Source organism: Dasypus novemcinctus, chromosome 8 (assembly GCF_030445035.2).
Source record: "Dasypus novemcinctus isolate mDasNov1 chromosome 8, mDasNov1.1.hap2, whole genome shotgun sequence".
Lineage (NCBI taxonomy): Eukaryota > Metazoa > Chordata > Mammalia > Cingulata > Dasypodidae > Dasypus > Dasypus novemcinctus.
In genome coordinates, this window is record NC_080680.1 from 19,599,755 (window position 1) to 19,743,933 (window position 144,179).

Here is a 144,179-nt window from a genome sequence, read left to right on the forward strand (position 1 = left end):
CGAGGAAACGAAAACACCATCTCAGGAAATGACCACTTCCTTCTCCCAGCTCCTCACGCCATTCACCTGTGAGTCATTCTTCACACCTGTTCCTCCTTCATACCTCACATCTGATTCATCACCAAATTTCTCCGTTCCAGCTCCAAACTGTTTCTTGTGTTCATCCACATCTTTCCAACTCTACTGGCAGGTGAGCATCACCTCTTGTCTGGACAATCATGATAGCCTCTGGACTGGTCTTGCCGGGTCCTCGCTTGGCCTCTTTCGGGCCATTCTCCTCACAGCAGCCAGCATGAGGCCTTGACACTGCACATTCCACCACACCGGCGTCTCCCTGGAGTCACCTCAGCCCACCAGACCCCGTGACCGGGTCCGACCCACCTCGTCAACCTTGTCTCTTGCTACCCTTTCCACTGTGCCCCATCCCCATCCTCCTTCCAGTTCATCAGTCCTCCAAGCTCTTTCTCCCTCAGAACCTGCACAAGAGATCGTCCTCCATCTTGGATCCCCCACTCTTCACAGGATTCACTCAGGTCTGGGCTTGACTGTCACTTTTCAAGCACTTTCTTAAGTAGATGGCACCATCCCTGCCTACAGCACCCTGCTCTTTTCCTTGATGAAACTTCTCATAATTTGTAATCATGTCTCTGCCCCACCAGACTTGAAGCTCCATAAGGCTGAGCTTTCCTGGTTTTGTTCACCATTGTGTTCCTGCCATATAGCAGCTTCTCATGAATCTTGGTTTCAAGATCTACGCCAACCAAGAAGTCCCTCAGGATATTAATTCAGGTACATCTAGCAGTGGCCAACAAAGGGAAAATCAAGTATATCAATAAAATGCCATTTAAAAACAAATCTAGCCAGTGCCTCCATAAATTCTGGGGGGAAAACAACAACTAAATCTCACCCTTTGATTGTTTCCATCTACCAATGTGCGAAAATACAGATATAAAGCTCTTACAATTAGATTTGCAATAACCAGTTTGTAAAAGAGTTTGCTGTTTTATCTACTATAGTCTCCTATTTATTTACTACAATCTACTTTATTGACTAGAGTGAAGAAATGTGTGCAAGCATGCTCATGGCAGCTTTATCCATAACAGTCCCAGCCTAGAAACAACCCAAATGCCCACCAACAGTAGAATGGATAAATTGTGGTTTCATTGTGCCATGTGTTACCCTATAGCAATGAAAATGGAAGTAATACAAGCAGCAACATGGAAGAGATTTATGCCCAGGATGGTGAGGGGACAACAACAACAAAAAGCCAGGTACAAAAGCTACATATGGGATGTTTTCATTTATATAGAATGAAAAAAAAAAAGCAAGCAAGCAAAAGTAAACTATGGTGTTTAGGGATGAATGCTTAAACGGATCCCTAAATTTAGGATACATGTTAAGGAAGGGATTGCCATAAAATCAAGATAATGGTTTCCTTTGGGGAGAGGAGGGAAGGTGAGGTGCCCTTTGTGAGGAGCCAGTGTTGATAACGTTCTCTTTTTTGACCAAGGTGATAGCTATGTGGATGTTCACTTTCTGATAAATATTAAACTGTTTAAAAAACAAAAAAGTGAATATGCAAAGGAACCGTGTGTTGAAAATACCAATTCGGAGGCCCACATCCCCGACAGTGTGATCCACTGAGTATGGTTTCAGACACAGGAAACTACTTTTAACAACAAACCCATGTAGGTGGTCCTGGGGCAGACTTGGGAAAATAATGATTGCAGTTCATGGCTGGACAACCAGAAAGTTTATCTTGAGTCCCAAAGTATGGCCCTTGCATGATCAGCTCTGCTTCTTCAGATTCATTCCCTGAAACTCTCCTTTGACCCAGTCATGGACACCCCTCCACTCCCCATCCCCACAGTTGGTAGGGCACAGAGATGCAAACAGCCAGATCCACAAACATCTTGTACCCTGGCAAGGATTTAAGTACACTTTGGCACAAAGTGAGGTTAGCTCTCCGAATTGCATTAGAGTGTCTCTAAGGTCACAGCTGTGTCTCCTAAGAAGATTGACCATTGTAAATTTTCTTCACCGTATTTGATCACATTTCTTCGTTTCTTAAAAAGCAGCTGTGTGGCCATCACTGTGATGATCACTGGCTATTTTTCACGTGTCAAGGGCCATCATTTTGCAATGTGCAATAGAGAAAAATATGCCCAGTCCTGACGCAGGCATTTTAGCTGTGAGTCTCCATGTTCAGCACGCCTGTGTCCCTGTGAAGAGGCTCTGGTTTTCCAGAGAGCCTCATCAGTAAAATGCAAAAGAGTGGGACGAGCAGACCCGATATTTCCTTGCCTTCTTCCATGGCAAACTTCGCACGCCTTTTTCTGGGCAGCAGCTCCCTGGGCCCCAAAGTTCCCTCCGCCCCCTTCCCCCTGCAGGGCTCTGTGCTTGACTAACTGGTAAAAAAGCAGCCAGGACAACAGGAGGCTACAGCTCAGCTTTCCAGCGCTCCAGGCTGAAGTCACCATTGAAAACCGCTCAGCCGGAACTAGCCAAATATACCCATTCATCAGAACCACTCTCCTCTTAAAGTTAAGTCCTAATCCCTAATGCTATCCCCCAAAGGAGCCTGTGTCTTGTTTTGTTTAAACCACCAGCCACCCCCCACCCCACTGGAGACTTTTGATAACTTGCATAAAGCAGGGTCTTCACTTTCTCTCTGTTTAGCCTTCTCTCACTCGCAGATCGTCCACATTTTTGAGAACTACGCTGAGGATTCTTCCAACGTTGAATGAATCCAGACATGTTGGGGGAACATCTGGAATTCCTATCTTTCTCTTCCTGGACCCAGCAGGCAGCTTTCCCTGTAAACCCCTGATGATACCAGCTGCCACCTGGTCCTCGGCCAGCCACGGTGCAATCCCCAACCCTGCACTTCCCAAGCCCTATTGTTTCCACCAAGCGCCTCCTGTGTTTTTAAAATTCACCCTCCCATCCACAACCTTTTTGGGGAAAATGATCAGGGACACTTTCTCCCATCAAGTTTATTGAATTTGGAAAGTCTGTGGAGGAAAAAGAACTACACAGATGCAGGCATCACCTCTTAACATGCTTTCCAAGGATCTCAGATGAAAATTTTTTAATACACAAAATGGGAAGAACGGCAGCTTTGTGGGTGGTATCATGGAAAAAGCTTTGGACTGGGAGGAAGAGACAAGGATTCTAGAACCATCTCTGCCAGTAAATAGTTCTGAGCCTTAGACAAATTGCTTGGTTTTCAGTTTCCTCATTTCTACAAGGAAGTATTTGGATTTGTCAACAATTTCTTCCAGCTCAAAAATTCCATCAATCTATGGATATATTTTAGGACCCATGTTATCTTACATATAAGGACCATAGAAGGCAAAACTCGATCTCAGGACTTGACTACACAACCTGTCCTCACCTTCTTTCCCTCTCTGTCCCAGGCAATAGTAAATTTTCAACATTGCCTACTGGACCAGAGGTCCATCAAGTCTGTCCTAGTAACACAGTCAATCTAGAATCCCATCCTCGTCAGCCACGTACATTCATCCGTGCCCTCAGTAATGAGTGTGCACATGCTACAGCATGGATGAACCTTGAAAGCCTTATGCTGAGACAGACACAAGAGGTCACATCTGGTATGATCCCATTTATAGGACATGTCTAGAATAAGCAAATTCATGGAGATCGAAAGTAGATTAGAGGTTACCAGGGCCCGGGGGTGGGGGGTGAGTGGCAATGGGGAGTTTCTGTTTGGGATGATGAAAAAGTTTGGGTAATGAATAGAGATGATGGTAGAACAGCACTGTAAATGTAAATAATGCCACTGAATTGTATGCTTAAAATAGCTAAAATGGCAAATTTTATGTTATATATGGGTTACCACAATAAAAAATAATAATAATTTCAAAAATTTTAAAAAGAACTGAATAATGGAATGAAAAAGATAATAGTTTATATCTCTCCAACCTCATCCCTGAATTACAACAGGAGCAAATTATATAACACAACATAGTAGGAACAAGCAATCAGGATTGGGATTTCTAATGTCTGGAAAATCACAGCCAGAGAGAAAGACATTAAAGTCCCATAAAGCTGTTATAGTTCAGCCTCAGATTTGACCCCAAACTTCTTGAAAGTCAAATAAGAAAAGGAAACCTGGCAGATAGACGATTAGGATCTTCAAGGGAAGTTTCACAAAGACACACACCAGCCCTTTCAGGAAGGTAGGGCTTCCCAAAACCCAGTTCTAAAAGAACTGTCTACCAGAGCTCTTCCTATGAAACAGTGAGTGACGAATGGCCCGTGCACCCAGCAATATTCCCACAGTGAAGTCAGGGGCAATTTTTGTATCATCCCTAACAAAAATGTCTGGTACACTCTGACTGTCAGTGGTTAGAAATCCACAGCTCCCCTCCCACCTCCCCATAGTGTATTGATATCTCCAGTGAGAATGGCATATTCATTTAACAAATAATTATTGATAATCTACTATATGCCACATGGAGTTTCAGATACTGGGATACAGCAGTGGGGAAAGAAAACACAAAGCTCCTGCCTCATGCAGTTTACATTTTCATGGAGGAAGACAGAAATAAAAGATCAGTTCATTCATGTTCAGTGATGATCTATGCTTTGGAGGGAAAAGATGCAGTGTAAAGAGAATGAGTGGTGAGGATAGGGAGATGTGCTGTTTTCGCATGGTAGTTAAATCCTCTCTGACCAGGTGACATTTGACAAAGAACTGGAGGGGGTAAGGGAGTGAGCCTCATGGACATCTGGGGAAAGCACTTTCCAGGCATACAACAGCAAGTGCAAAGGCCCTGAGGTAGATAGTCCTTGGTGTGCGTAAGGAAAAGGAAGGAGGCTAATGTGTCTGGAATAGGTAAGTAAAGGGAAGAGGGATGGGGAGATGAGCTCAGAGAGGATGTCTGATAAGAAGGATGGAGGGACAGATTGCATGCGATCATTGTAGGCAAGATAAAAAAGCATCAGAGAGTTTCTGAGCAGAGCCATTGCTTGATGTGACTTACTGATACAAGTAGCAGAAATAACCTCACCTCTGCAGCTTCTTCCTCCATCTGATACACCCAGAAGTCACAAATACTGTGAACTATGATCCTTCCCCTTCTCCACCACTGCTGGGTCCTTCGCCATTGACGCTGAAGGTCTCCTACAGTGTGCACAGCCCTCAGAGTGAGCGCCTCCTTAAAGTTTGCACCTTAGGTGCCTCTCTGACCTTGCCCTAGCCCCGACCTTGGTCCCTGTGATGGCTAGGCTACTGGGTCAACCTGGCCAGGTAATGATGCCCAGTTGTCTGGTCAAGCAAGCATGGGGCTAACTGTAATACAAGAGCATTACATGGACTGTAGTCATCAGTGAGTTGATTGCATAGATGGCGGATTATGACTACAATCAACCAAGGGGATTGCTGTCAGCAACTGAGTGACCATCCAATCAGCTGAAGGCCTTAAAAGGGGACGTGAGTTCAGCACTGAGAGAGAATTCCCAGCTCGACGTCAGACAACCTCTCCTGGGAACCCACTGAGCCCCTGGCTTGCAGCCTACCCTGAGGAATTTGGACTTGTGCATCCTCACAGTCATGTGAGACAATTCTATAAAATCTCATACTATTTACAGATATCCCCTGTTGGTTCTGTTTCCCTAGAGAACCCTGACAGACACAGTCCACAAGGTCAGGTACTCAAGAGGGTTTTATCTTAGTTTCTCGTGGCAGGCAGGTTCCTCAGTGGTATCTTGGTAGAACTAGCCAGTGGGCTCTAAGCCCCCCACCCCGGCCTACTCGAGTAAGTGCAGTTCAGGTGTAGTTTACCTATGGCATGGCTTTTATCTCCTGTCTGCTCCACAGTTTTCACCTGACAAGTATCCTGGAAAAAAACAGATTGGAAGACATTCACCAAACAATTCATGTTTAGAAGTGGGCTAAAGTAGAATGAGGAAGGCAGGGGGCAGAGGTAGAACTTCGTCTAAATTGTTTCAATTCTGCTTGTTCCGAAAGGACTATGGTATGAAAAATTAAACCTGTAAACTTACTGGTAGGGATGTTGGATGTAACCCTTCTGAGGTGTTTTTGGTGGGTGCAGCCTGGATAGAGAGAAGACTTGGAAGGGAAAGAAAAAGAGGGGTGGCTTTGCCATCTTGGACACCCCAAAACTTCCTAAATGCACTAATATGAAAAGGCACAGTGCAGATGTGGCTCGAGTGGTTGAGCACCCACCTCCCACATGGAAGGTCCCAAGTTCAATCCCCAGTGGCCTCCTAAAAACAAAAAACAAACAACAAGCAAATAAATGAAAAAACCAACTCGGGGGAGCCAGTATGGCTCAGTGGTTGAGTGCTGGCTTCCTGCATACAAGGTGTGGGATTCAATCCCTGACCCCGATACCTAAAAAAAAAAATTAAGCAGAATGAACTGGACGGTTTTCTGCCATAGATAGAAAGACGTGGAAAGCAGGTATTGAAAGGGTATCTGTATCGGATTCCTGGGGCTGCCGTAACAAATCACAACAAACCAGGTGGCTTAAGACACCGGACATTTATTCTCTCACAGTTCTCAAGGTCAAAATCAAGGTGTCGGCAGGGCCACTCCCCCTCCAGAGGTTCTAGGGAAGGTCCTTCCTGGCCACCCCAGCCTCTGGTGGCCCCAGGTGTCCCTTGGTTTGGGCGACATCACTCCCATCTGTGCCTCCACCTTCACACGGTCTCTCCTCTCCCTGTGTCTCTCCCTTTTAAGGACACTTGTCACTGCACTTGGCTAACCCGGGATATGTCATTCGCAGATCCTTAACTGAAGACCCCTTTTCAGATAAGACCATGCTCACAAGTTCCAGGATATGCGAGTATCTTTTTGGCAACCACTGTTGAGCCCACTAGCGCATGCCAGAGGGCACCCCGGGAGATGCCAGCAGGAATGACGGTGGCTCTTAGAGCCTCAGCCACAGGGCAGAAACGGCCACCGAGAATCAGGCAGAGGCAACAAGCCAGAAAGCGAGCAGCCAGGTTGGAGCTCCTGGAGCGGCAGGAGCAGGTGTGACGGGACCAGCGGGTCAAGACGCGGCTGGCAGAGGGGAGGTGGCAGCCCGGCGTAGCGCAGTAGTTCACAGCCCTGGCTGCACGTTAGAATTGTCTGGGGAGCTTTTTAAAAAATACTCACGCCCAGGCCCCACCTCCGGAGATTCTGATTTAATGGGGTTGAGTGGATGCCAGAGCTTTTCGTATTTTTTAGAGGCCCCCAGGGGATTCCAATAATGTGCAGCTAGGGTGGAACCACTGGTAGCCAAAGAGCACTGAGCCGAGAGTCAGACAGCCGAGTTCTCCCCCAGGCTCTGATGGGCAAGGAAATTCATGTGAGGTCGGAGGCCAGCGAGGTTTCAGGCTAACTAATTGCCCCCAGCACATGATCCTCTTAGTTTTGCTGCTGCCACCAGGCTGGCTTCCCTGAATACTCATTGGTCTTTTGGTTTTGCTTTCCTTCTGCTTCTACACAACTTGAGCGACTGTGCTCTGTGCACTTGAGAGATGTTGGAGGCCCCCACACATCAAATGATTACAAGGTGGTAACAATCTAAGCAAACTGCCTCCAGTCTCCAGTGGACCTGTTTGGTGCTCATCTAAGGAAGCTTGTGTTCTTTCAGAGCATCTTCCAGACCTCTGCTGCAGTGTGTTTTTCTCACAAATCAATCTTATTAGTACATATTAATAATCGTAAATTCATCCCAAGTGTACAGTCAATGGTATTTGGTAATCACATAGCTGTGCACTCATCACTTCAATCATTATTAGAACATTTTCATTATTCCTATAATAAACAAAAACAAACAAAAAATCTCAAAACCTCTCTCAATCTTTCTATGCACCGTACATACCTGCTATTCTGTTTCTCTCTCTAGTTTATTTGTACTTATATTTTGTAAGTACTGCCATCCCCGTATAATAGCTCTGCTAGTTACAAACATCACAATGTGCTTTCACCATTTCTATTCATTTTCAAAGATTTACAAACAACCTATTTACCAGTTCTGCACAAATTAACCCTCACCTTTCCATTCTCTACCCCCATTCTGTTTTCTGGTGACGTATATTCTAGTTATTCACTCCATGAGCTTACACAATATGCTTAGTTCATAACAGCGCAATTACACCTATTTGTCCTTTTGTGTCTGCTGCAGTTCTTTTAAGGAAACAGCACTGCCATGACAACCAGGTGCTGTGATTCTCTACCTGATCCTTCTCCTCTTGAGCACTCTCTCCTCTCGGGCCTGGGTCTGCTGCCCTGAGAGAAATTCTTTCACTCTCTTCTGGTCATTTTGAAAGGAAGAAGACACAAATCAACAACATTTCCCGTATGGCAATAATTACCCGTCCCCAGGCCTTAGCGTTTTAGTACCTACCTAAGAGTATTATAGGTGACTGTGTAATATCTGGAAATATGAAGTCAAGTGCTCTTTTTTAAAAATCCTTTATTTTGCCCTTCTCCTTCAAGCAGAGAGCCAGTTCTGTGTCCATAGGCATGGGCATGCCCTGCCAAACTAGTGGGCCATGAATGGGGAGCCCCATGGCACCAGTCGAGCCAGAGCTCCTCAGAGGGTAGTTCTAACAGAGAAAAGGTCCCAGCATGGCCTCTGTTCTCCGCAGAAAACAAGCACCGTGAGCAATATCCAGCATTCCCTGCCTTGAGGTGACTGTGGAGGGCGGCCAGGGAAGTCATCTATCGGGAAGTGGCCCTGCCATCTTGTTCAGACATTCTAAACTCCAAACTCCCAACGAAAAACACATGTACTTTGCAAATGGGATGAAAATCTGTCAGGGATGGGAATTGACTGAAGACAAAAACAAACAAAAATAAAACAAAGAATAAATGAACACTTCTTGGCATAAAGAACTGGTAGGGGTAGGTGTTTCCAGGGATTGATATCGGGGTAAGATTTGGAGTGATCTTTTTTTTAATGTTCTGAGAGGGGACACAACTGTGGCTCAAGCAATTGGGCTCCCATCTACCATATAGGAGGCCCAGGGTTCAATGTGCAGGACCTCTGGGCAAAGGCAAGCTGGCCTCTATGGGGACATGGCCTGTGTGGGGTGCTGGCCCACGTGGAGAACTGGCACAGCAAGATGACGCAACAAAAAAAGGCACAGAGGAAAGATAATAAGAGAAGCAGCAGACCAGGGAGCTGAGGTGGCGCAAGAGAATGATTGCCTCTCTCCCACTCTGGAAGGTCCCAGGATCGGTTCCCGGAGCCACCTAATGAGAATACAAGCAGACACAGAAGAACGCACACTAAATGGACACAGCAGACAATGGAGGGAGTGGGGAGAAATAAATAAATCTTTTTTTTTAAATGTCCTGAGAACCCACAGTGAATGCTTCATGTTCTAAGATAATGCTAAACCCTTCTGGGAAGTAATGAAGTAATGAAGACCAAAAGCAAACAAATCTTATAGTTGCTATGAAGCAGTAGAAATGTGTTGACCTGGTAACTGGGATAGTTTACTTTCAGTGCTAACTTGGCCATGGGCTAGTTATGTGACCTTGAGTAAGACTCTTAATATTTCGAGGGCCCAAAGTTTCTCACTTACAAAATAAGGAGTTTGTATTACAGGGTTACTAAAATTGCTTACTACATATACTATAATCTAAAGCCATGGAACTGAGCTGAAAATTAGAATGAAATTAATATTTACTTTTATATATTAAGGACTAGACATGGGTATTCACATGTTATCGCAATAAAATTTTACAATAGATAATGACATGGGTAGTTTACAGTTGATAAAACTGAGATTCCTTAGGTTAAAAATTTTGCCCAAAGTCACATGACTGGTAGGGGGAGAAATCGGTTTATTTGACTCCACAGTTCATTAAAACATGACACCTCAACATGTGTGATTTTCTTTGAGTTTTCATTAATTGGAACCTAGCACAATCCATGAAAAGCATTGGGTCCTCAATACATGTGTTTTGGATTAATGAATACCAAATCTGAACTCCATTACAAACTGGTTTGCCACAAATGCACAGCACCTGTAGTAGAATCTGATGCATAATATGTGCTCAATTAATATTTGTTATAGTAAACTATTCCCTGAACATATTAGACCAATATGCTAATACAGCTAAGAGGACGAATGAAGTGAAGGCTTTATTTAGAAGGATACTGGAAACCAAAAGAAAAATAGCATCTTACTAACATACCAAGAGGTTGTGTGCTACTCACCATTCTGTGTGACCATCCCTCCAAGGCTATATCCACCTCTGCTCTCTCTACCTACATAGAGAGGTGAAGGAGCTGGAGAAAATTCCAAGTTGAAAGTGCTTCTGTGTATGAACAATCTTAAATTGAGGTCTCTTCAAATCTCCAATGGACACTTCTCAGTCCTCATCTTCACAACTTCTCAACAGAGCTGACTACTCTCAACCTATGGTTTCTTGGTCAAGAAGCTACCAGATTATCTCCAAGGCAAGGTTTCTGTTAAAAAGAAAATTCCAAAACAATAAGATAGAAAAGGCAATTGTACTGGATATGACACTTAGACCAATTAAATTTTGCAGCATTATTTAGATATATTTCACATACCATAAATTCACCTGACTTAAACCACCACAATATAATTTTAGAGCATTTTCAACATTCCCAAAAGAAGCCCAGTACACATTATCAGTCTTCCTGATTCCTGCTTCCTTATCCCCTACTTCAGACCCAGGTATCCCCACAAATCTACTTTCTGTTTTTATGGATTTGTCTGTTATGGTCATTTCACATAAGTGGAATTGTACAATATATGGCCATTTGTTTCAGGCTTCTTTTACTTAGCAGAATGTCACGGTCCACCCATGTTGTTGCGGGTATCAGTCCTTCATTCTTTTTGATGGCTAAATAATATTCCATTGTGTGGCTATACCACAGTTTATCTCTTCATCAGTTGATGGGCATTTGGGCTATTTCTGCTTTTTGGCTATTAAGAAAAATGCTGCTGTTTGGTTATTGAATCTCATCCCCCACACACACACACACAAAAGACACGTTCAAGTCCTAACCTCCGGTCCTGTGGGCATGAACCCATTTGTAAATCAGATCATTGAATATGCTGTTAGTTACGGTGAGACCAGGTGTGGCTGTGAACCCGTTTGTAAATAGAACATCTGTTACTAAAGTTCATGCCAAACTGAATGAGAGTGTGCCTTGATCCATTACAATTGGAGCCTTTCTAAGGAGACAACTGAGCAGGGGCTGTAGAACAGGAGAGGGTTACAGAGACTGACAACCACATGACCAGAATGCCACATGCTTCAGAGGAAACATGCCCTCTAATACCTTGATGTCAGTCTTCTAGCCCCCAGATCTGGGAGATGAAAAATTAGTATTGCTGGGGAGCAGATGTGGCTCAAGTGGTTGAGCACCTGTTTCCCACACGAGAGGTCCCAGGTTCCGTCCCCGGTGCCTCCTAAAAAAGAAAAAAAAAACAAGCAAACAAATGAAAAAACCAACTCAGGGGAGCCAGTGTGGCCAGTGGTTGAGTACCGGCTTTCCACATAGGAGGTCCCAAGTTCAATCCCCAGCCCTGGTACCATAAAAAAGAAGTTTAATTTTAAAAAATTAATAAATTACTATTGTTTATAAGCCAGCCCATTTGTGATATTTGTCATTACAGCCCTAGCAAACTAAGACAGCTGTCATGAACATTCATGTACAAGTTTCGTGTGGTCATATGTTTTCAGTTCTTTGGGGTATATGCCTAGGAATGGAATGGCTAGGTCATATCGTAATTCTCTGTTTAGTTAGCGTTTTGAGGAATGCCAAACTGTTTTCCAAATTCGCTGGATCATTTTGTAATCCCACCAACAATGTATGAGGGTCCCAATTTCTCCACATCCTCACCAACGCTGGTTATTGTCTCTCATTTTTATCATAGTGCTCCTAGTGGGTGTTCAATGGTATCTCATTGTGGTTTTGATGTGAATTTCCCTAAAGACTAGTGATAATGAGCATCTTTTACATATTTATTAGCCATCTTGCTTGGAGAAATACCTATTCAAATCCTTTCCCACCTCTTTAATTGGGTTGTTTGTCCTTTTATTTTTGAGTTGTAAATCTTTATATATTGTGGCTATAAGTCCCTTTTATATGGGACTTACAATAAATAAATATGATTTGCAAATATGTTCTCCCATGGGTTACCTTTTCCTTCTCTTGATGGTGCCTTTGGTAAACAAACATGTTGTAGTTTTTTAATGAAGTCTTAATTTTTTTTTATTTCGGCACTTGTGTTTCTAGTGCTGTTTTTAAGAAACCACTGCTTAGTCCACAGTCACAAAGACTTCCTCTTGTTTTTTTCCAGTTTTATACTTTAACTCTTATGTTTAGATCTATGGCCCATTTTGAGTTAATTTTTTGTATGGTGCGAAGAAGCTGTCCAAATTCATTCATTTGTGTATGCCTATCCAGTCATCCCAATACCATTTGTTGGAAAGACTACTCATTCCCCTGGGTTGAGGCTCTGCTGCATTCCTTATGTCTTAGGTTGGATTTCCTGGGAAAGATTCTGAGACTGGTTTATGTGCCCAAGCGGCTCACAGGAGCAACACCCAAGGGGATGCGGCCAAGGAAGAGGCTGGGCTGTGAAGCAGTCACAACAATGGCCTCAGCCCATTCGGAGGACGACTCTGGGGCTTGCATGACCCTCCAAAGGTGTACGAATTTCATGCAAGGGAGCTAGGCTTTTGAACTCCCATCACTATCAATGGACCAAGGAAGAGGCATGTTCTTGTGCCAAGCAGCTCTCTCCAACTGGGCTCAATTCCCAAAAAGGAGCTCGGCTATGAGTCATCATCAGCCAACGTTCCTGGCCGCTTGGAGAACGAGTGTCCAGGTCTTTAACAAGGGACCCTGGGTGGGATGTGCTACAGCATCTCCTATACCTTGAAGGTTTAAAATGTCACGAAACCAACTTCAAACCAGACAGGGATTTTTTTTACTAAATCATTCGAGAAACAAAACCATCCATTTTAACTGTGGGGAGGTCTTCCTTACCTGTTTAAAAGCTTTAGCAAAGGGAAGTGAATGTGGTTCAAGTGACTGGGCTCCTGTCTACCATAAGGGAGGTCCTTGGTTTGGTTCCTGGTGCCTCCTAAAGAAGACAATGAGCTGGCGCAACAGGCAGGCGTGGCAAGCTAACACAACAAGCTGACACAACAAGAAACACAAGAAGAAAAACATAATGAGAGACACAACAAAGAAGGGAATGGAGGTGACTCAAGCAATTAGGCACTTCCCTCCCACATCAGAGGTCCCGCATTCAGTTCCTGGTGCTTCCTAAAGAAACAAGGAAGACGAACAGACACAGCAAGTACAAACATGGGGGGAGGGGGGATATAAATAAATAAATAAAATAAATCTTAAAAAAAAAGTTTTAGCAAAGCAACATGGAATATGAAGCAAGAAAGGAAAATCACCCTGATAAGTGATGAATGACTTCTACAGCAATTGGCCAGAACACTGAGAAGCTAGTATTTAAGTATGAAAACAAAATCTCTAAAGCACTCACACAAAACACTGGCATTCAAAACGGAGAATTGCATACACACACAGACAGGCAGGCTGACAGACTAACAGAAACATCTTAAATTATAGCAACTCTTGGCTTTTTTATTTTCCCCATTAGGTACTGCATTCAAAGGGCCGCCATGCAATCCATTGAAGATCAAAGTACATTTTTTCAAGGGAGAAAACAAAACCAGAAAGAACCAACTCTTCCAAATATACATATGTTCTGAGTTGTGAATATTTTCCATCCTTTGTTGTAGGAAAATAAGTTGAGGACAGGAAAGAACTAGGTGATAGAATCAATTTTGTACATATCATTGTCAAGAGAAAGCTGCCAAACTCAACAGTCTCAAGTGACCCTTTGCTTAAGACATCTTTTGCTGTTATTACATTTGAGATATTTGTAAAATTCAATTTTCCTTTCAAGGAAAGCCACAGCAGATTGAATTGACTTATAGCTACCAGAGCATTTTCACGGTGAGCTTCACACATCACATAATTTTTTTTTCTGTAGACAAGACCCTCTCACTGCAGAGATTCTTTTTTTTTTTTTTAAGATTTATTTATTTTACTTTTTAATGTATTTATCGAATCAAACCCAGGGCTTCCCAGATGGTAGACAGGAGCCCAATCACTTCAGCCATATCTACTTCCCATCACTACAGAGATTCTTACTGCCCTTTCTCCCCTGCTCACTTCTAGATAAAGGACTTCTGCTACATTATCATAAAGCTGATAGAAAAAGAAATACACCATACCATGTTCTTGAACTTTCTCTTAAATAGTTCACATTCAACCACACAGTCCAGCACACTTTATGGTTGGCCTCCTGTGGGCCAAATATTGTGGCAGGCACTGAGTATACACACATGACCAAACCACAGCTCCTGCTTTCAAAGTGCGAGGGAGATGGAAAAATCCAATGGGAAGCAGAAAGTTCCAAGACAGCATGTAAAAGGGATGATCACAGGATGCTTGAGAAACTACTCAGGGGGGAATTAGAAGATAAAAGAAGTTTTCCTGGGAGAAATAATTGCCCCTGAGCCTAGTCTTACAATATGAGCAGGAGATAGGTGGGCAAAGAGTCCTCAGAAGGACTTGCCAGGCTGCGAGAAGAGTAATAATAGGCCAGTCTGAATTGCCGTGTATGACAGAAAGGACACAGAGGGATGAGATGACAATCGTGGCAGGCTTTTAAAGGGCAACATGAACAGATTTGCACTTCAAACCAGTTATTCTGTCAGCTGCATGGAGGAAGGAATTAAAGGAGATGATACAGAATCAGGGAGACCAATAAAGCAATTCTTGTAGTAGTACAGGCAAAACATGGTGAGAGCCAACCTCCTTAAGCAGGGGCATTTGGGAGACAGATGAGGAGAAATATGTGAGAATCATTTTAGAAGCAATAGGAGGACTGGGCTACTGGTGGGATTTAGGAATGAGGGAGAGGGAGAAATTTATGTATGGTTCCCAGATGTCTGAATTGGGTAGTTGGATGGATGCATGCAAGCATAGATGGATGGACAGACAAAATTTAAGAGAGGAGGTCCAAAATGAAAGGATATGGAGTTTGCTTTCAGATATCCTGAGTTTAAGGGACCCAAAGAATAGTTAAGTATAGATGTGTGAGTCTAAATCTCAAAAGAGAGGTCTGAGCTAAATGTGGGCTTGGGAGTCCCCAGTTAGTCCAGTGTTATGAGCAAGAGATTTCCATTTGTTTTTGTCTGCCTTATTCACTACTGTATATTCATTACCTGGATGTAATTCCATCAGCTCATGGGAGTTACGAAATCGCACACAGACGGGCCCAAGGAGGAAGAGAAGTGGTGAGAGGGCACGCAATCACATAGAAGTAGGTGACGCATTGGGCATTGCCACTGCTGTCACTGCCGAGACCAAACACCAACTCTATATTTCAAATTTAATTCAGATTACAAAAGAATTCCCAGCTGGTTATGCATCATCATGTCAGTGCGTACCTTCATGCATGTATCTTCAGAATAACAAAACAAAAGATTATGTTCTTCATCTCCTAGGGCTGTGGAGAAAGTCCATTTTATGTATTTTCAACTGATGTTCAGGAAGTAAAGTGAATATTGTAAATGAACAAGAAACACACAGGCACATATAAACACACACCCTGTATACTTCATCAAATTAAAAATAAACCAAGGCGGGGGGTGGCTGTGGCTCAAGTGGTTGAGCTTCTATCTCCCACATGGGAGGTCCTGGGGTTCAGTTCCCAGTGCCTCCTAAAGAAACAAGGAAGACAAACAGACACAGCAAGTGCAAAGAATGAGGGGGTGGGGAGAAATGAAAAAAATAAATAAATCTTTTTTAAAAATTCGATCTGAGTTCCTTAGACTACATCTACTAAGAAGAATAAATCAACTAGAAACAGCATGTCAGGGGCTGTATCATTCTACTCTTTACCATAACACACAATAGAGATACTTTTTAAAATTAAAATAGTGGGAAACGGACTTGGCCCAGTGGTTAGGGCGTCCGTCTACCACATGGGAGGTCCGCGGTTCAAACCCCGGGCCTCCTTGACCCGTGTGGAGCTGGCCCATGCGCAGTGCTGATGCGCACAAGGAGTGCCGCGCCACGCAGGGGTGTCCCCCGTGTAGGGGAGCCCCACGCGCAAGGAGTGCGCCCATAAGGAGAGCTGCCCAGCGCAAAAGAAAGTGCAGCCTGCCCAGGAATGGCGCCGCCCACACTTCCTGTGCCGCTGACGACAACAGAAGCGGACAAAGAAACAAGACGCAGCAAATAGACACAGAGAACAGACAACCAGGGGAGGGGGGGATTAAATAAATAAATAAATCTTAAAAAAAAAAATTAAAATAGTACTTAAAAAATACTATTTTTAACAAACCCTATATTATGGAAAGTTAATCAGGACATTGCTGAAATTAAATATGATAGAATTTTAAAAGGGTTAGGCAAGTTTAATAAATATATTTTAAATGACTCACAACTGTACTTTGGTTACTGTTTTGCATTTAAGTTAGTATGTTATGTGTCTGTTGCCCTAACCATAGGGGGAGCAGGTCCAACTGATATTTTTATTGCCAGGTTTCAGACCCACATATTTGCCTTACAATAGCAGTAAGTGTTCCTCAGGTAAATAACTGCCCATTTAAACCTTTCGTTGAATGTTTCCTCTTTTTTCAAAACTAACTAGGAGGCAACAAGCAGAACACAGGGTCTAGAGAGTTCATCTCCAATGTTTATGGTTATTATTATTATTTTTGCTTCAAACATGATTATTTAGTCAAAGAGAGATTTTTGATGTTTTTGTGCTGGGGTTGGTGTATGCTCAGGAGACTTAAATGTCTGGACTGTCCATGTGCCAGCTGGACCCTGAGCCTCAGCAGAGTTGCAACATCTACTCTCCAGTTCATTGGATTTACCCAGATCAGCTAACAGGGAGGTGAGGATGATCAAGCACAAACTTTTAAGAGTTAATCTCCATGACACCAGAACCCTCTGTTGAAAGGTGGAAAGTAAGTACATTGACCACCAGGAATTATGACTACAAAAGAAAAGATATTTAGTCTTTTTATTGTAGCATCTCCCGAGAGTTGTCTGTTGGATCAGATGTGCTTGATGAAGAAGAAAAACACTTCTGATTCAATTGGCTTAAAGGTCTCAAATCTTGCTGGCAAAAAGATTTCTCATAGGAATTTCAGGACCTAGATCCATAGGAATGGGCATGACTGAGGCCAACGCTGATAATGACAATTCTTTCCTCTCTGCAAGGTGATTATCTTACTGTTGGTTTCCCCAGAAAAGACCCTGAGAGAGAATTTGAGTACAAGTGGTTTAGTTGGGAATGGCAAGAAGGAAAGTGCAATAGGAAGAGTGGAGATGGGAGAAAGATGGGAAGACAGACAATAAAAGGTCTGTTATCAGGACTGGATGCCACTCAAGCAGTTGAGTGCCCACCTCCCACATAGGAGGTCCCGGGTTCCGTTCCCAATGCCTCCGAAAGAATACAAACAAACAACAAGCAGACAACAAGCAAACAACGAGCAGACAATGAGCAAAAACAAAACAAAAAGCAAGCAGGGAGTGGATGTGGCTTAGGCAGTTGCACTCCTGCCTCCCATATGGGAAGTCCTGGGTTCAGTGCCTCCTAAAGAAAACAAAACAAAAACAAACAAACAAACAAAAAACAGGCAATGAGCAAAAAACCACAAGCAAACAGATGAGGGAGCCATCTCAGAAGGGGAAGGAAAAAGTCTATTATCACAAAAGTTACCCCTGTGGGTAACTGGAGCTCAGTCCCACTGGGGAACTCTGGGAACCGGTGGAAAGTACATGATCAAGAATTATTAATGGCGGCGGACTTGGCCCAGTGGTTAGGACGCCTGTCTACCACATGGGAGGTCCACGGTTCAACCCCTGGGCCGCCTCGACCCGTGTGGAGCTGGCCCACGCGCAGTGCTGATGTGCGCAAGGAGTGCCCTGCCACACAGGGGTGTCCTCCGCATAGGGGAGCCCCACATGCAGGGAGTGCACTCCGTAAGGAGAGCCGCCCAGCGCAAAAGAAAGCGTAGCCTGCCCAGGAATGGCGCCACACACACGGAGAGCTGACACAACAAGATGACGCAACAAAAAGAGACACAGATTCCCGTTCCGCTGACAACAACAGAAGCGGACAAAGAAGACGCAGCAAATAGACACAGAGAACAGACAACCGGGATGGGGGGGGAAGGGAGAGAAATAAATAAATAAATAAATAAATAAATAAATAAATAAATAAATGAATCTTAAAAAAAAAAAAAGAATTATTCCACTCAAGAAGCAGGGGAGCTGGGGTATTTAAACACCAGCTTCCATCAGTCCTTGCTTAGACTCTGCTTCCAGAGTTGTTAACTCCCCAGCTCTTTCAGCCTGCTCTGTAAGAGCAATAAAGCAGGTTTGGTGGCCAGAAAACCTCAGGCAAAGAAAAGCAGGTGCTGCCAGCTGATAGTTGTGCTGACATATTCTGAAGTGGTAAAGGAAGTGGGATATGGTAGGTACACCGAGACCACCTACCACAGTGATGAACTACACGAAAGTTACAAAAATAAGTCTCATTTATAGATGGCTTACTTTGTGCCTAGCCCTTTCCATTTATTATTTCATTGCCAAACTCACAACAACCCTGTGAGGTAGGTCTGAGTCTATTACCTTCCAGCAACTGAAAAGAGAGGGTAACTTCTCCAAGGTCATACTCTAGAACATAGTAAAATATGCCTGGCTCCAAAGTTCTCAACCACTACCCCATACTGGAAGGGATATCACGGCCCCTCGATAAATACATACATACCGTCCACTCCATAAGCAGTGAAATTCACTCAAGAGCAACATATCCTTCCCAACTATTGGGCTGGTCTTTTCACGTTGGCATTGAGAGCTGGGCCAATTTTTCAACAGTCAGTTGGCCAAATACAGGACAACTTTGTGCAACGTAAAGGAGCTCTAGAGGCTGTTGACAGAAACTTCTAAATGAACATTCCATGTGGCCAAGTGCTCAGTGAGAAAGAAGGTCTAATGAATCTCCACGGTGTATGACTAAAGGCAGAGCCTGGACTACCCGAGCTCGAATACAATTATAAGAGTGTCCTCCCAGCACAAAGTGGCTGTTATCTCAAGTTGGAAAGGAATTTCCTGAAATAGCTGGTAATTGTACAATGAGGCACATCATAAAAGCTTGCTGCCCGCAGTCCCTGAACACAAGGACAAAATTGGACCAGTTAAGGCATTGATCTAGACCATGAAATTATTTTCAGAGATTTTTCTTTTAAGATGGAAAAATCCACCTGCCTAAAATAGCCTCTATTTAATAGACTGTTACAGTAATGAAAGGTTTATGTTATAGAATTGCAATGAATACTCAGCATGATTTTGGACTAGCCAAATTCCCATTCATCTGAGAAAGGATCACACAGATCTCTTATATATCCATACATTACAGTCACACCATTTCAATTTTGTCTTGAAAAAAAATCTCAATTTTTTCAAGGTCACATTTCTAACTTCATGAGGTATTCGCTTTATCTTACATAATTGTTCAAAGAGTCTCCCTACGTTCTTTGATTCTATGGAAAGCCCACGGCTAAGGGGGAAATGTCATTTGTTCCAAAATCTTTTTTAAAAACCCACAAAATGGGAAACGGACTTTGGCCCAGTGGTTAGGGCGTCCATCTACCATATGGGAGGTCCGCGGTTCAAACCCCGGGCCTCCTTGACCCGTGTGGAGCTGGCCATGCGCAGTGCTGATGCGCGCAAGGAGTGCCGTGCCACGCAAGGGTGTCCCCCGCGTAGGGGACCCCCACGCGCAAGGAGTGTGCCCGTGAGGAGAGCCGCCCAGCGTGAAAAGAAAGAGCAGCCTGCCCAGGAATGGCGCCGCCCACACTTCCCGTGCCGCTGACGACGACAGAAGCGGACAAAGAAACAAGACGCAGCAAATAGACACCAAGAACAGACAACCAGGGGAGGGGGGGAATTAAATAAATAAATAAATCTTTAAAAAAAAAAAACCCACAAAACTCTACAAGTATTAAAAGATTCAGGGAAATGGACTTTGGCCCAGTGGTTAGGGCGTCCGTCTACCATATGGGAGGTCCGCGGTTCAAACCCCGGGCCTCCTTGACCCGTGTGGAGCTGGCCATGCGCAGTGCTGATGCGCGCAAGGAGTGCCGTGCCACGCAGGGGTGTCCCCCGCGTAGGGGAGCCCCACGCACAAGGAGCGCGCCCGTGAGGAGAGCCGCCCAGCGTGAAAAGAAAGAGCAGCCTGCCCAGGAATGGCGCCGCACACACTTCCCGTGCCGCTGACAACAACAGAAGCGGACAAAGAAACAAGACGCAGAAAATAGACACAGAGAACAAACAACCAGGGGAGGGGGGGAAATTAAATAAATAAATAAATCTTTAAAAAAAAAAAAAAAAAAAAGATTCAAAGAAGGCAATTGTACCAAATGCAGGATCAAATATTTGGAGCTCAACTGACGGATATCGTTCAGGGCCTGCCTGCTGCCCATTAACTATCTCTATAATGGAGGTTATCTGCCATGTTTTGCATTCTCTGGAGGCAAAATATATATATATGTGAGCAGCCTCCACTGTGTGCAACAATCAATTAAAAGAAGTGCTGCTGTAAACAGGCGTCTGGGACAACTTGGAAATCAAATTAAAGAATGAAACGTTAGGTCTTCTATATTCCAGGAGATAAAAGGTCCCCTGACATCACCTCTTCTAGAGGGAATTTGGTTTCTTGTGCCTCTAACATAAAAATTGTAAAAAAAAAAACAATTTATAGCGGGATGAAAGAACATTTAAGATACCCCTGAGAGGAACCCACCAAAAAGTGGCCTCCGCAATGCTGGTTTTATAAACCTAACAACTGGGACTTCTGAGGTTTCCACAGTGTCCTTCCTGTTTCAAATGACCAGCCACCTTCTTTCTCCAGACATCAGCCTCCTTCCGAGACATCCTCTTTTTTTTTTTTTTCCTCTTTTCCTTAACTTTTTATTTTGAAATAATTTCAATCTTGCAGGAATGATTGCAAAAATACTATAAAACCCATACCCCAACAAACCCCCACTTGAATGCATCAAGATTGGTGCATCCTTTTTTGAAGATTGACTCAAATGTGCTGTTTTTGTTTGTTGGTTGGTTGGTCTTTGTTTGTTTGTTTGTTTGTTTGAAGAGGTACCAGAGATTGAACCTGGGACCTCATCCATGGGAAGCAGGAGCTCAATCACTGAGCTACACCTACTCTGCTTATGTTCCTTTCTGTACTAAAGCATTCTCAGCAGTAAAGCAATGGGTATAGGTGTACTTGTGAGATGAACTAGATGAAGTTTATGTTAAGCAATAACTCCAGACTCATAAAGAGTGAGGGCAAATGAATAGGTGTGAAGAGTTTTCTGTGCTGGGAGGAAAAAAAAATGGAAGTGTTGCTGCATTCACCATCCCTAATACTATCTTTTTTTATAAATAATTTTTTTTTTATTTTTAAAGAAGCTTTAGATCCTAATATTATCTTGATGAATAATTACATGCCAAATTGTATCAACTGTTCAAGTCAACACAGATTTGGAATAAAATCACTGGGCTGTACTAAAAGATGCTAAGAAATAAAACTTGCTAAGAGAAACTTGATTTTTTAAAAGTTAATCTGTAGGTTTATCTCAGGCCAAAAGAAAGAGGAATTCTCCATTTTCAATCTCAGCAGATGAAATGTAGTGCAAAAAATTAGAAACTACACACATTGATATGGAAAGATATATTTAAAATTTTTTTAACATATAAAGAAAGGGAAAGATATACATATGGGCTTCATTATGTATAAAATAATCTTAAGAAATAAACAAAATCCCAAAATGATGGTTTTGGATTTTTGGATAACGGAGGATTTGAAGTCTGAATAGGACAAGGACGCTTGCTTTTCATTATGTACCCTTTTGCACTGTTTTTACCATGGACATGTATTTCTTCTTTGGAATTACTGAATATTTGGAAATGTAGAGTCTGTTTAGAAAGCAGAAGCAGAGAAATAGAAAATCGGGCAGACGTAGTATATGAGCAGTGAAGAGTGACACGGATGGGTCATCTAAAGTTGAACTCTGCAGGGAAAATCTGGGCAACGGCTCAAAACCCAAGAGTAAGATTTATCCCACCCAAGGCCAAGAGTTCTGGGGTTTTCATGCACCAACTTCTGAGAACCCACTATCTGCAACTATTAGATTCCACTGAGGGCTGCTGGGGGAAGGAGGAAAGGGTTATTGATTCCCTGACACTTCAGTGCAGTGTGAAAGAGGCAAAGAGATGCAAATTCTGGTGGCTGGAAATCTGCAGAGCATATAGAAGAAGAGTCTGAGGGGCCAGGTGGGGCACTGACAACATCCACCATAGGTCAATAATAGAGTGACCCACCAACGGCTACTGAGTGTCTCTGGCAGATAACTTAGGAACAGTCCCCAACATTCCAGGGGGCTCCGTGGAAAGCAACGAAAGGAACCAAAGGATTGGAAGAGAGGGTCTATGGCAGGAGTTCTTAACAAGGAGTCTGTGGGCTTGAATTGAAATTTTAAAAAAGAAACATTATTCTTGTAGGGATGTGTAGATGCAGCTGTGATATATGTATCAAATAATATACAGTATAGTGTGGACTCAGTAAGGGGTCCATGGTTTTCACCTGACTGGCAAAAGGGTCCGTGGAACAAAAATGGTTAAGAAGCCCTGATCGGCAGTGAGGCCGGGGCTGAAGTGGCGGGCTCAGACTCTAAGTGCTGTCACTCCACCCATGGCAGACACTAAGCCTTCGTGTCACTGCCCAGGCTCAGGATCCACTTCAACCTCCAGTGACAGGCAACCATCCTCAATCAACCAAAATTGGCTGTAAGATGCAAACTGTTTGTCATGTCTTTACTAGAGAATGCAAAATGGGTCTGCCAGACTGGGGACTATTAATAACATTTTAAAAAAAAACAAAACACTGTTTTGCTTACTTAAGGTGTTTACATAACTGAATATCCTTGTTCTTAGGAAATGTGCATGGAAGGAGTGACATACAATCAACTACTTTCAAGTGTTTGGAAAAAATAGAGAGAGAGAGAGAGCGAGAGAGATGATAGAGAAAATGTGGCAAAATGGTAACATTGGTGGATCTGGGTATCTTGGAGTGGGGGTGTTAGAGTATGGGTTTGGTATAATTTTTGCCACTCTCCTTAAGTTTGAAACTAGTTCCAAGTAAAAAGGTTAAATTAAAAAAAAAAAAAAGACAAAAGACATGTTTTTTTAAGCTTTGGTGTGTGGTCTCAGGGACCAGAGGACAAGCAGGTAAGGTATTCATTTTCTAAGGCTGCTGCAACAAATTACACAAATTTGGTGGCTTACAAGAAAACAAATTTTTTATCTTCCTATTCTGTGGGTTAGAGGCGTGACACGGGTCTCACTGAGCTACAGGCAAGGTGTCAGTAGAGCTGTGCTCAGGCTCTAGGGGACAGTCTGTTGCCCTTCTTTTTTCCAGCTACTGGAAGCTGCCTGCGCTCCTCGGCTTGTGGTCCCTTCCTCCATCTTTAAAGCCAGTGGGGCCAGTGGAGTCCTTCTCACATTGCATCACTGCGGCATCCTCTTCTGCCTCCATCTTCTACTTTCAAGGACCCTTGTGGTTTCATTGGACCCACCCAAATAATCCAGGATAATCTCCCCATCTCGAAGTCCTGAACTTATTCACAGGTCCCTTTTGCCCAACAATGTAGCACAGTCACAGGTTCTCTTCTGCAGACCTCGTTGGAGAATCCATTATTCTCCCTACCACAGTCCCTGAAAATAGTATCTAATCAGTGTCCTTCATTTTCCCTCAAATGGGTCCTGAGTCTATGCCACCTCACTAATGCTTTTTAATCTATGCAGTCGTAGGTACTGTGACACAGCTATTTATGACTCTCAGCTCTTTTGCCTATAGAGTTGCATCAGATTTACTCCTCTGTTCCAACTCTGACGATTTTTTAAAGCGTCATTGTGGGCCTCCACTGGATTCAATGAAGGACTCTGCAGAGGAACTGGAGAATGAAAGTCAAGTAAAGAAGAGAACTCTGCCAGCAGGTGCTGGTCCATGCCAGCCACAGGTGACTATCAGGAAGACTTCAAGATAATCCTCCCAGGGGTACTCACCTCCAACCCAAAGGAGCTTACTTGGAGCTCCTGGCTAAGTGGCCTCAGTGGATGGGGTGGGAACACTGACCGGCAGGGACAGTGCAGGGTACCAAGGACTCTATCCCTTGTGCGTCACTCACCACCATGCAGCCACAGGCTGCCTCCCCCAGCGCCGAGCATAGGTGCTTCAGGAACAAGACTGGGGGAGGCAGGGGGCAAAGCTCAGGTGTCAGGCGCTGGCTGACGTTGGGCGGTGGGAGGTGGAAAAGAGACTCCTGGGACCCCAAGGCTCTGTCTTCTGATAGGTTGGCTGTGTCTCTCCTTTTGCAAGTGGTGCCCAATTTTAATGGCGTCTGAGTTGACTCAGGGTGAATGCTCTAGTCAGGCATGCACACTCTGCAAATTAGGGCTTTCCCATTACTTTGAAATATGTGATATGAAAAAGTGCCATGGGCTTCGAAATGCATTTAGGCAGCCGAGGTTGCTCAAATGGTTGAGCACCCTCCTCCCATATGGCAGGTCCTGGTTCTGTTCCATGCCAACTAAAGAAGACTAGCAAACACAGCAAGCTGGCAGACGGACGAGGGAGCCATGCGGGGGAAGCGGGGTGGAATATGAAACTCAAATTTAAAACAAAAGAAATCTGTTTGTATTACCGTGAAACAGTTCAATCCGATTTTTGTCAAAGCAAGAAAAATGACAGCTGTGAGAGTCTTTGAATATCATTTCAATGGGTATAAATTTTGAATGGTTGAAAAAATGGTTTTAAATCATGGTAACTAGAAAGAATTTGAAGAGATTGTCATTTAAACATCTTGAAGAGATCATTATTTAAAAGTCTTACTTAGGGACTACATGAAACCATTTTAGGCCTAAAATGGCATAAATAATTTATGTTTGTGGACAGAAATTCCTCTTTCTCCATTACAAACTGAAAAGATATTATTTGGCAATTCTCTACAAATTTCATAATTAATGTTTTCTCAAATGACTCTTATTTTTCTTATCTTTTTATAATATACAAATATCTACATTTTTCCATTAATCCTCAGATGCGTATATGCCTCCAGATCTCTTCCAGTTTATCCCAGTGTGATGCTTCAATATCCCATTCTTTCTATGTGGATGATGACATAAAACGTTAGAAAGCACTAGAAGAGAGAGTATCAAGAAAGGATTAGGGGAAGCGGGTTAGGGTGTCCATCTACCACATGGGAGGTCTGCGGTTCAAAATCCGGGCCTCCTTGACCCGTGTGGAGCTGGCCCACATGCAGTGCTGATGCGCGCAAGGAGTGCCGTGCCACGCAGGGGTGTCCCCCACATAGGGGAGCCCCACGTGCAAGGAGTGCACCCCGTAAGGAGAGCCGCCCAGCGTGAAAGAAAGTTCAGCCTGCTCAGGAATGGTGCCGCACACATGGAGAACTGATGCAGCAAGACGACACAACAAAAAGAGACACAGATTCCCATGCCGCTGACAACAATAGAAGCAGACAAAGAAGAACACGCAGTAAAATGGACACAGAGAACAGAAAACTGGGGGGGGGGGGAGAAATAAATAAAAATAAATATTAAAAAAAAAAAAGAAGAAAGGATTAGTAGAGCCAAAGAGATGTGTGTAACAAGGGTAGAGGGGAAGTGGACTTTTGGTGAGTGGTGGAAGGTGGAAGGAAATATCCCTCCATGATGAGGAAGGGGCATGGAAATGAGTGGACAATGGGTTGGTAGGCTGTTGCACATCATGAAGATTAAACAGAAGTGTTCACCTGTATAAGGAAATAATGAGAAGCACTTTGGAAGCCACCTTCTCCTTCAACTTCCTCCAGGCCCATGCTTGTTTGTAACTGCATACACCTTCATTCTGTCACTTTCTCCATAGCCAAGTGACTTCACTATAAACCATCCCATTCCTGTGAAAATCCACAAGGGGAGAAAGTTAAGGTCGCAATTTTATGGATTATTACTATAAATGTCACTTTTAACTCCTGATAGTCTTTGTAATAAAAAAATAATGTCACCTTACACACAAAGAACCACTGAAATGTCATTAAAAGATGACCCCACTGAAGGGGTGACTTAGATGATGGAGTTTTTTAAACCCAGGATTGGGCCCATAAAGTAATGTCGCATTCACCTAACATTTCCTGGCATTCAACTTTGTAAAACTTCATTCCATCAGAAAAGATCAAATGGGTGTCTAATCTACTGTGAGTGTATTCATTGACATGGAGAAACCACCAAGGCTCAAGTTTGGACACACTGGGTTTCCCAAGGCAAGTTCTGCGTTCTCAGGACAGGTTTTATTCTCAAGTGCCTCTGGGCTCTCTCCTCCCTTCCCTAAATCCCTTCTCTTTTCCTTTGACCTCCTTTCCTTAGCAAAGTGACACTTCTTAACCCTAAACCCTCACTCCACGCCATCTTAGAAGTGAGGGTCCTGTGACTCTCCTCTGTCCTTCCACATTCTAAATGTACCTCAGCTCTCATATTTACCACATTATTCTACAGTTATTTGTTCTCCTCTAACTTCCTCATACTAGTCTTTGAGTTGATCCAGGACTTGGATGGGGTAGTAGAAAAAAATTTTATTAGGAATTGATCGTATATTCAAAGTGTATGTTATCCCTTGTAAGAACATTTTATTTTATTTTATTTTTTTATTTCTCTCCACCCCCCTCCTTGTCTGCTCTCTGTGTCCACCCGCTGCGAGTTCTTCTGTGTCCGCCTGGGTTCCTCCTGTCAGAGGCACCGACAATCCGTGTCTCTTTTTGTTGCGTCACCTTGCTGCATCAGCTCTCCATGCGCGCAACCCCACTCCTGGGCAGGCTGCGCCTTTTTCATGTGGGGTGCACTCCCCGCGCACATCAGCACCACGCGTGGGCCAATTCACCACACGGGTCAGGAGGCCCTGGGTTTGAACCCCAGACCTCCCATGTGGCAAGTGGAGGCTCCATCCGCTGTGCCAAATCCTCCTCCTTGTAAGAACATTTTAAAGAGCATTCATAAAGTAAATTGTTTTATTTTTTAAAATTTATTGTGGTAACATATAGATATAAAAGTTGACATTGTCACCATTTTTTAAGAGTACCTGTCAGTGGGATTAATTATATTGATAATGTGCTACGATTACCACCATCCAAAACTTTTTCATCACCTAAAACGGAAACTCTGTACCCATTAAGTAATAACTCTCCATACCCCTTTTCCCCCAGTCCCTGGTTAAAATGAATTACATTTTAAATTCCCTGATCCCTTTACCTCCTGCACCCACAGAGGTAACTGCTTCCTTGACTGGATTATTCATTCCCTTACTTTTCTTTCTATAAGTGTTACCCTGTTTTGGCCTTTAGGCAAATGGAATTTATATGTGCATTTTTCTATGACTTGCTTCTGACCTAGGTTTTATACCTTATGTTATGTTTGGGAGAGCCAACCATGATGCTATAAGGTATTAGTGGCTCATTTTTTTTACCCCTCTGGATCTCTTCATTCTACTTTGATGGGTATTTTGCTTGTGGCCACTTTTACGACATTACAAACAGCACTGCTGTGAATTCTTGTTTCCATCTCCTGAGGCTCCATTAGAGGGCTTTCCTTTGGAGATGTACCTACAAGTGGGATTCAGGTTTTTTTGAGATAATGCCAAACTGTTTTCCCCGAATGATTAAACCAATATACACTCCAACCGGCAGCACCACCAAGTTCCTGTGGTTTTATAGTCTTGCTCACGCTTGGTATGGTCAGACCTCTACACACTGCCAATCTGATGGGCATGACATGGTATGTTGTGGTGTTTGGGGGGAAGATGACTTTTTCAGTCCCCAAATTCCCACCCCTAGCAGAGGACTATACATATAGTAAATGCTCACAGACCTTTTATTTGATGAATGAGAAGCAGCCATTCAATGTGAAGAGTCCCATCATCTGTCTATCTGTAGAACATATTCATAAATTAACCAAGTATCCCTCCGTCTTCAAATCTAGGAACACATCACAATCACTAGGGGATCCTTTTATTATTTTTTTGATTGACATTTTATTATGAAAAATTTCAAACATCCAGCCACGTTGGAAGAACTTTTCAATGAAACTTCCCTATCCCCACCACCCAGAGCCTACTATTAGCAATTTACTAAACTTGATTTAGGGGGATTCTTTCTAAAAATACCAATTCCCCAGGGCTGAGATTCTACAGCTCTGGGATGGGGAGCAAAGAATCTATTTTTATTTCTTTGTTTCTTTGTTTTTGTTTTTCAGCTCCCCAGGTGATTCCAATGAGCAGCCAGACTTGGGAACCACTGCCTTGAGGAACTCACTGCAATAAATAAAGCAGACAGATTTGTAATTAGCTTAGTGGTGCTCATTCTTTGAAAAAAAAAAAATGTGCTGTTGGGTGCCTAAAGCCATTTTCTTAGACCACCAGCATTCCGAGGGAGCCTGTCAATTCTGTGGAGGCATGGACAGGTTCCTGGGAGGGGCGGGTGCGTTCTCTGGGCTCTGGGCAGCCCTGTCCTCTCCCTCTGAGCACGCACAGCAGGCAGAGGTGAGCCTGCTCTTCAGATCCAAGGCCGCTTCTTTCGCTACTTGGGTATGGAGGTAAACGGGGAAGGACTGCCGGGCAGGGTCGCTGAGTGGTCCAACCTCACACCTCTCACCATCCCCACCTGCCCCCCACCCAGACAAAACAAGGCTGCAATCCACAGCTGGTAAGATTTGCTAAGAAGGTGGTCGTGGCTGCCCCTGGTGCCCTACCCCGGGGGACTGGTAGGAAAACAGGAACACATCCTTCCCAGACCCCTGGTCTCCAGAGGGGCTCTGCTCCACAAATACCAGGAGTGGCAGCGTCTGGGAACGTGGGGGGATGAGGGGTGTCGTCAGAGCCACCAGCAGGCTCTGCACGTGGCCGGGACCCTCAGAGCGCAGCCCACCAAATGGCTCATGTAGGCTTCAGCTGCCCCCAAACGGCTTAGACCTTCCCCGTCCAATCTCACAGACCCAGAGCCCTCGCTCCATACAAATTCTTTCTCTCATAGAGCAAACCTGAATCTTGGATCACCCCTTCAAAACTTGGATTCTGACATTTAAATTAATGAAGTCAGTTCCGCGCCCTTTCCCACCACCCTGAATCAAGACAAATGACGGATCCTGAGTAGCAGCGATGCCAGTTGTGTCAAACAGAGATGGTTTTCCCTAGTTCCTACATTGACTGTCTTTATTTAGTCAGTCCTCCTAGGGACAACTGGAAGCCCGTGGTGATGGTTCTGACCTGCTTGGTTGCATGAAGCTATGTCTCCTCACATAGACCCCCATCACCATCGCCATCGCCTCCAGCCGCCCCTACCATGCCTCCCTCCCATGGCTGAAAATTCCCACTGGCAGTTCATTTTCTTCGTCCATCCATCCTACAAAAGGCTTCCCCTGCAGTTCTCCTACATACGGGAATTTCTCAGGGCGTGTCATATGTTAGCACATCAGCTGTGGGTGTAAACAAGCAACTGGAGTGACTTTCTTGGGGAGGGGGCGTTGTCTACAGGTATCTCTCTAGCAGTTTCTCCTTGTCGGGAGATTATGGTCCAATCCTTTGTACACTACAGCACCTCTCTGTGCTTCTCTCCTTCTCGGTACTGGATTCCCTTAGAGACTGGTTTATTACATTTCAGGTTTCACTCCACCCTCTTTATTTCCAAACGGTTTGCTCAGGGTCTCTGCTCACACCACTTCACGGCCTTCGGAATCTGTCTGGAAAGCAGATTCAACCCTTGCTCTGCCGTCCTGTTTTACTTCTTGTTCTGTAAATAATTCCTTCTACTGTTTCAAGGCATCTTACCATTATAATTCAATTGTTCATTCCCGGAATTCTGCATTGCCACACCCAAGCACCTTTAAATATAATTATGTCTTACCCCTCCAGTCCCTGGAGGACTAATTCTCCTTTGGTTGGTAGGTGTCTTAATTCTCCTTTGGTTGGTAGGTCTCTTCCTAACAGCAAAGGGCGGAGCAGGGAGGAAGGTAATCATTCGAGATGGCTTCTTATAAAGGCTTGTGAAGAGCTGTCTGATCCAGTATCAAAGAATCAACTCCACCTAAGGTGTGGCCAGTGGGGGCTGCCCACTGACCAGCCGGAGCTGGAGAGCTTTTTAAATGTGGGCAATGTTTCTTCTGAACCCTCAGTTATTTGATTGAAAGCTTTCCAATTGATGGAGGTGGCTGTATGTGTGTTGGGAGGGGAATGGAGGTACGCAGGCACCCACTTTTAGTGGGAGCCGGGGAAGAGAAGAGAATCATGAAGGATATGTGGGCCCCCAGGTACCCGTGCCTAAGCTTCAAGAGTAACACTGTATCTCAAGTAGCAACAGAGAAGTCAGAAAGACAAACTGCATAAAGGTGAGGGTTGATGGAGTCCATGTGTGGTGTTTTGTGTTTGGAAGAGTTTCGAAAGGTTTTGCCCCCTATTGCCCTCCCCTCCAATGCCCCAATATCTCCAACTGGTTCTGTCTCGATGCCCTGCAATCCCCAAGGTTGGAATTATTCCTCTGGGTATAGCTCTAAAAGTCCAAGTTAAACTGCAAAAATACTGTCTGGTAGCCTGGTCCGCCATTAACACCTCCATGCCAAGTGGTTTATCAGCCTGGGCAGAAGTGGAGCTGGGTCTGCAGGAAGGGTGGAGGCCCAAGCTGCTTTAGAAGGGTTGAAGGCAGCTGCTTGATGAGAGAGGGCCTGTCCTGGTGGGGGGTCGCAGAGAAATGCCAGAAGGTAACAACAGAAGACCACCAGGCCCCAAGGAAGAACACGTATCACTTACTTGATGATTTAACTCTTCTAGTGCCTGAGAATGGATGGGAAGCATTGACACAAAAAAATCTCAGCAGAAGAAAAGGCTCTTTTTGGGGGACGGAGGGGGAGGTATTTCCAGTGGATTCCCCTCCTGCCTGAACTTTCAGGTTCCAACACCAAAATTTTTCTCTCCCTGCCTAACCTCTGCCCCAAGTCCAACTATTTGTATTCAAATCAATCTTGTCTTTGCTCCCAACTGTAAAGTCATCGAATGAAATAGAACTTGGACGTATTCTTAACTACAACTCTCAGAACAAACTGTGAAATGCAAGATGGCACAAACACACACATACAAAATAGATACTTTTGTAATCGTCCTGCCCTACATTATCTAGCCAGCTGATGGGCCTGCAGTTCACGAAGCTTGCTGCCTCTCACTGAATGTGCAGCCTAAGACCTCCAACCCACAAAACCCGGGTCCAGCCCTGATTGTCAGCTCTGGTCACAACTCCAGGAGCACATAGCCAGGTGAGTCTTCACTTTAATTCCAAAAAGCAAACACCACAGATGCTGCTGGAATTTTCCCCACAAAGCTAGCATACTTAGTAGTTTTATATGGTGAGGTATTTAATGCCCTCTGCTAAACTGTTTTCTCTTTTTTCTTATCCCCTTTGTCTTGCACAAGGCAGACTTCTCTATTTGGTGATGGATTTATATCTTCCTCTTCTTCACTCCCCACCCCAAGATTATAGTAGGGTAAATTGGGTCCTTTGGTATGACAACAAAATACAGGGGGAAATGTTTCCAAAGAAAATATCATGGTTTTGTTTGTTTTGCAATGATTATGAGTCTTAGGACCCATGTTCAGTTAATGCCCATTTGAGTCCATTTTTGACTGGAGCCAGTTGGTATGAAGTGACTTTCTGGGCCAGCCAAATTCACAGGGCTATCCGGCATTCCAATGTCTAATCGCTTAATGTGTTTCAAAGACAAACCCTCTGGAAATTCAGATGTCCCCACAGTAAAGAATGGTGTGTCATTTCTGGAGGAGGAGATAAATTGCAACGTTTAGGATTATGCTTTCAGAAATGATAACACCACACACACCCCTCACCAGATTGTCAGCCCAGAACCCAGTAAGAAAATGAAAACTGGCTAAATTTATTCCAAGACCCGTGAGTTAACTCTTGATAACTTCAGTATATTTTCTCCTCCCTTCCCCTGCTCTTGTGCCTGTAATTCATCTTTATTCATAACGTGGTCTATTTTAAACGGCACCTCTCCGCCGTGTGTGAAACCTAGTCTAGACTGCTGGTCTGAGCAGGTAAAATGTTAAACATTATTAACGGGGTCTCTCCTGAATAGGACGCTGTAATTTGGGGCCAATGGCTCAGCGCAGGCCTCCACGTACCCACAGGCACCTCCGTCTAACCCAATCACCCAAGTCTGCAGAGTACGGGAAGGCAGCGTGGGTGGGAGCTTTTGGGTGGCATACCCCAAAAACCACAGTAATTGGAAGGGAAAAGAAGCAAATATCAATTAGTGCTTCCTCAGCCAGCTACCAATCTTGGCTTCCAAGGGACTCCACCTTGGTCTCTTCAGAAGTAGCGGCTTCCCAGGGACCTCCTACACAACTGACACGGATCCACAGACATCTTGCTGTATTGAACATTTCCCCCCCGGGGAGGCTCTTGTTATCGGCCCGCTTCCCTGGCTCTCTGCCTCCCTGTCAGGCTGTGGGGCCTGTCAACCAGAATGCTCCCAGCTTCTCCGGGCTTCCGTGGGAACGAGAGCAGGAAGGGGCTCTGAAAATTGAGGACATGAAAGGTGGTGTGCCTCCGCAGGCCCCCTGGGCACCGCCCCTCCCCAGTTCCCCGAGCGCGGGGAGGGGGGGGGCTGAAACGAGAGTCCCTGCTCCCCCAGCACCACCCCCGGCCCCCCGTCCCTGGCGAGATGGATACATGTTAGCAAATAATGTGTGCGCGCGAAGGGGGAAGGTGGGGAAGGCGAACGAGCCGGCGGAGACCCCCCGCCCAGCGGCCCCCCGCAGCCAGGCGGCGGGGGGCGCGCGGGGGGGGGTGGGGGGGCGCCGGGGCTCGCCGGAGCTCGCCGGGCCGGGCGCCTCCCAGGAAGGCGGGGAGGGGAGCGCCTGTTTACCCAGGAGGGCTGTGCTGATAGCACGTTCCTCGAGTTTACTTTGCTTTCCTAGAGTTTATTGTAAAGGGGGTAAAGTTTTCGGATCCGTCACGTGACCCTGACAGGTCCTGCCTATGGCGCAGCAGACCACCCACGCCGAGGGCCATGGAACTGCTTAATAGAAACAGGCTTGTAATTGTGAGTCCGCGCTGCACTCCGCCGAAAGCCTCCGGCGGCCCAGCGCGCCGGGGTTTTTACACTTTCCGTTCCTTTTGTAAAGACGGAGGAGGAGGAGGAGGAGAAGACGAAGACGAAGACGAAGAAAAAGAAGACGGACAGGGCAGACAAAGAGACCCGCAGCGACAAGGCAAGGGGGAGCCCAGGGAAGACGGGGAGAAGACGGAGGAGCGGAGGACCAGGAAAGGGGGGCAAGGAAAAAAAAAAAAAAAAAGAGGAGTTGATGTGAAATTCCAGCCCAGCGTCGGCGCGATCGGCACCCGCGCTCCGGGCAGGGCTTGACGGCCGGCTATGGTGAGTGCAGCCGCCGCCGCCGCCGCCGGGACCTCGCGGGCGTGCGCCCTGGGCGCGGGGGAGCCGGGCAGCGGAACCGGGGACGCCCAGCGCCGCGGATTGCGGCGCGGGAAGCGGCCGTGAGACCCGAGGGGCGGGCCGCGCGCGCCGGGGCCCGGTCTAGGGTGGGCTGCGCTGCGCCGCCGCGCCGCGGCTCCCGCGCCTCCGCCGCTCGCTCGCACGCTCGCTGGCAGGACCCGGGCCCCCGCCCCCCGAGGCCAGCCCCGCGGCGGGAGGGGGGGGAGCTGGCTGCGGCGCGCCGGGGCCGGGGAACGGCTCCGGGGGGAGTTCTCACGGAGGGGGTCGCCTCGGATCCCATTTTCACGCTTGAAAGGGTCGCCACCTTGGTTTCCGCTCCTCAGCCTGGTGGTGGCTACTGACTCCGCAAGTGGAGGCAGAGCTGGTGCTGGAAGGGCTGGTGCCGGGAGAGTGACAGCGCCGGGGGGAGGGTGGGGGGCTTGCGGAGCGAGAGCGCGCGCGCGCGCCGAGCGAGTCCTCTTCTCGGTGGCGCTTCGTGAGCACCAGCTGGAGGTGATGGGCGCACGCCTCTCACACACACCTCTAGCGCTCTCGGCACGCACGCCCGGGTGGCGTGGGACGCCCAGGGTTAGGAGAAGCACCTTACCCGGAGGTCAGGCACCTACCCCCGCCCCTCGCTCCCCGCCGGTGGTGATTTAGGAAAAGGGCCACGGGGCTTTTCGAGTTCAGGAAAGGGCCACCAGTAGAAGAGAGGTAACCGCTGACGCTTGCACCCAGGGATTCGGACATTCTCGTGCCTAATCCCGGTTAAAGAGGTGGGCTGGGGCTCAGAGGATTGAGGGACGCCTGGGGGGAGCCCCGAGGGCGGTTGAATGATCCAAACCCCTGTGGACTCGGTCCCAAGACTGGGACCACCAGATCCCCAGAGACCGAACATATGGAGTGATAGATGCCTTGTCTCCACCTTTAAAAATTCATGTTAAAACGGACGCCTAGCGTGTAGATAAGCACGAAGTTTTCTGATCTTAATCTCTATCACCCAAAAGGACCATATGGATTGTTGTCTATGGAAGACACCCAGAGACCTTTGCTTCCCTAGACCTTCCTTCTTACCTCCCTGGGGAGGGGGAAATGTAAAAGAACTAGGCATAAATAATGAAGACCTACCATGGTTGGCTTTAAATTTGTAAAAGCTGGAAAACTGAGGTCTTGAACCACTACAGTAGTCCTTTTTCATTTCTCTCTCTCTCTCTCTGTTTGAACTGTTTTTTGTTGTTGTTGGTTGGTTGGTTTGGCTCCAGCAGTTGAACATGCAATTAATTGCCTCGGAAAAGAAAGACAATGCTTTCTATTGTCATCCTCTGTTACTGTAACTTCTTATTTCTGGGTGGTATACCTCAGGATAAATGGTTTGCCTCAGGTGCATTGTGTACCCTTGTTGTAAAGCAAGGGGCTTTCACTTGTCAGTTTGTGTGTGTTCCATTTGTCACTCAGCTTGCTCCCACAGAGTATAAAATGCCCTTGAGGCCATGATCTTTTTAAATTAAAATCCTGAATTAAAGTGGACACCAATAGGGCTGCATCTAGTATGCCCGTTTTCAATTTGGGGATATTAGCTTCATTTCAAACTCACTGTATCTAATTTCTGGTTATCATCTAGTCATAATTTGACAAACCATTTGAATAGGGAGTTAGCACCATGTGAAATTATTTTGAAAGGAAAAGGTTGCTCTACAAATTGTATTCAGCCTTCTACAGATAGAAATAACTGATGAGGCAAATCAGTATGGGCTAAAATATCTGTTCCATTTCTCTCTCTCTCTCTCTCTCTGTCTCTCTCTCTCTCTCTCTGTCTCTCTCTCTCTCACACACACACACCTTTTATTTTCTCCCGCCTCTGCCACAGTGTATAAAGCCTATTGAGACATGTAGGCGTGATGTGTAAACCGGATTAGCAGTATGAAAGAAAGACACACAATAAGCTGGAATTGTTTTACTTCCCTTTCATTTCTCATGCCTATATCTCTAATAAATTTGTTGCTCCAGCAGTGGGTCAAAGGGATCATGTTGCTCAGTTTCTTTTTCATGCCAGACCCAAAGGCAGAGATCACTGAAATGAATGGCATGCCTTCTGCCAAATGCAAAGCTTGATATAGATATATTAGACAGGGAGATAGAGATGAGGAGAGAGAGAGGAAAAGGCAAGTCTGGGTCCCTACAGAATACATCTCTATTCATTGGAATAAAGCAATATGGCTAAGACGATATTTAAAGAAGGGAGAAAACCAGTAGGAGAGTCAGTGCTGAGTTTTCTTTCGAGGCTCTGAACATTCACTCTGCAGTTAAATACCAGTAGCTTTTGGTACTGCCTACAGCCTTATTCCCCTTTCAAGCTAGTATTTGAACCTGGAGTAATAAATGTGGAGGTTTCTGGGACATTCTCAGGACATCTCCCTTACACTTCCCCCCTCCTCCCAGCTCACTTGGAAACTCAAAAAAATGCCAGTGCTCCCAGGTTGGTGCTGTGGACCCTCATTTACTCCTTTGTGGCGTTGGGAGCAGCTTGCCATTAAAGGAGATCAGGGGTAATTAGCAGCATTATTTTGACAAGTTGGCTTGAGCTGTTCCCTTCCCTCCAGTCCTGGGAAGGGGGGATAAGGGGAGGAGACGGAAGGAGGAAGGGGAAAAGGGAGGGGAGTCAATCTCAGTGGTTTTACATTCTGTAGGCTGCTGAATCTGTGTCCCCCCCCCACCTCCATTTAGTCTCATTTTCTACCATCACCTTTTAAGTAAATACAAAAGCTGCCAATGAGAAAATAATAAGGCATTCTTAGGAAGCCAGGAAAGTGTGGCTGACAGTGGCACACTGGCCAGAGTTGAACCAGAGACTCGACTTTTATCCAAGGTATCTGCTTTGAACCGCTCAGGCCCTAGCCCATCACACACATCCTGTACCCCGGGTTCCCCATCCATAAATAGGATATATCAAATCCCCAATTCCTCCCCCCCCCCCCCCCACCCTCTTAACAGGAATACTGTGGAACTATTAAGTAATGCTTGCAATTCTTTGCATTTCTGGAAGAGAGCATTAAACGCAGTAAACAAAATGAAAACGTGGCCCAAGGGTCAAATTACTAGAATACATTTCCCGCTTTATTCATTATACACTGAAAACACACACACATGAAATGACATTGGCTTTAAAGACTCATTTGGTTTGGTCTGAGAAACCAGTGAAAAGTTCATTTTTGCTGAGGTTTTTCAGAACTCCACCAGTTCTGGCTTCCACAGTCAGTTATCACTAGAACATCCAAACACGAAGGGCAGATGTTTTATTTCAGTGTCACCTTATCACTTGGATAATCGGATGTCGAATTTTTTGAGATGGGGGGGGCATGGATATTTGAAGTATTGGAACAGAGAAGGGAGGGACTCCAGCGGGTTTCAGGAATCTATTTTGGAAACTACAGGCTCCAGGGAAGACTTGGATCATGATGGGGAAGGGGAGGAAAAACGACAATTGGTGCACTGAGATGAACTTTAATAGGAAAAGGGAAAATCAGCTCTTGCTTCATGTAGGTGGGCGAGAACTCCTGCTGTTTGATACAGCCCCAGGCTCTCACTTACTTCGTAGCTCTCGAGAGGGGAGCTAAGCTTGCAGAACGGCCATTAAAAGGGACTCTCTTCCCAGCAGACACCTTAGCGGGCCTGGCTCCTCCAATCAGCCCCATATCAGGTCTGCGGAATCCTGTTGGTAGTGGAAGTTAACAAACCCGGTGTGGTGCTGCGGTCCCCTGCACAGGGCATGCATATTAAAGGCAACAATGCTTACAAATGTAAATAAGGGCAGATTGATTAGGAACAACATTATCGCTAGGAATGTCGCACTCGCATTGCATCAGCAATGAGGCAAATTGGGGGCGGCCTGGGCCCTGACCACCCAAGTCGAGCAGGCTTCTTACGCTGGCTCCTCTTCCCTTTCTTAAAACCTTACAGAAACAAGGCCAATTAGATCCTCAAAGTAATTCATCTCTGTGTATGGAAGGAAAAAAAAAAAAAGCAGACCACAGGGGAAGCGGCGAGTGGGGGGTGGGGAGATTAAGATAGCGCTCGTTAGAGGCCAGGTTTGGGGTTGCTGTCTGGAACCAGTGGGTAGAATTTACAGGCCGAGACCATGGTTTGAGATACTGAAGAGTTAACCTATCAAACAGCGGGCGAGGAGGCTCACGCACAGAAAACCTCGGAGACCAGTGCTCACCACGTTTAGGAATTAAGTCAAACCGAGGGAAATGAGCCCGAGTGTTAGAAGCTTCGCCATTAAAATGGTGCACACGTAGCAGCATCCAGAACGAGAGGGTAGGCAGCGGGCCTGCGGGGATTCATACGTGGCCAGGATTTGTAGAGACCCTAAAATTTCATTTGAGAATTTCATAATCCAAGTAGCTGCCCTGAGATTCCTATAAATAAAAGAGTGGAAGGAAAAGCCGATCATTTTTGGTCTAAAACGTTGTAAAGACGTCTGTAAAGAGGAACATGGCAACGGTGCCTGTCCATGGCTACAGGGTCGCCTCAAATATAAAAAGGCTGACATGCAAAACTGGGGGCGCCACACCCCGAATCTTCAAAAAGCAATTCCAACAGCAAGCGCGAAATGGCCTGCCTTGGAATGTCTGCAGAACCGTTGAGTACGAAAAGTCAGAATAATAAATCGCCCTACCTACTTTGTGCTATTTATCAAACCTAATAAGGATCAGGGTTTTGCTCAAAGGTTAAACTGGCTCTGTGTCGAGCCCGACCTTCCTGCACTATTATTTATTAACGTCGTGTCAGGGACGTTGCACCGTGCTGGTTTTTGCAGTCCTTTCCGAGAGCCGGCGCACAAAATCACGTGCTCCCTGGAGTCATGGGTTTTGAATTTCCGCGCTGCTCCGGTACTCGAGTCCTCCTCCGGATCCCGCGAACGCTCCCCGGATACCTCCACTCTCTTTGCCTCTCTTTCTTCTCCAGGACACCCAGGGTAGCCAGGAAGGAAGAAACGCTGGAGGGAAGCTGGCGAGGCTGACCAGGGAGGGGAAGATGGGAGAGAACGAGAAAGGGGTTAGAAAGGAAAGAGAAGGGAAGCAAGTGGGGAGGAGAGGAGGGAAGGGGGCGGGGAGGGCCGGCGGACAGGCCCCCCGCCGGAGCCGCGTGGGCCGCGCGGGTGGCCGGCGCGCCCCGCTGCCGCCCTGCGCGGGCCGGGGCCGCCGCCGCGCGGCCGCTGAATGAAGGGGCCCGTGCGCGCAGCCATTGGCCGGCCGCGGGGAGGCCGCGCAGCCATTGGGCAGCGTAAGGGGGCCGGACCGCCCTCAGGAATGTACTACGGCGCGGCCCGCACGTCCGTCCGTGCCGGCGGGGCGCGCGCCTCGCCTGGGCTCCGGGGAGGCCGGGCGGGAGCTGCGGACCCGGCGCACCCGCCCTGCCCGCGGGCTTGGCCTGGGCGGCCCGGAACCCGGGTGCGCGCGCCCCCGGGTACGCGCGCGCACAGACCTCGGCGCCGCCGGGGCCGCGACTGGCGCGCGGGCGCGGGCTGGGCGTCACGTGGCCGCCCCGACCCCGCCTCCTCCCGCTCCTCCCCCTTTCCCTCCATCTGGGTTTCTTTCTTTCCCGGCCTGGCCTTTCTTTTTTTTCAATGAACACACACCGTGTGCATCTTAAAGCGACAGTGCTCCGTTTCGCGGCCTCCGTCGGCTCCTTGCTGGCCGCGGGTCTCTTTTGAGTTCAACCTGGTTTGAAGATGAAAGAAAGAAAAACGCAAAAAAGATTAAAACGAGGCAGAATCTGGGTTTAAGGATCAGGTCCCTACGGCAGGGAGGAACTTCGTAACCTGCAAAGGAAAGAAAAACACATTCCAACGGCTCAAAAAAAATTTTTTTTTTAAATGTAAAGCGGAGCTGTGTAGCTCGTTTAATTTGTCTCTGGCCCGAAGATCCGCCCCCAAAGGGTCCCGGGTGCTTTTTTCCCGCGATGGGAAGCGAATCCCCGGGATATCTTGGTGACAGTGGCCGCAGGGTTGAACACGTCCTCGCAAACACCGCGCAATTTGTTTCGAATGAATCCCACATCATAGCCTTTATTCTCCCCTCCTACGTCACGCTACTACTAAATACCACAGGATGCATACCGGGTTTTCTAAAAATCTGTTTTAAACTACTTTAGATAAATAAGGACGTACGGCTGATAAAGGGGGGGGGGCTCCGAATGAACCCCAAATAACCAGGGAAACGTTTCTCTCCTCAAGGAAACAGTTGCGTTCTCCGGGCTGTTGAAAGGATTCTGTTGTGTCTTTTTATTTGTCACATTTAAGATTCAAATAAAAAAAAAAAGTCTGCGTCCACGAGACTGCTCTGGGTGTCTGGGTTCCACGTTCAGGACTCCTTCAAACCAGGGCTTTGCGGTCGTGGGGTTTTGCTGGGTAGGGGCAGGTTTTTTTTGGGGGGGGGGGTTGTTTTAAGAATGGTGGCTTTTCTCAACGTCCCTGCTTTCTCTTTAACTTTACATTTTGTTTATCTTAATGCGAGGCATTTTTCCCTGCGAGAGTCTAAGTCTTCTCTTCAGTTATAAAAGAAAAAAAAAGAGAGAGAAAAAATCTGGCACACACTGGTGCTCTATCCACCACCCTGTCATTATCGATGCAGGCCTGGGAATTCAAGCCGGACCTCCCAGTATCTGCTGCAGCTTGAGGCCAAGGTGCCTCTGAAAGGGGTTTCTTTGAGGAATTTCAGAAATTGTTTAAGCGCTTAAGAAAATATTACATTTTCCCCGTGTCTATCGCGAGGCAAATGCGGGTGTGTGTGTGTGTGTGTGCGCGCGCGCGCGCGAGTGTGTGCGCGAAAAGGCGTCTCACAAAAAGAAGACACTCTTGAAAAGAAAAGGAATAAGAAAGAAGGTGGGGGGGATTGCATTCCTTAATTGAAGTATTGCATGCGAGAAGGTTGGCGCTCTTGGAGGCTCCCCCCCGAAGCCGGGGATGCACACACTGGGGTTGCCTACCTGGGTGGTCTCTCTACTTTGGTGAGCTGTTGCTAAGCAGCTAATAATAGTCATGTTTGCTGAGTAATTTCTGCCCTCCGCGAACCAATCGCGTCGCAGAAACCCAAGCCATCTGACAGCCCCGGGGGCGGGAGCTCCAGCCCTTTTTCTCTTTCGCTCGCTCTCTCCCCCTCCACCCCCTCCCCTCCTCCTCCTCTTTCTCCAAATGGAGAGAGTTCTTTTTTTTCTTCTTCCATCTCATCTATTGAATCAAGGAGCTGCTGCGGCCGCTGCCCGCTGCACACACACAGAGCGGAGTCCTCAAGTCCCGGGAGCGAGAGGGGCGCGCTGCACGGGGGCAGAATGGTCCAGCGGGTCGGCGAGGAGCACAAGAAAGCAGAGTCCGGGACCGAGCAGCCACAGCGAACCCAGCAGCCAGAGCCCGAGCAGCCCGAGCAGCCCGAGCAGCAGCAGCTTCAGGAGCCGCCACCGCCAGCAGCAGCAGCAGCCGCAGCCGCCGCCGCAGCCACCGCCGCCGCCGCCACCTCGGGAGCAGCAGCCGCCGCCGCGGGAGCAGCAGCAGCGACGGCGGTGGCGGCTGCCCCCGCCCGGCAGCGCTGAGACCCGCCGGGCAGCCCCGGCCCCCGCGGCGGCGGCGGCTCTGCGCTGGGTCTCCGCGGCAGCTCGGGCGAGCCGGGAGGCGCCGAGGAAGCCAGCCCGGCCGGCGGGCGCGGCGGGGATTTGCTCGCGCTTTCTGCAGTGAAGGGGTCTGGGCGCGGGTCGGGGGGCGGGTCGGGGGCCGCCGGGAGCCGCCGCTGCGGAGCGCCGGAGGGACAGGTTCGCCCCGCGCGCTAGCTCCCGCCCGCCTGCGAACTGGATGTGGGCAGCGGCGGCCGCAGAGACCTCGGGACCCCCGCGCAATGTGGCAATGGAAGGCGCAGGGTCTGACTCCCCGGCAGCGAGCGCGGCCGCATCGACAGCGGCGCCCCCCGTGTGAGCCGAAGCAGCAGGTCTGCCAGCCCCAGCCCGAGCCCGAGCAGCCGGCGGCCAGCAGCGTCCTCGCGAGCCGAGCGCCCGGGCGCGCCGGGAGCCCGCCGCGGCGGCGGCAGCAGCAGCGCGCCGGGCAGCCCGGGAAGCCTCGGTCCCCGCGGCGCCGGCGGCGGCGGCGGCAACATGGCCTCGGCTGGTAACGCCGCCGAGCCCCAGGACCGCGGCGGCGGCGGCTGCAGTGGGGCTCCGGGCCGGAGGGCCGGTGGTGGCGGCGGCGGCGGCGGCGGGAGGCGCAGACGGACCGTGGGGCTGCGCCGCGCCGCCGCGCCGGACCGGGACTATCTGCACCGGCCCAGCTACTGCGACGCCGCCTTCGCTCTGGAGCAGATTTCCAAGGTGCATTTCAGACTCTCTCCTCCCACTCTCTCTTCCCTCCTCTTCCTCTTTGGGATTGCCCCCGCCACACACACGCACGCACGCACGCACACACTCACAACCCTCCAGGAAAAGAAGTAGACAAGTGGGGATTGAAAAATTCAAACCCTCCCTCCGGTCTTGGGAGGAAAGGGCTGTCTGAGGTCCGCAGGGGGTGGAGGTGTGCGTGTCTGTGTGTGTGTGTGCGCGCGGGCGCGTGCACGCGCCCTCTCCGGCGTTACTTTCCGGAGCACTGGGAAGCGGTCCACAGTCGACCACCTCGAGGGCCGCCTTGCCCCTGCCTCGAGCCCCCTCCTGCCCCTATTGCAGCCTAAACCCCTGTAATGCCACATTTCTTAACATCTTGAAGGGGGAGGCGGAGTGGAGGGAGGCGGAGAGAGGAAGGGGTGGGGGGGGAGCCGAAATAAAGGTGGTTGCCTTTTTTGGCAGCCGGTTTTGCTTTTGTTGAGCACGAGATCTTTGCTCCCTTAAAAATTATCTTCGGAAGAGGGCATCCCCCCTCTTCTTTTCCAGTTTTTGAGCCGCCTGTTCTCAGAGCCTGCGGGGAAAGGGAAAGTTGTAAACAAATTGCCACCTTAAATCCGCAGTGCGGGTCTGCGGAGCCGGCCGGGTTCATTGTGTTTACGAGGCTCGTTGAAATGTGTGGAATCCGGGGAAGGCGAGCACCCAGACGGGGGCCCGCCGGGCCCGGGGTCGCGGCCAGCGCCGGGGAAACGTCGCCGCCGGGAGCCACCAGCGCCCTGCCAGGACCCCCGCCTGCGCCGGCCTGAGCCCTTCCCCGGGGCAGTCGGGTGTTTTCCTTTTTAACGTTTAACCAGAAGGGAAGGGAGAGGAGGGAAAGATCCATGTGGCTGCCCTCTTCCGATCACAAATATTGTCGTAAGTTGCAGATGGCTGCCCCACTTCCTAAGTCAGCTCCCACGGCGTCTTTCAACGCTATGGAAATGCGTGGCGAGGGATTTCGCTCCGCCGTGCTCACCACGTGGATCCCGGTTTACTACCACGCCGGGCGGGGGTTCAGATGGGGGAAACCCGCCCTGCCGGGGTTCCCAAAGCGGGCTGGCCCGGGCACCCCGAGCAGGGAGCTGTACCGAGCAGGATTTAGCCGGAAGGGGAACTTGGGTGGCTGGTCTATAATGATGGGCTCCACACGCAGGGATGATGCACCCCCTCCCTTCCCAAGGCCTGGGTAAAGACTGCCAGTGTTGAGGGATCCCTCTCCCCCCTCGGCTTCCTCCTCCCCGGGTCCTTGCAGCCCCTCCTCCCAGGGCCCTAAGTGTCACACTGTGCCGGACCTGCGTGGGGACGCCCCTCCTGTGGCCAAGATGAAGCTCCCACGCTGCAGTCCGGACTTGGATTTATGACTAGCCCCCAGTTCCCCCCCACATTCCCGGCCACGCCGCTCGCGTTCCCTCGGGTCAGGCCGGGCTCCAAGCCCGCAGGGCCAGTCGCTGCGTCGCAGCCCCTCGAGGCCAGGGCCGTCGAGGGCTTTCTCGGGCCGGTGCGCGCGCGTGCGAGCGTGGGTGCGTGGCGACCCACCCCCCAGCGCTCACTCCTCACTTCTGCTTCGTCCCTAGGGGAAGGCGACTGGCCGGAAAGCGCCGCTGTGGCTGAGAGCGAAGTTTCAGAGACTCTTATTTAAACTGGGTTGTTACATTCAAAAAAACTGCGGCAAGTTTTTGGTGGTGGGCCTGCTCATATTTGGGGCCTTCGCTGTAGGATTAAAGGCAGCTAATCTGGAGACCAACGTGGAGGAGCTGTGGGTGGAAGGTAAGACCCTCCGCGCGCGCTGCCGCGCCCCGCTGTCCCCCTCATCTCCGCGTCCCCCTTCCCTTCAATTGATAAAGATATTTACCCGAACACACCTAGAGCCTTTCAGGGAAGCGAGCCACCCCCCCACCCTCCCCCGCCCACACCAGGGGGAATTGTTTATTGTTTGGGCGCCTGGCCGGGAGCCAGGCCCGCCCGACAAAGGCCGCGCTGTAATCTACTCGGGGCGCTGCGCTCTGCTAGGTGTTGTGGGAGAGAGTGGCGAGGGCGGGCTGGCGGGGGCGCGGGGCCCCTCCGCGGGACGGACCACTCCGCCCGGCCGCGGGGGGGGGGGGTGGTGGTCGCCGGGACCAGGGCCCACCGAGGTTGGGCTCTAGCGGCGCCCCGAGACGCGGCGTTCCCCTCCTCTGCTTCCTTCCCTCCCCCACCCCCACCCACCTCGTCCCAAGAGAAAGGAATGGGGTGGAAGTAAAAAGGCCACCCCTCCGGCTGGAGCGAGTGCGCGCGCCCCCCGCGGCCGCGGCCGCCGCGCCGGGGAGGGCGGAGGGGCGGGCGGAGCGCGGGCCTGCGGAGGCGGCGGCGTGTGTGGTCCTGTTTTTGGACAGCTTTCAACTCTGGGGGAAAAAAACATTTGTCTCTAGGTACAGGAAAAAAAAAAAAAAAGAGGGGTGGGGGTGGGGGTGAGTTGAAAAAATAGTAAAGCAGATTGGAACGCAGGTTTGCAAAGTAGATTAATGTTTCTTTGCGGGTGGGGCCTTTTAAAAGGGAATTATTCTGGGGGGAGGCTGCATTTTACAGGCAGAAAGAAGAAATGTACTTCAAGGACGCCTATTTAGACGGAGGGGCCACGGTACTCCCCGAGGCGTTCTGCTAGTCTTTTATCCACAGTTCTCAATTTGGAGGGTCTTGAGAACCTTTTTGAGAAGCAATGGCCAATTAAAAACTTTTTTTTTTTATAAGACGGAAACATTTTACATTCTTTGGGTGATACAGTTTTGTGTCTTTTTTTCTTTTTCTGTTCATTCCTAATTACCTTTTTGGAAGGTAACGTGTTTGAGAGGTAACGAATTTAGCCCCTAAACATTGTTTTAATATCTTCTCTTCAGTGAAGATATTTCAACCCAAAATTTGGGGAGCATTCCTAGTGGAAGCTACTTTAGACAATTACATGCATAATTGCGTCAGGGATCCCTCTCAGGATGATGATGGAGGTTAACCTTGGATAATAATTTGTTACATCTTGCGCCTATAGCAGTTTTTTCATTGCGAAGTAACAATTAAAATAGTGCAAATAATTAAGACCAGAAAGCATTCCTGCCTTAAGTAGACTGGTAATTATTACAAAAGTCTTTGGATTGAATCCATGGGGGTAATTTACCTCAGTTCAGCATTTCAGTGTCATTGGTAGATGGAAGAAGAGTTTTATCGAGCACTTACTATGTCTGTAGCAACAAATTTTCTGAGCCCCTATGATGTCCCTAGCGCTGGAAGAGGGACTCTGAGGTGTGTGAGTCACTCTCAGCCCACAGTGGGTGTCATGTCCTTGAAGCCACTCAGGTTCAGTGGACTTGTACAGCATTTGGATTCTCCGTTGAAATGGGTCATATACTAAAGTTAAATAGTGAAGTGGGAGAAATAGAAAAAGAAAAAAAGTCTTCCTGGAGGTGATGAGGTAAATTGGGAAGATCTGGAGAAGGGAGAAGGAGGGTGTTGCACGGGGGCAAGCACCAGCAGGGGCTCAAACAGGCAAGAGGCAGGCAGGCAGTGGTTCTGGCTGGATGTCCAGCAGTGACGCCTGGCAGGCAGTGGAGAGCAGGTTCAGCGGCTCGAGACGGCCCACAGCAGGACTCTGGATTGGAAATGGTGCGATTGGCTGGGCTGTGAGACCTATCGTAGGTTCTCAGTCAGAGCAAGGGATGGACAGAGGAAGCTCCTGGTTTGGTCCAGATACTCACTTTCTACCCTTGGGTCAATAAGTATTTGTCAGGTGTTGGTGACAATGATGATAACAAAAGATGGGCTTATTTTTTGTTATTTTGAGCAAGAATGTTCATTCGATTTTTAATACGTTTAAGGAGAGGTAATGTGACTTACTTTCTCAGCATTGCATGTTTCTAGAAACAACCTTGTTTCTGCACTACACAACCCATTCTGATCCTGGAAGGAAGAGAAACATGCTTCATAGCAGACCTGTTTTTGCTCTAAATTGGTTTCAGGAGAGTGTGTTAGAGAGAATGAACACACCTAAGAGACATTCCCTTCACCTGCTGTTGGTCTTTTGGCTAGAGTTTTCCCAGTTCAGCTTCAGAGTGGTTAACTGGTTCTTGGACCAAACATTACTTACTCAATAAGTGTAATATTAACTGCCATGTGTCAAAGCCTTTGTAATATATTATTGTTTACTGGACAAGTCAGTAAAGTAGTTATCTATTGTCTATTTTATTTTGATAACATAGTTTATATAATTTTATTACATATAACATGACTTAAATTATTGTCCCATCTGGCAAATGGAAAAGTACAGCCATCTCTGTCTCTGTCCATGTCCACTTTGCTATTAATGACTTTAGTCTCTTGGCCTCCTGTTGCGTTGACCTTGATTTATCATTCACTCGTTCATTCATTCTGTGCTAGATCCTTTCCTTTATAGAAGAAGCATCGGTTTAATAAATGCAAGTAAACCCAACCAGGGAGGCTGTCATATTATTTTATACTTTCCATTTAAATTCAGAGATTTAGGTATGCAAGGATCTTGTTTTTGATCTAGTGAGCCTAGTGTTCCTATCAGCAGCAAGTAGTGTTGGCATTTGCTTTCAGGAGTGAGACATTCTAGACTGCAGTAGAGATTAATGAATTAAAATGAAGTAGCAGATCCGAATGTAGGTTAATTTTGTGCTTCAATCACGTAGGTAACTTCCTCCTCGCTGTCAGCAAGGAAGCCTGTTGGTGCTTTCTTAATAGAGACTATAAACATTCTGGGCATGAAGTGCTTGCTGCACAAATAAACCAAATGAATAGGGGTTGCATACTTCCCCCTAGTTAAAAAGCAAAAGAAGAGAGGGAAGAGTAAGCTTTTTAAGGGGAGAAGGATACTGAGGACTGGTTTGGGAAAATGCTGTTCATCCTGTGATAAAGTAATGACATTAAATTACCCAGGTAGCCTTTGCGTTTGTGTGTGTGAACATCTAGACAGTAATATGTGTATTCTCGTCTGCTGAAATAATGTTATCTTTTTAAAACAAGCAGCACATTAAAGGGATCTATTTGTTAGGGTGCATCTTATTTGACTTTCATGCTTTGTTTAACATGTAAGGAAATGTGGCTTTATAAAGACAGCTTGAATACATTAGCCACAATGTGCCAAGAGGCATAAACTAGATAAGATTTTCTCAATATACGTTTTATTATGGCATTGGCAATAAGAATTCTTTGATTCTGCTGAGAAATTGGTCATATAATCATTACCTCTTAGAAACTGTCAACATAGGTTAGATGCCAGCTTGGTCCTTCTGGTTGTGGTATTAAAAATACCAAATCGAGTTCATTTGTTAATGGTGTAATTGAGGCTTGGTAAAAAATGTGGAGCCTTGTAGTACATAAGGGGAGCTGCTGATACTGAAGCCCATGACAGTGGCAAGTTTTAATTGTCATTTAAAACTAAAAGCATTCCTTTGGCACCTACTCTGTGCCGGGGACTGCACAAACTTCCAGAGTGATGCCAGCGAAAAGACACCTTTACTGCCCTCAAGGAGCCTCCAGTGCAGCAGGCACAGGTACCACCAGCCTCTGGGCCGTGAGCATGCAGCGTGGCAGTGCTGTGATGCCAGGGAAGTCTTCTAGGCTGGCCTCCAGGAGGAGGCCTGAGCCAGGCACAGGGGCTGCGAGGTGGGGAGGGGGCATTCCAGTAGAATGAGCAGCCTGTACAAGGCTCAGGGCGCAGGAGTTTGGCCTCATGGGGAACTGTCAGTGATCCCCTTTGGTGGGGCTTGAAAGGTCAGCAGGGGCCCCCTCCGAAGGTCCCAGCACACAAGGCATTTGCCCAGGGGGCTGCCACTCTTTGCTCATCTTGTGATTTGTGCTCATTGATTTGGTCTCTGGTGTCCTCCCTGGTACTACAAGGTCTCTCTCTCGGATCTCAGCCTTCAGGGCAGAGAAGGGAAATGCTTCGTCTTGCCCCTTTCTCTCCTGGCATTTCCATTTGGGTTAGCAGTTTTATCCTCCAGTCTCCCTTAATATCTGTTTCTCAACAGAACATTCATTTATCTCTGAGCTTTTGCTCGCACCCCCAAAGCTTGCCCAGCCCCTGGCCACCTCTTCTGCAAAAGGGTAACAGCCTTGCAGTAAATCCATATTGCCTCTGTATTCGCTCATCAACATTGCCAAAGGTCAGCATGAAGGCGGGAGAGAAGTTATGAACCAGATTTTTTTTTTCTTTTTAAAGAAAAAAAAATTTTTTTTTTTAACGTGCTTGATGTTTATAAATTTTCTCAAGTCTGTACCTTGCTAGCAAGAGGCCTTCAGTGTTCCTGGTTGGAACTCAGGCAGTCCTAGGAGATAATTGAGCATCACAGTTTTCTTTTAGAGCTCGTGTCTCCGTTTTGGCACTCTGGGTATTGGGCTGGACAGTTCTCGTTGTGGAAGGTTGCCCTGTGCATTGTAGAATGTTGAGCAGCAGCCCTGGCCTCTACCCACTAGGTGCCAGTAGCACCCTCATAGTGTGACAACAACCAAAAATGTTTCCAGACATTGCCACGCATCCCAGGCGAGGGGCGGCGAGGGGAGGGGAGGTGACAAAATGGCTCCAGTTGGGAAACCCACTGGTTTGGCGCTACAGAATTGCCATTAGAAGACCTATCCTGTGGGGATAAAAGTTTTTTTATGCTGGAGCCTTGGCTCCAAATGCATTGCCATAGATGTAAAAGAGTATTATTCTTCATTAAGTAAGATAACTCTCCCCATGTATACCAACTCAGGTAACTCATTTGGTAGAAAGACCTTGTTGCACTTCAACCACAGTAGCCTGAAGGTTTTTCCTTGAAGGTGACTTTTTCGAAAGCCATCAGAGACACCACTGGGCTTTTTCATATTGAAATAACAGCCCCTTTTAGAAGCCTGAATAGCACATTTGCTCTTGGATGCTCTCGTTCTCCGCCCAGTCTTCCTCTTACAAGCCATTTTTTTCCCCAGAGGTGCCCTGATACAGCCCAGCCCAGGACTAAATGGACAGTGTGGAGCTGAGGTACAACAGCCAAAGAGAGAGAATGGACCCGGCGTTTACAGCCTAGAAATCAGCATTTCTGTTCATTAGGGCTTTCAGTTTCAGTACATTTTGCAGGGGACAGAAACACAATGAAACGCACCTACTTTCTGCTCTCAAGTGCCCTGTACATTGGCAGGGTGGTAGGGTGGGAAGCAGGCACTTAACCATGAGCTACATCTGCTCCCCAGCGAGAGTTTTTTTAATTTGTGTTTAGGAGGTACCAAGGGCGTTGTCCATGGGAAGCAGGCCCTCAACCACTTGAGCTATGTCCACTCTCCAGAGTTTTTTAGGAGGTGCCAGGGATTGAACCCAGAACCTTGTGCATGGGAAGCAGGAGCTCAACCAACATGCTATATCCGCTCCCCCATTGTACGTTTTTAAAAGTAAAAAAATATGGTTATTAGATTCCAATAGTGGACAAAGGTACACCTAAATCTAGGTCAGGGGTTTGTAACCTTCTTTTGTTCCACACACCCCTTTACCAGATCACACCTGCACCAACACGTCCCCACAAGAACAATGCTTTTTCAAATTTCAGTTCAAGCTTACAGACCCCTTGTTAAGAACCCCTGATCTAGGTGGAAGCAGCTGTGGTGCTGCTTTCCTATAGGAAGGAAAGGGACGGAAACATTAAAACCCAACAAGAATTGCTTTAAAAATAAAAAATAGCATCAGGTGCCTTCTACCCAGGGCAGTCGACACCATGAATCCTCAGTATCTGCTTGCTGCCTGCCATTCTTGACCCGTCAACAAGTTTAAAAGCCAGGACAGGCAGTGGGGTGTTTCAGATATGCATCATGCCGCTCGGAGGCTCCCGAAGATGACAGCTTCCAGATGTATGAACCGCCTGATCCATTTGTTTAGATTATGCACCACAGCTGATGCCGAGATTAATGCTGGCTGGACAAGCTAGGGGGAGATTTGTCTGGTTTCCACAATACCATGTTTATATTTCATTTGGATTTCTCCTTCAAAGCTGACCTCCCTGTGACCCCCTGGAGCTCTGTCCACTCCGTGCGAGCTGTAACTTGTCTGCTCCTGCTTTCCTCCTCATATTGGGGGGTAGAAGGGGGTCACAGGTCCCCAGCGGAAAGGGCTGTAACACGGATGCCTCCCCTGAGTCCATGCCAGCCGACTGCCCAGAGCCAGTCCCCAGAGACTATTCTGTTCTGTATAGGAGGATGTGTTTGAGTTTCAGAAGGTACCCCACACACACACACTTTTAAAACAAATGTGGAAATGTTTTAGATTATTTTAAAGGGACACCAGGTTTAATAGAAGCCGTTTTGCATAAATAGCATATTTTAACTCTGCATAATTTTGCCGTTAAAGCTTTGGGGAAAAACAAGGTAAGGAAATTCCGGCTATGTAAGACATCCCCAAATACTTCCCGTGTCTTTGTGATTGCATTGTTAAGATACAATTTTCTTTGCCCCTCACTGTTTCCCTTAACCTCTTCTTACTCCCTCCTCCCTCTTTCCTTTTCCTTCACCTTTGAACCGCTTGCTTTTCTCCTTCCTCTCTTCCCTCTGTCTTTTCCTCTTCCCTCCCACCCTTTCTTCCACCCACCTACTCCTAACCTGCCCATATCATTTCCTCCCAAGTGGATTTCTGGAGTCATTAGTGGGAACTCTGAAATGGTAGTAAATCTGTGTAATCACAAACTGACAGGAGGGTATTAGAAAATTTATTATTTCAGACCAGCTGTGGGAGATATTAGAGGCAGAGCTCCCATTTGCAGCCTTGAGGTTCTTATCTTGGGTAGGGTTTGTTCCAAAGACCATGCTGCTCCTTGATTGGGGTGCTGTCAGCAAAAGATATGCTTCCCCTGCTAAAGAATTGTGGCACTTTTAGGGACTTTTGAGATAGCCTTGGAATCCATTCATGAGTGCTTTCAGTCTGTACTGAACCACCAAAGAGTGGAAATAAGTCTTGGTCCCCAGTGGCGTATGGAATATGGAAGAACTGGGTTCCGCAGAGTTGCTGGGTCAGCACCCTACTGCAGACCTCCCATGGCTGGAATGCCCGCCGGTGCCAATGGGAATATGGATCGAGACCAAAGGGGACAGATTTCCTCATCCAAATCTTGGCCAACTCCATAGCCTTAGATGATCCATCCACGTAGAAAGTCTTGGTTGACATCCCAGAGGGCAGAGGGCTCCTAATGTAGATTGTTCTGGCTCTCGGAAGAGAAGAGCTCTTAGGGAGTTTTCTCAGTAGGAAAAATTCCTTGACAGCACAGATGTAATCAGGGTCATCAAAACAGAAACATTTTCGTTACTTATTCTTACTCTCCTCCAGAAGCTGTTTGACTATTGTGGAGGGTTTTAGGAGTTTGGCATAAAGAAAAATGCATCCCTTCCTTCATCCCTTCAAGACGATGACTTTCATTTTATTGGGGATTTGGAGCATGGTGGGAAAAACAGCTGTCATGTGTTAGGGAAAACAGGATTGCTGGTGGGCAGGTAGGTATCTGCTAATGAATGACAAGTTTAGTGTTGGAGAGATTTACCGTGTGGAGTCAAGAGCTCCTTTCTAAGCCAAAAACCCAGGTGTGAATCGGCCCCAACAGTCCACACTACCTGTGGGTCCCATCAGGACCCAGGCTGTGGAGGTGAGGCCAGTGAGCATCAAGCCCCATACCACCTCACAAGCTTGGTTTACTATTGTTAGGATAAATGAGAAGACACCGTAGACTTCCCCAATGTAGCAAACCGCCATCGTTTCCACTTATTGATGAAACGTGTACAAGAGTAAGCAAAAGGAACTGGAAACAACTGTTGTTAAGTCAGTGTGTGTGATTTTTTCCCCCCTTAAATCATTGCTTAAGGACTTCTGGCCCCTAGTTCAGGAATCCTGCCCAAAAATGCCAGATGTATTACACAGTCGAGTATTGCTATGTAAACGCTGTTCTGTGCCATGAAGCAGGGTGGTCCATCTCCTGCTAAAAAGGAGTGAGAGATGGGGAGAGAAAAAGATGGTTATTCCTCTACTCTGCAGCAGGCACAGTAGAGGTGGTATCAGTGATGTTTTGGGCTGCACAGTCGAGATTTGGAACGACAGAGACCCAGATACATTAATACTTTGGACTGGCAAAGCACGGCAAAGAATGAAAGTGGGATGCCAAGGCAAGCAAGGTGTGATCATGTCACTTCATTGGGTCAGATAAGTTTTTAACAAATTTGGGTGTGGGAGGAGGATGTGGCTAGGAAGAATGCTTTTGCCCTCACACCAACATTTTTAAGTCTCTGGGAGCATCATCATCTCCTGCTCCCGAAATTGGAAGGTGATGGGAAGCAAGGCAGAGAGAGGCAGAGCTTTCTTTCACAAGCCAGAGAGAGCCCATGGGGTTGTTGCCCTTTCTGCAGGTAAACCTAAATCTGCCCTGGTGTTTGGTAGCCCCGGGGGTAGCCCCAAGCTGTGTTGCAAAGTAAAAGGCCATCCAGCTTGCTCCTGTTCTAAATTTAAGTAAGGCATCTACTAAGGATGATCATTTGGAGGTGAGAAAATAGACTGGGCACTTTGGCCCACCCTCTAGGTGATAGAATGTGCTTGAAGGAGGTGTTGTTTTACAGTGCTGTAGGTAAGTGATGAAAGTTGGAACTGGAGAATTGTTGACGTTATCAGTACATCCCTCCAGTCTACTACTAAACTGTCCTTAAACTGACCAAGTTCAGGGTTTTTTCTTAAATGCAAATTTTGTGAGTGGGGGAAATAGGGCTTCATTTTGAATTTAGAGAATTGTTAAAATACCTGCAATAATGTTATCCTAATTTAAGAGATCCTAATGTTGGCAGAGTGACCAAGAAAACTGCTTTAAGATAAAGAGGGATGATAAAAACAGGAATTTGGAGATTAAGGAAAACATAGGTTTCTTACCTCCCTCTCTTTCCCTTCCCCACTGCCTGTTTTTTTTTCCTTTTTTTTTTTTTTTTGAAAATTCTCCCATCTTCCCCACCCCCATTCCCTGATTTCCTTTACTCCATTAGTGGGGAAACCAGAAACCTTCGCAAAATAAACATCACCTAGTGTCTTTTTGAATAGAGGCTTTTGCAAATAACGAAGAATTTTCCCTAGCTGTCTAAGAAATTATTTCTTTCCTCCTACTTGATTTTTTTCCTCCAAGGGATTCATGCACTATTATAATAAATAAAAAATGATAAGTGTGATGCCATCATTTTAGTCTACACATGATCCAGAAAAAAATTACATATGTTTAATACCTTGCTTAATTGCAAACAAAGCTTGCAATTTGAGAGAATTGGGATTAGGGCTAAATATCTATTAACTGCTCTTTCTAGAGATTTGTGGAATAGGATGACCCTTTTTTTTTTTCACTTTTTTTTTTTTTTCAAATAGGCTACAGTTTCACATGGCTCCCAAAAGAAATCTCTCTCCCTTTTTGTTTCCCACACCAATTGATTTATCATTTTGCTTGCAAGCAGATCCAGAATGTTAGGGCAAGAACACACTCACTTTTTTCTCGTAACTTTTTTGTTGCGGACCGAAACCAGTTGACTTGAATAAATTTTTCTGAGGCCTGAATGTAGTCAGCAACGTGGAAAAATCTTGCCATTCAGGACCGTCTGAATGTACATTTCAGCCACACAGTAAGCTGCATTGGTAGGCGCTGGACTGCTAAATACAACCATTTTTCGCAGCAGCGAGTTAGACAGGTGATTAGCATAATTAGCACCGAGCAGCTATACATATGGTAATGCTGAGTGTGTAAATGCCAGCTGCGGTATAAAATTTATGTCAGGGGTCGCCAGGGCTGTGCGAAAGTATTGTGTTCCAGCTGCAGGTCAGGGCCGCCAGAGCTTACCTCCTTTTCTCTTGTTGGTGAATACGCCAAACAGAAGAGAAAGAGAAATATAACAGATACGGCTTTGATGGAACAGCCCAGTTCTGTGCAAGAGGGGACTGTTCTATGAAACACACACACTCGCACACACATGCAGAAATCCCATTGCTTTATTTGTGTTTACTTCAGGCAGGGTCCGAGGGAATGGCGGGCAGTGTGTGGTGGGTTTGGGCAGGTAAATGGGCCAAAGGATTTCCTGGGAGGAAAAACTTCAGTCACTGACTTTTTAAGAGTGAAAGTTCTGCTTTTGTTTTTCTCCCCATACCACTCCTTCTACTACTCTTCTTACCCATAATATTTTCCCTTAAAATTAAACGTGGCGGGGCAAGGGGGAAATCCTTGCTGGGTGGGATCGTGTTTTTCCTCTAGAAGAATAAAATTTTCCACGCTGGAGGTGTTCGTGAGCATCAAAAACAATGTCCAGTTTCAGCAGTGCCATTCTCTTCCCAAGCTGTTGAGCTGATTATAGAAGGCTAGAAGTTTCTTTGTGGGTTTTGTCTGTGGGTAGGTATACTTCCCCATTCCGACATCCACTCTCAGACTCACAAAATTCTTTAGAAATATCAAAGAATAACCCAGGTCTCTTGTTTGCAAGGTGGACAGTCTTGACTAGTTCGCATCCTTTGAAACACACGATGGGGGAATTTCTTGGTCCTCGGCGTTCACGCATTTTGCGTGCATAGCATTCTTCCTGCATTCCCCGCCCCCCGCCTTTGGTTGCCGGGTATAAGGAGCGGTGGTGTTGACAGAATATAGTTCACACCACACTGACCTCGTGATGAAACTTCCTCCCAGCACCAGGGGGTCCTTATGAATCGGCCCCTAATCCAGCTAATCCTGATGGCAACAAAATCAGGAGAGCGGCCCCCGGTGACGTGCATCCCTCTGCACAGATGCCGTGGGACAGGGTGGTGCTGCGGGTAAATCAGGCCAGCGTGGGGTTCCTCAGAAGGTGGGACCCCTCATTGTCTTCTTCCCCTTGCCTCCTCAAGAGGGGGGCCAGTGAAAAGAGGCCAGGGCGGGACAATGGGGAGCTGCGGTTAAGGTTTGGCAGCGGTTTGAACGCTATGAAAGCTGTGTAAGCACCTGTGTCTTTTTGTAGCTGTTGGGTGGTGTTTTGTTTTTTAACGTAGATTTTAGGAGACCTCAGTTAGGAACTTAGAACTTGATATAAGTCCTCGGTATTTGGTGCTTGGTGAAGGCGCATGGGTACGGACACCGGGTCCAGCATTGCCTCAGCGCAAAGCACGCAGCCTTACCGAGGTCTGCTTTGCGCAAAATCTGGGAGAGGAAGGCCAGCCCGCCCCTGCGCCTGCAGCCCGAGGCTGGTTGGATTTGCATCCTGCTTCAGGTTAAGTCGCTGGAACCTGGGGCAGTTGGCAGCTTGGAAAGCAGGCGGTGGGGATGTGGGGCAGTGGGGCATTGCGCGCTGCAGGCCCCCGGCATCTCCAGCAGGCAGCTGGGGCGCCCCGGGCCTGTGGGCCGTGGCCACGGCAAGTGGCTGGTGAGGAACAGCTCTCCAGGCAAAAGCGGTGTTCTCTTGGGAGCTGGTGGTCCTGTGCGAAATATCGGGGAGTGGGGGGGCGGGGGGCGGGGCAGGCAGCAGGTCTGGTGCGGGCAGAGCGCTGGTCTGACCTGATTGTGTCGGACAGGGCAAGCAGGGCGGCTCCAGTGGGAAACCATTGAGGAGAAGCCTCCTGGGCTGGAACAGATGGCCCAGCAAGCAGCTGGCGTGGAAGGCTCGCGGGGGGAGCCTGTGTGGACTACCGGCCCGGGGGCCCAGCTCACCGGGGGCCCAGCTCACCGCCTCCCTTCAGCACCCCCGCGCTTCCCCGGGGGTGTACGTAGTGAGAGGAAGTTGATTTGTCCTGGTCCTGTGGCACTGGGTGGCTTTAATCCTCTGGTTTCTCTTCCTGAAGGCGCCTTCTCTCTTGGCAATCTAATTCTCATATTTCCCCATGCCAGGACTCAAGGGCAGAATCTTTGGGGAGAAAAACAGCCCAGAAGCTTAGGCAGCAGCAGTGTGCTAGGTGGGTGGACGAGGCACTGAAACTCAGCCCATGCATGAGTTTTCAGCCAATTGCCCGAATTGCTGGATCTTTTATTCATTGTTTTCAATTTAGAAACTGAGCCGGTGCTGATAATTTTGCAGTTACACCCTTTAAAAGATTTGTATGTTTTCACCCTCACAATAACTAATCACAACATTGAAAGAAGGACCTGAAGCAACTGAAGGGGGGAAAAATCTCTCTAGAGGCTGTGAGATAATTCATCGGATTAATCAAATGCAAATGCTACGTTTGCATATACACAGGCTCCATTTTCCTAATTGGACTCTGAGTGGGTACTTTGCAGACTGAAAGGGTCATTTGTTTTGACTGATTGACTTTTTGAGCCTTTGTGGGGAATTAATATCTTGAACAGATGACTGCCTCTTCCCAAGGCGCTGCGTGGAGGTCCATTCATTTATTCATTCAACAGACGTTGGGCACCCGCCTTGAGCCTGGAGGGACTCTGTCCTGCAGGTGCAGGGGGAGTGGACTGGAGATATGCCTACCTCCTGGGTTTTTGGAATTTATTGGAAAAAACTGTGGTTGGCCCCTCAGATCATCTTTATATGGATCTCAACAAGCTTTTGCTAAAAACTTTTTGCAGAAATGTCACAAACATTTATTTAGCTCTATGCTAAAGAGTGACACAGCAGGGGAACATCATGAGGGGAAGGTCTCTTGTCTGAATGGGTGGGTAAAGCACTGGTCTAATGACTGCCTGGCAGTGCTGGCCCTTCTTCACTTTGGAAGAGCATACTTGGTTTGACTTGGAGAGGAGAAATGGTGTCACAGGGCTCGCTGAAGAGCTGCTTTTGCAGAAGAGGAGCTTTTTACCAGAACTGGTTTAAGCCTTAGAATTCTGGAGAACAAGATGGCGGAATTTGCCAGTCAAGACGCTTTGGGCTGTTTGTTCTTTGTGGGCCCCTCATCTCTCTGCCCCCTCTAAGACAGCCTTCCAGGGGACTGTCACGGACACCCCTGTGCCCTATTGAAAGAGCTGCATCTCCTTTAAATGAGTATTCAAATAAATACCAATTATTTGTTAAGTGTAATCCTTTTTAAAGTAGACAGTCATCCTTATATAGTCATGTGTGTAATTTAGCATTCCTAGCTCACCTCTGGGTGCCATACTCAGAGTCTCAGCTCATGCTCTGAAGCCATGAGGCTCGCTGGACAGTTGGAAAGCGCACAGGGTTAAAGGGTCAGTTCTGCTGCTTTTTAACTGAGTGACCTTGGGCAAGTCACCCAAACTTTGCAACTGCTTTCCTCCTCTGTAGAGTCAGGGCAGTACTGCATGCTCTGCTGGTGAATGAATAAACGAATAGACCTCTGCTTAGTTTCTGGTTCCACTCTGGGAATTTTCATACATTGTGAGTTAATCCTTACACCATCCCATGAAGTTAGTGGTGGTATTTTTGTCCCCGTTTTACAGAGTAGGCTACGAGTCTCAACATGTTAGGGGACTTGGAACCCAAGTCTTCTGGCGCCCTTTTCGTTGCCTGACCAGTTCAGCTTGCATCAACTGGATGAAGGAATGGCGAGTACCAAATAAATAGCTAGTGAGTGTTAAAGTGCTTTGCAAATGGAAGGCACCCCATTAATGTGAAAGGTTGTTCTGTGTCCAGGATCCTGAGATTACATTGATCCTGAGTCTTTTTTCAAAGAGGTTGGTTGTAATTTTATGGTTAAGTTGTGGGGTTTGGGTGTGAAAAAGGGAGAGGAACATACAGCGGATTTGAGGATGCAATGGAGATGCATATTATTTTTTTGCATTGAGCCCTTTTTAAGTTCAGATCCTTACTAAGAATCTTGCACATTTATTTTTCCTTTTTGTGTATGTCACATACAAGTTCTTAATTACATATATTCCTTGTAGAAAAAATGAGGAAATAGAGATAAGCCCCAAAGAGGGAGGTGGGCAAATACTCAAAAACCACCACGAGCAGTAATAGCTGTTAACATGGTGGTCTGTATATATGCGTCTAACAAAACATTGGATTTTATGGTTTGTTACTTTTCTCTACCATATTGCATTAACATTAGATCATTTTCGAAAGAAGGACTTTTTAAAAGTCATTTGAAAAGGAAGGACTTTGATCTTGAGAATGGAAAAGAGAAGGGAGAAAACCATGACTGTAATTTCAATCAATTGCAGTGCGTTCTGTGTTCTTCACACTCATGGATGATAACAGAAGACAGCAAGACAACTAACTGCTTTGGGCTGTCATTCAGCTGTGATTTAGGATAGGCATTTGCTAGAGGAGCAAAAGTCAGGCGAGTCCATAAAATGCTTCTGTTCAGAGGGGTTTCTGTTTCTGGCAGCTTGTTGCAAACTGCCTGGGTGAATGCTGATAGGAGACCACATGACCACGGTGCAGTTATACCCCAGAGGAAGCTGAGTCTACCAGTGCAAGCGAGCGAATGACATAATTATGATCTCACCAAGCTCCAGCCAACCTGCCTTTCTTTCCCTGCAACAAGCCCCACCTGAGGGGGCTTTGCACTCTGCTGATTGCTCAGTGCGAACACTCTCTGTGTCCCCTCCCCACCCCCAGCTCTTCCTCTAGCCAGGACCTTCAGTGGCCACTCTGTTTGAAGTAGCCATTCCCTTCCCCCCACCACTGCTTACTTAGCACATATTAGGCACCTGCAGCTACTCGCTGGATGAATGACTCATGTAAGACTATTGGTCAAATAAAATGGATGTCACCTAAAGTTTAAAAAAGTGTTGCAAAACCATGTTCATATTTGGTTAAATCAAAGAATGACATGTTGAGTTAAATATCATATGTAACAATGAACTGAATTTAACCATACTCAAAAGTAGGCCACTGTGTGGGTGGTTGAGGAAGCTTTGAAACCAGTTCCTTGGCATAACTATGTGGATAATCTTGTCTTGGTTAGAATTGGTTGTCACATTAGCAAACTATTCATACTTACCACTAGAGCAAAGACATGGAAGAACAAAAGATTTGAAAGTAAAAAAGGCTTTCAATTTCAGAGACTGTTATATACCTAATAAAAATACGTGTGTTCATTTAACTGTACACCTTAAAATATCTAAAAAGGATGCACTGTGGAACCCCTTAGGTATGTTTTGGGTTTTCTACGTCATGGCTTTAGTTCACGTGAGATTTTAAGCTTCAAGAAAAGTAAGTATGAGTTTATCAGCAGAAAAAGATTCCTTGTGTTACACCAGGACTTGAGGAGACAGTTTGGAAATAAAACTGACTTATAGACTTGGGGTATTTAGCTGTGATATGCCTAGGAGAAAGGAAGGGGTTGAGCAATGGCTGTTTTGATCTCCTTGGTGCCTGTAGCTCTGTAGCTTATTGGAAGTGAGTTTTGGACATAATACTTTTTAGCTTCAAACAACTTCTCTGTCTCCAGAGACTGTGGATTCAAGTTTAACTCAGTTCACTAGTGAATTGGTTTGGAAGTCAGCATCATGATTCCTCCTAGGAAAAGCCAGGGGCTGCCTTTTGGCTGCCTCAGGGAGGCACCTCTGAAAATGCCAGCCGCCCTTTGGCTAGTTGTTTTCTAGTGTTTTCCTCTGGTCTTTAGCTAAAAGTTGATTGCAAGGCCTTAGGAGTTCCCCATGGACATTGGTCAACATTTTCTGTACATGGGGGTCTTTATAATTGTTGTTAAACTATTGTGTCTCCCTGACATGCGAGCACACGCATACTTTGTGTTAAACTTCTTCCCACAGAGTTCCACGGGCTCCTTGCACAGTGGTGGCCTTGGTGATCTCCCCACACCTGCTCAGAGGATCCTGCCAGTCTGTGAATCTGGGCTCGTTTTCCTAATGAGAGCGTTATTTGCTTTTCAGCCTGCCCCTTGTTTATAAAATATGCCAAGAGAACCAAACAACCTGCTGTTCCCAGTACTTATTTACTTGCCCAAACCAAATGTTTATGTCCTTGAATACTAAACTTGAAGAAAAAGGATTCTTCATGGGAAAGCTAAGATCGCTAGTTGTCCTTTCTCACCTATCAGTGGAGGTTGGCTTTTCATAAGCATTCAACTTATCAGTGACTTTAGGAACTATTTAGACTTACTTCCTTTGCCCTGGACTGTGTGTGTTTGGGGGTGGGGTGGGATACTCCTCCAGTTTAGCTGCTCCCCGACACAGCCCCTTAGGCTTGAACAGTATCAAGGAGCCCTCCTCAGAGCTGTGAGCCTCGCCTCTCCCAACTGAAAAACCCAGCCCTCTTCCTGAGGATTTTCCCAGCAGTGGGCTGCATTCTGAGCTTGGCTTGGTCCAGAATGATAGTGGAAATACATACCTTTGGTCCTGAGGATTTGAAAGAAAGGAGGAAAAGCACTTTGCGGTAACCATGTCAGGAGGTTGATGCTTTGGTTGTTCCCAATCGTGTCGGCCTCAAGCGTGCCCAGCCTTGGCCAACCTGACTGAGAACTGTCTTGGTGTCCACCTTAGCAGCATAATCAGAGTAGACGAGCCTGGCTGTCTGTGGTTTCTTAATGCTTACCAGGTGAGTCCACTAGAACCAGGTTCGAGGGACGGCAGGTGATGGCTACAGCTGACACGTTTTGTTGGCATCAGGTGGGGCTTTCCACCACGTTGATCTGACTTGCATCATACTCTCCTCTTTTGTGCTGAACACACATTTGCCACCTTCCCCTGTTTCTTTTCTGGCAAAGGAGAAACACTTGCCTCTGCCAGATTACTTAGAAGAGTGTAAATTGAAGCCATTTATCTTGAAATACGCCACAGGAGCAGATTGTTTGCACAAGTGAAAGAAATTGTGACTTGTAACAAGGGTATTTGGTCTGGTCTGCAAGGAAAAGGTGTCTCAAGTTTGCTTCCCCCCATATGGCATATTACTTATAATGTGCACAAAGCACTTATCTTAGGTTGTGTAAGCAACTGGCAGGACAGGTTTAGTGAGTATTTTTTTAAATGTGCGTACTGTTGGTAACATTAACTTTGCCAGTGATGATAGTGAAGGTTCCTCTTCAGGCATCAGTCATATGTTTTCTTCGCCAGAGTTCATTGTGTGGAAGGTGAATTTACAGCAATTTTGCTCTTCTGATTGAAACCTGTGTATAATTTGTCAGTTGGTGGACGAGTAAGTCGGGAATTAAATTATACTCGCCAGAAGATTGGAGAAGAGGCTATGTTCAATCCTCAACTCATGATCCAGACCCCCAAAGAAGAAGGTGCTAATGTCCTCACCACAGAAGCCCTCCGTCAACACCTGGACTCGGCGCTCCAAGCCAGCCAAGTCCACGTCTACATGTACAACAGGTAAGGTGGGTGGTCTGGGTCCCTTTGTTTTAGAATATAAGGTTGCCCCAGTAGTACAGGTTTCTAACGAAAGGAGTCTTTTCCCCCATCTCAGATTGTTTCTAGAGTTTGGTTACAGATCAAGTACATTGCTTTATAATGTATTTTCAATAAGTACCTTGGCATGTGTGCCCAAATGCATATGAACCTTTAAGCAGCCAGCTGGGTAGCTATATACACCCATTCTAAAGATGCTTAAGATATTTTTGGAGCAGTTACATTTCGAATTGCCTTTTGTAAACTTAGAGACAACTCACACAAAAATAAGGAAGGAAGGGGGGGGGAATTGTCTCATTACTTTGTATTCCTGACAGATATTGACAGTTGTATATATCATAAAGCAAAGAGGGATTTGGTGGGTTCTTGCAGACAGATATCCTGAATAAGGTGAATGAACACTCACACATACTTGAGAAAATAGGATTTACATCTGTAAAAAGGCATGAAGTCATGTTGAGTGAAATAAGCCATACACAAAAAGGACCAATATTGTATTATTCCACTTACATGAAATAGCTAGAGGAAGCGAAATTGTAGATAGAGAAAGCTTATTAGAGGTTACCGGGGACTGGGGGGTGGGATGAGAAATGGGGAGTTACTGCTTAATGGGTGCAGGGTTTCTGTTTGCAGTGATGAAAAAGTTTTAGTCATGGATGAAGGTGATAGTAGCACATATAATATGGCGACAGTAATCACTGACACTGAATTACTGTACAAATGAAATGGTTAAAATGGCAAATTACATGTTATATATATATGTTACCACTATTGTATAAAGTTGATTTATAGCTAAGATAACAAGACTGGGGTAGAGTAAACGCATGGGAGGCATTCTCGAACAGAGCTAGCAGTCCAATATTTGTTATCTCCCTAAACTTTAACATACTTCAGTGCAGGGACCACGTCTCACATGACAACATTTAGAACAGGGGAGGCATGCAGAATGTGTTGAGTGACTCCCTGCCTGGCTTGGTTAGTTTAGACTGGATCTTCTCCCTGCATTGTCAGTTGCTATCACTAAACCCTGTTTTCAGGGACCCCTGATTCCATCCCAGCCCTTAGTTTTTCCAGCTCCTCTGAACTGGGTGGTTGACAAATACAATTTATCTTTCACATGAGAGGTACGGAAATGGCAGCATAGACATACCCAGTCCTTAGGGGAGAGAGTCAAAGGAAGACCGACCCTTGTCCCTGCTCTATCCCCACCTCCCCGTGGACTTCATGGAGATTGACTCTAAGACGCTTCCTAACTTGAGGCATTGACCCCAGGAACCCAGCATGACCTGGGACAAGTCACGTGTCTTTGGTGTACCCTCATTTCCTCGTCTGTGAACTAGATTTATGGTCATGTGTGCTCTCTTGCCCTCCTGAGGCACCATATCCATATGGCAGGGCTTTGGAAGGTGTACAGAGGCATTTTTGGGCTTCTCTTAGACGAATCTGATTGCAGAGTGCATCCCTGTGCTTGCCAGCAAGCCCTCCCAGTCTGTAAGGAGCACTGTGGGGGAAGCAACTACCAAGACAAGGTTTGCAAAATTTGCAAGTGGATGGCAAAGGTCGCTGTAAGTGCTCTGCTTTTCTTAATACAGTGGCACCCTACTTGAGGGCGCTTGTCACTTACATACTTAAGGAGAGTCTATGCTAAATGTCATGAAAATGCACTCTTCTTAAGCTTAGGTGGACCCAGAGAACTATTATGCATTGGAATGATCGAAAGAACACCTAGTTCAAACTGTTCCATTTTTTAGGTGAGAAAACTGGGAATTCTATTGATTAGAGCAGCTGTCTGAGTTCATATAGTTATTAAATGATAGAGCCAGGTTTCAAAAATCCTTTCTCCCAGCTCCAACCTCAGTGGTTTTTCTAATCCACAACCATACCCTTCTCAAACAAGCAAAAGTAAAAGTTTATTGATCAAGTGATATTTATTAAGAACGTACCTGCTCCTGCTAGATACTAGCTAGATGTTGATGTGGTGTGGAATGTAAATATAAACATAAGCATATGCATACATATGGATGGATGGTTGGATAATTTGGACCTTTCCCACAAGGAGCTGACAGTCTGGTTAGGGACAGGAAATACATCAGTACAGATACAGATCTACAAAGCCAAACACAGGCTGTCCCCATTCCAGATGTTCCAGATGTCAAGCAGGACATCTGTCCAGCCTGTGTGCTAGGAGTTCTAGATAGAGGGGTCATTTTCAGCAGCACTGGTCAGAGAAAGCAAAAAGGCAGCTTTTCAGCAGTGCACTGAGGGACTGTTGGGAAGGCCTTAAGAGGAGATGCAGGGGAAATGTCAAATCCACAAGCTCCTTTGGGTGAAGATAAACCTTCCTTTACAGGACCAATAAAATAGAGCAGTTTGGAGATTGTTTTTAATTTAAAAAAAATATTTTTGGTCCCATTTCCTATTCCAACCCTTCCAAATTCCCTTTTTCTGGTTAAGTTTATCTCCCTAAAACATGGAAAAATCACTGGCTTATTGCTCCCTCCTAGAGATAATAGAACTCCAAGTTAATTATTGATCAGTATATTTAGTATCATTTCTATATATAACAAGAATAGAGGACTGTGAAGAGGGAATTCTGTTTATCTGGCAAGTGTTTACAGCATTTATGGTTAAGAATAGGAAAGTTCGTTTTGAACACTACCTATTTAAAAAAGACATGATCCCTGATAGCTGCCATTTTAAAAATCAGGACTGTTTTCCCCCCTGAATATATGTAGCCCCTCACTAACTTAGTTCCCACTTATTGTGAATTTGTGATAATTCATCTGGGCTGCCCTGAAGGTGCTTTTAATGTATGTAGAAAAGCAAATTAATGGTGTAAACAAGATTATTGGGAGAACACACTTAAGAAAAACAAGACTTTTCAAGTACTTTGGTAGCATTCATTTACATAAACACCCACATGTTAATTACAGTTGAGTATTATCTATTCATTAAAGCAAGCTTGCCGGGTTTCTACTTGGCAAAAGCTCTGCTAGTTTTGACAGATGCTTAAAAGTGATAGAAATTGTGTTTCTCTCTGTATATTCTCTAGTTCTGATTTTGCACTGATTTCCTAAGTTTACTAAAATGAGGAATTTTTATCTCTGCTTTTTTTTTCATAGACAGTGGAAATTGGAACATTTATGTTACAAATCAGGGGAGCTTATCACAGAAACTGGTTACATGGATCAGGTATATTATTTTTATTTGCCAAAAGTTTCTCAGAAATTCTCAAAAACACCCCAGTGATATGTGTTAGCCTAATGTGTGGTATGTTCTTTTTAACTTTGACAGATAATAGAATATCTTTACCCTTGTTTAATTATTACACCTCTGGACTGCTTCTGGGAAGGGGCAAAGTTACAGTCTGGAACAGCATATCTACTGTAAGTGGATGCTTTTGGTTTTGGGTGTCTGATTTCTGAACACTAGAATGTTTTTCATGTTGCATTATCATTGTTTACTCGAGTTCAGTTTTGAACAGAAATAAACATTGAAATTCTTCGTGCATCTTTTGAGTGAATGGTGAGGGGGAGGGGGCTTCAGCAGAATGTTTTTCCTCTTTTCAAAAAAAAGTTCTGTAGGCACCATTAAATTTCATTCACTTTTACCAACCTATTTATATGCAAATAAAATGCAAATTATCACCTAGTATGTGTGATTTTTAACTCTTTAAAACATTTGCAGTTTTGCAGGCCTGGCACTGGTAAATAAGGCTAGCTTATTTTTTAAGGAGAGAATTTATTAGTTGGATAGATGTCGAAACTAAGTATTTTTGAGTTAAAGGTTAGGAGCTTCCTGGGAAGTGAAATGCTAGCCTCTCTTTGGATCACACTGATGGCATTTCAGAGGGAAATCTGCGCGCTTTGCAGGCAGTGGTTGGGGATGCATCAAGGTTTAGCAGTTGGATATTATATATACCGCATCATTTAAAGAGTAAATGTTAATCAGGATAGATATTTTCAGTTAATTATGCAAGACTTCATCTCGGCTTATTGTTTCTGTCCAAGCTTGCAGGTATCTGTGAAAGCAATTTGCAGTGGCCATACCCTGACCTTCAGTGTACAGTTTTAGATGGGAAATAAGGGGTTTTGTGTTTTCTGGTTGGGAGAGTCTGAATAATGACTTCAGCCTGGTTAAGCAGCTACAGTGTGGTTTGAACCACATAACAGGCAGCCAAAAGCCTTTCTGGTCTGTCAACAGCACAAATTCAAAAGTGAGTGTGGGGGAAGTGGCTGTGATGGTGGTGATGGTGGAGGCAGTGGGGGGCTTGCCTGGTTGATTGCCAGGCTGTCAGAGAGCGCTCATAAGTGTAGGATTATTGAAGGTAATAGAGATCAAATATTTTGATTGATGATGTCTACAAAGCCTGTAGTAGGCTGGCAAGTGCTGATCTGACATTACAAGTCCCTCCTTTTTTTAAAATTTTGTATCTCAGTCTTCCAAGTGTACCCATAGGTTAATTTTGTTTTTAGATATTTAACATATTATATTGGCAAGTCACGCCCCTTTGATTCCATCGGTAATTTATAAGCTCTCTGCTTGCCACCTTCGCTCCAGAAGTATTTTCCTGACATTAGGTCTGCAGATGGTTATACTGTACAGGAGCACTTACCTTTGACCCTAGGGTCCCAGTGTTGCAGCATGACCCCACAGCAATAGGGATACATATGCAAACCTATTGTTGTACTCAAAGTTTGGAAGCCTCTTTTCATTGTCCTGTCTCCTCATTTCTTTCCCAGAGGTAAGCCTCCATTGAGGTGGACCAACTTTGACCCTCTAGAATTCCTGGAAGAGTTAAAGAGAATAAACTATCAGGTGGACAGCTGGGAGGAAATGCTGAATAAGGCTGAAGTTGGTCATGGTTACATGGACCGCCCCTGCCTCAATCCGGCTGACCCAGACTGCCCTGCCACCGCTCCCAACAAGAACGCCACCAAAGTGAGTGCCTGCTTGGATTCTCTGCCCAAGGGGCAGAGAGAAAAACGCCCCGCTTCCCCCCCCCCCCGCCCCCGCCCCCAAATTGCTTACCGTTCTCTTTCCCTATTTTCACGTTTAGGATTTCGCTCTTGATGACTTCTTGCTCTATCGCACTAAGTTTGTTTATAGAACTAAATTTTGCCATAAGATCTGCCGTACGCCTCTCATTAGCTTTCTTATTAATGTTCTCACTGGAACAAACAGACCCTTAATGCACTGGATTTTAACTAGGCATGTGACCTGCCTACTAATTCCTGTAATTATGTGGCTGTCTTTCTGTTTTTAGCCCCTTGATATGGCCCTTGTTTTGAATGGTGGATGTCATGGCTTATCCCGAAAGTATATGCACTGGCAGGAGGAATTGATTGTGGGTGGTACAGTGAAGAACAGCACTGGAAAACTTGTCAGGTAACCTAACTCACAGGATAAAATTCAAGCCCGTCTATTTTGCACCCCCTTCCTCAGAAACCACTTCCCTTCTGACATCTGCACGTGTATTTGTATTAATACTTAACTGTTATCCTAGCTAGCCAGCCGTCTGGTGTAATAGAATATTAGGAAATATTAGTAGACCAGTCCAGCTTGAAAAAAGCACCTTGTGGGGAGTTTTTTTTTTTTTTCTTCGAGAACAGATTTGTAGTTTTCATCGAGACAGAGTTATTGACTAAGGGTTTGGAAGCTCTTCCCCTTATGGAGAAAGAATGTCAGGGCAAAGGTGAAGCAGCCTGAATGTAAAGTAGGCAAGCGACGTTCATTAGCGCAGATCTGAGAGAGTTAAACCCTGTGCTTTACCACTTACTGGTAAAGGAAAAGACCAGGAACTAGCCGTCCAACGAGAATTACCCTTTGTGATTCTTCTGGGCTCTGGGCAAGTGCATGGCATTTTCGTCTGCGATCGCTCCCTGGGGAAAGCTGTCGTCTGGGATTTCTGCACAAGGAGCCGGTGCGTCGCTGAGCCCAGCGTATCTGGTTGAGCTATCTGCTCCTCTCCCCTTCCTGTTTCATTGACTAGAAACTGAGAAAGGAAATTGCCTATTAATTTAATTTTTGGTCTATCTGTAAAGGGTTTGTAAGGTTACACCTTTAGTATGGTACATCAATCTATTAAATAACTATCCAGGTCCCATTTTAATGGAAACACATGCTCAGATAGAAGCAAGGAATTGCTGCAAGTGATTGCAGTCTCTCGTTTGGGCTTTTACGTCGTGGAAACGGCTTCCTGGGAATGTTCATGTGGTGCCTTCCCACCCCCCATTTAATCCCGTTACAGTGCCCACGCCTTACAGACCATGTTCCAGTTAATGACCCCCAAGCAGATGTATGAGCACTTCAAGGGGTACGAGTACGTCTCGCACATCAACTGGAACGAGGACAAGGCGGCGGCCATCCTGGAGGCTTGGCAAAGGACGTACGTGGAGGTAACTGGCCGGCTTGCTCAACACCCACCTTGGAATTTTGGAAGCAACTCTTCAGCTACCAAATAATTCCTTTTAACACTCTTCTCTAAACATCTGTCTCGTTCGAGCATATTTTCCAAACAAATAAAAATTCTGGGACCTTTGTGGCATGGAAATGCCACACACACACCCCCCCCCATGATAATTAAAATCGTATGATAATATTTGTGTCAAGAGAGTTTACCTAAAAGATACTAATTCTAATCGGGATGCTCTAAAACATTCTTAGTAACCAGTTGTGAACTTTAGAGCTAAGCATAACAGTTTTTCCAAAAGAAAACCACCGCTTGGTTGGCGAGAAAAGGTGTCTGGAAAGCATTAGCGAGGCATAGAATCCGTTCACAGCTGCGGTCCCCTTGCTTGGGTCATGTGACAGGGGCTGGCCTTTGTTTCCCAAGCACTGACCTCTGTGGAGCTGCATGTGACCTTTTAAAAGTGGCCAGCAAATGGAGAGGGGGTGGGGTGCCTGTAAGAATGAGTTGTTTTGGATTAGGGAAGAACTGATGGAAGGGCAAATCCGTGGTAGAGCTACGGAGCGGGGAGTAAATAAAGCGCGCCCCTTGAACTTCAGTAACGGGCGCACCGCCCCGCCACGGTCTCCCTCCGTTAGCGGTAGACTTCATTGTCCTTTATTCTTTTTGAAACTTCCATATCATCTTCTGTAAATTCATTGTGAGATTGGCTCTTTAAATTTATACAAATGAATGAACTTCTGGATATTTTGTCTTACACATAACAGTATAGTTTTTTTTTTTTAATTTTCTAAGAATTTTTAATGATCTTTCTTATCTCATTGTTTTTGTCTTTATTTTTTTAATATTATATTCAAAAAATATGAGGTCGCCATATACCCCCCCTCATTGTCCTTTAATGTTAGTCTAGGTTCCACCTCCTGCCACCAAAACCCAAATCAGGGCGAGCTCTTCTTTATGCATTTATGCAGCAGGAAGAAAAGCGGGGGGGGGGGGGGGGGGGGGGGGGGGGGGGGGGGGGGGATGGGTTGGGGGGGGGGGGATGGGTTGGGGGGGGTTGTGTCACCAGAAGCCCGCGCTAGTGAAGCGCTTCGAGCCTTTGGTTCCCTCTGGGTCATTACCCTTGCGTGGCCGCAGGTGGTTCATCAAAGCGTCACGCAGAACTCCACGCAGAAGGTGCTCTCGTTCACCACCACCACCCTGGACGACATCCTCAAGTCCTTCTCTGACGTCAGCGTCATCCGCGTGGCCAGCGGCTACCTGCTGATGGTAAAAGAGCACCAGTTCCCTTCTCCTGGGGCGGGAGCAGTTTGTCTTTTCTTTGGTTTTCATTTTTGTTCATAGTTTTTACCTATCCGTGACCGCTCTTTGCCTTTTAACTGCTCTAAACATTACACGTGCATTCCAGACCACGAGAGCTTTATATAGACCCCCTCAGCTGCTCGTGGTTGTGTCAAGCACTTTTTCCCATATGCGATTTGGCCTCGATTTGCCCACCTTCGAGGCCCATTCGTTTTGTGTGATGTCTGTAATGTAAATTTTTGTTGTTGGATTCAATAAACGCTCCCTTTTGATTTGGGGTGGGGGGTGGGAGGAAACATTAGAATAGTGACACGTCCTAATGTTTGGCCTTTGTTTTGTGTCCCTCTCCCACCCCTTCCCCTCTCTCCTTCCTTCCCCCTGGTCCCTTCACCTGCCCCACCCCCGCCTGTCGTTCTGCTGGCAGCTTGCGTACGCCTGTTTAACCATGCTGCGCTGGGATTGCGCCAAGTCCCAGGGTGCCGTGGGGCTGGCTGGCGTCCTGTTGGTTGCGCTCTCGGTGGCTGCAGGATTGGGCCTGTGCTCATTGATCGGGATTTCCTTTAACGCTGCAACAACTCAGGTACGGAAGGAGCAGTCGGATCCCCATCTGCAGGCAGGCACCCTTCTCCAGGGCTCTGCCTCGCCAATGTTCATCTTTTACCCAAAGGGTCTTCTGCCTTTCCCAGCGGGAAGCCACATGCCTCAGGGGAACACCGCCTGTTAGCAGGCCCCTTGGAGCTGGGGGCAGGTCTGAGGGAGAGAGATTTCCGGTTCAGGGATGTAGATCATTTCTTAGAGGAGTGGTTCTCAGACCTGAGCCTGCACCAGAGTCACCTGGAGGGCTTGTGAAGATGCAGATTCCTGGGCCCCAGCCCTAGAACGCCTGGGGTGGGAGTGAGAATTTGTATTCTAACAAGTTCTCAGTAATTCTGGCTCCTACCCCTGAAAACCCCTGCTTTTTAGGTGTTAGGATTCTTCTCGTTTATTAACTTCCAAAAATTATGGTGCATGGGCCTTAGACACCAAAATATGTAACTTACTGGGAACTGAAACCACTAGACTTGGGGATGTAAATCATCACATAAAAGCGTATCCTCACCATGAGTTAACATGAGCTGTCCTTTGGGTAGCTACTGGGAGCCCTGGTGGTAATGCTGTAAATACTTTGGAATGAGCAGAATTGGATCTGACATGTCGAATGCCACTGCCCTCTGTGTTCTCTACAGGTTTTGCCATTTCTTGCCCTTGGTGTTGGTGTGGATGATGTTTTCCTTCTGGCACATGCATTTAGTGAAACAGGACAGAATAAAAGAATCCCTTTTGAGGTAATAGAAAAAACTGAAGAAAGCCTTGAGGGGGCAGCCAAAGCCCCCTCTATTCCTGAGTATTTGTCCTTTAATATTTCTCAGTCTGATACAGTAAATATTTTCAGCCCCAAGTTGGTTGGCAGATTACTGGCTCTAAAGTGTCCTTAAAAGTAAACTGGAGGGAGCCAGCATAGCTCAAGTGGTTGAATGCCTGCTCCCTGCGTACAAGGTCCCAAGTTTGATCCTCTCTACCTCCTAAAACACCAACCAACCAACCAACTCTTACTGGGGAGTAGAGGTGGCTTAGTGGTTGAGCACCTGTTTCCCATGTCCTGGCTTCATTGCCCAGTACCTCCTTAAAAAAAGGTAAACTAAAGGGATACGTATTAGCAGCGAGAAGTCCCAAGAGCTTCACTTTCTTTGGGGTGACTTGAGGAATATGGGTATTTATTTTAGTGTGACACTTTGTCCTAATGGCCACATTTGCTTCTCTGTCATTTTGACTTTTCTTTTTTAGAAAAATCATGGTAAAAATTAACCTAAAAAAAATCATTATCTTGCAGCTTTCTGCTTTGGGTAGTAATAACCACGAAGACTGTACAACCATGTGGATGATAATGAAAACTTTTATCATGCTGGTGTTAGGGGGTAAAACAGACAATTCTTCCCTCCCCCTAACACCAGCGTAGTGAAATACCTGTTTCGTTACGTTGCTGCCTGTTTGAGTTGTTCGCAGCGTGCCCTGTGAGGGGCGCCTGCCCCGTGCGGCTCTAAGCCTCCTGCTTTCTCATCCTCAGGACAGGACCGGGGAGTGCCTCAAGCGCACAGGAGCCAGCGTGGCCCTCACGTCCATCAGCAACGTCACAGCTTTCTTTATGGCCGCGTTGATCCCAATCCCTGCTCTGCGGGCGTTCTCCCTCCAGGTGAGTTTCTAGGGAGCCATTCAGCACCCCAGGTGTGTTTTTCCTCCCCTAATGTGCCATGAAACAAAGTCGCATTCCAGGGTTTGGGGGGCTGTTAAAAACCCCGGTTCCCCCCAGAAACAAGTTCTAGGGTTCAGTCCTTCCTTTCCAGCCGTATAGCCTGGAGGCTTACAGTTCCTGCTCAAGACCTGGTGCCTTGAGGAGGTGTCCTTCCCTTTGTTGTTTCACTAAAGTGATACAAGGGGCCACTGCCCGAGGGAAGTCAGTCAGCTCTAGGTGGTTAGGATTCCTCCGAGTCCTTCCCGGATGCAGCCAGCTTCTACACACCACTCTTCGGTTCTGTGGTTTCCCCCATCTTGCTGTCCCCCTCAACCCAAACATGGCACTCTTTGCCTTGATTTCCCCCAGAACATCCCCAGGAGCAGGCAGCTGTGTATAGCAGACTTGGTTGAAGTCTGAGGATGAAGCCCAGGCTAGACTGTGACTTAAAATTTAACTTTCGCTATCATCGTATGAAGATGCACCTGCCGGGGAGAACTTCTGCAGGTGGTATTGCTCTGTAGGCTCTTGCTTGCCACCTCTCTCCTTTTTGAGATCTCCCCACAGCTCTCCTGTCTCCTCTTTCCTTTTGGTTTCCCACTCCTCTCTCAGGCTGCCCAAGCAAACTCAAAATTTCTCTTTCTTATGAAGAGCAATCTGGCTCCCTCATTATTCTGTTCTCTCCTTCCAGATCAGGCCCTTTTCATACCCGCATACCATCAAGGTATTGTTCTAGACAAAGAGCCAACTTCTATGAACTATAAGAATGGAGAATTCTCTGGAATAGGGATGCAGCTCTATAGTCAGTTCTGTGCTTGGAGTAAATTACCAACGTGGCTCTTAAGGTACTTGACTGATAGGAATCCTGAAATCCATCAGTGCAGGAGATGACGAAGGCTTCTTGACCAGCTTGGGACATGACCTTCCTCAGCCCAGAGTGCCTTAGGGTTTTGCTGTCTCAAAGATGTGAGTGAATTAGTTTCAAATCTTAAAGCTTCAGTTTTTTTCAAAGAAAGATTGAAGGAACAGTGGCTTTACCTCTTAATTTCTAGTAATATGGTGTGTAATCCATGAAATGGTGAGGTTTTTAAAGGAAACTACCTTTGGTGTTACTTTTAAAACTGTTATCTTATCCAGCTTATTCGCCCTGCTTTACCTCTCAATCACCAAAAGGATTTCTAAAGATTGTGGCAAAATGATGACAAATCATGAATTATACTTCTCTTCTTCTGTCAATACATTTAGCTTTTTTCCCCCATCTTCATATTGCTCACATAAGAAGAGCCAATCACTAATGTATTTAAATTTCATTTCACTAATTAATGAGAAAAGCAAAAGCAGCTTAAGTTATTAATGATCCTACCACATGCAGGACACTAGACTTTTAAAAATATTTAGTGTATGATAGATACGACATGAAAAAGATTTTGTGCCAATCACCAGGCCAAAATTTTTTTAAAAAAGGTTTATTTTTATTGTAAACATATCTGTAATATGAAAGATAACTATGGGACTGCAGTTTCCAAAAGCCTTTTGCATATCATGCATCTACTCATCATGCTTTTAGATCCTGTTTTGTTTCATAGACAGCAGATTCTGGTGTTGAGAAAGTGTTCTAGAGTCTTTAAATAGTGGACCCCCACTCCTCCCTATCTCTCCTTTTCCTTTCCCCCCGTTTCTGCTTGCCTTTTCCCTCTCTGTTCTTCAGCTGCTCTGCCGTCCACCCCTTCTTTTCTTCATTTTGCCTCTCTGTTATTTTCCCCACCTTTCCCTCAGTACATACTGATGGTTCATTAAGGCAAAACTCTTCTTTAATGATATGCTCTGGTGTGGTGACCTGAAAAGCGACATGACTTTTCCTTAGGGAGGAGTAGGCTTTTAGAAAATCCAGTGCACTAAATTCTCCAAAGGTAAGCACCTCCCTGAGACGTTGTAAATGAGTGCTGGTGGTTTTGTATTCCTGGTCCAAGCCATTGGAGTATCACTTTAGTAAATTGCATCTATAGCTTCTAAGAGCTCTCATTTATTAAAGAATGGGTTACTGTTGACATTCTGGCTCATTCTGTCAGATAAGGGGGTGGGGCCAGGAGAAAGAAAGAAAATTTAAGAAAAAAGGAAAAGAGAGAGCACTATGATTTTTGCAGTATCCATTGCATATTTTACCCTGGTTCCCTTTTAATCATATTGACATTCAAAATTAACCATTATTGAGATGTAAGTTATGACTATGGATATTCATTTGTGTTCGTATTTACAGGATGCTACAGATTAAGCATCTAAAAAGGGGAACCCAAAATGGTTCTGTCCAATATTAAACCCACATTACCTTAAGTTTTGTTATTTCCCTGTGGGACTTTTCCCAAATTTGTAGCCTTACTAAAATAAATAGGATATTCTTTCCAAAGAAACTCTTATTAGACCTCCTTGTCAGTCTCTGTCCATCTGTCCAAATCTCACCTCTACACCAGAAAGCAATGGCCCTAGGGCCCTGCTGGTCATTGAATGGCATTTGTCCTTCAATGAAAACTCTTAGTGCAGAACCCCCTCTAAGCAGGTCCAGCTCTGTGTTCTGGAAGTGGCTCAGCAGGGCCAACATAGATGTTCTGGGGGACTGGGACATTTCCTTTGAGTCCAGTTATTAGAATTGATTCACAGTGCAAGATCCTCCCGTCATCTTTTTAGGTTTACTCACAATTTCTCAGACTCTCTTTCGCTCAAACTTTGACCCTTCTCCCTTATTGGAAATCCGTGCTGTTCGTTTTTTATTATCTTTAGGCGATATTGGAGTACTGTTATTTTCTTTTCAGAAAGTGGCATCTTTTCAGATAGAAAGTAGATGCCACTTGAGAGTAAACTTAGCTGGGACACTGCTTTGGGGTTCTTCCTCATTCCCTCTTTTCCACCACTTGAGACAGAGCAAGCTTCCTGGCAGACTTCTCTGGTTTTGGAGGCCCGATATCAACCAAGTTCCCCAGCCCTTTCTGGCCAGACCGCCTTGGCCGCGTGTGCTTCCATGCGTGACTTCCGGTTGCCCGTCACCTCTGCCCTCATCACTGTGTACTTCTCTTGTCCAAAGCGAGGTATCCAGAGTTTCTCCTCTACATTCCACTCCTGAACGTTCAAAATGACTGGCACAGGAAAGGCTGAAAAGATTCCACCCCAGGATTAAATTTTCCTTGGGTAGGAGCAGGTGTAACTCAGTGGTTGAGTGCCTGTTTCCCATGTACAGGGTCTCAGGTTCATTCCCTGGTACCTCCTAAAAGTAAATAAATTTGCCAGACAATTCCCTTTAGAATCAGGCCTGTTCTTCCCTGGGGCTCTCTGTTATAGTCAAGAGTTCGGACACGGTGCATATATATGTCACATCAGTAAGTGACCAGTTCAAGCAAGAATGCCTGGTTCATTAATTGGGCCGAGGGCTTCAGTGTCAAGCCTCGGTTTGGGTTCCATTTCTGGGTAACCTCAGGCAGGGGACTTGGCTTGGGACTTCGGTGGTCTCGATGAGCAGTATCCATGGCAATAATGGAGTAACATGACCTCCTAGTTGACATGTGAATTGAATGAATCACATATTGACTACCTGATCTCGCGGCTCCTCCTCTCTCTTTTCTCTTCCACCAAGAGAATGTTAAATCCCGGCAGCACCGCATTACTTGTGCCACATGTCTTCTCCAACAATGCATATCCCGTTCCCCCGTGTGGACCAGCCTTCCTTGCCCTGTTCTTGCCAGGCTCCTTTTCAGTCTTCTAAACCTTGCTGAGACATCTCCCCAGAAACCTTCCTCGACCACCCGCCCTACCTCCATACCCCTCATCGCCATACACCTTCTCTCCATCCTTCTTCTGAGTTGCCCCCCCCAATAGCTCCCTCATCTGTTTGCTTGTTGTTTCCACTAGTCGTCTGCTTGTTGTTTTTGCTTGTTGCTTTTTGCTCATTGTCTATTTTTTTTTTCTTTAGGAGGCACCGGGAACCAAACCTGGGACCTCCCGTGTGGGCAGTGGGCACTCAACCACTGAACCACATTGACTTCCCTGAGTTTGTTTTGTTTTTTTGTGTTTTTTTCATTTGTTTTTTGCTAGTTGTTTGTTTTTGTGTTTTTGGGAGGCACTGGGAACCAAACCCAGACCTCCCATGTGGGAGACTGGTGCTCAACTGCTTGAGCCACATCCACTCGCTGAGCTGCTCTTAAACCTTGTACATGCTTTTATTATTACATGGATCAACCTGAATTGTAATTTGTTTACGGTCTGTGTTGGCCCTTAAGGGTAGAATTTTGTCTTACTCACCTTTGTGTCTCCAACTTCCAGTATGGTGCCTGGAATTGTCTTTTTCAAATATTTATCTCACAGGTAAATCTTCTTGTCAGAATAGTGGTTTGCTTATTAATATAGGCTTAATCATTTAGGTCTTTGAAGTACCTTACACAGGTTACATGGTAAATGGCCAGGTTTCATGTATTTAAATGGATGAAAAATTGTAGATTAAGAAGAGAAGAGGTTTTGATGTGGGAGGAGTTGGGGTGGGGTAGGGAGCGGGGTATTTGGGAGCCTGTTATATTTTTTAATGTAACATTTTTTGTCATCTATGTATCTTTTAAAAATACAATTAAAAAAAAAAGGAAAGTAGAAGAGAAGGACTAGGTGATTTTTGAGATAGAGACCTCGGGTATTTCATGGTTTTATGGACTTCACCAGTAATTAATTATTGAAAAGCAGCTCCCCAGAACTGGGCTTACTATTTTATCTAAAACATAAATTCAAAGTTACTATCAAAAAGCCCTTTGTGAAGTTCCCTCTTGATCTTGTCAGGTATCACGTGTACGCAGGTTTTCTTTTCTCACCCTGAAACATTTATGCTGTTGAGAGAGTTTTAGAACTAAGCAGTCCTTTGAAAAACCTCCTAAGAGTTTTAAATTTTCAAATCAGCTTCTGGTTCTCTCTTGTTTACTTAACATTCCATCCAGTTCCATTTCTCTATTGTGTCTTTTCTTTCCATGCCTTTCTGAATGGGAGAGCCCCTTCAACTGTCCTCTGTTGACTTTCCCCTATTAACAGCCCAATTTTGTAATTTTTACTGGGTCAGCAGGAGATCTGCCAAAGCACTAGCCAATCTAGCCCCATGTTTATTCTAGGTTATGGAGTGACTTTTGAATCTGTACTTATTTATTCTGCATACTATAATCACAGGCAGGAATTTCTTTCCTGCTTAACTCTCCTTGACCTTTTCTGTAACTGCTCGTACACACCCCAGGCTACTCCAGAGGCTATTTGGAATGTGCCTATTAAAAACCTCAGGGGACATGCTTGAAATTTTATTTCAGGTTTTAAATGTGACATTTTGATAGACTCAATCCATTTTATGTACAAATTTTCTAAGTGTCAAGTCAGGGCTGCGTGCACTCTTAGAAATGTTCTGAAAGGGAACCGTTTCTCTTAACTTTTTAAATTAAACCATCTCAAGTATATTCTTTGTTCTGCCTTTGCAGATCTGGTCTGGTTAGGTTACTAGCAGAAGGTTAGTAGTTTAGTTCCTGTACAACTTCTGGGTTCGTTGAATGATTCCAGTTGGAAAGGATGGGAATAATGGAGGCTTACTCTGGTCAAATGGTGTTCTAATAATGGATTAGTAGAAAAATGATGAGAAACACCAACATCTACTTCAGTTTTAAAAATTTCAGTAGGGAAATGAAAGAAAGGTGGTAGGAACATCTTACTTCCCAAGCACTTCTCTGATCAGAGAGGAATTGTATTCATGACCCCTGGTTTCTTTTTTCTTGTTCCTAGGCGGCTATAGTGGTGGTGTTCAATTTTGCCATGGTTCTGCTCATTTTCCCTGCAATTCTCAGCATGGATTTATATCGACGTGAGGACAGGAGATTGGATATTTTCTGCTGTTTTACAAGGTACGTTTTCAGGCTGCTCTGGCTCCTGTTTGGTGAAGAGTGGTACTGTTTAGGGAACTCATTCAGTCTCTGGACTTCAACGGAAATGCAGTTTGGACTAGTGCGCAGGGGTTAGGGGAGAGATTGGATGGAAGTTGCTTCCCTGGGGAAGAGTTCTCCCCTCTCGCAACTGGCCGTTCTCATACCCCTTGAGGTCTTGATGCACAGGATAATTTTTTCCACCAGAGTCAGTATTGTATGTCGAGTGCCACATCTCTCTGGATTAGGGCAGGACAAAGGTTGAAAACCACCCATCTAGGAAAAACATAGTCCTTTAGGCTTTTTGTTTTTTAGGAATTCTGCTTGGAGGCGTTCATCACCATGTAATTTGCTTTCATCTGCCAAATTCAACATTACCCCCCCTTTTTGGTCTCCTTGGACTTAATGTGTATGTCCACATAAACCAGGTGATGTTTGTGGAGTTCAGTGATAGAAGGTTTCTCTCAAATCAGAGGCATGTCAGAGGACCCCCTTGGTTACTGCGGATAAAAGAAAAGCACCATTTTCCTGTTCGGGGATAACGCTACAGCCTGTCTTTCCTGCCGTCTTGCAGCCCTTGTGTCAACAGAGTGATCCAGGTGGAGCCCCAGGCATACACGGAGACGCACGACAGCACCCGCTACAGCCCCCCGCCGCCGTACAGCAGCCACGGCTTTGCCCACGAGACGCAGATCACCATGCAGTCCACGGTCCAGCTGCGCACAGAGTACGACCCCCACACGCACGTCTACTACACCACGGCCGAGCCGCGCTCCGAGATCTCGGTGCAGCCCGTCGCCGTGGCCCAGGACACCCTCAGCTGCCAGAGCCCCGAGAGCACCAGCTCCACGAGGGACCTGCTCTCCCAGTTCTCTGACTCCAGCCTCCACTGCCTCGAGCCTCCCTGCACCAAGTGGACGCTTTCGTCTTTTGCCGAGAAGCACTATGCTCCTTTCCTCTTGAAACCCAGAGCCAAGGTAATCTACCAACGCAGACAACGGTGCCTTTCTTTAAAAAATGCCACAGTGGGTTTCTATGAAGTTGGCAGAATTGCTTCTGTTTTTCTTTTTGCATGAAAAATTTTTCAATCATTAAGGTTAGATGTATTTCAGGTCTCCCAAAGAGCCAGTCCACTTAGAGCTCGGGTACCGTTCGCATGAGCTCATCTTCTACGGGAGTGAATCTCTATGTAGCAGTTGCCCCTGTGGATTTAGAGCAACCCCTTATATTGTAAACATTTTTATTCCCGAGGTTGTTTTCAAATGCAGTTCCTATGATTTTACCATTTTCCCTCTGGGAGAATGTCCCCTTCGTTCTAAATCAGGGCTGGCATGGTGCTTGCTGCAAGTGAGTTATAAACAAAATGGATTCTCTCTGTCAAGGAAGAGCCGATTATTTTCCAGGGTCTGATCTGGTGCCTCTTATTCCGTGGCAGGTAGTGGTGGTCTTCCTGTTCCTGGGCTTGCTAGGGGTCAGCCTTTACGGGACCACCCGAGTGAGAGACGGGCTGGACCTTACCGACATCGTGCCCCGGGAAACCAGAGAATACGACTTTATCGCCGCGCAGTTCAAATACTTTTCTTTCTACAACATGTACATAGTCACCCAGAAAGCAGACTACCCAAATATCCAGCACTTACTTTACGACCTTCACAAGAGTTTCAGTAATGTTAAGTATGTCATGTTGGAAGAAAATAAACAGCTTCCCAAAATGTGGCTGCACTACTTCAGAGACTGGCTCCAAGGTAAGGTTCTTTTGTCTCTTTCTCGAGTCATCTCTTGTTCTTTTGTGTTCAGCTTCTACATGTTGCCTTTGTTCCCTTTATTAAAGTGTTAGATGATCACAGAATGCTAACACGTTTCACTGGCGTCTAAGTATTGCTTAAGATTCTTAGGTGCTCTGTTTCTGCAGCAGTCCTCCCTCAAAAAAATCTGGCTTTTACCTGTAAAACGATGCAAAACAATTCAAACGAGTGACTCAGGCCCTTCTGTAAGAATTTATGAGTACACACTGGGAAATGAGAAGGTTTATTATAAGATGTTGAACCGGATGCTTGTAGTGTGCTGTTTCCTTTTAGATGGTGACTACTTTTGTGACCATGTGAAACCAAATTGTTGATGGAATTTCTAGACTGACTCAACTGCCAAATTATAGCTTACCACACCAGTAGAATTTGGACCAGTGGATATAATTTAAAGTTTCATATTTGACCAACATTTAATTTGGCATACAAAGTAAACCCATAAATAATCGCATTTCACATTATTTCATAAATAATTAAATTCTACTGTAAATGCCTTTCTTGGCTTTTCCCCTTGCCCTTAGAAACATTTTTAGGAAATATTAGTCAACTGGAGGAAAAAAAATAGCTTAAATTTGCCCCATGAACTGACTATGAATGTATTCAGTGATTTCGAGGACATCTGTTCATTTATTCTGTGTTGATATATGCAAAGTGACATGGAGAATCAAGATAATTATCCAGACAATTCAAGCAAAAACGCTTTTAAGAAAATACCCAAATAATTATGTTCCCCTAAATTTGTTGGCCTAAGTTGTTCAAATGGTTGTCTTAATTTCCCACTTAATTAGGCTTGTTTAAACACAGATTTAAGTGCCTTTTTTTTTTTTTGGTTTTTATCAATACACTTGTATGTAAAGATTAAACCACTGATTCCCTTATGGGTTTTCCATGAAATGGTAAACATCTGAATTTAAGTGAAAATTGTTCAGGACAATTTCTAGCCTTCACTTGTGTACTAGAATTTTGTCCATATACATGTACACTAGATTCAAGTTTTATTTTGGAAGAAGGTAAAGAGAACAATACAACTTTAATAATTGTTTTTCTAACATGCTCATGAGATGAACTTGAATTTGTTTCAAGTTTTATTTTTGAGCAGTAGTTTGGAAAGTTGTTCTTTTCACATATTGAGTCAAAAGAGGACCAGACAGTGGAGAGACTCCCTGCTTTTTATATCTCCTCCCCATTGACTAGAGACATGAGATAACTTGCCATAGATGACAAGCTCTGCCCTGCCAGAATCTGAGCAGAGGAGGGTCACTGCAGAATTGATTTCAGTGTCTTCAGTTATTCTTTTGGACACTCCAAGCATATTAGTTGGAGCTGGGGAAGGGGGCAAAGAGGGATTGTCTAACTCTAGGCACTGCAGAGGGTCAGTCTGCTTTCACGGGATTATAAATTCTCTCTGTGCTTTCATCCCTTTAAAGCAGTTGGACCTGAGAATCTTTTTAAAAGGTGCATTTGAGTTGTGCTTTGATTGTTAAATGGACTGCACCCACCTAGACCAAATTTTAGATCCATTCATGCTACCAAGTCAGGGTGGCAGCCAGCCATGGAACACCGCGTCCAAGTCTTAATCCGTCCAGGGAAGCACTGTACAAAGAATGGCCAAACACTGGGGCCTCTTGCAGCCTAGACATCTTTCAGGCCAATTGAGTGGTTGATTTGGTCTTTGAACATTTCTTCCAAGGAAGCAATTATCCTTCAATCAGCTTTCCGGCAGAACATTTGTGTGGTTTTTAATTGATGGGACTCTCATAGGGTTTTTTGTGGTTGTTGCTTTAGGAGGTCCTAGAGCTTGAACCCAGGACCTAGTATCCAGAAGGCAGGTGCTCAAACATTGAGCTATATCTATTCATCTCTCAAGTTTTTAATGGAATTGTCATTAAAAACCATGTCATCCCATAGGTCTTCACCAACATTCCAGTAGTTTGTTCTCTTTTTTTTCTTTTTTCCTTTTTTCCTATTCCTAGAAATATACAATGAGAATACAGGAATTATCCCATGTGTCATCTTTAAACGCACATGCAAATATGATGTTAGAGATGAAACCATGCTGTGCATCGTGTACAAATGCCGGTCATTTATATTTCACTCTGAATTATGCAAATAAAATTGAGATTGACTATTTTTAGGGTATCATGTCTGAGGAAAATTTTGCACTTGGGATAGTTAATTATCTTTGGCTCAAAATATTTCCCTAGAAAATAATTATTAGTTTATATTAATTATAATATGAAAGGTTCTAGGGAAAATCAAGTTTTTGCTTTAAAATATGTGCTGGATATATATATATAAACTGTTAGAGTTGGGTAAGGGACAATGACTATCTTTCGTGTCAGCATTGTAGATCATGCATACGCTTAGGCCGGCCCATCATTACTTGAGATTTTTTTTGGTAATTAGCCAGAAAATATTATACTAATTATGAAAGGCTCAATTTATCGGTAAAGTCTGTGAAATATTTCTTGGGCACCACAGCAGGTTCTGGACAGTACAGAGCAATGAGTGGTCCAAGCAGCCTCTGGAATCAGGCTGCCTGGGCTCAAGGCTTAGTTCCAACACTTACCTGCTGGGTGACTTACAGCAAGTTACTTAAACCTTCAAAGCCTCGGTTTCCTTGTCTGTGACGTGGGAGCAGTAATAATCAGGCTGTCTAACAAGCTTGCTGCAAAGAATTTAATGAAGAGTAGGTCATACCAAATGCTCAGAACAGCCCAGTGCTCACTGATTACGAGTTGTTCTTTATGATTTCCAGGTTAAACGGGGAAGGGTTAAAATACTTATAACAAGTTATGAAGTGCTGAAACTTCTATTATGTTGAGGAAAAGAGACGGGGGCCTCCTTTTGGGGGAAGGGTGAAAAGGAGGGGTGTTTTTCCTCTCCTGTTTATTTTTTTTTTTCAAAAAGGGGAAAAAAAAAAAGAGGCTTTAAGTAATAAAATAGCATCTGGTCACCGCGGCTTGTGTGCATGCCTCACGATGAAAAACAGTCTGTCCTAAAGCCGGGCGCTCCCCCTCCTTGGTGGTCTCTTCCCACCGTGCCCCTCCTCCAGGAACAGGGCCCTCTTTCAGCACCCGAGCCCGTGCTCTTCATCCCCAAATTGTTCCTATAAAACCAAAGGCCATGGCAGTGTGGGAAGGAAGGTTTTGTTTTTAAAGAGAGCGTGAGAATGAAAGAGGCCGGCGTTCTGCTCTCCCCCAACCCCAAGATCTAACTGATCCGAGCACACCAACCTAACCAGATTTTATGGGAGTCTTTTAAGTCACCCAAAGAATGCCCTGAAGTGAAATAAACTCTTCTCCCTTCTTACCGGCCATGTCTAACCCATCCATGTACAGCATTGTTCAAAAGGTGGTTTCCTGAGCTCCTGGGACTTGGGAGTTCTCCTTGGGAGGTGGCCGGGGAAGAGGCAGGGGGCGGGGGCTGCCGGGGAGAGCCAGCCTCGCCCAGACCCTAAGGCCAGGTCACCGAGGCCATGTTTTCTCTTCCAACACGCTTATCTCTTTACAGCTGTAGCCAAACCCTCAGACTGTAATGATGGTTTTGATTACAGGGGCAAAGCGCAGCTGTGTGTGGTGGGCTGGTGGGCTTGCCCATCCCCCCGGCCCCCGAGAGCTCTTTCGCTTCCCCTCCCTGGGTTTGCGGTTTGTCATCTGTTCTCACAGAGCCTCCTTGTATTGGCCTGTGGCTTCCTGTTCTCAATCTGATCCAAATTTATCCTGTGAGGTATTTCCCTGCACACACACGCGCGCACGCACACACGCATGCAGAGAATATCCTCCCTAACCTTGCCTCCGCTCCCCCTCTTTACGGAAGGGTGGCAGAGAGGAAGAGAGCAGTCAAGAGTGAATAGGTGTTGGCTGTGATCTTTACACAACCTGGCAGCGGATCCCACAGCTTGTATTAGCTCCACAAGTCGAACAGATGGAACAAATTGACAGAATCGTGTTCACTCACCCTGGGCTCGAGAAGCAGCTGAGTTGCTGTTTGAAGTTGGAGGTTTGAATGTGTTTTTCCCCATCCAAGTGGAATTCTGGTTGTATAAAGAACCCAGAGCTTAGCACCCGACAGTGGCATGAACCGAGTTAGTGAATATGGTGTGAGGGAGTTGTTCTTTTTTTTTAAAGTATACTTGCCCACTTGTAAGCCGTGATCATTAGCAACCTGCAGCTCATGCATAAAAACTCGAATAGCATCAAACTCAAAGTGGAAGTAGAATGCAGAGTGTTTTGGCTGAGTCAAATAATCTCGTGTCCTGCTTGCTGTCCTTGGCTCACCTCATTAGGTCCAGAATTTTTTCCGGTTAAGAGTTTTAATGTATTGCACACATTTGCCGTTTCTAGGACTTCAGGATGCATTCGACAGTGACTGGGAAACTGGGAAAATCATGCCAAACAATTACAAAAATGGATCAGACGACGGGGTCCTGGCCTACAAACTCCTGGTACAAACCGGCAGCCATGATAAACCCATCGACATCAGCCAGGTACTCTGACTGCTCTACCAGATGGGTTTTCCAAGGGTGCCTTGGAGCAGAGCTTTGGGGCGGTCACCATGGTGAAACATCTCTGGCTGATGACCTGCAGTCCCTACCTGTGCTCTGGACAACTGAGGCAGTAGGGGCTGGTAGAAAGAACCTTGAGCGGGCTCTAATTCGCCTCAGCCAGCCAGCTAATTGCATGCCCCAGCTCACCCTCCTCTGTGAAGATGTGTGTTCCCCTGCTCCAGAGTGATGTCAGCATATCATGCGGTCAGGACAACGAAAGCTCTTTCGGATGTTTGACCTGCCGCCCATACTGTTCCCTTCAGAATTCTAGTACATCTCCAGTTGATCTGGCTTGTAATCAAACTTGGAAAGAGGGATTCACTGGACAGCAGAATTTTGAACAAGCAGACCTTGGGTGGACGGATGGGTTAGGAGATTGGAGGGTTTCCTGCTTGGGTAGGAGCAGTCATCGCTGTTTGCATTTGCCTCCTTTGTGTCGCTGTGGCCCAAGGAGTAGACGAGGGGTGGAGACAAGTTTCTCTCTCACCAGTGGAACAAAAGAAATTGCCCATCTTTGGAATCTGAGTGGACTAGTCATTTTAGCCCCCACCCCTCCAATCAGTAATCAGAGTCGTTTCTCTTTGGTAATCCTATTCTCCGAGTGCATTTGCATCTTCTCAACTTCGGGTAGTGGCACATCCCTTTTGATTCCTCAGGCATGTTCGCGAGTGTGTTTGGACCCCGGATCTCCAGGGAGTTCAGTCCTGCCACAGGCTTCCCTGGACCCTGAGTCCTCTGCTCTCCGTAGCTTACTTGCTTCGCCTCTGGGCAGCAAACAGTCTTGCCAGGGATCTTCCCAGCAGCTCTGTTTATTGTCTCCCCCTTATTGTTGGCATTAAAGGTGACGCATTTACAAAGTACATTGTTCAGCGCTCGCATGGAGCGGAGACGGCATGCTTTCCAGCACCGTGCAGTGCACTGTCCGGGCTCACAGGGCCAGGGAGCTGGCTGAGGTCTTAGGAACCAGGTACTGCCCGAGACACAGGCCGTTGGGCGAGGCCTCCAGCGTCACTTTGCTCTGCCTGGGAGGGAAGAAAGCGTCCATGGAGGCTGTGAGCTCTAGTACGTAGTTCCAAAGATTAAAGACACAGCCATGACATACCCTGGGAATTAATTGGATCCAGAGCCCTGAAGGGTCGTTCTCTCACTCCCCTCCTCTGTCTTCCTTCCATCTCTCTTTCCCTATTAACTGCTGTCACTGTTGTTTTAAAATATTCTTAGAAAAGGCCAAAAGCTTTGGAGCCAGGCCTGAATCTAAAATAAGCAGGGGAAAAAATAAAATGTATATTTATATATATATATATACACACACGCACCTCAGAGTGTTTTTCATCTATGCAAAGTACATAAGTTGTACTTCGGAGGGAGTGTATTGGGTCATGTGTGTGGGACTCAGCATAGTAAAAATGACCAGAATTTTCTCAGAAACAGGTTACCCAAACAGCCACAGCCGTGCCCCGGTCTCTTCCACTTTCTGGCGATGGGCATTTCTTGAATACACAGGTCATAGGAGGCAAGTGTTAGCAAAATTTATACAGATGTTGTTTTATTTTTATAGCTCTCCTCCATTTACTGGGTGGCATTTCCTTCAGTGTTAACAACAGAGGTTAACTGCACACAGACATGTATGGGGATTCTTGCCAGGGTTTTTTTTTTTTCCTTCCCTCCCCCCTTCCCCTCCTATAAATATGTTTCTCCAGATTGTTCATTCTCCGCCTTGGCTGCAGACAGTTGTTTGGCCTTCAGATTTAATTGGTTCAGCCCATTCCTGGGCCATCTGCAGACGTGCGCATGGGTTGTAAGCACACCGATCATTGTGTCCCCCTGAGAAGCGCATTTTGTGCAGGAAATCAAAGGTGTTCTGATTGGATTTTCTACACTTCCAAGCAGCGGGTGTTCTAGTTTCTGCCATCAAAGCCAGTGCATTGCGCTGCTTCTCTTCTCTCGCGGCAAGTCCGTTTCCCCCCCAGCCCTGCTCTGAAAGGCCTCTGTTCCTCCTGTTTCGCAGTTGACGAAGCAGCGTCTGGTGGATGCAGATGGGATCATCAATCCCAGCGCGTTCTACATCTACCTGACCGCCTGGGTCAGCAACGACCCCGTGGCCTACGCCGCCTCCCAGGCCAACATCCGGCCCCACCGGCCCGAGTGGGTCCACGACAAAGCTGACTACATGCCAGAGACGAGGCTGAGAAGTAGGTAGCGCTCCATCCGAGGGTCTTGAAGTGTCGGCGAGTGCCTGGGTCTGGTGTTCAGAGCTCAGGAATGGCCCACGTCCGTTGACACTACCCAGGGTTCAAAAGTGTAAACAGAACAATATATTTCTTTTTCCGTTTAAAACTCTGGGAGACGGGGATGCGTAATGGAATACAACCCCGTGCTCTATCACTTTGAGAAATTGGAGTCCCTAATCTCCGCGTGTAGCGTTCCCTCGCAGACGTTCATCATCAGGCGTTTGCTCTTTTGTGCCAGCTGTTCCATGAGCAAGCCGGGGAAGCCCCCAGGCTGAGTGTTATTTTACCATCACAGGGTTTTATCGCTGGGGATTAGGTGTTTATCTTAACTTTGTCAGCTTTGGTGTTGAAGAGATTTTTGGCAAGTTGGGTCAGTCCCGTAAGCCACCAAGCACCTGTACTCTGTCAAAGCTGTTTCAAACACAGCAGAAAAGTCTGTATACAGTAGTGTCCCCTTCCTTTCACCTCTCCGCCCAGGGTTGGAAAGGTGATTCTGTGTGCATCCCATTTGCATTTATGCTAGTGCTATTAGGAGCTCACACTACACTCGGGGTGCTGGGCCGAGGGGAGACCTGAGAAAGGAGACGGGTCCCTTTGTAAACACGGTTGGAAAGCAAGTGAGTTGTGCTTCACTCTATCTAAAACCCCAGAGCCCGGTGGCAAGCAGCCAAGGCTTGTCTTAATGAAAATTTATAGTTGAGATTATAATAGGGCAAATCATGTTTAGCAAGTCAACTGAATGACCCCAAAGGGTCTGGAACACACACGGCAGTAACTAAATGCTTGTTGTGTAAGGATTTCTTCCCCTGTTGCTGAAGACTTAGCATTGCATTAAAAAAGAAGCATGGGAGGTTTAACTTTGTTAGATCACTAAAAGGACACGTAAGTTCGGCATTTCCTCAGTAAAGCCTGGCTTTCCAGTTACGTTGTTCTCACAAGTGATTGAGTGAAACGTTTGAACGTGATATTTTCACTTGTGCCAGTCAAACAAAAAAATGTTCCTGCAGGTTAATTTTTAAGTCGTTTAGACCCGTAACAAAGCCGGATGGCCTCTAGGGTTTAAAATCAGAGGTTGAAGAATATGCAGATCTCAGCCTCCACTTCCGCCCCTCCCCGCAACCAAAGGCAGATGGTCGGATGCATTTTTTTTTCAAACCAAATATTAAAATTGTAAAACCCCAAGACCGTCATTAGTGTTCTGTGTCCTTTCCAGAGGTAAACATCTCAGTGAACCTTCCTTTCATTCTCCTTCCTTGCAATGATGAAATTCAAAGAATTAAAAGGCCTTCCTCTTTCATTGCAACGATGGCGAACCTGGGGAATGGTTTTTTTAAAACGGACACAGAGGGTCTGAGTAGCCACGGGAACATGTCGCCCCTCTTTCCTACCTGGACACTGTCCGCGTGCCTTTCCGAGGATGGCAAGGGTCCCCTCACGTGCGGCCCCCGCCGCCCTCTCTCTCCAGTCCCCGCGGCAGAGCCCATCGAGTACGCCCAGTTCCCTTTCTACCTCAACGGCTTACGAGACACAGCGGACTTTGTGGAAGCGATCGAGAAAGTAAGGACCATCTGCAACAACTACACCGGCCTGGGCATCGCCAGCTACCCCAACGGCTACCCCTTCCTCTTCTGGGAGCAGTACATCGGCCTGCGCCACTGGCTCCTGCTGTCCATCAGCGTGGTGCTGACCTGCACGTTCCTCGTGTGCGCCGTCTTCCTCCTGAACCCCTGGACGGCCGGCATCATCGTGAGTTGATTCTGAGGGTCTTTGTGGTGGGCGCATTCCTTTCGGCATAGCTCTTTCTGCAGCCGGCAGGTTGTGTTTATGTCTGGGCCTCGGGAGAAGGGTGTAGATTGCATCACCCAAAATATATTTATTCTGCTGGAGGTGCGGAGGTGCACGGTTAAGGTAGAGAGTCTTTAATGGCCTTAATTTTGCCGCCCCTCCCACCTCCCCCCTCCCCGCTGCAGCCTTAAGATTTGGAGAGAAAGTTGGGAGAGCTTTTAAGGATGTTTTCCATGAAGACTCTGAGGGTTAGAAAACACTCGAATGTAACCAATTTTTTTCCCATCAAAACCGTGTCCTTTTGGAATTTTATCCCAGACCTGAGATGTAGAAGTTTCTTTCACATTTAATATGGAGGGATAATTAAAGAAGTCAGGGCAGGCGTCTACGGAGAAAATCGTTTTAGAAGTGATTTTGTGTGTGTTGTAACTCTTAGGAGAAAATGATACACGGATATTTCCGACCTAAATTTTTGCGTCCTTTTTCCAAACTACGTTTGAAGTCAGTTTCATGTAGCGTCTAATAAAATCATAGCAGTGTTTAAGTTCCCTGAACTGTGGTGTAGCCTTCAAAATGCCAAAATTATGAAAACATAGACCAGGTCTTGTTTCTGCCCCGTAGGTCGGGGCAGCAGGTATGTTAAAAGGTAAATGTTTAGTCTGCAGGAGTTTGCATGGTACTTAAGCAGTCGGTGTTGTTCATCTTTCATTAGCTTATTAAAAGAAAGCAAAAGGAACTTTTTATTGTACTTTTTCTTCCCCTGCCACCACCCCTGCCCTCCACCCCACCACCTCCCGTAAAAGAAAGATGCTTTTCTCCTTCCCTTCCATCCATATAAAGTTCATTGTTTTATTTGTATTTTATCCCTTTCGGCCCATGAAACTCCAAAGTCTACCTCACAGACTTTCTTTCCATCTCCCTACAAATTTTTACAAGGAAGATGAAAGGCAAATAAAAGCTTTTCCTTGGACTTTACTTTTGGCTTTGTCCACCCCTGTCTCCACCTTTCTTCAAAGTGAAGGCCGCCCCCCCCCCACCCCTGTAACCTGACCCAAGTCCACTGATGACACCACAACGGTGTCCCCTCCCTCCCTGCTTAACTTGCTCCCTGGTCATCTTCACATGGCCATGGGCTCTCCAAACAAAAGCAAAACTGCTTTTACTTAAAATAAGTTTTGTTCGCCACCTGCCATCACCTTTCTTTAGGTTGGAGGGTGAGGCAACCAAAATCTCAAAAAGTTTCAACGCAGAAGGATCTCCCTTGTTTTAAACCAGATTAAATCTGTAGCTAGTGGTGACTCTTTGCTGTGTCATTTCTCATCAGTTGCTTTGGTGGGGTTTTTGTGTGTGTGTGTGTGTTTTTGTTTTTGTTTTTTTTTTTCACTTTTTTCTTGCTTTCTAGTGCTAAAACAATTTGTATTAGCAAACTCTCTTTGGCCTTTGTGGACTCCTTCTACAGCCTCACATTGTGGCTATCCTAAAGTCTCCACCCCCGGCGGGGAGAAGTAGAAAGTCAGTGCCTTCCGTTGTAGCTGGGTCCCTGGCATTTCTCTGCTCCGGGTCTGCAAGTGAGACCACAGGGTTGTGCAGCATCCCCTCTGGTTTCCCACTCCTAACCTCTGTGTCCTCCTGCCAGGTGATGGTCCTGGCTCTGATGACTGTGGAGCTCTTTGGCATGATGGGCCTCATTGGAATCAAGCTGAGTGCTGTGCCTGTGGTCATCCTGATTGCTTCCGTCGGTATAGGAGTGGAATTCACCGTTCACGTGGCTCTGGTATGGGAGACGTTTTAAGCGAAAACTCAAGGAAAACACAACATTCCCTCTAGCTCTTTTACTTTCCAAGCAGGGAGCGCTTTACTGTCCATCAACATCAAGGAGCATACCTGTTTTAGTTTCCTAAGCTGCTCAAAGCAAGTACCTCACAATGGGTTGGCTTTAAACAATAGTAATTTATTAGCTTACAGTTTTGAGACCAGGAAAATAGCCAAAGCATCATCAAGATGGTGCTTTCCTCTCAAAAACCAGCTGCCGTGGCAAGGCAAGTGGCAGCATCTCCTGGTCTCCCTTCTCTTTTGGGCTCCTGAGTTTTTGTTTCTTGCTTCCTATGTCTTTCTCTCTCGTTCTCTGAATTTCATCCTCTTTTAAAGAGCTCCAGTAAGAGGATCATGACCCATCCTGATTGAGGTGGAAGTAGCCTCATCAGAATGTCCTGCTTATGTAAGATGGGTTTACACCTATAGCAATGGATTAGATTTAAGAATAGGTTTTTCTAGGGTACATACAGCTTCAGACCACCACAGTAGCTAACAGGCATCATAGTGGAAAGGCGCAGAGCTCTGGATTCCTAGAAGGAGCTTGAATTTCTCTGGACTCCTTGCCGTCTTTGGAGGTCTAAGGAAAGGGGCATTGACGATAAAAGTAGCCAAGCCTTATCTGCAGTAGACAGTGCCATCCAGGACCCCAAAGGAGTTTATTTGGTGTTGAATGTGTCATTAGTATCATCACAGGTCTTGAAGGCTGTGACTACTTTGTTCCTAAAAGTAATTTAGATTGTGTATGAGTGTATGTGCATGTGTGGGCACGCATACATAAAATTTTTAAAACAACAGTAATAAAGCAGGGATAAAATGAGACCACACACCCAGGGTTGGTGGGGATGGCATAATTGAGGACGAAACTAACTGGCAGCCAAGAAAATACCCTCAGGCCTCTGATTGAAGGCTCAGGTGTGTAGCCACAAAGAGCTACCTGTTCAATCTGAGCCCACCCAGCTATTTTGACCACCCAGCCTCTAAATTCAAGAGAGTAGAAGAACTAGCATTTTTTTCATGAGAAAAGAAAATGTTCCCTTCTCTTTCTGTACCCAGTCTTTTGAACACTTGACTGGGGGAAATTAAATTCCAGGAGTCTTTTAATCTAAGAGTGAAGTCCATTGTATACATTTATTTCTTTATTTTTAAAATACATTTATCAGAGAAATGTTTTGGGGGAGGGGAGGGAATCCATGGAGTTGAAAATATATTGTTAATTCTTTAGCTGTATTTCCATATTCAAAAGCCTTAGAGCAGTGTGGGAATTATGTTCCATCTACGATTATGCTTACAGCCCAAGTACTTGGGGTGGATATTCAGTAACTATTCATGGGCTAAATAAATACTGATGGTTGGATTGCCCTAGCTAGGAAACCTAGTGTTGTCCTAAAGTGGGCTTGGGCCAAATTACTTTTGGTCTTGCTTTTTTAATCTCTAATACTGATTTTCTTTGGACTCAGTGCAGGGCATAAGCCTGCCTACACAAAGGCCTTGTACCTTCTTGAGGCTTTTGACAGGTACACGAAAGAGCCTTTCAGTGCTGTTATTATGCAACTTAGAGATTGTAAACTTCCGTGTTTTAGAAGGAATGCCTGTTTTGTGGAAGTTATTCCATTTTTTCCCAATGTGTATTAAAAAGTTAATGATACAGAAACAGTGTTCTCTAAATTTTGAGCCTGCTCAAGTTCTTTTCCTCCATTGAGCAGGGAGGAGGGAGAGAATATTTTATAAAAAGAAGAGCTCACCAACCTAGACTTTGAAAAACACAATTCTAATACCATTTCAAACAAAAAGGGAAAAATTATTTGCATGTGAGTTAAGACAAAGTTGTTCCAATCTTTAAACAGTAAAGGCACCCCCATCTATGTTCTCATAAGGTAGCAAGAACATAAATAACCACACCAGTGTTGAATAAACAACTAAGGAATGCTTCTGCTAGTACAGGATTTAATTCCTTGAATTTAAGGAGTTTCATGGTCCGCTTATGAGCCACCTTTACTTTGCAAATGGTAACTCCAGCTCAGTAACTTAACCCAAGTCTTCATCAGACGTACCATCCACATAGAGGACACGTATCGGATAGCATTCTTAAGCTATCCCGTATAGGAAATCCTACTTCAAGTAGGGAGTTCTTGCTCTCACAAGGTTTTTAAAACGATGGAATAAGGTTAGTGAAGAAGACTTTTTCCATGGACATCTTTAAGACATCAATGGGTTCCTGTTAATTTGATACGTTTCAGTAACATGTAAGTTTTGTGCAATAGGATAACACAACATGACCCTTAAGGCCTCTTGCTCTGAATAAGGCAAGAAGCAACACGATTCCAAGCTGTCTAGGGGCTTGCATCCCAAGAGGAAATGGCAATTAAATTGACCCTAATGCCTTCCCAATTCTGATAGAGTATATGTATAAGTGGAGCCCGTTTTAGAAGTACCTGTTACAGAGGGAAGCGTGAAGACTCGTAACACACTTTGTATACTTTTATTTCTTGATCTGTTAAGGAGAGTAACTATTCCTGTCCTTCCACAGGATAGACAAGGAATGGGATTGCACCCTGCAATGTGCTGTAGCCCTTGATTTTTGAGGTAAAATACTAGATACTTGGGGCTATAGCCCACAAGGACTCTGAACCTTCCTCTCAGCATGTTCCAAGGCAGCCTGAACTTCCAAGCAGAGGGAAAAGTTGTGCCAGGCTCAGCTCTACAGTGGGGTTCAACTGTAAGATTACACAGCATCCTCTAGTAACTAACCCATACTACAGACTGGCACACATGGACTTACTCTGCAAATTTCTCTTTGGGTATCAACCAGGTTCTTTATGTAAACGAGCTTTAGGAATGCAAAGGAGGCAAGGACCCTCCCCGCCCCATATTTAGAACAGGCTTAACTTCAGTTGACAGTCCTGGGTTTTCCGTGTGTGTGGTAACTTCATGGTGTTTAGACATGCCACAGACACATTAACTGGAGCACAATGACAGAAATTCTCACCTCTCCATAATCATGAGAAAATAAGTATTTAGCATCCAATTTCACACAACACCAAGCTAAGTACCTTCAGAAGCAAGGCTTTGACAATCCAAAAATGAGCCAAAATAAGGTAGTTTTCACACCTAGAGGTTGCCCATGTGAATGGTGTGAGATTATGTGAGGGGGAAAAAATCTTAGAAGTGACTAATGGTGAAAAGAAGATTTCTCCTTACTTTTTGCATAGTTTTGTGTGTGTGTTTTTTTAATTTAAAATAAATATACTTTCTACAATTCTCTGTTCAAGACTTACCCATATCAAAAGCAGATCATATTAATTTAAGCCCGAATTTTCTAAGTGAACTACCCTGATTAAACATTTCAGCAGCTCAAACAGTAAGATCTGAGAAGTTTTGAAGGGGCAGATTAAAGTGGCTTAGAGGGGGGGACCATTTAAGATAAAGCTGAACATTTGACCATATAAAGTCCAGGGATCTGACCGTCTGACTCGTCCGTTCCACAGGCCTTTCTCACTGCCATTGGCGATAAGAACCGCAGGGCGGTGTTAGCTCTGGAGCACATGTTTGCACCCGTCTTGGATGGCGCTGTGTCCACTCTGCTGGGAGTACTGATGCTTGCAGGTTCTGAATTTGATTTCATTGTCAGGTAAGTGTGAGAGAAGACTGTTTTTAGGAGGTACCGGGGATTGAACCCATACCTGCTCCTAAGACTTTTTTTTAAAAAGCATTATTGTTTGCTCATTGATCTTTGTTGCTTATTTCCTGCTGTATCTGGTAGGTTGTAATGTATTTTCACTGTGATTCTGGTTTCTTCTTAAATTTATTAACTCAGAGGTATATTGAGAGGTGTAAAACAGGGTCTTTTCCAGAACCTTCTATGGCCTGTCTTGGGGAGAAACGATGGAGGGTTTGGGGCAAGTAGCTAAGGCAACTCCGTCGCTTGAGACTAAAGGATTACCTGATACCACAGTCATTGGTGTCCCAGGCTAGAAATATGTATAGAAAAAGATGGCCATGGTTCCCAACCATTCATTGACTGAGTCTGACTTTCATTTCAACTCCTTCAAAATTATATAAAAGAAAACTGCTTAGATTTCATTCTTTTTTTTTTTTAAGGATTTATTTTTATTTATTTAATTCCCCTCCCCGGTTGTCTGTTTTCTGTGTCTTTTTGCTGCGTCTTGTTTCTTTGTCCGCTTCTGTTGTCGTCGGCAGCACGGGAAGTGTGGGCGGCGCCATTCCTCGGCAGGCTGCTCCCTCCTTTGCGCTGGGCGGCTCTCCTTATGTGTGCACTCCTTGCCCATGGGGCTCTCCTATGCGGGGGACACCCCTGCGTGGCAGGGCACTCCTTGCGCGCATCAGCACTGCGCATGGGCCAGCTGCACACGGGTCAAGGAGGCCCGGGGCTTGAACCGCGGACCTCCCATGTGGTAGACGGACGCCCTAACCACTGGGCCAAGTCCGCTTCCTAGATTTCATTCTTTTAAGAAGTGAAGCTTAACATGCCCTGATTTCATATTCAACTCCTCCTTGAGATTTAGGGAGCATTAAACATGTGACTTTGGTGACAAATTTTGAAAACACAAAACCTAGTTTAGATGTTCCTCTTTGGATCTAAAGAGGCAGACAGTTTCTGGAGAATTTAATTAAGACTGTGACTCTGAAGTACCACAGGAGAGCAAGCTTTCATTTGAAAAGAATTTGAGAAGCATAGGGAAAGACCATTTCCACTCTTAAACAGCCTGTGTAGCTTTGTGAAGTGTGCCATCTGGGAGAGGACACTGCAAGGCCAAAACCTGTCAATAAATAAAAGAGAGCCAAGAATCAGAATCGTGATAGGGCAGAACCAAATGTGAGAAATGACTGAATTGTTTGAGATGCTTCAATCTGGAGAGAGCGTTTAAGCAGCATTTTTCCTGGGTTTTGTATGTGTGTGTCCTCTTATTTTCATGGGAAAAAAAGGGGGCAGAGTTTTAACTGGAAAGTGTAGCCAAAGTTTCTTTGTTAGGGAAAAAGGATCAACTCATTGCTGGAGGGCCTATCCTCTAGGGCAGATGAGCCTCATGGAGGCTTTCCTAGAGAGATGACCAGAGTCCCCTTGCTTAGGGAAATGACAAGGTGGAGTGGCTGTTATAGTGCGGACCAGTATGTCTCAAACTCAAAGGTGCCTTGGGATCCACCCAAGGCCCTCTTGTCACTACAGACCAGATTCTGTAGGTCAGAGTGGGGCGGAGAGCTTGCAGTTCTACCCAGGCAACCAGTTAGCGAAGTCTTAGTTGCCAATACCAAATAGACTAAAAATTAGGTAAAGGTTTTTGTTGTTGTTTTAAGCTCTTAATTTGACTTTGACTCTTCCTTGATTTCTTTGGGAAACTCGGACAGACGTGCTCTTTCTTCAGGGTGTAAAGAACTTTCCATTCAACACAGGCGCCCCAGCACCCCTTGAGAACCATTTTGCATACGTGCAAGTGACATAGGCACGGTGCTTGCCCGGTGGTGCTTACAGTCTATGAAGAATAGGCACGTTCACAGGCAATTCAAAATTGTGGGATCTCGGAAGATCTACTTCAGCTTTATGGGGAATGCGACATGAGCCACAGAGAGGAAAGCTCAGTCTGAATTGGAGCCACCAGGCTGGGAACCTGGAGGGTAGAATTCCAGTTCTAACCCATGGCCGTTCGTCCCTCCCAGAGATATCAGGGTTCCTATTTCAGGCACTTAAAAGGGCTTCCCATTTTCTAGAACTGGATGGATTAACCTGATAAAGCCCTCACTGAGGTCGCATAAATGAGCAGACATTGTGTACACTGAGCCGTCAGAAATCTAATTGGTCTGTTTATGCTACAGTTAGATGGATGGGATGCAAATGTCTTAATGCCTGCTGCTGATATATGCCTCAACTTAAAGTTCCAGCAGTTTACATTAGAGCAAGACATTGGCTGCTTGGTTTTTACTAATGCAGCTCAGAAGTTTCTAGTGTTTACAATAGCTGCAAAGTATTTGTATTTTTATAGGGCTTCTCTCTCCTCTAATCTAATGTCGAAAACATGTATAGACACGGCAACGTTGGGTGCCTGTTCCGTTTTATGATCAAGAGGACCATTAACAGAGAGATAACTTGCCCGGGGTCTTTCCAGAACATCCTAAAGCCTCTCCCCACCCCCCACCTCCCACCCCAGCCCACTTCGCTCAGAATTGCCCTAGAAATCATTAGTTACAGGAAAGGATCCCAGCACCGAGTCTGCTCTCTCCAGCTGTGTGGAGTGTCCGCCAGGGAGGCTGTCCCTGGCTGACAGGTTTACCTCGGTATTCATGAAGGATCCCAGACCTTAGCCCTCAATGGTGGGAAAGCAGGCCCACTTGTGCACTTTCCTCCTCTTCCATGGTGCTGCGGCCTTTATGTTTGAATTGGCTGACGCAAAACAAGAGTATTCAGAGATGCTAAATTGTTCAACAAAAGCTGCGCCGGCGGAGCAGCCTGGCCATTGTGGCGCGCCCTCACCCAGCACAATGCCCGAGCTCCCACGGAACGGGCAGCGTTTTCTTTGCAGAAAGCTGGTCCCTGTGTTCTGAAAAAGGTTGCAATTGGAGCTATTTGGTAAAACTGGAACTCACAGAATTCTAGGCAGAAAGTTGTGATTAATGAAGGCCCAGGGAAAAGCCTTACCTGATACGCTGGAGCTTAATTAGTGATTCTGCTCTGAGAGGCAGGCGCATTTCACAGTGGATTAGCTGCCTGCAGAAGTGGGCTGCTTTTCCTCCTGGGCTAAATTGTTTAAATTCTACACCCTTCACTTCATTTGTTTGCTTCTGCTGGGTTTTCCCCGAAGGAACAGGGCCCCTCAGCATTGTATTTGTGCTTTCATTCTGCTCAGCCATTCAATTTGCATTCCATATTTTTGTGTTTGTGTAACACGTTCATAAATTATTACATGCCACGAGATTTCAACAGATTTAACAAACTAATTTTTTTCCTCTTCCCTTCATGAAGTAACACTCGGGGTTGTGTGGAATGTGCTTTTAAGGTTAAAAAAGAAAATTTTAGGCTGAATTAGGACTGTGGTTTTGTAACAGCCTTGTCAGTGATACCGTTTTTGTTCATTTTTTTTTGGTTTTGACATGCTGAAATATGGGGGTGCGTTGCGTGAACTTACTCTTGTTATAGTAAATGTTCCCGTTTCCCTTTTATCTTCAAGGTATTTCTTTGCTGTTCTGGCGATCTTAACAATCCTGGGTGTTCTGAATGGATTGGTTTTGCTTCCAGTCCTTTTGTCCTTCTTTGGACCATACCCCGAGGTCAGTAATTACGCCGGCTGTAATGGACAATGCACAGGCCACCTGAAGGTTATTTTTCCTGGTGTCACTCTTAATTTAGATATTTAGATATATCCACTTTTGCTGACCACTTTTTCAATAAACATCTCATTAACTATGACTTTTTTCCTTCCCCAAAATAGTTTTGGGGAATGTACTGCTGGTTTGGTTATATGTTGTTTTTTAAACCAACCGATGGGCAGCCTGAGTTCTCAGACTTAGGTAACTAAAGCACCTTCCAGTCAAGATAAATATTTGGGCTTGAACAAGAGTGAAAAATGCAGGCCCTGCCTTTTCAACTTCAAACTGGCAAAGGGCAGAGATTGCACTCCCACCGCAAGGCAGTCCTCAAGATGACACGGGGGGTAGGTGTACAGAGTAGTGACAGGGCCCCCTGGGGGGGGACAGAGACCCCAGAGTGCTTTGAACTTCGAATGTGGCCAACAGGTAGACGGGTGATTTGACACTTAGAGTTTGTGATCCCCTTATCTAGGTGTCTCCGGCCAACGGGCTGAACCGGCTGCCCACTCCGTCCCCCGAGCCACCCCCCAGCGTTGTCAGGTTTGCTGTGCCCCCCAGTCACACAAACAACGGGTCTGATTCCTCGGATTCCGAGTACAGTTCTCAGACGACAGTGTCGGGCCTCAGCGAGGAGCTGCGGCACTACGAAGCTCAGCAAGTCGCCGGGGGCCCCACCCACCAGGTGATCGTGGAGGCCACGGAAAATCCTGTCTTCGCCCGCTCTACTGTAAGTGACCCTGGGGACAGGCGGGGGCCACGGGGCATCCAGGGGCTCCCTGCTCTGAGCTGTGACTCACAGACACGTAGGATATACGGTTCGCAAAAACAGGGCCTGGGTCCAGTTGAACCATGTAAAATTAATGTTTTTATAACTTAAGAAGAGTCAACTATTGGCAGCTTTGTATAGTTCAGTCTAATTTGTATCAAAAAGGGCAGGGGGAGGATGGATGGATGGATGGGTAGGTAGATAGGGCAAACGGGGCAAAATGTCAAAAGTTGGTGGATCTAGGTATCTGGGTAGGCTTCCTAAGACTTTTACAACTGTCTTGGAAGTTTGAAAGTATTTTGAAATAAAGAGTCATAGAAGGGCAGGGCCAGAATCAGTACCTCAAGGGATTTTGCATGTATCTAATTGTAAGGACAGTTTGAGCTTAAGGGCCAGGGCTAAAGCATGCCCTGCTTTTTTTTTTTTTTCCTTTTTCCCTTCTCTTAAAACCATGTGTCATTTTAGAGTGATACTTTCTTTTAAATGTAGTGGTATTTTTATTACCAGCAGAAGTGACTTTTCCCCGTCATTGCTGTTACCTTTAATTGCCTTTGGCGCACAATCCTTTTCATCATTATTGTTGACTTTACCGGAAGCCTCCGTGGCTCCCAGCTCGCATTCGGGTGGCAGGAGAGAGCAGAGAAGCCGGGAACCACCCCTGAGTTCTTAGCAGCGAGGCAGCCCAGCCCAGGAGCCCCATCCCAGAGAGGCTCCAGGAGGTCTCGCAACTTCCTCCACCCCGTGTGCTCCCAGAACGTTCCCTGCCGGGGCCAGGAGCACAGCTTGGAAAACCCCAGAAAGCTTCCAGGGCCCCTATTGCACCACTTGGGGGCCTCCTGCTGTCCTTCCAGGAAATGGGTATTCCAGCCGGAGGCCCCAGTAGCCTCCCATGAAAGAGAGAGGGGCCAACCAAATAACCTAAATTTTCCTGCCCCTACCCCCCGCGACGAAGCCTGCTGAGCTGCAGTGTGAATCTGGTTTTGTTCAGCGGGAGCCTAAAAATAGGTACAAGCTGAACGACTTTGAAGTTGGTCACGGTCCTCTTGATTGATGTGGCCACTGTGTGGCTCCGTGCTTTGTACGGGGATCCAGAAACCAGATTCCTCACAGTCAGAGCGGCGCTGCCCGGTAGAACTTCGTGCGAAGACGGAAGTGCTCGCCCTCTGTGCCATCCGCTGAGGCCATCGAGCCCTTGAAAACGTGGCTCGTGTGTCTGGGGAGCTGCAGCTCTGACTTTAATTTAAACAGCCACCTGCGCCTGGTGGCTGCCGTTCTCGACAGCAGGGGTGTAGGCGGTCCTGCAGTGCCCTGCATCTGTGCGAGCTGGGACCAGAGGTTTTGTTCGGGGGCGGTTTCAGGAGCAGCAGGATCCGGCCAGACCCGAGAGGGTAGGGTGGCAGGTTGTGGGAGGTCTGCAGCTGGGACGCTTGCCCACCTCGGCCCTGCAGTTAGGAAGGGCGGCCGCCCGCGTCCCACAGGCTGGGTTTTGAGAGAGTCTAGGAACAGGATCCAAATAAAGCGCTGCGCTGCCCCTCCCTCCTGGAGGTTCTTCAAAGAGCCTGTGCTTTGTGGGTTGAAGGTCCCCCATCGGCTGCGCGGGCCTCTCCCAGCCCAGGGCCGCCTTTGGCTGGGGTTGACTGCGAGCTTGGTTAAGGGAGGGGGCTGCCCCTTGGGTGGCCAGGCTTGAGCGGAGCCCGAGGGGAGGGTGAAAGGGGGGGGGGGGTGGCACCCAGCCCCGGTGAGCACCTGCCTGTTCTAATCTGCCTTCCCCCTCTGCAGGTGGTCCACCCCGAGTCGAGACGCCAGCACCCCTCCACCCCGCGCCAGCCGCCCCCCCTGGACTCAGGGCCCCCGCCTCCAGGACGGCCGGGCCCGCAGCCCCGCAGGGAGCCCCCCCGAGAAGGGCTGCGGCCGCCCCCCTACCGACCGCGCAGGGACGCTTTTGAAATTTCTACTGAAGGGCATTCCGGCCCGAGCCACAGGGACCGCGTGGGCCCCCGCGGCGCCCGCTGTCACAACCCTCGGCACCCCGCGCCGGGGTACTGCCAGCCCATCACCACCGTGACCGCCTCGGCGTCCGTCACCGTGGCCGTGCACCCCCCGCCCGGGCCGGGCCGCAGCCCCCGCGGGGGGCCCTGCCCGGGCTACGAGGACTACCCCGAGCCGGACCCCGCGCTGTTCCAGGACCCCCACGTGCCCTTCCACGTGCGGCGCGAGAGGAGGGATTCGAAGGTGGAAGTCATCGAGCTGCAGGACGTGGAGTGTGAGGAGAGGCCCCGGGGAAGCAGCTCCAACTGAGGTGCGGGCTCCGGGGGCGCGGGAGCACCCAGGGGACCCTGAGGGAGCAGGAGGGAACGGCTCTTCCGGGCTTCTCGGCTATTCCCGGGCTGCTGTGTCCTCGCTTAACCCCAGCCTTAAACCACGCCCCCAAGGCCGGGCGCATCCCACGTGCTCCTCCTCGGGGCATGAGTTCTCAGTGCCAGCTCCTTCCCCCCAGCACCACATAGCAAAAGAGCCAAACCCCCTACCTTCTACCACTTTAAATTAAAGCAAACACGGGTGTAGGCGGCCTCCAGGTGAAGAAACAGCCCAGGGCCCCCCGGTGACTGGCTCGCCTGATTTTTTAAATGCACATAGTTTAATACGTTTTGCCTGTTTTTGTGCTTTATAAATCTGGGCTCAATACACCTTTTTACCTGTTTTGACTTTCTTTTCTCCCCTCCTCCCTTCTAAAGGGTGAGTAAAATCTGAAGCAAAGAGGCCAAAGATTGGAAACCCCACCTCCCGTCCCCCGGCCCGACCCACCTCTCTCCAGAACTGCTGGAAGAGAACTGCTTGGAGTGATGGGGAAGATGTGCTGCGCCAGGAGAGCAGTTCGTTGTTACTGTAACCGATTGTATTATTTTGTTAAATATTTCTATAAATATTTAAGAGGTGTACACATGTGTAATATAGAAAGGACCAGTGTAAAGGAGTATGAGCAGGGGTTTCTGGCTCCTGTCCCAGAGTGGGGAGGCTGCAGGGGGGCCCCTCCCCATTTGTACATTGATCTCTGTGCCACAACCAAGCTTAACTTAGTCTTAAATTCCAGCATATGTTGCTGCTGCTTAAAATATTGTATAATTTACCTGTATAATTCTATGCAAATATTGCTTATGTAATAGGACTATTTTGTAAAGGTTTCTGTTTAAAATATTTTAAATTTGCATATCACAACCCTGTGGTAGTATGAAATGTTACTGTTAACTTCTCAAACACGCTATGCGTGATAATTTTTTTGTTTCGTTTTTTGTTTGTTTGTTTAAAGAGCAGATATGAAGAAAGCACGCTAATCTTGGTGGCTTCTTTAGACAAATGCAGTTCTTTTGTTTGGCTGTGTATGAACATGTGTGTGTCTTCCCAGTGTACTGTACTGTGATTTCCCCACCCCCACCCCCCTTTTTTTCTTTTCTTTTTTTTTTGCTTCTTTTCGCTGTCCATAACCCTGCGTGGGCTGACCCAGTCAAGCTGGAAGAGTCGGTGTCCTTATTGCATCGTGCAGGTGGAAGGCTGGCCCTAAACATCTGGCCTTATCCTTTGGAAATGGCCCAGGGAAAGCTTCTAGTCTGTGGCATTCCTTAGCATTGTTGGCCATTGTCCAGACATCCCAACTTGTGCTGCAGAGAAGAGAAGTTCTTCACGTGGCTCGTTGTGGTTGGCATCAGAGCCCCAGGGCACAGAGCTAACATCCATTCACCTTCAGTGATGTGAAAGAGTTGGATGCCGTGCCTTGGAAAAAAGCCTTCAGCCTTCCCTGTACCCCAGTCGTGACCGACACATACACACACCCAATCATTAAGAGCGGGCAGGCGATCTTTTGGAGACCATGGCCCTGGGACAGGTAGAAAAACCCACTCTGTGGATTCCAGGCCCACAGTAAACCCAGAGGGGATGCTCTGACTCCCGACATTTTAAACTCCTTCTCTTCCTAGATGGAACAGTTAGTCCAGGGCTCTCTGGGTCTGTTTGCATGGTCTTTAGACATAAGCAGAGAACACCCAGTCTGCTGAGTCAGAGTCAAAGTCGCATAGGATTTGCGCTTCAGGAGGATCCCTCTCCATTTGCTCATATGAATGCTGTGGGTGCGCATTTCCTCAGGAAATGGGGAACCTTGGCTCTCTCCTCGCTCCACAACTGGGATTGATTCAGTGGACATTGGCTAAAGAGCAGGAAGGTGCTAATTACACCGAAGGATGTATATGGCGGCAAATGTCCCTACCAGGTTTCGTTTTTAAAGATTTGCTTCTATATCAGTTCTGTCCCTTGCTCAGTACCCACCTTCTTTTCCAAATCAGGACCAGACCCCTTGTTTACAGACACTTGGGAAGTCAACGGAAAGGGTCCGCTTCCCACACAGCTGAACCCTAAGCTACTGTTAAGAGTGTACACATGGCAGCTCCCATGAGTTCCTCCTATTTTACTGGGAAAATCTTAGTAGAAAGACAGCAGGGGCCCCCAGTAGAGATTGGCAGGATAGTGACCTCAGACCCTAAAACTCACCAACAAAATGTGGTGACAGACCCGGGGCCCTGACCGCCCCCAATGCTACTGTTATGGTGCCTCTTCATTTGCCACACTGTCTACCCAATGCCCACCTCTAACCAGAAATCTTATTTCCCCCATTGAGGAACACAATGATGCAAAATTCTGAGGTCTGCTTCTCTCTGGCCCTTGGTGTGCCCTTGACCCTTTCCTGAGCTCAGCTCGTATGGAGCGTGTGAACCTGCCCTGCCCCTTGCTCTCTGCACAGTGTAGAACATTTTCTCCCAGCGTCACATTGGCAAAGGGAGAACTCGCAGCCGGCGGGCAACTAGAATTTCTCTGTTCGGAATTTGTTTTTTTAATTTTTATTTTGTCTGTCTTGTTTGTTCATTTGGATGTTTTAATTTTTTTAAAAAAACTTTGCTGATATTTATAATTTTGTATCATAAGAATGTTTTCCTACAGTATTTGTCATGCCAGTTTATAACAAAAAAATGCAGGGATTTTATTTCTATTGGAAACACTATTACAGCTATGTTTTACTTTTGAACAGAATTTTTATTTGTATAGAATGCTTACTAATGTTAAATAGTTCAGAGTATATAACATTTACATTAAGGACTCATGGTAGGTTTTAGTGTAAGGAGTTTAAAGGAAATAAATATTCAAACTGGGTCCCCTTGTCTGCCTACTTTGGCAGAAATGGGTTTGTGTCATTTCAATTACAAAGATAAAAGTATGCCATATAATTTATTTATATGAAAATTTATTTTTGTAGTGTACATAGTAGTCATCAAGTCTTTTGACAGAAGTATATTTTTAAAGAATTTATATGTGATGAATCCATAATGTCTGGAACTTTGCTGAGACGTGCGTGGGGCACACTTCATTGTAAATTGCAGCAAGGAAAAGGAAATGTTTAACAGTGTTAAGAGAGTGAGCGCGCGTGAATATCCATGCAATTGTGAATTGTGTATTAGTTACCATTTGTGGCCTAGCGTGGTTCTCATTTTAAACCTTGGAAGGCGAAAATGTACAAACTCTCTAAATATTAATGTTCAAACACTGATAGAAATTCTAACATGAATAAAAATAATATAACTTGTTGTTAAGTCTTTGTTTATAGAGTGTTTTTAAATTAAAATTCTTTACGAAGGCAGTTAGTATTTCAGGTCACCATAAACTTTTTACTTTGCTGACCTCATTAAATGCTCATTTTAAATTGTGCTTCCATTGTGGAAGCATCATTGATAGAAAAAGAATTCTGATTTTTATTTTTTGATACCAAGAAAGTTCCTAAATTACCCTTCAAAATTCCCCTGGTAGCCTTCCTGTTTCTATGTGATGGCTAATAATTAGAAGGAACATTTATAAAGCCAAATATTTAATGCTTATTACAATAAATGAGGTTATCATACTTCAAAATAGAACAGTTAATAACATGGGGCTGATCCCAACTGATTCAGAATATTTTCTCTTGAGTGTTTATGAATATGATTATATCTCATCTTTATCGTCGCCATGGAGATAAGTAAGACCAGGATTATCATCCCCATTTTACAGCTGTGAGGCATGATGGTGAAGAATTCAAGACCTAAATTGCTATAATCGTGTGGAGTTCTAGAAGGGATAGCAAACAACATAGTCTGTGGACTTGCTCCTGTTTTTGGAAGTAAAGTTTTATCAGAAGACATCATGCCCATCCATGTACACATACTTTATGGCTGCTTTCCTGCTACAGAGTTGAATATTCGTTTTGTGGTCAAGCAAAAGTTTGTGGACCCACCTTGTGACGAGGTGTCATAGGCCAATGTGTGGTCTGAATTGGCAGCATCGGCCTCACCTGAGAACCTGCTGGAAATGCAGACTGATCTAGCACTACCCCAGACCCACTGAATCCGAAACTCTGGGAGGGAAACCCAGGAAGCTGTATTTTAACAAGCTCTCCTGGTGGCTCTGATGCACTGGCACAAGCTATCCCCAAATTCCTTCCAGCCGAATGTGGCCATGGTTCTGTAATTTGACTCAGGCTACATGGCCAATTCAGGCCAGATCTGGAAACAAATAGAAAGCCTGGCTCCTCTGTGTGGTCTTTCTACAAAAACACATGTTCGTCTGTGGGAAAGAGCTGAGACCATGAACTGCCTTTGTGTCTGAGAGTCCAAAGAGGAATTCCCTTTTTAGTGCCCTGCTCCAGCTGTGAGAAAGGACCTCCAAAGAGGCTTGGGTGGAGATCCAGGCCAGACCCTGCTTCTGCTCTTTCCGCTGAGGGAGTTTCCTGTCATTCAGTTGACTTATTCTGACTTGGGCAAGTCACTTGAAACATTTTGGAGCATCTGTGTCCTCATCTTTAAATTAAAGAATATGAGTGATCATCACAAACTTCATCTGGAAGTCAAAAGCAATGATGTTTGTGATGAGCCACAGACCACAGGAGACAAGAAAGGTCAACTGAATGTGCCTTGGAACCACCTCTTTACTGTGGACCCCATACTTAGTTATGGTTCAGTCCCAGCCTCCACCTCCAAGCTTCCCCATCTCTCGGGCAGTAAGGGCAGTCATAAAGAGATGAAGGTTGGTACAGGAAGCTTTTGTATTTCTTGAGTCCATCTTTGGGAATATTTAAGGTCATACGGTAAACTAACCAAACAATGAAATGCTTGGGTAATCCAATGTCCTCCTTACTGGATTCTTTACCTGGTGTCATGGCTAGGCTACTGTGTCGACTTGGCCAGGTAATGGTGCCCAGTTGTCTGGTCAAGCAAGCATTGGACTAATTATAATACAAGGGCATCCCATGGATTTTAATCATCTGTGAGTTGATCGCATAAATGGCTGGTTACATCTATAATCAACTGAGGAGACTGTCAGCAATGAGTGACGTCTCATCCAATCAGTTGAAGGCCTTAAAAGGAGAGGTGATTTCAGCATTCAGGGAGTGAATTCCCAGCTCTTCTTCAGACAGCCAGTGTCCCCTGGGGAACTCCTTGAGACCATCAGAGTCACTGGCTTGCAGCCTGCCCTATGAAATTTGGACTTGAGCAAACCCCATGGTCACATGAGACAAATTTTATAAAATCCATTTACAGATAAATCCTGTCAGTTCTGCTTTCCTAGAGACCCCTGACTAATACACCTGGCAAAAAATAATAAACACCTACCACCTGACATAATCAGCAATCTGCTTCTAAGCCCCTTCTGGGTGACTGTCATACATAAAACACACTCAGTACATTCAAAGTCATGGAGAATATGTGCTCTCTGAAACAGTATGGGAAATATTAATTGCCTTACTGGGAATTCAAATTGGGAGAGGCTTTCTTTCAGACGCACTTAATGCCACCAAAATGACCATTAACATCCCATTTTATATTCTTTATAAATTACATATACCTACATAAGCCGACTTGGTTTTTAATCATATTAGCCTAGGGAGAAGTTTTTAATCATATTTGTGCACCCAAATCTGCCATATTTATTCAGGACCTAAGTAACTATAAGGCCAAATTTTTTTTGGCCCAACAGACATATTTAACAGCTTCAGGAATGCCACATGCTGCTAAACTTCAGGCAGCAACTACATTGATGTAAAAGCAGGTGTTTCATTTTTGGTAATTGGTAACTGACCCCTCAAAATAAGAATTGGAGATGGTCTATTAGTCATTCAAAAAGAATATATACCAAGTTTTAATTACTTTTTTGTGTGTGTGTGTGAAGATTTATTTCTCCCCTCTCCCGCCATTGTCTGCTCTCCATGGCCATTTGCTGTGTGTTCTTCTGTGTCTGCTTGTGTTCTCATTAGGTGCTCCCGGAACCGATCCTGGGACCTTCCGGAGCGGGAGAGAGGCAATCATTCTCTTGCTCCACCTCTCCTCCCTGATCTGCTGCATCTCTTATTTTCTCTCCTCTGTGTCTCTTTTTGTTGTGTCATCTTGCAGTACCAGCTCTCCACATAAGCCAGCACTCCTGCTCAGGTCAGCACACCTGTGCCAAACAGCACTCCTTCACAAGCCAACACTCCACATGGGCCAGCTGTCCTCACCAGGAGGCCCTGGACCTCAAACTCTGGACCTCCTATATGGTAGACGGAGCCCAATTGCTTGAGCTCCATCTGCTTCCCAAGTTTTAATTCCTTAGGTAATTAAAGGCTGCACACAATGAGAACATGCCTCAAACATGAATCTGTTTGGTCATTGGCATTGTCATGATGGAGAACATGCTACACTCTATCGTCTGTATAGGTTCCCTGCCAGGAAATTATAGCAACAGCTGTTATAATGTTCTCGAAGGGATCTTCTGGCCTGTTAGGAACACAGTGGACCTCAGGAAAACAGAGGGACCCTCTTATGAAAAGAAGCGACCAATAGAGAGGACCCAAATTCAATTCGGGGCACCAAAACATGTACCTCCTACATGGCAGGGTGTTATTATTATTGATTCATGCCTATTCTGTAGGGATTTCCTGTCTGGGGGAAAGGGACGGGGGCCTTTCAATTGAGATGGTCTGAAGGGAATAGCCTTGTAGAAACAGTATTTGCCCTGGGAACTAGACAGACCCCAGAGAGCGCTGTTACCCAAAGTGGCAGCCACAGTCAAGTCCTTAGCGTAGCCAAGTGAGCTCCTTTACATTTCTTTTTCCTGGAGAGTTTTCTTTTAATTCATGGGCCTTCTACCCACAGGACTTGAGGCTATGGGCATGGGAGTGCAATGTAAGCTACCAACAAGGCAAATAAATAAATGAATTCAAATAAAAGATCTCAGTAAAGCCCAGCAGAGGAAATGCCTCCATCCATCAATAGCACCATCTTTATACACAACAAACAGCACCTTATATTCTCGTGACGGGGGTGGTGGTGGTGGATAATAACTTGTTTTATTTTCATAAAGAAAAAAAACTGTGTAGATGGAAGAAAAATTGGATGAGCAAGTTCTAACTTGTGAGTTCTTATATAATAGTGAGGATGGCAGCATTAAGTCCAAGTCCAGAGGCCAAAAGAATAATCTTTATAATTACAAAATTCAATCAACAGCAGTGGTGGGTGGGTTTGTGTTGAGAGCTTCTACTGTAGCAAGAAGCAAAGCAAGATGAGGCAGGAGCCTCTCTGCTGTGGGTCAAGAGGGAGAACAGCCATCCATCAGCCATTGGAGGAGAAGAGGTCAGAAATCCAGGAAGGGAGAAAAGACCAAAGTACCACCCAAACTAAGATAAGACACATGAAAAAAGATCGTGTGCAATAGCATGCCAAGAGGTGATCAAAGACCCTCTCCCTTCAAAAAAAATCCATGGAAGTTACTATAACATGGAAAAACCTTGAAAACATTAAGCAGAGTGAAATAAGCCAGACCCAGAAGGACAAATATGGTGTGATTCTACTCCCGTGAAATATCTAGAATAAGCAAAGTCATAGAGCCAGGAAGTAGAATAGAGGTTACCAGGGGTCTGAGTATCCGATTTAATGGGTACAGAGCTTCTGCTATGGGTGATGAGAAAGTTTCAGTAATGGATGATGGTGATGGGAGCACAGTGTGAATGTGATTAATGGCGCTGGATTTTTTTTTTTATTGTGGTGACATGCAACATGAAATTTCCCATGTTAGCCATTTTCAACTATACTGTGGTGTTGATTTCACTCACAGTTTTGTGCCACCATCACCAACATCCACTACCAGAATGTTTTCATCACCCTGAACAGAAACTCTGTAACCCCCATTGATATTTAGGAGTAAGAGGTAAGGCCTGGACTCGGGGATGGGAAACAGCACATGTTGGGGATCCCCCAGAAGTTCGGGGTGGACAGCACAGCCTTCCGGCAGGAAGTGGACCTGCCATCCACCCCCCTCACTCCCGCTCTTTGCTTCTCTTGCCAGGGATGTGCATGACTGTTAAAACTCTGCACGCTGGCATGGGCAGGACAGAACCAGGCAGACATACAGGCATATCACTTGAAACATCAGCCTTCTCCAGCTGATCGAAGGAGGACATTTTGTGTTTTTTCCTATGTTACCACAATGAAAGTTTGTTTTTTTAAAAAAATACCGATACCATCATTTAATAATATCAATTAAAAATGACAATAGGAAAAAATAAAAACAAATGAAAAAAATCCATGGGTTGCAAGAGCAGTTGCAAGCCCACAATGCTCGAACTGTGCCTAGGTCCAAGTATCCAAGGTGGACTTTGCCCTTCTACCAATGGATGCTTTTCCTCTTCCCACACAGCACCCACCTCATATGGAATCATGGAAGACTCACAGAAAGTTACCATGAATGGACGTCTGTCATGAACTGTGGAAGGTTAAAGCTGTAAGAGACGTTTACAATGGGTATCCAAGACTCCATCTGGGAAACGAGAGGACTGTCCAACATTTCCCGATACACTCAGCGCCAAGTAAAGGTTTGAACCTGGCTCCCCAGAGTTCAGTCCGATGTTCTTACCATTCTCTCTTATCGTCCTCATTTTTTTTTTCACTTCAAAGGTATGGGTTCATGTTGTCTATACAACGACTGGGGTCAAAATGCTTCTGAGCCTCTCAGCCATCCACACAGGTACGCACAATTGTCCGTGTACAAAGTATAGGTACTAATGGTAAACAGCTGCAGTGGAGGAAGCAATTAGCCAATATCCAAAGTAGCCTTCTGATTACACTTAAATTCCAAAAGCTAATTGGTTAAAATGTTCGTTCTTAATTAGAAGCAATTAATACGTGGAACTAGGTTTGCATTTCACAAGAGAGTTTGCATTTCATGATGGAAATCTCATAGTTCATTTACTAATGGTCTCTAATGGCCTGTAATCATACCGTACATGCAATTAAAGTGGGATTTTCAAAGTGTAAGGGAGGATGCCTGAATTTATGAATTGCTCTTCCACTGCTGAGGACATAGCCAGCATTCAGCTCGGGCTTTAAACATACATACATGCACATGTACTTGCCCAAACACCTACTGCCTCGTGTGTAACAAGTCCTGCCCTGCCAACTCTGACCCCTTCTGAATTCCCTTCTCCCCTCTTCCCTGAGAAGGCTTGTGCTCTCTCCCTTACTTGGTCAAGTGAAATCCCTCTCAGCACCAACGCCAGGAGTCAATGCAAAATACACATGCTAGTGGTGGAGCCCCTTTCTGGGTGGTGGTAATACTAATTCAATAGTTACACTATTAGTAATACTAATGCTAATATTGATCATCATTTCTTGGTCAGTATGTGTCAAGTCATAGGTTTGTCACACTGAACAAACTCAATAAATATGACATCAACGAGACTCAAAATGAGCAGGAAAGGGCATTCAGATGCAAGAGAAACATGAAACAGTTGAGGAAGTGATGGGGGATAGTGAAGAAGAGAATGAAGTAGCAGAGAAATGCCAGACTGGACTATGGGGGTGAATTAAGAAAGCAGGAAGGAAAAGGCAAAACCTGAACTACAAGAAGGAACCGGCAGGGTTGAGGCCGTGACGGGAATTCCTCACCATACTCCAAAGGAACTCTATAAGAATGGTGGTGGTCTAAAATAAAAATGGGAAGGCAAATTTTGGAGAAACTGAGACTTTGTTTGATGTGTTAATTTTTTTTTTCTATATCTTCCTTGCATTTTCCAAAATTTTAGTGTGACACATGTATTTGGAGGAGGCGTTGGCCAACTATGGCCCATAGGCCAAAGTTTCGTTAGAATACAGACATAGAGGAGCCAGTGTAGCTCAGTGGTTGAGTGCCCACTTCGCATGTATGAGGTCCCAGGTTCAAACTCTGGTACTTGCTAAAAAAAAAATAAAAGAATATGGCTATGCCCATTCAGTTGTCCATTGCAAATGTCTGCTTTCAAGCCCCAAAAGCAGAGATGAGTCGCTGCAGCAAAGAATGTATAGCCTACAAAGCCTAAACTATTTATTTTCTGGCCTTTTATGGAAAATGTTTGTCTGCAACTCTCATTTCGAGTGTAAGGCCTCCAGACCAAACCAAGTATCCACTTTTAGCCACTGTACAGCTAACTGATATGTCTTGCTCTTTCTCAAACACACCAGGCACGCTCTTGCCTGAGAACATTCGCACTTACTCTTGTTCCCTCCACCTGGCACATCCACCTCCCTGATGGACACATGGCTCACCCCCTCACCGAATGCAGGTCTTTGTTGAAATGTCACCTTCGCAGGGGCCCCATATCTGAACACCCTATTTAAAATTGCAAATCCAGGGAAACGGACTTTGGCCCAGTGGTTAGGGCGTCCGTCTACCACATGGGAGGTCCGCGGTTCAAACCCCGGGCCTCCTTGACCCGTGTGGAGCTGGCCATGCGCAGTGCTGATGCGCGCAAGGAGTGCCGTGCCACGCAGGGGTGTCCCCCGCGAAGGGGAGCCCCACGTGCAAGGAGTGCACCCGTAAGGAGAGCCGCCCAGCGTGAAAAGAGAGAGCAGCCTGCCCAGGAATGGCGCCGCCCACACTTCCCGTGCGGCTGACGACAACAGAAGCGGACAAAGAAACAAGACGCAGCAAACAGACACCAAGAACAGACAACCAGGGGAGGGGGAGGGAATTAAATAAATAAATCTTTAAAAAAAAAAAAAAATTGCAAATCCAAATCTTCACCCCAGCACATCCTTTCTCCATTTTCTACTCGATTTTTCTTATTAAGCATTATCTAACATTTTATGTAGTTTGGTCATTTGTTTATTGTCTTTCTCCCCTACTAGGTGGTTAGCTCTTTGAAGGCAGGGATTTAGGGGCTGCTGGATATCTCCAAAGCCTAGAAAGTCACCTGGAACATAGCCAGGGCTCAGTCAGTGCAATGTTCGTTAAAAAGAATAAACCTTACCAGGTAGATACTATTGTTATTCAGTTTTACAGAAGAGAAAGCTAAGACCCTTAGTCTCGGACTTGTTAGCAACTGCAGAGCTATTAAGGGGAAGAGCAGTAATGGGTTCCCAAGCCTGCGGGCTTGGCTTACCCACTGGCAATGGGAATGGTTTCCTGTGCTACTGGTTCATTCATTCAGCAGCTAGTTATCCAGGTCATACTCCAGATCCAAGCAGTGGACCAGGTAGTGTGCAGGATTTAGAAAAATGAATATAGGAGCAGATGTGGCTCAAATGATCGGGCGCCTCCCTCCCACATGGGAGGTCTGGGGTTTGGTACCCAGTGGCTCCTAAAAAGAAGACGAGGAGACACAGAGAGCATACAACAGCAGACAGCAAATGCAAACAATGAGGGGAGTGGAATAAACAAATAAATCTATTTAAAAATGAATATGACATACTCCCTGATATTAAAAAATTAAAATTGATTTCTTTCTAGTTTTTTGAGCATTTTTGTTTTGTCTATTTTGGCTTTTAATGTGGGAAGTGTTCACACACACAAACATAGACTAATGAACCTCCATGTATCCACCACCCAGCTCCAAAAATTAATAATTAGTCATCCAGACCTCTTCCAATTTTGTTGTTTGCTGGAGTGTTTTAATGCAAATTCCAAACATGATGCCATTTCACTTGCAGATACTTCAGTATGTATCTCTAATGGAGAAGAACTTTTTACTTAACCTAACTACCCTGCTATTATTACACACAACAAAATTATCAAAACTTCCTTCCTATCACTTAATACCCAATTCATATTCAATTTCCCCTGTCTCAAAAATGTCTTTGTGTGTGTTTTAATTTCCCCCTATTTGTTGATGCTAATATTTGAATAATAGATATGTTTTGTTTCACCTTGAAACAAAAAAGCAACAAAATTACTTTTATTTTAAAAAGAAATATAATGCTAGATAATATGGAATACAATGCATCATTTATAAGGAATGAATAGAGCCAAAGGGGCCTTAAAGGATGGGCAGATCAGAAAAGATATCCCGGAGGAGATGGTGTTTGAATGTGGCCTTAAAGGGAAGGTTTTCAGGAGATAGCAATTGTGGAAAAGGCATTATCGATATAAGAGCCTGAAGAAAGTTCCAGAGGACAGAAAGTAGGAGTATATCTGAAAATCAACCAGGGGCCTGCTTTATTGGAGCAAAAACCACCTAAGAGCTGTGGTCCTCCAAGTGCGTCCGGGGACAGACAACTTCTGCACCACCTGAGAACTTGCCAAAAATGCAAATTCACCAGCCTACCTCCAGCCCTAATGAGTCGGAATCTCTGGGTTTGCAGTCCAGAAATCTGTTTTTAATTAATTAATTAATTTTTCGCTCTGACCACTTGTGTTATCAAGCCTCCAAAATCTGGACCCTGTTCCCATGTTCGGAGAATTCTCTCTTATGTAAGTTTTTTTTTTTTAGATTTATTTTTTTATTAATTTCTCTCCCCTTCCCCCCACCCCCCTGTTGTCTCTCTGTCCATTCGCTGTGTGTTCTTCTGTGTCTGCTTCTGTTCTTGTCAGTGGCACTGGGATTCTGTGTCTCTTTTTGTTGTGTCATCTTGTTTTGTCAGCTCTCCATGTGTGCGGCGCCATTCCTGGGCAGGCTGCACTTTTTTCGTGCAGCGCGGCTCTCCTTACGGGGCGCACTCCTTGCATGTGGGGCTCCCCTATGCAGGAACACCCCTGTGTGGCAGGGCATTCTTTGCGAGCATCGGCACTGCATGGGTCAGTTCACCACATGGATCAGGAGGCCCTGGGTTTGAACCCTGGATCTCCCATGTGGTAGGTGGGCACTCTATCCATTGAGCCAAATCCGTTTCCCCAGAAATCTGTTTTAATAAGCCCTCTGGGAGATTCTTTTTTTTTTTTTAAATATTTATTTCTCTCCCCTTCCTGCCTCTCCCCCCCAGTTGTCTGTTCTCTATGTCCACTTTGCTGTGTGTTCTTCTTTGTCCACTTCTGTTATTGTCAGTGGCACGGGAATCTGCGTTTCTTTTTGTTGCGTCATCTTGTTGTGTCAGCTCTCCATGTGGGCGGCGCCATTCCTGGGCAGGCTGCACTTTCTTTCATGCTGGGCGGCTCTCCTTATGGGGCACACTCCTTGTGCGTGGGGCTCCCCTACGCTGGGACACCCCTGCATGGCAGGGCACTCCTTGCGTGCATCAGCACTGTGCATGGGCCAGCTCCACACGGGTCAAGGAGGCCCCGGGTTTGAACCATGGACCTCCCATGTGGTAGACGGATGCCCTAACCACTGGGCCAAGTCTGCTTCCCTCCAGGAGATTCTTGAGCTCCCTAAAGCTTTAGAAGCGCTGCATGGTGTGTGCAATGGCAGGAGGTGACCTTGAACGGCAAGCTAAACACCATGCCTTTACCTGTTTACCCAAACAGTGAGGTATTCCTGAAGTCAGCTGAACAGCTCTCTGATTGTGTGCCTGATTTACTCTGAAGTGTGGACAAGTGCAGAAAGAGAACTGTGAAAGAGGAAGATCACAGGAAGCCATGATAATGGTTATGGAATGGAATTATAGAAACAATCTATTGTTTGTTTCCCAACATCCATTGACCCCACTTGGTCCCCATAACACAATTTCCTTCTGAAAGAACAAACCCTTTCCCTACTCTCTGTCTATTTGCTTCACGGGGAGTCGATGTCATCCCAGAGCCAATATCGATCATGTGACTCAGACTGCCCAAGCAGAGCATTACATTATCTCAGTCACAACAATTGGCTCAAGGATGAACCAATCAGAATCTGTGTGCTCCTTTCTGAAATGTAAAGGCAGACATGAGATGTGTTTCCCTCTGAATCTTTTTTTTTTTATTTAGTAAAAGGCGAAAGATTTATTCAATCTGAAGAGAAACCAGAGTATCCCCTCTGAATCTTGAATCTAGAAACATGCAACTTCCTTGTAAATAAAGGGGGAGAGAGCTTTTGTGAAAAAGGAGCCAACAGAGGAGAAGGCAGAGCCAAGGAAGAAGAGGAAGAAGTCAAGTCTGACGACATCGTTTGAACCCTGACTGAGATGCTCCTAAAGATAAGACTCTCCCTGAAAGGTTTAGTTCTGAAAGGCTTTTGTGCTTAGGCCAGTTTCAATCTGTTCTGTCTTTTTGTGCTGAATGTCCTGAATGCAGCCTGGCACTGAACTTGGTAAGAGAGTCCCAGACTCACAGGATGTTAGCAGGGTTTGAACTACCCTTGAGAGGAGAGGACATTGCAGAACTCAGAGATGAATGATGGTCCTGCAGGTTGGATTCCATGAGAAGCAGGCCCTAAGAAGGAGCTCTGTGTGCAGGAAGTTTATTGGGGAGTGCTCCTAGGGTCAACACTTTTGGGAGAATGGAAGATGCAGCATTGGACAGAGGGAGAAGTTGAACTGTGATGCAGCAAATCCCCCAGAGAGCTGAGATGGCCCTTCCGAGTTGGTTCAAATTAGCACCAGGAGGATAGAGCTTTCATCATCATAGGCCAGGCACCTGTCTCCAGTCTAGAACGTCTCCCAGTGGTGGAATCAGCTGAGCTATCAGTCCCCACACTCCCAAGTAGCTGGGAGAAAGACTGGTGGAGTCAGGGCCTGGGTGGAGTTGCCCAGCACCACCACACCTAGGTGTGACACCAGTGCCTGCAATTGAAATGGGGAAGTAGGAAGAGCAGATGGTGTTAGGGAGATGTCAGTTTAGTTTTTGAACCATTATGGTTTAAGCACTTGAGAAGATGCTCCCAAAGCTCCAGGAAGACATTAATCCAGGAACCATGGGAATAGAAACTGTAGATGATGAGCAGCTGCTGAGAGAAAGAAAGTGTAGATAGAGAGGAACAAGGTGAGAATGGGGCCTTGAGGAGGTCCCCTATGCGGAGGAGCAGAGAAAAGGACCCCTGATAGGGAGAAAAGGGGGGCAGTTTAAAGAGCAGCAGAACTAAGGCAGTGATGCAAATTCCAAGAGGATAATAATAATAATAAAGCAAATACTTATTGACTATTTCCTGAGTGCCAAGCTGTGAACATTTACTCTGTTTTACTTTCTGAATTTCTATGAACTCTTTCAGCATAAGGAACTTAAAGGAGGTAATATTCAATGAATTAAGTGGGCTTATCAGTTGATGAGCAGTTAAATTAGGAAGAGAATCTGGAATATGGGCAGAAGACAGGTAGGCTTAAAGAGTATGTATTTGCTGACTAAAAAATGAAAGTCATTTAAAAGAAGAGTGTGGGAAGCAGATGTGGCTCAAGCATTTGGGCGCCCACCTACCACATGGGAGGTCCTGGGTTTGGTTTCTGGTGCCTCCTGGAGAAGGCGAGCAAGACAGCTGGTGTGATGGGCTGGCACTATAAGATGACACAACAAGGAGACACAAAGAGGAAACACAATGAGGGACACACAAAGCAGAGAACAGAGGTGGCTCAAGCGATTGAGCTCCTCTATCCCACATGGTAGGTCCCAGGTTCTGATTCCAGTGCCTCCTAAGGAGAAGGTGGGCAGACACAGAGAGTGCACAATGGATGGATACAGCGAGCACAAACAACAAGGGAGGAGGGGGAAATAAATCAGTAATACAAATCTAAAAAAAAAAAGAGGGTGTGTGTTTCTCTCTGGGTGGTCCTTCTTAAATTGGACCAGATTGCTTGGCCATGTTGACATTAAACACGCATGTGCAGAGATGCTTTCTCTGACACACACGTATGCATGCAAAGGAACGGAAGGTAGAGGACAAGGTAGTTCCTTGGAAATCAGGAGCATTGATTCAGGAGAGAGGTGGGAGTGTTCAGCATCTGAAAATACAGCATAAACATAAAAGCAAACAAATGGCCATCCTAAGGAATGATGGGACACCTGAGATTCTGATTCTTCAGGGCCAAAGGGAGGCTCCAATTTGATTCACTTCGGCGATAAGGGTGAGGAAGGAGGAACAGGATGGGCCCATTAATCCTGTACCTCTTGTTTGCAAAGCTTGTTATGCAGCTTATGATAAAGTCTATGTTGGCTTTGATTTCACCTGTAGATGCTGAACTCTTCTAAGAATAACTTAGCGGAACTAGGAAGGGAACAAATGATGCATGATGCTACACGTGGGCTGGCAAGATCGTTCGGGTATTTCTGTGGAGGGATTTTTGAGATTCTCTCTTTAAGAGGGCAACAGGCATTTTATGAACACATGGCCAGGAGAGGACGGCGAGCAAAGCTGGATGTCAACTCTGCCAGGTACTGTGCTTTACATTCACTCTCTTATTCAGCCCTGAGAGCAAGCCTCTGTAGGAGACATTATTAAGTCCCATTTTACAAGGGAACAAACTGAGGCTCAAAGAGTTTACCAGTCAGGTTCAACCAGAGAAGCAGAGCCAATAAAAGAGGTGACAGACAGATGGATGGATGGATAGATCGATACAGATATAGATAGATAGATAGATAGATAGATAGATAGATAGATAGATAGATAGATAGATAGATAGATAATTTACAAGAAATTGGCTTATGCAAGTGTGGGGGCTGGCAATGCAAGTCTGAAGTTTTCCTTAAGGCAGACAGTCAGAAAGAAGCCCACAGGCATGAGGCAAAGCTTGTCATCACAGGAGAGACTGTCAACTCAGGAAGGCCCAAACTTTCTTTAAAAGCCTTCCAACCGATTGGACCAAGCCTGTCTAGGATAATCTTCATTTTTATTAACATAAAGACAATTCGTTAGGGACATTAATCACACCTGCAAAATCCCTTCACAGCAGCACCCAGATTAGCTTTTAATGGAATAACTGGGAGAAGGTGTATACACAACAGAACTTGGCCACTATCTACTTCCCTTCTGTCCTCCAATTCTCAAAAAAGAATATCCCTTGAAGCCTAACTGGGAACATATGGGAGAGAATTACAGATAAGTAACTGGTGGTCAGGGTTCCATTATAAGGAACAGATTCTACTCTAACCGGTTTAAGCAAAAAGAGGTTTATTACAAGGTAATAAATGACTTACAGAATTATTGAAGAGGCTGAAGAAAAAAAAAAAACGTGAGCTGAACTTTCAGGAACAATGCCAGTGCCACAGAGGCAGACCACCAAAAGAGCTTCTCCTCCTTTTAAAGCCAAGAAGCCACCAGTCTCACTGGCCAGTTATCGATGGCTCCTGAACCAAGCCACAACAGAGGAACCCAGAAGCAACATAAATATAGCCCTGGACTCACTGCTGCTTTCTGCTTCGACTGCATGTCATGGACGGACTCTAAATCACATCCTCACCCCTAGTTGCAAGGGAATCTGGGACATGTGTTTAGTTTCTCACTTCAGAATTTTTCAGTTAATGGAAGCTAGCAAAGCAGTTACTGAGCAACTCAATCCAGTTCGTCTTAGTGATGCTTGGAAAAATTAGAAGCGTTAAAAAAAAAAAAAAAAACTTCTGGCAACAAGAAAAGGAATTGTCTGCAAGAAGAATCAGGCCTTCCTCTGATCTTCTATTTGTGACCTACTCACATCAGTCCCGCATCCCAAAAATTCCTAAATAAATCCCATAATAAACTTGGGCCAGCTTCTGGAACCGTTACAGTCCACGGAGCCGACCATTCGTGGATGAGGAGAGGTTTACACAGGAGCCTGTGTGACCCTTCTGTAACCACTAGGAACTCTGAAGTAAAAATGTTTAAGTCTCCAAAGGGAAACAAATCAGCATTCCTAGCAAAAATCCCCAATATCAAAGTTCCAAGTAAATGATACGTAACTCAAAAATCTATAAATTTAAACAAATAGACTTTTCTGGCACAATTTTACAAAAACTTCTATTTAGGGAAGAAGCACAACAGTAAGCCTTTCTTTAAGAGATGTAAGCTTTCTTCATGGCTGTGGTTTAATAAATACCACCCATATGTATTTCATTCTCTTTCTCTCTCTGTATATATATATATATATGGCTTTCAACATGCCTGATAAGTGGCATAGCAGAACTTATCCACATATTTATTTGTGACCATTTGATTATCTGGAAGATGAAAATCCATGTGGGTCTGCATTACTGACATGGGAAAATGTTCATGAGCTGTTGTATTAAAAAGCAGGTCATCAAAAAAGTAGGGACATTATTATCCTGTTTAGAAAAAAACAAATATATCTTTATATAAGAGCAGAGATAAGGCAGAGAAGATGTACAGTTTCATTATTTTATTAATACAAATAATATTTACTGTTAATTTAATTTTTATGAGCGCTTTCTACCCAACAAGCAAATATTATCCTATTGATATTTTAAATTTATTATTTAATAACTATATTACTATACAATGGTGTACACCATTCACTGTTATTTCATTTTATTATTATCGTTTTGAGTGATTTCTTTTTTTGTTTATCCATATTTCTTAAATTACTCCGCAAAAAAAAAATCTTTTAAAATAAGATTTTATTCTTTTCCTTCCTCACTCGCTTCCCTTGCCCCCCCCCCCCTTTCCTCACTCTCTTTCTTCTTTTTCCTCCCAAACTAGCGTTTTTCAAAGCGCCAGCTGTCCCCAGGGATTTCTCCCACCCGGCGGTGAACCGTCCCAGAAGCTAGGTACCCCCGCAGGAACGTCCTGTAACGTCGGGGACGATTCGCGCGGGTTCTGTGAGAAATGGAGGCCGCCGCCGCCGCGCCGAGGTGCAGCGAGGCCGGGCTGGGCGCGGGCGCGCGGGTACAAAGGCACCGCTGCACGGCGAGGCGCGCAGATGCCAGCAGACCGCTTTTGTGAGTCCCTTCATGTTAATTAACTTTTGTGAGAACCTTCATGTTAATTAACTTTGCTCGAGCTTTCCCTGGACTTGAAAGCTTTGGAGTGGTTTGTTTTTGTAAAACGCTTTGACTCCGGGGAGAGCGGCTTGGGGGGGGGGGGGGGAGGGGCGGAGGAGAAACAAAAAGGAAAGAAAGGGAAAATTTGAAAGTGGGCCTTTGCCTACCAGCATATTTCTTCCCCGGGCGCCGTCCCTCCCCTCCCCCAGCAGGACTGCCTCAACTCTCAGAGAGAAGTTTGTAACGGCCTTTCCCTTACCCTGAAAAATAAACCAGAACCAGACCTCCGTGGCAGTGGGACAGGCCCGGCTACACCCAGCGGAGACAGGTGTGGGAGCGTGTGCGCGCGCGCGTGTGTGAAAGGAAACGAAGTTTGAAGAGGTCTGGCTTAATTTATGCCATGTTAGAGAAAAAGAAACACTGAGCTAGGTTAGGAGGACCGGTTCTGTTAGTTCACAAACTTGCCCATGGATACAGCGCCAGGACCCGGTGCTGGCCACAGTGATACTTGGCGATTCCAACACTTTAATGTGCCTGAGAAGGATGTTACAGGGGCCAAGTAAGAGGGAAATTACTGGAAAGTCGAAACTCTATAGTCAGCCAGTAATTATTTAGTCTATACAGCAGCAAACCATTTTTCATCTTTATCCCCCATCTTTTAATGAAAAATTTCAAACACAGAAGAAGTTGAAAGCATACAACCAACAGCCGGATATACCACCTAAATTCTGTAATTAACATTTTGCTATATTTGCTTTTAACCCGTATGTATCCACCCAGCACTCCCTCTACAAGTCCGTCGTCACCTTATTTTTTAAGTAAGCCGCAGACATCACTATACTTCACCCTTAAATACTTCAGCATGCATACCATAAATAGAATTCAATATTTGTTTATGATTTGTGGGTTTGTTGCTTTTTTAGGTAAAATTTACATACAGTAAAATTCACAAATCTTAACAGTTTGATGCATGTTAGCAAATGCATACAATTTGCCCTGCTTTTTTACTTTTTATTTTGAAACAGATAAGTAGCAAAAGTATCTCTCATTTTGCCTTTACCAAGATTCACCAGTTTTTTCAAGATGAATATTTGTTATTTTTTAAGATTTTATTTATTTATTCCCCCGCCATTGTTTACATTAGCTGTCTGCTCTCTGTGTCTGTTGGTTGTGTGCTTGTCTTTTTTTTTTTTTTTAAGAGGCATCAGGAACCAACCCAGGACCTCCCATGTGGGAGGGAGGTGCCCAATAGCTTGAGCCACCTCCGCTCCCCCTCATTAGTTCTCTTATTTGCATCTTCTTGTTGCATCATCTCACTACTTCAGCTTCCTGTCTTGCTTGTCTTCTATATCCATGGGCAAGTTTGTGAACTAACAGAACCGGGAAAGGAACCTGGGTCCTCCAGTGTAGTAGGCAGGTCTACCCAACTGCTTGAGCCACATGCATTCCCCAGATTCACCACTTTTTAAAACCAGTTGCAAGGAAATTGTATCATTCACCTTTGCTTTTTGAGAAATCAGTGTGGGGAAGTGGACTTGGCTCAATGGATAGGGCATCCGCCTATCACATGGGAGGTCCATGGTTCAAACCCCGGGCCTTCTTGACCCGTATGGAGCTAGCCCATGTGCAGTGCTGATGTGTGTAAGGAGTGCCGTGCCATGCAGGGGTGTCCCCCACGTAGGGGAGCCCCACGCGCAAGGAGTGTGCCCCATAAGGAGAGCCACCCAGAGTGAAAGAAATTCCAGCCTGCCCAAGAATGGCGCCCTACACATGGAGAGTTGACACAATAAGATGATGCAACAACAAAAAGAAACACAGATTCTCGGTGCCACTGATAAGGATAGAAGCAGTCACAGGAGAACACACAGCGAATGGACACAGAGAGCAGACAACTGGGGGGGTGATGGGGAGATAAATAAATAAAATAATAATTTAAAAATTAATTAATTAATTAATTTTAAAAATCAGTGTTTCCTAAGAGCAAGGCCTTTTTTTTTTTTATTCAGGAAATATGACTTTGGTAGAACTTTTTCCTTTCTTTTTTTTTAGGACCTACAGGGGACTGAACCTACAGGGGAAGCAAGCACTCAACCACTTGAGCTACATTTACTCCTCTTTAATGGAACTATTTTATCTCATACTCCAATTTTGACAATTATGTCAATAATTTTCTTTATAACATTTTTCCCTCTGGTAAAGGATGCAGTCCATTTTGAATTAGATTTTAGCTTTACTGTCTGTCTTTATCTTATTTAATGCTTTTTAGCTTAAATTCCACTTTCTCTTCTACCACAATAACAATCCTTTCATTCTTACTGTTCTATTTGCCTGCCTGCCTGCCTACCTGCCTCCCTCCCTCCCTTCCTTCCTTCCTTCCTTTCTTTCCCAGGGATTGAACCCAGCACCTTGTACGTGGGAAGCAGGAGCTCAACCACTGTGCTACACCTACTCCCCTCTATTAGCTTGTTAAATCTTTGTCCATCTCTTTATTTTTCCCCCTTTTTGAATCAATGTGTTTTATCGGTAGCTCTTGATCAAAGCACAGAGTTGGGTATGGTTACATAAGTCCATTTGAAAATCTCTTCATAAACAGGTGAGTTAAGTCTATTCCTATTTGTTAAAATGACTGATATGTTTGGTATCAATTGTCATATTATTTTATACTGTGATTACAGTGGGCATTATATTGTACTTATTGTGCTTCTTTCTCCATTGAGTATGTATTATATATTTTTAACATTGCTTTAGCTATTTAAGAATTTTTTCTAGTTATTACCTTTATATTTTATATATTTTATACTGTCGCCAACCCCTTTTACCTTAGTTAATCTTTTACTATCTGATCCATCAATGGTATCTTCTGACACTCTTCTATTACAACAATGATCTTGTTATTCTTTCTCTTGTCCCTCTCCTCTCTTTTCCCATTTTTAAATTGTAGTCTTTCTACCTTGTTGTAACAAATGATACCCATGTTCCTACCCTTGTTTTAACCCTAAGCTCTACAATTAAAATTTCCTCCCTTATCATTTATTTGGCTACAGTATATCCTCTAATATAATCTTCAAAAAGGACATATGTTCAGTATGCCCTGAGTTGGGTAGCTTAGATGGATATGAAATACTTGACCAGCACTTTCTTTCCTTGAGTTTCATGAAAATGCTGCTTCCCTGTTGCCTTACTTTGTAAGTGACTCTTGAGAAGTCTGATACCACACCTGATTTCCTTACCTGTAAGTAAGTGGATCTTTTTGTCTCAGGTCACTGAGGATTTCTTTCCTTTGTCTCAAAAGTCTAATAGTTTTACTAGGATGTGTCTCATAGATAATTGTCTTAAGTTAGTTTTCCAGTGTCCTGGTAGGCTTTACCAATATGTAAATTGAAGTTTTCTTTCATTTCCAGAAAGTTTCATTGGATTATAGATTTAAATACTAGTTCTAATATTTTGTTTGCCAAGTCAGTGACCATAATTATACACATGTTGGACCTTCTTTGTCTGCCTTTCATTTCAGGCACTTTCTTTCAGACCGTTTTAACTTCTTTACCTTCTCTTGATTGTTTTCCTATCTTTCTTCAGTATCCCTTATTAAATTTTCATTGAACTCTATTCTCTATTGGAACTTGTAATTTATTCTTCATTCCTGAGGTAATCCTGCCTTTTCCTTCAATCTCTTTTTTGGGTTTGACTAATTTGTGTTACATTTCTTCCTGTTTTGTGTCCATTCCTGTTCTTCATTTTAAAAAATAGGATTTTAGGTTTTGTTTGTTTGTTGTTACTCAATTTCCATATAGTTGTTTTAGGATATTTAATTCAATTTGGAGGGTTGTGTTGTGTTTTCTTCTACTTTGTGAATGGTTTTAGGGAATAATTTTTATTAGCTTAAATGTTATGATTAATAGTTTGTTTTCTTCTTACAGTTGCCTTATATGGAGTCAGTTTGATTTTTTTTCTATTTTAAGCATTTTGTGGGTAGGTTTCCTAGTTAAAGAGTACCTTCTTATATAAGTTTATTGAAGTGTAGTTTTTTAAATGGATGATGATGTTGGTAGTTGTGGTGGTGGTGGTGGTAGTGATAAGGAAAGGAGATTGATTAGCACACAGGGATGTGCTGGTAAATATTTAGTGATCAGAACTCCAGGGAAAAAAGCCTGATTTGCCAGTTTCTGTTATATTTATACTCCCAGGTTGGCTGATTTCAAGCTGCTAATGGAATATAACTGAACACATAGCTGGGGACAGATGTTAATGATCAGTCCTTGAAAACCATTCTGTGTCTCCTGCACATCTTGTTTTTCTTTTGTTCTGCATGATCTTTAATTTTCCCTCTTATTTCCTTCATGTCTTTCACTGGAACATCTTCAAGGGGCACAACCCCTTCTCTATCTCATCTTCCTACCCCAGAGACACAACAAGCATAGAGCAGAGGTAGCTCAAATGATTGGATGCCTCCCTCCCACATGGGAGGTCCCAGTTCAGTTCCCAGTGCCTCCTAAAAAAAAAGAAAAGAAGACAAACGAGTAGACAGCAAGTGCAAACTATGGGGGTGGGGTTGAAATAAATAAATAAAATAAAACTTAAAAAAAAAAAAGGATGTATAGGGAGATTTGAATTCAGGCAGCCACCGTTATATCCAGATTTGAAGGCCCTTGTGACTTGATGTTTTATTATCAAAATCACTAACTGTTTCAATGTCATGTTGACAGCATGTGAGCTTTTCACTCTATTCCAGATCAGGTGAGACTTAGCCCCTTGGGATAAGTCTGTGTATGTCTATAAGTAAAGCATGAATTTAATATTTAGTCAGCTTGATTAGAATAGGGAGGACTAAATGTTATACCTAAAATTCAGTATCAGTGGGGCTGGTGAATTGAGCCAGCTAAAACTTTAGGTCAAGTTTCAACCAACTCTTCATGTCATCCTATCCTCAATGTATGAAAATAAGTATGAAAATAAGGCAGAAATGCTTGGCATTGGTGGCAATCATGAAGGGAGAAGGAAAGGAACATGTCATAATAATATCAATAATTTGCATATATTTTTCATTTGATGTACAATAGGGTAATGCAAGTCCTCACTAAAAAGCTATTCAATATTCCTATGGCTCTCGGTATGCACAAATGTAATCAATGCTCATTTGTTATTTTATCTTATTCCAGCATGTCCTGCATGTATTTACCATGATACCTAGCACACATCTATGAATAAAGGACATTTATTGATTTTATTTTGATTTTTAAAATTTTCAAAACTTTTTGAGTGCCAAAGCATTGATAAAATCAGGAACTCTGCAAAGTTCAAAGGCTGCAACATTCTACCAGTGGTATAGGGTATACAACTCCATGTGATCCACTCTCATTCATTCATTCAGGCAGTCAGTCAACAAATACATATTTTTAAATTTTTGATTAGAGAAGGTGTAGCTTCATAGAAAAATCATGGAAAAAATAAACAGTTCTCGCATTACACTTCCTTTCCTCTACACAAAATTTCCCCCAGCGTACTTCACATTAGTGTGGTACCTATTTTACAACTGATGACACAATATTATTCTAGTTATACTATTAACTTAGCCCATAGTTTACATTAGAGTTCAGTTCACTGTTTGTATTGTACAGCCTTATGGGCTTTTTTACACTTCTATTTTTGTAACATATACATTGTAAATTTTTTTCCTTTTAACCACAATTAAATATGTAATTCAGAAAAATATATACGTAATTCAGTTGTGTTAATTACATTCATGATGTTGTGTTACTATCACACCATCCATTATCAAACCTCTTCCATCACCCCATACAGAAACTCTGTACCCATTAAGCATTAACTCCCCATTCTCTAGCCCCACCCCCCAAAATACCTGTATTCTAGTTTCAGATTCTATGAATTTGCTTTTTCTAATTATTTCATATCAAGTGGATCATTCAGCATTTTTCCTTTTGTTTCCAACTCATTTCATTCAGCATGATGTCATCAAGGTTCATCTATGTTGTCAAATGTCTCAGAACTGCATTCCTTTTTATAACTGAATAGTATTCCATTGTATGTTTATAACACATTTTATTTATCCATAAAGTTACTGATGGACACTTGGGTTGCTTCCACCCTTGGGCAGTTATGAATAAAGCCGCTATGAACATCCGTGTGCAAATATCTGTTCAAGTCTCTGCTTTAAATTCTTTTGAGAATATACCTAGAAATGAGATTGCTGAATCCTATAAAAATTCTATACCTAACTTTCTGAGGAACTGCCAAACTGATTTCCACAGTGCCTGAACCATGAATGAATGTTCCTATATCTCCACATTCTCTCCAACTCTTGTTATTTTCCCTCTTTTTTTTTTAATAGCAGATGTTCTTATGTGTGTGAAATGGTATCTCATTGTGGTTTTGATTTACATTCCCTAATGATGTTTAGCATCTTTTCATGAGCTTTTTGGCCATTATATATCTTCTTTGAGAATATCTACTCAAATCTTTTTGCCTATGTTTTAATTGGGGTGTGTGTCTTTTTGTTGTTATTATGATTTCTTTATATATTCTAGATATTAAACCCTGATTGGATATGTGTTTCCAAATATTTTCTCCCATTCTGTGGATTGTCTTTTAACTCTCATGATGAAGACCTTTGATGCACAAAAGTTTTCAATTTTGTTAACATCCCTGTAATCTATTTTTTCTTTTGTTGCTTCTGCTCTTGGTGTAAAGTCTAAAAATCCATTCTAACACATGGTCCTGAAGAGAGTTCCACATGTTTTCTTCTAGGACTTTTATAGTTTTTTGTTCTTATAGTAGGTCTTTGAGCCATTTAAATTTGATTTTTGTATATGCTGTGAATAGGGGGTCCAATTTCATTATGTGCATAGCAATATCCATTTTTCCCAGCACCACTTGTGGAAGAGATTTCTCTTTCCCAATTGAGTGGATTTTGCACCCTTGTCAAAAATCAATTGGCCATAGATTTGAGGAATTACCTATGAACTCTCAATTCAAGTCCATTTTTTTTTTTTTAAGATTTATGTATGTATTTATTTAATTCCCCCCTCCTCCCCTGGTTGTCTGTTCTCTGTGTCTGTTTGCTGCGTCTTGTTTCTTTGTCCGCTTCTGTTTTCAGCGGCACGGAAGTGTGGGCGGCGCCATTCCTGGGCAGGCTGCACTTTCTTTCACGCTGGGCAGCTCTCCTTACGGGGCGCACTCCTTGCGCGTGGGGCTCCCCTATGTGGGGGACACCCCTGCGTGGCAGGGCACTCCTTGCGCGCATCAGCACTGCGCATGGGCCAGCTCCACACGGGTCAAGGAGGTCCGGGGTTTGAACTGCGGACCTCCCACGTGGTAGACGGACGCCCTAACCACTGGGCCAAGTCTGTTTTCCCTCAAGTCCATTTGTCTCTATGGCTGTTCTTGTTCCTGTATCATTCTGTTTAGATGAATGTAGCTTTGTAATAGGTTTTTTAAAAAGATTTGTTTTATTTACTTACCCCACTCCCACCCCCATTGTTGTTTGCGGTTGCTATCTGCTCTCTGTGTCCATATGCTGTGTATTCTCTGTATCTGCTCGTCTTCTCTTTAGGAGGCACTGGGAACTGGACCTGAGACCTCCCATGTGAAAGAGAGGCACTCAATCAGCTTTCTGGTTTGTTGTGTCTCTCATTGTTTTTCCTCATTGTGTCTCTTTTGTTATGTCATCTTGTTGTATCAGCTTGCTGTACCTGCCCACGGTGCCAGCTCACCTCCAGGAGCCACTGGGAACCAAACCCAGGGCCTCCCATTTGGTAGGCAGAAGCCCAGTCACTTGAGCCACATCCACTTCCCTGTAATAAGTTTTAAAAATTGGGAAAGGTGAGATCTCCAACTTCATCCTTCTTTTTCAGGGTAGTTTTGGATATTCAGGACCTTTTACTCTTCCGTATAAATTTGGTGGTTGTCTCTTCCATTATTGCAAAGAAGGCTGTTGGAATTTTAATAGGAATTGCATTGAATCTATAAATTGTTTTAGGTAGAATTCACATTTTAACAATAGTTAGTCTTCCAATCCATGAACATAGACCATCCATTTATTTAGGTCCTCTTTGATTTCTTTTAGGCATATCTTTTTAGTTTTCTGTGCATAGATCTTATACATCCTTTGGTAATTTTATTCCTAGATATGTGATTCTTTAGTTGCTATTATAAATGGATTTTTTTTCTTGATTTCCTCTTCAGATTGTTCATTACTAGTGTGTAGAAACACTATTAAATTTTGCAAGTTGATCTTGTATCCCACCTCTTTGCAGAAATCATTTATTAGCTCTAGTATCTTTCTTGTGGAGTTTTCAGGATTCTCTATGTCATCTGCAAATAGGGAAAATTTTACTTCTTCCTTTCCTATTTGGATGCCTTTTATTTCTTTTTCTTGCCTAATTACTCTGGCTAGAATTTCCAGGACAGTGTTGAATAATGGTGATAGTGGGTGACCTTGTCTTGTTCCTGATGTTGGAATGCAAATTTTCTCCTTATCTATTAAATATGATGCAGCTACGTGTTTTTCATATATGCTCTTTATCAGGTTGAGGATATTTCCTTCTATTCCCAGTTTTCTAAATGTTCTTGTCAAAATGTGGTATCAGATTTTTTCAGATGTCATCCCTACTTTAAGATGATCATGAGGTTTTTCCCCCCCCTTCATTCTATTAATGTGCTATATGAAATTGTTGATTTTCTTATGTTGAACTACGCTTGCATACCAGGGATAAATCCCACTTAAGCATGGTGTATAATTCTTTTAATGTGCTATTGGATTTGGTTTGCTAGTATTTTGTTGAGGATTTTCAATCTATATTCATAAGAGATATTAGTCTGTAATTTTCTTAATCTGTTTTTGGTGTTAGGGGATCCTAGCCTTGTAAAATAACTTGGGAAGTTTCTGTTCTCTTCAATTTGTTGGAATAATTTGAGCAACATTGGTGTTAATACTTGAATGTTGATAAAATTCACCATTGACGCTCTATGGTCCTGGACTTTTCTTTCTTGGTAGATTTTTGATTACTGATTCGATCTCTTGTTATTGTTCTGTTGAGAACTTCTTTTTCTTATTTCTTATGTTGTTTGTTAGTAGACATTTGTCCATTTCATCTAAGTTGTCTAAATTGTTAACATAAAATTGTTCGTTATATCCTCTTAAGATTCTTTTTATTTCTGTGTGATCAGTAGTAATGTCTTTCCTTTTGTTTCTGTTTTAAATTATTTGCATCCTTTCTGTATTTGTCAATCTAGCTAAAAATTTCTCAATTTTATTATCTTTTCAAAGGAACCAAGTTTTGTTTTGTTTTAAAGATTTATTTATTTATTTAATTCCCCCCCTCCCCTGGTTGTCTGTTCTCTGTGTCTATTTGCTGCGTCTTGTTTCTTTGTCCGCTTCTGTTGGCATCAGCGGCACGGGAAATGTGGGTGGCGCCATTCCTGGGCAGGCTGTACTTTCTTTCGCGCTGGGCAGCTCTCTGTATGGGGCGCACTCCTTGCGCGTGGGGCTCCCCTACGCGGGGGACACCCCTGCGTGGCAGGGCACTCCTTGCGCGCATCAGCACTGCACACGGGCCAGCTCCACACGGGTCAAGGAGGTCCAGGGTTTGAACTGCAGACCTCCCATGTAGTAGATGGACGCCCTAACCACTGGGCCAAGTCCGTTTCCCCCAAGTTTTTTTTTTAAAGATTTATTTCTTATTTATTTCTCTCCCCTTGCCTGCTCCCCCATCCCCTGCCCCCCACCCCCACTTGTCTATTCTCTGTGTCCATTTTGCTGTGTGTTCTTCTTTGTCCACTTGTATTCTTGTCAGCAGCACCAGGAATCTGTGTCTCTTTTTGTTGCATCATCTTGCTGTGTCAGCTCTTAGTGTGTGTGGCATCCCTCCTGGGCAGGCTGTGCTTTTTTCATGCTGCATGGCTCTCTTTATGGGGCGCATTCCTTGCATGGGGCTCCCCTACGTGCGGGACACCCCTGCATGGTACCGCACTCCTTGCATGAATCAGCACTGTGCGTGGGCCAGCTCATCACACAGGTCAGGAGGCCCTGGGTTTGAACCCTGAACCTCCCACGTGGTAGGCGGATGCTCTATCCAGTGAGCCAAATGCACTTCCTGTAACCAAGTTTTGATTTTGTTAATTCTAATTAGAGAATTTTTACACTGACAAGAAAATATGCATAATGTATAGAGTTCCCATATGCCATCCAATTATTTCCCCCTCCCCCCCAGCCCTGCTATTTTTGCTGTCTGTGTCCATTCACTGTGTGATCTTCTGTATCTATTTCTCTTTTTTGTCTTCTCATCTCTTTTTTTTCTCCCTAGCATTGACCGGGATTTGCTCCTGGGAACCTCTAATATGGAGAGAAATTCCCTGTCACCTGCCCCACCTCAGTTCCTGGTTTCTGCTGCACTTCATCTTGACTCTCCCCTTCGTCTCTCTTCCCCCTTGCAGCTTTTTGCTTGCTGTCTGCTCTCTGTGTCCATTCACTTCGCGTTCTTCTGTGTCTGTATTTTATTTCTTTATTTATCCCCCCCTCCACCTTGCGACTTTGCTTGTTGTCTGCTCTCTGTGTCCATTCGCTTTGTGCTCTTCTGTGTTTTTTTGCTTGTCTCCCTTTTTGTTGCGTCATCTTGCTGTGCCAGCTCTCCATGGCTCATGGGCTGGCTTGCCTTCACAAGGAGGCCCCGGGACGTGAATCCAGGACCTCCCATATGGTAGACTGGAGCCCAACTGATTGAGCCACAGTCGCTTTCCTCAGCCCTCTTTTTTGTTTCATCTTGCTACGTAACTCACTTGCACAGGTACTGGCTCACTGCCTGGGCACTTGACTTGCCTGGTGGGCACTCGGCTTGTTGCGCAGGCACTGGCTCACACAGGCACTCGGCTCACCGCGTGGGCACTCACATGGGTACTCAGCTCACTGACCACCCAATTATTAACACCTTGCAAAAGCATGGTACATTTGTTATAGTTCATGAAAGAACATGTTTATAATTATACTATTGACTATAGTCCATTATTAACAATAGGGTTCTCTGTTCCATATATTATGTTCTCATTTTTTTGTCTCAAGATATTTCCTGATTTCCCTTATTTTTTTAAAAGACTTTTAAATTCCCTTATTTTTTTTAAAGATTTTTAAATTTTTTATTTATTTCTCCACCCCCCCCCAGTTGTCTGCCTTCTGTGTCCATTCACTGTGTGTTCTTCTGTGTCCACTTGTATTCTTGTCAGCAGCACTGGGAATTTGTGTCTCTTTTGGTTGCGTCATCTTGCTGTGTCAGCTCTCTGTGTGAGCGGTCCCACTCCTGGGCAGGCTGCACTTTTTTAGCATGGGGCGTCTCTGTGGGGCACACTCCTTGCTCGTGGGGCTCCCCTACGCTGGGGACACCCCTGTATGGCACAGCGTTCCTTGCGCGTATCAGTGCTGCGTGTGGGCCAGCTTCACCACATGTGTCAGGAGGAGGCCCGGGGTTTGAACCTTGGACCTCCCATGTAGTAGGTGGATGCTCTATCCATTGAGCCAAATCCACGTCCCCTGATTTCCCTTATGATTTCTTCCTTGACCCTTTGATTGTTTACAAGTGTGTTGGTTAACTTCCATATATTTTTGGATGTTCAAGTTCATCTGTTTTTGGTTTTTAGCTTCATTCCATTGTAGGTAGGAAGATGTTAAGTATAATTACAATCCTTTTAGATGTTTCGAGACTTGTTTTGTTTCCTAACCTGTATATCCTGGAGAATGATCCATGTGCACGTAGAGAAGAAAGTGTATTCTGCTGCTCTTGGGTGAAGTATTCTATATATGTCTGTTAGGGCTAGTTGATTTAGAGTATCTTTCAAGTTTCCTCTTTCCGTATGGATCTTCTGTCTAGATGTTTTATCCATTATTGAACGTGGTATATTGAAGTCTACTATTAATGTAGAACTATCTATTTCTCCCTTGAATCATTATTTGCTCCATATATTTTTTCAATTGGCCAATAGGTTCGTATATATTTATGATTTTTAAGCGTTCTTGTTGAATTGACCCTAATTCAGGATATGGTGACCTTCTTTATCCCTTGGAATAGTTTTTGACTTAAAGTCTATTTTATCTGATATTACTATAGCTACCCCTACTCTTTTTTAGTTACTATTTGCATGCTATATATTTTTTCCGTCCTTTCACTTTCAGCCTACCTGTGTCTAAATTTAAGGTGAGTCTTTTGCAAAAAGCATATGGTTGTGTCCTACTTTTTAATCCACACTACCACAAATAAACTAGAGAGTTTATTTACATTTGAAGTAATGACTGATAGTGCAGGACTTTCTTCTGCCATTTTGCTCTTTGAGTTTGTCAGTCTTATACCCTTTTTGTCCCTCAGTTCATCTGTTGATGCCTACTTTCAAATTTATTTGATTTTTTTTGTATTGTACTATATCGAGCCCCTTCCCATTTGATTCTGTATATATTTTTCATAAATTTTCTTTGTGGTTACACTAGGGCTTAAGTTTAACATCCTATATCTATAACAATCCTGTTTGACTTGACATCAAATTAACATTAATAGCACACACATATAATGTTCTTATATTCATCCATCCCCCCCTTTTGTTGTACTTGTTACAAATTATCTTCATACATTGTATGTTCAAAACCATAGGTTTATCATTACTTTTATTTTTATTTTTTTAAAGATTTATTTTATTTATTTCTCTTCCCTTCCTCCCCCGTTGTCTGTTCTCTCTGTCCACTCGCTATGTGTTCTTCTGTGTCCGGTTACACCCTTGGTGGCACCGGGAAACTGCGTCTCTTTTTTGTTGCATCATCTTGCTGCGTCAGCTCTCCATGCATGCAGCGCCACTCTTGGGCAGACTGTGCTTTTTTCACACGGGACAGCTCTCCTGGCAGGGTGCACTCCTTGTGAGTGGGGCACCCCCAGGCGGGGGCATACCCGCGTGGCAGGGCACTCCTTGTGCACATCCGCATTGTGCATGGGCCAGCTCACCACACAGGCCCTGGGTATCGAACCCTGGACCCTCCCATATGGTAGGCAGAAGCTCTCTCAGTCAAGCCACGTCTGCTTCCCTATCGTTACTTTTTATATGTTGACATTTTAGTACCTATAAGAAGTGAAAAGTGGAGCTATATACCAAAACATACAGTGCAATAGTACTGGCATTTGTAATTAACCACATGACTATCTTTATTTCTTCATGCTGCTTTGATACACTGCCTGCCTAGTTTCCTTTCTTTTCAGTCCAAAGAACTGCCTTTAGGGAAGACAGGTCTTGTGGTGACATATTCTCGCTCTTCTTTATCTGGGAATGTCTTAATCTCTCCCTCATTTTAATAGATGATCTCCCTGGATATAAAATCTTGGTTGGTGATTTTTGTTTCCTTCCTTCTGCCTTCTTGTCTCCGTGGTTTCTGATAAGAAAATGGCATTTAATCTTATTGGGACTCATGTATATATAATGTGTTGGTTTTCTCTTTCAGCTTCCAGAAATCTCTCTTTATCCTTGGTATTTGACAGTTTGAGAACTCTGTGTCTGGGAGTGGTTCTCTGAGCTTTAATTTGTATCCAGCTAGCGATATGACAGATTTCCTTGAATGACAGGAGCTAACAAAAACAAAGCAATGTAAAAAATACCTTTTACGGAAGCGGACTTGGCCCAGTGGTTAGGGCATCCGTCTACCACATGGGAGGTCCGCGGTTCAAACCCCGGGCCTCCTTGACCCGTGTGGAGCTGGCCCATGCACGGTGCTGCTGCGCGCAAGGAGTGCCGCGCCACGCAGGGGTGTCCCCCGCATAGGGGAGCCCCACGCGCAAGGAGTGCGCCCCGTAAGGAGAGCCGCCCCCCCCCAGCGCAAAAGAAAGTGCAGCCTGTTCAGGAATGGCACCGCCCACATGGAGAATTGACCCAGCAGGATGACGTAACAAAAAAGAGACACAGATTCCTGTGCCGCTGACAACAACAGAAGGGGACAAAGAACATGCAGCAACATGGACACAGAAAACAGACAACCAGTGGGGGAAAGGGGAGAGAAATAAATAAAAATAAATATTAAAAAAAAAATACCTTTCACACTTTTTCCAAATGGGCTCTGCATTGGTTGCTCTCTTTAAGAGTTTAGTCCTCATAAGATCTATCTGAGGTGAATGTGAAATACTGAGTCCTCTCTGTCTTTTCTTGGCTGCATCTTGTCCTGGGCTTGTGCTTGCTCACAGCCTTAGGAATTCTCCCAATAACAGGAAATCTAGGACCCCCCCCCCCCCCCACTCACTATGAAATAGACTTTCTTCCCTTCCCAGGTGCTTTCTTGTATGACCTACAGCAGGTAATCAGACCATGTTGACTTAATTGTATTTACACTGCTTTCGCTCTCTAAAATTGACTTTTTAAAAAATCTCTCCCCAATCCCTTGCTGTTTTGCACTTGCTGTGTCTCTTTATCTTCTTTGTTTCTTTAAGAGGCACTGAGAACCGAACCTGGGACCTCCTATGTGGGAGGAAGGCGCCTAATCTCTTAAGCCACCTCTGTTCCCTGTTTTATTGTGTCTCTTGTTATGGTTTTTCCTCTTGTATCTCTTGTTGTGTCATCTTATTGCTCCAGTTCGCCATCCTGCTGTCCTCTTCAGGAGGCACCGTCTGCTCCCTGGTTTGTGGTGTCTTTCATTATGTTTTTCTTCTTGTGTCTCTTCTTGCATCACCTTATTGCAACACCTTGCTGTGCCTGCCCTCTGCACCAGCTGGCTGTCTTCTTTAGGAGGCACCAGGAACCGAACCACAGACCTCCCAGGTGGCAGGAGGGAAATCTCTTGGGCCACATCTGCTTCCCTGAAAGCTACTTTTGTCTGCAGGGTACATTCTGGGAAAGTGAGCCAGAGAAGTATCCCCTGATTCAGTCTTTCCGTACCTATATACAGGCACTGCAGTAGTACATAGGAATTATTCTGCTCATTCTGCAACAGGGCCAGGGACTCATAGTAGAAGCATAGGCTGGCTCCATGTGTGCCAAGGAAACACTGGGAGAAGGGCCATTAAGGGGACCATGAGTTTCTACTACTTTTTAAAACTGTGTTTTCTTGATTTTTTACGGTCTAGTTACTTCAACCCTTTAATTGGTTTCCAAAGATCTTAGAAAGATGGTTCTGTCAGATTTCGCTGGTTTTTCAAAGAGTCTATGTGGAAAGAGCCCCTGGAGCATTTTAAGCTGCCATCTTGTTTGACCAGAACTCAATGAGCGTATGTTGAGCACAAATTCCAGGGACTGTTCTAAGAAGTGTGGAAAGAGAAAAATGAAAATGACATAGACCCTGCCCTGAGGTAAGTGAGGTAGTCTCTGTTCCTTGCTGCCTCCAGTTTCCCTTTTTTAATTCTGGACAGCCACTGTGTCTGTATAACACCCAAGCAATCTAATGAAACGTTGAAAATCCAGTTTATTGTCCCTGTCTACATCTTGTGTGTATCCCTTTAGACTTTTTATTTGAGCATTGAAACAACTCACCATTTTTATATATCTTTGTCACTTCCAAATTTGACTTTATTTCTCACTTTTCATTTCTGTGTTTTAATGCACCATATGCACAACCACTGATTTATGGACCTGGAGAAAAATTCAGTTCCCTCACCAGATTGAAAAGGAACCTTTCCCATAGAGTAGGTAAACACTGAAAGCATTTTTATTTTCTTTCTTTCTTTTTTAAAGATTTATTTATTTATTTCTATCCCCCACCGGCCTGCCCACCCACCCCAGTTGTCTGTTTTCTGTGTCTATTTGCTGCGTGTTCTTCTTTGTCCGCTTGTGTTGTTTTCAGCGGCACGGGAATCTGTGTTTCTTTTTGTTGTGTCATCTTGTGTCAGCTCTCCGTGTATGTGGTGCCATTTCTGGGCAGGCTGCACTTTCTCTCATGCTGGGTGGCTCTCCTTACAGGGCACACTCCTTGCGCGTGGGGACATCCCTGCATGGCAGGGCACTCCTTGCGCGCATCAGCGCTGTGCATGGGCCAGCTCCACATGGGTCAAGGAGGCCCGGGGTTTGAACCGCGGACCTCCCATGTGGTAGGGGGTGCCCTAACCGCTGGGCCAAGTCCACTTCCCTTGATTTTCGTTTTAAAGAAGTTGCCGTATACTTTAGTATGTTGTTTTGTTGAAAAGAAGTAAATATGCCTTCAGAATGATTACAATATTTTTTAAAAATTTAGTCTAAAATTACTTTCTGGTATTGAAAAGAAAAATAGACTCCAACCTAACTACACCTAGTGTAGTTTGGTTTGATATCTTGGCATTTAAGAAGGACATTTCGAAACCGAAAGAAGGTTGCACAAATCTGATGACCACCCAAGGGATTTCTAAACATAGATATTTGTGTAAATACGTCCTTTAGATGGTCAACAATTTAGTTTTCTTTGTGAGGTACTCTTTTACATGATTTAGACCTCTGTTAGTAAGCAGCCTGCTTTGAAGCAATCCATCATGCTTGGCTCCTTAGATCTTATAATTTTTCTTTGCTTATATACATTTACCAACATACACCCTTAATTATACATGGCATCGTAGTCCCTTATTATGTGACTTCAGCTTCCTTGGCTGACTTGGTGAGGGAGACTCTGTTTGATTTCCTTGCTTCATTGAAGTGGACAAATACTTCTACCCTCTCATCTTAAATGTACAAAAACTACATGATCAAAATTTGTTTTAAACACACATGTGTACACACACACACAATTAAAAACTGAAAGGATATATACCCAAATGATAAGGTTGGAGTGATTTTTATTTATTTTCCAATATTACTTTTCTATTAAGAACAAATTATATGTAAAAAAAACAACCCATGAACTACCTAGTAAAACATTCTTTTATGGAAGTTAATAAGCAATATAATGCAGTCTTTTAAACTCTGATTTCTTAGCATCTGGATTCCCATTGTTCTCACACTTTACTTCAGGGAACTCATCTTGATAAATGTAGAAATTTAAGAACTTTGTAGCCTCCTTGACTGCTCTAATATTTTCAACACATCTGCATCTCTGAGGCTTCTGAAACGCAAGCCTGTCTCCTTCTCTCCAACACATCATATTATATCACATACTCATTTTTGTACATATGGGCACATATGTATACACATGCACACAGGCACATGCAAAAGTGTCATTGTAGTGATCTCTGGGTAGCAGAAATATGCTTTTTTGGTTTGTCTGTGTCTCTTCTGATTTTCTATAGTGCATCAGTATTGCTTCTGTAATCATGAACAACTTTAAAAGAACAACAAATTGTTTTTCTAAATAACTGCCTCTCAGGTCAAGAAATAAAACAGTATTCCATATTTCCACCAACACTTCGTATTGTCAGAAGTTTCCTTTTTGGGAAATCTAGTGTGTGCATAGTGTTATCCACAGTGCTGTCAATTTGCATTTCCTGATTATTAATGAGGCAGCCATTAGCATATTGTCTAGGTCTGCGTAAAATTTAGTGTCTTCTACCCTATTTTTAACAGTAAATTTTGATATCTAGTAGATTAGCTTCTCCAAATTATTCCAGTATAACCCTGGAAGATAGTTTCCTGGCTATGAACCTCTGGGTGTCAATATCCTCTTGGAGTATATTCAAAGCATCATTCCTCTGACTTCTGCCTTCCATTATTGCTGATCAGTTTCCTATCTAACTACTAATCCATTGAAGAAAAACTACCCCTTTTCTCTGGCTGCTTTTTAAAAGGCTGTATTTTACATTTTCACTATGATGGGTCTAGGTGTGTGTGTGTGTTTTAACACTTACCATGTGTGGAGGGTTGGAAAGTGCCCTCCCCCACCCCGCAAAAAAAAATCCTAATCCCTGGAACCTGCAAATGTTACCTTATTTGGAAAAAGGGACTTTACAGATGTGATTAAGTTAATATCTTAAGATGAGGAGACCATGTAAATGGAATTATATAGAAAATATTCCAGGAAGCAGATGAGGCTCAAGTGACTCAGCTCCTGCCTACCACACGGGAGGTCCTGGGTTTGGTTTCTGATGCCTCCTGGAAAAGACAAGCAAGACAGTGAGCTGGCACAACAGGCAAGCGTGGTGAGCTGATGTAACAAGGAGCTGCAAAGAGGAAAGACAAAGAGAGATACAACAAAGCAGGGAGTGGAGGTGGCTCAAGTGAAGGTCCCAGGTTTGGTTCCTGGTGCCTCCTAAATAGAAGATGAGCAGACACAGAGAGCACACAATGAAGAGACACAGAGAGCAGACAGAAATCACCAACAACAGGGTGGGGGGGATAAATAAAATAAATCCTTAAATAAGAAGGAAGAAAGAAAATATTCCTTTGGGTCTTTCACTTAATTTGAGATTCATCCATTTTGTCATGTGTAATTTTTTCCTTTTTAGTGCCAGAACTGCATTTTATAAATGCCTCCAGCACTTCTTTTTTTTTTTTTTTTTAATACTTAGGAATTAATTTTTTAAAAAAAGATTTATTTATTTATATTCCCCCTTCCTCTCCTCCCACCCTGCTATTTTTGTTGTCTGTGTTGTCTTCTCTTCTCATTTTTTCTCCTCTATGATTTATCGGGATTCAATTCTGGAGACCTTTGATGGGGAGAGAGGTTCCCTATCCATTAAGCCACCTCGGTTCCTGGTTTCTGTTGTACTTCACCTTGACTCTCCCCTTGTCTCTCTTTTGTTGCATCATCATCTTGCTGCATGACTCACTTGTACAGGCGCTGGCTTACCATGTGGGCACTCACGTGGGCATTAGCTCGCCGCACAGGCACACTTTCTCTTCTTTTTCACCGAGGTCCCAGGGATCGATCCCAGGTCCTCCCATATGGTAGGCGGAAGCCCTATCACTTGAGCCAATCTGCTTTCCTCCAGCACTTCTGATAGTAATTCAGGCAAACTAAGCAGCCCCTATCACAGAGGAGGCTGCAAATTGGCAGGTTTACCTTTCCATAGTCTCCCAGTTGTTTAGGCAATGGACTATATTTAAAAATCACCACAATAGTAGGAAAGAGACTGTCAATGAACAAAACCATGCCACTTCTCTTCAGAAGACTGATCACCATCATTCCTTTGTGCTCAACCTGCCTCTTGTCCCCGGCAAAGGAATCATACCTGGGGGGAAAGTCAGCCACCTTGTGCCAGGTTGATGCCATTGGAGGGGGCATGGAAGAGCTATTATACTTATTTTGATTTGGATTTGCTTTCAAACCCACCATGTTTCTTCCAGGAATGCCATTGGTGGACTGTCTAAATACCTTATGCATCTTCATGGTTTTGACAAAAAAATGCTCAATGAAGAAGACAGTGAGAAAATGAAAATGAGTTTCGTTTTCCACATACACAGAAGTGTTGGACTTCAAAACAGAGTGGTGCAGTAGCTTACAGAAGACTCAGCTATGCTTGTGAGGTAGGCATGTTTTCTTATGGGATGCAGGGAAGGCTTGAAATCAGTGACCAATAGAGTGGTTTCTCCCCTTGCCAGAATTCATTGAGTGGAAGAGGATATGCCAATTCTCATTATGACATTTGGTGATCTACTTGCATACTCTTCCTCACTGCCCTGTGATTCTGGGCTCTATGGATTTAGAGATCTTAGTACCCCAGAGAGGAATGCTTCCATTGGGCACACGATCACTGAATTGGAAGCTGCTACTTCGATTTAACCATTTGGGGCTCCTCATGTTCCTAAACAGTCTGGCCAAAGTTTGATGAAACTGTTGGCCGATTTGATTGGTCCTGATTCTCCAGGGGAATAGGGTTTATACCAGCAGTAGCAAGGAAGAGTATAGATGGAATCCAGAAGACCTTTTTCTTAGTTTTACCATTGTATTAGTCAGTCAAAGGGGTGCTGATGCAAAATACCAGAAATTGGTTGGTTTTTATAAAGGGTATTTATGTGGGGTAGGAGTTTACAGATGACAGGTCATAAGCATAAGTTACTTCCCTTACCAAAGTCTCTTTTCATATGTTGGAGCAAGATGGCTGCCGACGTCTGTGAGGGGTCAGGCTTCCTGGGTTCCTCTCTTCCCAGGTGTTGCTTCTGTCTGGGCTCAGGGTTCCTCTCTTCCTGGGGCTTGCTTCTCCTTCCTCTGTGTGCTTACTTGCCAGGGCTCCAGCTTAAGACTTCAGCATTAAATTCCAATATCAAAACTCCAACATTAAAAACTCCCAGTATCAAAACTCCAACTCTTAATCAAATAAACCTCTGAATCCAATATAATCTAATATGCTCAGAGGAAAAGACAGTTTACAAGCATAATCCAATATTTCTTTTTGGAATTCTTCAATAATATCAAACTGCTACAATCATAATCTGTGGTAAAAAAAAAATTGGAAAAAAAAAATTAGTGGGAGACCCTAGCAGCCCTATGCAGAGAGACCAGGACTCAGATCTCTAAGAAAATAGGTTTGGGTCACCCCATTGGATAAATAACCCTGGACAGTAAACCCTGAAGTAAAGGGGAACACTGAATGGGCAAGTGAGGGGGGATCATAAATAACAATTAGAATCTTATAACCAGTTATAGACATGAGGATTGTAGCATCAATCTCTTCTTTTAGTCTTGGATGGTAGCATTTTAGTCAATATAAAAAAAAACAAAAACAAAAAACTTTATAGGTTTCCATATATTTGATTCCAGTCTACACCATTGCAAATACATCACAGCTCTTTTCTAGACATGCCATTTTCTCCAGACTTAATCCCTGCTAATTTGGGAACATCAGGCTGTTGTGGAACCGTACACACTCTAGCATCTAGGAGCTCTTTTATCCAGCTTAAAGTGTCTTCTAGACACCAACTTATTTATCTGCATGGAGTGGGAAACTATAAAAAATAACAAGCATGAATATTTATGAAGATACGTTGAATAAAACTTGTAGAAATAAAATGCTGTAATAAGTATAAACAAAATAGACTTGCTTAGCTATAGAAGAGAAGATCTGTGAGCTGTAATAGGTGTAAAAATTATCCAAAAATACAAGGAAGAGAAAAATATAGAAGAGAAGGTAAAAGCTATGATATCAGGAGAAAATCTAACATGTTTTACTTCCAAAAGGAGAAAAGAGAAAGAAATAGCATAGGCAATCTTTGAAAAGACAATGACTATGAATTTTCCAGGAGTGAATAAAGACATCTATCCCACAATTGAGATGCCCACTGAGCCCCCAGCAAGCTGTATTAGTTTCCTACGGCTGCTGTAACAAATTACCACAAACTTGGTGGCTGAAAACAACATCAATGTATTCTCTCACAGTTCTGGAGGCCAGAAGCCTGCTATCAGGGTGTCAGAGTCCTTACTCTGGAGAGGTATCCATTCCTTGCTTTTTCTAGCTTCTAGTGTCTGCTGGCATTACTTGGAGTTCCTTGGCTTGGGGCCACAGCTCTCCACTCTCTGCCTCCATGGGCCTCTGTGTGTGTGAAATCTCCCTCTGCCGTTTTCCTACAAGGGAACTCATGGTGGCATTTAGGGTCCACCTGGGCAATCCAGGATGGTCTCCTAATCTCAAGATGTTAATCACATCTGTAAAGAGTCTTTTTCCAAATAAGGTAACATTGACAGGTTCCAGGGATTAGGATTTTTTTTTTGCGGGGTTGGGGAGGGCAATTTTCAACCCTCCACACACAGTAAGTGTTAAAAGACACACACACACCTAGACCCATCATAGTGAAAATGTAAAATACAGCCTTTTAAAAGCCAGAGAAAAGGGGTAGTTTTTCTTCAATGGATTAGTAGTTAGATAGGAAACTGATCAGCAATAATGGAAGGCAGAAGTCAGAGGAATGATACTTTGAATATACTCCAAGAGGATATTGTCACCCAGAGGTTCATAGCCAGGAAACTATCTTCCAGGGTTGTACTGGAATAATTTGGAGAGGCTGATCTACTAGATACCAAAATTCATTGTTAAAAATAGAGTAGAAGACACTAGATTTTACGCAGACCTAGACAATATGCTAATGGCTGTCTCATTAATAATCAGGAAATGCAAATTGACAGCACTGTGAACACTATGCACACACTAGATTTCCCAAAAAGGAAACTTCTGACAATACGAAGTGTTGGTGGAAATATGGAACACTGTTTTATTTCTTGACCTGAGAGGCAGTTATTTAGAAAAATAATTTGTTGTTCTTTTAAAGTTGTTCATGATTACAGAAGCAATACCTATGCACTATAGAAAATCAGAAGAGACACAGACAAACCAAAAAAGCATATTTCTGCTACCCAGAGATCACTACAATGACACTTTTGCATGTGCCTATATGTACAAAAATCAATATGTGATTAATATGATGTGTTGGAGAGAAGAGGCAAAATGAATCTACTCTCCTGTGATCAAAAGAAGATCAGTGGTTCCTTTGGGGTTGTAGTGAGATTGATCAGGAAGAGACACAAGGGAACTTTCTGGAAGAAAAAACTTTCTATCTTTTACCTGGGAATATTCGTTTGCCAAACCTCACAGAATTAATTCACTGTATGTAAATTATATCCCAATAAACCTAATATCTGTTATATATACTTATGTGTGTGTCCATATACATATGTGTGTATAAATGTGTATACATGCATATTTGTATGTACACATACACATAAAAACATGTATGTATAAATATATCTATATGTGTATATGTATGTGTGTGTGTGTGTGCATGTTTTATCTCCCCTCTCCAGTCCTCCCTTGAAAAGATATAAGATCTAGGAACTAGGAAACCCAATCCCAAAGAAAGGCAAAGGCAATTCCAGGGATGACAACAAAGAAAATCTCAGGATGGCAGCTGTGCCACAGGCCCAGACAAAAGCAGAAAGGAGGTCTCCGGGAGGGAGGTGGATGGAACAGATGATAACTTCATGAGGACGCATGAGGACTTTCCTTGTAGAGAGTTGTACTTAGAGGTTATTGGAGAGTGTGGGAAGAATTTGCATAGTTACAAAGAAAATTCAGCAAAAGGAAAAAGATGCAATCGTTAACATGAACAATACTGTACAATGCTGAGCCGAGGATAATCGTTACAGAGACGTAATGCCGTGAACACTAAATGCTCATCAGTCCCGGAACTTGAAATATAATTACATCAGGCAGACAGGACAGAAGGCTGAGAGGATGGCTTCTCTTTGATAATGTGAAGTCAGTAGATAAAGTGGATGAATCAAAAGAGATCAGGGTACACAGGTTACTGAGAACTGTCGACATCCAAATGCTGGAAAAAAACAACTTAGAAAGTTGAAAGCAGTTGCCGCTAGAAAGGAATGGAGAATGGAGAATGGAGGGAGGTGGAGCACCATGCCTTGGCACAAACTGTTTAACATGATGCACTGCATTGATGAAGTAAAAATTACCCTAAAATTGTTGTGGACTTTAAATTCTAGCTACCAGGTAACAATAATTTTTTCCAGCAATGGAGTCCAAACATTCTAGGGAGATTTCAGGGGGAAAAAAACGGAAGCAATTTCCTAAGGTATTTTATTCATTAAAGAGGCCATAGAAGGTGGTGGCTGGGAGAGGGCTCAGAAAACAGCATACATGATGTACATCACAATTTGTCATTACATTTATGTGTTTTCAGTGGTTCTGATTGAAACAAGTGAGCAAAAACATTGAAAACAGCTCAGAAGCAAGGGAGAAATATGAGCATTTACCTCCCTGCTATGAGTGAAGCAGGAGCAAGCTCTTAGTTTGCCAGAGCTGCTATAAAAAATACCACAGACTGGTTGGCTTAAACACCAAAATTTATTATCTTACTGTTTTGGAGGCCAGAAGTCCAGCATCAAGGTGTCGGCAGGATCCTGCTTCCTCTGAATTGTGTAGCATTCTGGTGGTGGCTTGCCTGCAGTTCCTGACTCAATCTCTGCCTCGTCATATGGCTATCTCCTTCCGTCTCCTGTGGTTTCCACATTTCCCCTGCTTACCAGGACTTGGCATACTGGATTAAGACCATGGGAAATGGATGTGGCTCAACCAGTTGGGCTCCCATCTACCATATAGGAGGTCCAGGGTTCAATGCCCAGGCCTCCTGGTGAAGGCAAGCTGGCCCATGCAGAGGGCTGGCTCCGTGCAGAAGTGTGGCCCGGCACAGGAGTGCCGCCCTGAGTGGGAATGTCACCCAGTGTGGGAAAGCCGCCCTGTGCAGGAGTGCCGGCCAACGTGGAGAGCTGGCGCAGCAAGATGACACAAGAGATACAGAGGAGAGAAAATAAGAAGATGTAGCAGAACAGGGAGCTGCAGTGGCACGAGAAAGTAATCGCCTCTCTCTCACTCCGGAAGGTCCCAGGATCAGTTCCTGGAGCTGCCTAATGAGAATACAAGCAGACACAGAAGAACCCACAGTAAATGGACAGGAGAGCAGACAATGGGGGGAATTGGGGGGGAGGGGGGGAATAAATAAAAATAAATATATCTTAGAAAAAGAAAAGACCCACCCTGATTGCATTTGGCCTCCCCTTAATGAATATCATCTTCAAAGCTCCTCTTTACAAGTGGGTTCACACCCACAGGCCCAGGGGTGAGGACCTGAGCATGTCTTTGTAGGGTGCAGAGGACCTGAGCGTGTCTTTGTGGGGTGCATGAGTTAATCCATAACACTCTCTTTAAGCATTTGCAGACTGGAAGACTCTATTATTCCTAGAGTCCTAATTATCACCTGGGTAATTAACTACAGTATTTACTCAATTCTAAGATCATACATCAGAGTTTGAGAAATATGTGAAAAAGCACACGTCTCTGAAATGAAGAGTACTTCTTTTTGTGTCTGTGGTCCCGGGGCTGGGATTGAACCTGGGACCTTGTATGTGGGAAGCCAGTGCTCAACCACTGAGCCACATTGGCCCCCCTGAACTGTTTGTTTTTTTTTTAAGATTTATTTTTTTTAAATTTCTCCCCCCACCCCCATTGACTGCTCTCTCTGTCCATTCACTGTGTGTTCTTCTGTGTCTACTTGCCTTCTCTTTAGATGGCACCAGGAACCTATCCTGGCACCTTCTGGAGTGGGAGAGAGGTGCTTGATCTCTTGCCCCACCTGAGCTCCCTGGTCTGCTGTGTCTCTTATTGTCTCTCCTCTGTGTCTCTTTTTGTTGCGTCATCTTGTTGCACCAGCACTCAGTGCAGGCTAGCTTGCCCTCACCAGGAGGCCCTGGGAATCGAACCCTGGACCTCCCATATGGTAGACGGGAGCCCAATCACTTGAACCACATCCATGTCCCCTGAGTTGGTTTTATGGTTTGTTATTACTTGCTTGTTTTTGTGTTTTAGGCATCGGAAACTGAATCTGGGACCTCGCTTGTGGGAAGCGGACACTCTACTGCTTGAGCCACATCCTTTCCCTGAGGAGTGTTTTAAAATACCTTGTTCTTTGGTCTTGTTCCGCATCTCCCAGGGTCTCTTGGCCTATTGGTTTATGTATTTTTGTAAGGGTGTATAGCGATACGTAAGCGCTACCCTGATTTTCCTGCCCCACTGTGGCTCTTTTACCCTCAGCTGTATGGAATGTTGGCTGCCAACAGCTCTCAGCTGAGTCCTTCTCTGTAATTTGTCTTTGACTCAAAAAAGCCACCTTTCCTGAGTTCATATCCTCTTCCCTGGAACAGCTTTCATCCAG

General features: G+C 45.0%; 1 protein-coding gene and 1 long non-coding RNA gene across 5 annotated transcripts; one reads left to right on the plus strand and one right to left on the minus strand.

Moving 5' to 3' along the window:
* Positions 1–33,176: 33,176 nt before the first annotated feature.
* PTCH1 (patched 1) lies at positions 33,177–103,135 on the plus strand. 4 transcript variants are annotated; one of them, XM_071216641.1, is made up of 25 exons: positions 40,856–41,140; positions 41,862–42,041; positions 43,658–43,850; positions 61,108–61,297; positions 64,456–64,525; positions 64,628–64,719; positions 66,076–66,274; positions 66,600–66,721; positions 67,584–67,731; positions 68,880–69,011; positions 69,469–69,624; positions 70,271–70,369; positions 71,149–71,274; positions 77,098–77,216; positions 77,809–78,211; positions 78,670–78,979; positions 83,386–83,528; positions 85,597–85,780; positions 87,285–87,565; positions 89,241–89,378; positions 92,905–93,047; positions 96,598–96,697; positions 97,209–97,463; positions 99,282–99,801; positions 100,238–103,135. In XM_071216641.1, the coding sequence occupies exons 4-24, from the start codon at positions 61,167–61,169 to the stop codon at positions 99,798–99,800; spliced, it is 3,870 nt and encodes a 1,289-aa protein (XP_071072742.1). In that variant the 5' UTR covers positions 40,856–41,140; positions 41,862–42,041; positions 43,658–43,850; positions 61,108–61,166; the 3' UTR covers position 99,801; positions 100,238–103,135. The 4 variants fall into 4 exon arrangements, with proteins under 4 accessions (XP_058157538.1, XP_071072742.1, XP_058157537.1 ...); XM_058301555.1 differs by lacking the exons at positions 40,856–41,140; positions 41,862–42,041 and adding an exon at positions 33,177–33,629; XM_058301554.2 differs by lacking the exon at positions 40,856–41,140 and having other exon boundaries at positions 41,613–42,041.
* On the minus strand, positions 36,774–40,727 carry LOC131279418 (uncharacterized). Its single transcript, XR_011649353.1, has 3 exons — positions 40,677–40,727; positions 39,328–39,409; positions 36,774–38,705 (listed from the first exon to the last, which is right to left on the minus strand). It is a non-coding gene; the product is annotated as an uncharacterized lncRNA (long non-coding RNA).
* Positions 103,136–144,179: the final 41,044 nt, after the last annotated feature.

What these genes read in the sequence shown, in the direction of transcription:
- PTCH1 (XM_058301554.2), top strand. Translation starts at nt 41,829, where the DNA reads ATGGCCTCGGCTGGTAACGCCGCCGAGCCCCAGGACCGCGGCGGCGGC. An exon ending in CTCTGGAGCAGATTTCCAAG is followed by an intron (nt 42,042 to 43,657) that starts GTGCATTTCAGA and finishes CTTCGTCCCTAG; the next exon opens with GGGAAGGCGACTGGCCGGAA. An exon ending in GCCAGAGACGAGGCTGAGAA is followed by an intron (nt 85,781 to 87,284) that starts GTAGGTAGCGCT and finishes CTCTCTCTCCAG; the next exon opens with TCCCCGCGGCAGAGCCCATC.